The sequence below is a fragment of the Budorcas taxicolor genome, chromosome 11 (genome assembly GCF_023091745.1).
Source record: "Budorcas taxicolor isolate Tak-1 chromosome 11, Takin1.1, whole genome shotgun sequence".
Classification (NCBI taxonomy): Eukaryota; Metazoa; Chordata; class Mammalia; order Artiodactyla; family Bovidae; genus Budorcas; species Budorcas taxicolor.
Genome location: NC_068920.1, coordinates 126,316,691 through 126,460,869, shown reverse-complemented (window position 1 = coordinate 126,460,869; position 144,179 = coordinate 126,316,691). Strand labels below are relative to the sequence as shown.

Genomic DNA, 144,179 nt, shown 5'->3' with positions numbered 1-144,179 from the left:
TCATTAGGGCTAGTGGAAGTCTGGGCAAGGCTACTTACTTCCAACTACTCCAATCACTCTTGGTTGAAAGGCAGCAGTAACACAAGCTGTTTCTGCCATTGCTGAGCTGGTAGAACCATCAGTCATAGACAGAGACCTGGGCTGGCCTGACTATAACAACTGCCATCTTCCGGCCAGATACCTATTGATTTGGTGACTTCCCCTTGGGGTCTCTGGCTTGCTCCATCTACTGTGAAAATTCACCTCTTTCTTTGCCTTGGGTGGCAGTTGGATCTGCTGTGGGACTTATTCAATGCTGCGAGGATGGTGGAGACACCATCAGTCTCAGCACATGCATTCTTGCTTTCCAGATCCATTTCAGGCTCTGGGTCTGCCTGAAATGGCTGCATATCATGTGGAGACACTGAAGACCTTCTGCCCTGGCACTGAAAGAGATCCTTCAAGCCTTGGCCAATCACATTATTGCTCTCCAAAAAGCATTTCGGGTCATTTTAATGATGTATGTTCTGAGTCTGTCTGCCCTCTGGCTCCTTATCTGCAAAGCAGTAAATGTGGCATTTTCTACTTTGACAATTTTTGATGCTATTTTTCCTTTCTCTCTCTTCTCCTCATTAAAGAAGATTTGCAGCTAAGTCACCCTTCTCTGACTGGACACTGTACCAGTGGTCCAGGCCCTCCACCACCTTACCTTCCAAAACATACCCTTTGGTTCTTTACAACACGTTGTGTCTTTGACACTGACTGGCAGCATGAAAGCTTTCACCTGACTCAATGAACAAGTACTCCTCTACTCTTCTCAATAGACAGCTCATTCTTTCAACATGTACCCTTCTGCTAATGACTTAGCAGTGTGAGTGTGCAATTAGACTATACTTGGATGCAGTAACAGGAAACAATAAGCCACGCTAACTGCAAAATTCTTTGGCTGTTTTTGACTCCATGGTAGTAATGTGCAGAAGAGCGGAAACTGAACTAAATGTAGGTCTGGCTCTAACTCTGCCCCTAACTAGCGGTACGACCTGGAAAGTGCTACTTTACCTTACAGGTCTCAATTTTCTCACTCATTCAAAAATATCTCTTGAGTACCTTTCATGTGCCAGGTGGGACGTCCCTGGTGGCTCAGACAGTAAAGAATCTACCTACAATGTAGGTGACCCGGTTTCGATCCCTGGGTCAGGAAGATCCTCTGGAGGAGGGTATGGCCACTCCAGTATTCTTGCCTGGAGAATTCTATGGATAGGGAAGCCTGGTGGGCTACAGTCCATGGGGTCACAAAGAGTTGGACACGACTGAGCAACTAACACACACACACACACACACACACACGCATGCACACACAAATGTAGTAAGTTTATCACAGGTAAAGAAAACATAGTCCAGATTTCTTTGCTGATGGGTAACACAAAGAAAGAAAGAAAAATAAGAAATATAAGAAAAAGAAAGAATGAAGGAAGAGAAGAAAATAAAGGAAAAGATGGAAGAGAGTATAGGGTGTCAGGTGGAGAGATAAATTAGGAGTTTGGGATTAACATATACACTACTATATATAAATAAAAAGATAAACATCAAAGACCTGATGTATATAGCACAGGGAACTATATTCAATATCTTATGATAACTCATAATGGGAAAGAACTTGAAAAACAATATACATATATATGAAATATATATATTTAAGATCTATATATATATATATCTGAACCACTTTGCTATACATCTGAAACTAACAAAACACTGTAAATTACCTATAGTTCAATTTTTTTTAAAGGTCAAAAAAGGGAGCAAGTAAGTACATAAATGATCACAAATTATAATATAAAATTTTGCATTTTAAGCCTTTTCTTTATCTATAGAATTATTTATTCAGAAGAAATCTACCATGGCAGCCCACGAGCTGTCCTGGCTGCTCTCTCCTCTCATACATGGCTCTTCGCGCCTGCTCAGCCCACACCTGCCTTCTCATGCTAGACTCTCTTCCACCTCAGGGTCTCGGCAGTTGCTCTGCAGCACAGTGCTGCCTGTAGCACTGCCCTTACATTCTCAGATGGCCCGATCCTTTGTTTCCTTCATATATTTGCTCAAATGCCACCTCATAAAAGACATCTCTGGTAATACTATCTAATGCTATCTAAAAATAATTCTGTGTCTTCTAGTACCCCACCTTATCCTGCCTTGTTTTGCTTTTTTTTTTTTCCTTTAATTATAGAAAGTATAGACTCATTCTTTGTCCCATGAAAAGTAAATTTCATGGCAAGGAGTTTGTCTTAATTTCTAAGTTCTTAGCTGCTAGTACAAGGCCTGCAGCAGAATAGAAGCTCAGTTAATATTTGTTAAATGAACATGGTGGGGAAAAACTAATATGGAATTGGTTTTGTTTGAAACATTAGAGAAGGAAGCTAAGTCCTACACCTTCCTTTCCCTCCCTATGTAGCCCCTGAGGACCTAACATTGTAGGATTCTATGAAACCATTCATCAGGAAAGAGGTCCCACGTGTTAAACTTTATTCACTGTTCATTTTTTTAAATTCCAAAAACAGGTACTTTGATCTAAGAATTATGTTAATAGTACAAATATAATTATGTATTCTGTCTTGCAGTTCATGGTCTACCTATGGAAACATTACTCACAATGTTAATGATATGACAGGTGAGTTGAGAAGACACAGAAGACAGAGCAGCTGCCTGGAAGATACCTAAAAATCCTCAGCTATAAAAGGCATATTTACTTCTCAATTTCAAATTCTGTTATAAGGATGAAATGAGAATATGGATATGACGTTGCCTGACATACTGAAAAACATCTCCAAATGTTTACTATTGGTATGGTTATTCAAGGTCAGAAAGCATATCACCAAAATGAGAGTAAGTAACTCCAAAACTATGTCCTTCCAGGAAAGCAATAAAAAAAAATGTCCTAAACTATCAGAATTAGCTTTTGATTAGGAAACTAACAAAAGACATGCAATAAGATAGGGAGCACTTATTTAAGAAAAACAGCTAACATTCTGTTAGAATGGTGAGCTTTGTGGTGTTTTAACTTACCCTAGCCCAATCCTTTACCCACTAACTAGCTCAGTAACAGCCTTGAAAATAACAGTCCACATTCTCAGTACCAGAGGGAGCAGAACAAATCCCATTCACAAAGTGTTGTCATTATTTCACCAACTAGTGCCTCCTTGGAAGATTGCTTGAAAGGCTATCTTCACCTCACTTGACTTAAAACTCACCTAGTACTAAAGCCAATACCCAGGGAACATTTGTCAAAAATAATTATAGGGAAATATTTTAGCCACTGCTGCCTGAGGCAATGGATATAAGTTCAGCAAACAACAGACTCAACTCAAAGCTTGAAAAGAAAGAGTAAGGAAGGAAGAACTTTGCAAAGTTCCTAAATATTTCTGGGAGTACAGAAGGCCACATACATACCCAGAGCTGTGTACCTGTTCAAGAGAGACCCAAGAAGGCCCTAGCTCTTGTTTCTAGCAGACTTTGAGATTCTGCACAAGCAAAGGTGAAACCTAGGACAGAGTTGTAAACTTCCAGACAGGATGTTGAAGGTATGCCTCAAAGCACATAAGCCTCAAAGCACATAAGCCTCAAAGGACAGAGTTGTAAACTTCCAGACAGGTTGAAGGTATGCCTCTGAACTCCTATCTTCCACCTGCAAATAACATGTCTAAAAAGTGGCTGCTCCTTCAGTCTTGGTCCCAAAACGAGAGGACAGAGAAATCTAGATCTTTCCCACATGCTGTCGAGTCCAGCACAGCCCAGCAGCATCAAGCAATGCCACAGCCACAGACCCACAAGTGAAAAATAACTGTTTGGGATTTGAGCTACTAAGCTTTGAGGTATTTAGTAATGCTCCATTATTGCCGCAAACGCTGACTAACACAGTCTGTAATGGTTCACAAAGACAAACAGCGTGAAATGCTGGGGTATCTAGAAATAATCCCTGAGAGCCCACCTAGGGCCAGTTTTCTACTGCTGCAGTAACAAAGCATCACGAACTGAGTGGCTTAAAAAACAGAAATTGATTGTCTCACAGTTTTGGAAGCTTTGGCAAAAGCTGTAAGAATTTATGGTTCCAGGTGTTTAAGAAAATATCTGCCCAAATCATTAGGTAATCAATAAATGAACAGACCAGAAACATCAGTACTCATACACAATGAAGAATACAGACTTTACAGAATTCGTTCTGAAAAGCCACTAAAAAGACCAAAAGCACAGCAAGCAATAACAACAATAAATCCTAAGGAAAGAGGAGAATTTGGTTTCCAGAGTTGCCCATGTAATATTCAAAAAGAGCAGTTTTCAATAAAGTATTACAAAGGATATGAAGAAATAATACCCAGTGATATATAAAAGCATCAATAGAAACTATACCCGAGGAAGTCCAGATGTTGGACTTACTAGACAAAGATTTTAAGTTAGCTGTTTAAAATATATTCAAAGACCTAAAGGGAACAGTAGAGAAAAAACAAAAGAAACTAAAAAGAATGTATCTCTTCAAATACAGAATATTCTGGACTTGAAAAGCACAGTAACTGGAATGAAAGATTCAATAGAGTAGCTCAGCAGCAGATTTGAACAGGCATGAAAGAGGGCATGGCCAGCGGACCAGCATTTTCATGGGGCACAAAAGGCCAGCATCATGGAACCTTTGCAGGAAGGATTGAGCTCCAGTTCACAAGTCAGTAATTTGAGTAATCAGCAGGCAAAAGCTTCAGCAAAATTAGTAGATCATTTAAAATCCCCTGTAGTCCTTTGTTCCTTCAGTTTCATACCCCCTCCCTCATAGAATTTTTAGATTAAAAAATAAAAGCAAACCAAAACAAACAAACAAAAAAAACAACAGCATTCAAAGTCAATATTTTACCTACACACAGTGTTTTTACCTGAGGCACGTTTCTGGAAATGGAGGGGACTGACTCTCACGGGGAGAATCCAGGTTTTTCTACAGTGTTCTCTTCCTTCCTGATCTGGTCACCTCTGGAGCCAGATGCCAAGGTTTGCTAAGGAAGGAGCAAGTGTTCATCGAGCACCTGTTATGTGCCAACACTGTATGTATACACATTACTCACTTACTCCTCACAGTTTTATGAGCTAAGTCCACTCATTAGTTCCTTTTCACACTGAAAGAAAAAAAGTCACACAGGCAGTAAATGGCAGAGCCAGAATTCAACCTCATGCTTCCAGAACTTCAAATGTATGTCCTTCCCTTTCTTGTGAGGCAAATGAAATACTGATTTGGAAAACAGGACTGAATATGGCCTCCCAACTCTCGAGTTTGGGGGTAGAGAGTGGAATAATAGGCTTCCTGGGGTTTCATTCTGTTACCTCTCGAACCATGATTTTTATTACCTGTTGTGCAACAGAATCACCAGAGGAGCATTTTGTTTATATGCATGCCTGGAATTTACCCACTGGAAGATCTGGTTAGTAAGAGAAAAAAGTTTATTTGTATTTCCTTGTAATTTTTAGAAAAGACACCAAATAAAAAGAGTGAGAGAATGAATAAAGCTCAAAGGAAAAGTATTGAACAAACAGTATATTTTAATTAATTGGGGTTACCTTATTAGCTCTTAAAGACATCAGAAAATCTCAGTAGGGTGGTATTCTGCTTTCTTGTTTGTAATCCTTGACTCAGACAAGGTTGTCTGGGTCTCCATCAACAGCTCTATTTAAAGAGTTCTTTTTCCTGTCCTCAGTTCAATTCAGTCATTTTTTATGAATGCCTGCTTTTTGAAAGGCTACTTTTTTTTTACAAGTCACATCAAGAAGAAAAGGTTAAATTCAACAATAAATTTAACCAGCATTTATTGATTGCTTGATGTATGCAAAGCCCCATGCCAAATAATGCAGATTTTGAAAGGAGAAATAAGGAAATGGAGGTGGGGAGGGCATTTCAGGACAATCAAACAAAGTGATGGCTCAGAGAACTTCTACGGATTAATACAAATATGACTGTATATATAGATGTAGATATATAGACATCTTCTGAAACAAACCAACAAGCTTATTTTAAGCCTGACTGTGCACTAGACAGTACTGCTGCTAAGTCACTTCAGTCGTGTCCGACTCTGTGTGACCCCAGAGACGGCATCCCAGAAGGCTCCCCTGTCCCTGGGATTCTCCAGGCAAGAACACTGGAGTGGGTTGCCATTTCCTTCTCCAATGCATGAACGTGAAAAGTGAAAGTGAAGTCGCTCAGTTGTGTCCGACCCTCAGCAACCCCATGGACTGCAGCCTTCCAGGCTCCTCCGTCCATAGGATTTTCCAGGCAAGAGTACTGGAGTGGGGTGCCATTGCCTTCTCCGCTAGACAGTATTCTTTGTTACTAATTACTTGTTCATACTTGTCTAGGTAGAGTACACTTTGCTAACTCCATTAGCTACAAGCCCCGCGCCTCCTGGGTTGACTTTGGGCATGGTCTTAGGACTTGCTTTGGCCAATAGAATGTGCATGAACATATTATGACCACTTGCATGGTTTGATTTGGCCTTCTGAACTCCTATCTTCCACCTGCAAATAACATGTCTAAAAAGTGGCTGCTCCTTCAGTCTTGGTCCCAAAACGAGAGGACAGAGAAATCTAGATCTTTCCCACATGCTGTCGAGTCCAGCACAGCCCAGCAGCATCAAGCAATGCCACAGCCACAGACCCACAAGTGAAAAATAACTGTTTGGGATTTGAGCTACTAAGCTTTGAGGTATTTAGTAATGCTCCATTATTGCTGCAAACGCTGACTAACACAGTCTGTAATGGTTCACAAAGACGAACAGCATGAAATGTTGGGGTATCTAGAAATAATCCCTGAGAGCCCACCTAGGGCCAGTTTTCTACTGCTGCAGTAACAAAGCATCACGAACTGAGTGGCTTAAAAAACAGAAATTGATTGTCTCACAGTTTTGGAAGATCAAAGTCTGAGATCAAGGTGCAAAGTTGGTCCTGCTAAGAGCTATGAGGAAGATTCTGTTGTGTGTTTCCCTCTATTTGTGGTGGTTTGCTGGCAACCTGTAATATTGTAGAACCATCACCCTATTTCCCTCTTCATTTTCTCATGGCATTCTCCTATGCCCAGATGTTTTCAGAAGCATGAATTTTTTTTTTTTGCATGAATTTTTTTTTAAGGACACCAGTCATATTGGATTAAGGGTCCACCACTCTACTCCAGTATAACTTCATCTTAACAAAATACATCTGCAGTATCCCTATTTCCAAGTCTGTGATATTCTGTGGTACTGGGAATTACGGCTTCAATATCAGTCGAGGTGAGGGACACAGTTCAATCCATAACAGTGCTTTTTTATAGTTACATTGCTTGAATGAGGGGAAGACTAGAGACTAACCAGCGCTATGGCTTACCCCCCCACACACACCTAGGGCCACTGGCCCTTATTATAATAATTCTCATTTTGAGAGGAGTGGGTTGTTCATGACATGGTATGTGGTTGAGCTTTAGGCTTACAAACTTTGCAAATTTTGGAACCAGGCTTAGAATCCAGGTGTCTGGCTGGATTTTAGAACATTTTTCCTATTTGGTTATGCTTTTTCAGTGGTCAGTGAACTGAGGAGGCAGCTAGAGCAAACAGAATAAAGGAATTAACAGTTAACGCTAGGAAAGCAAGCAACAATCAAACACATTCAAATCACCTACAAACCTCATTTACCATTACCAAGGCAAAGTTTCAAAGGCACAAAATTTCTGAAGAAAATAAACAGATCAGTGACAGAGGATAGCTTTAGCAATCAAAAAAGGAAGTAAATATGGTTGTACAGGATTTTTAAAAATATGACAGTAAAGTTTTATAAACTTGATTAAATGAATCATTTTTTAGAAATTACAAAAATTGACTCAAAAGAGGTAAAAATCACAATAATTACAGATTATATACTTTCTTCGTATGAAAGTTTACAAAGTCAGATTTATGTAATAAGTCTACTGAAGGGTGAGTAACAGATGATGGAAATCCCCCCAAAATATTTACCCACCCTTCTTATGAACAAAGATCAAAAACTTATGATAAATATTAGTAAAACTGGATACAGTAGAAGAATCACAACCAGGATATATTCCATGGTTACAAGCGTGGTTCAGCATTAGAAATCTACTATGTAATTCATTACATGAAGCAGCGAATGGTGAAGAAACATACTAGATGCTAAAGAATTTGATAAATTAAAAAACATTTTTTCTTTTAAAAATTCTTCATAAGCTGTGAATAAAAGTAAACTTAACTAGAAACCTATCATACAGAAAAAAAACCGACTCACTATCAATAAAACTTCACATCACATATCGCAGATCTTAAACTCTCAGCCAAGAATTATTTGGGTTTTCCTGGGGGCTCAGTGGTAAAGAATCTGCCTGCAATACAGGAAGCGCAGGTTCAATCCCTGGGTTAGGAAGATCCCCTGGAGAAGGAAATGACAATCCACTCCAGTATTCTTGCCTGGGAAATCCCGCGGAAGAGGAGCCTGGCGGGCAACAATCCATGAGGTCACAAGAGTTGAATTATTTAGTATTTTATTCCTCTAGGCCAACTTCACGATCTCTTTATAGATCTTCAGTGCTTTACAAACAAAACTTCGGAAAATTCGAAGCCTTCTCCTTGAAAAGATGCCAGGGTGCTTTCTCAAATATTTTTCCAGACAAATAATGTGTATGTTATCAAAGACGTTTTTTAAGTGGACCTTGGAGTTTCTAGATTATAACATAAGTACCACTATAATCTTCCTTTTTGAGTGTCTTGGGTCTTATCTCCCTCAATTTGATGTCATGAGACCCCTTTCCTCCTTGCTTAAAATAATGCAAATTTTCTTTGGCTTCCCTGGGTCTTCATTGCTGCATGCAGGCTCTCTCTAGCTGCAGCAAGCGGGGGCTTCTCTCTAGTTGCAGAGTGAAGGCTTCTCAATGCGTGGCTTCTCTTGCGGAGCATGGGCTCTAGGGTGCACAGGCTTGAGCAGCTCTTAGGTCATGCTAATATTGTAAAAAAGACCCATTGATTTTTATGTGAAAAAGACTAAATTACTGTGTTCCCCTCATTTCTTTCTCTATACAATTATTTATACAAAGAACAAAAGCTTTGTAAAGTTCTAAGTCTATGATCTTTTTAATCTATAATGGCAGCGAGTCCCATACCTCATGGTGAAACCTTAGAAGCAATCCCGTTAAAATCAGGAACAAGGTAAGGAATCTGGCTACAAGTTCCCATCATTCAACACTTAATACAACAAGAAAACTAAGTGAAGTGTCAACATTGGAAAGGAATAAACAAAGCTGCCATAGTTTGCAGATGGTATCATGGTCAAACTAGAAAATCTCTCAGAATGTGTTAAAAAAAATGCTAAAACTAATAAGGCTCTCCATTCAATTGGTCTGATAAAAGGCCAGCACAGAAAATTTGGATTGTTTTCTTATTCATAGCAATAGCCATAACCAATTAGAAAATACAAGGGAAATATATGTTCCCTTCACAAAGGCAACAATAATTATGAAGTATTTAGAAATAAAAGTGATAAGAAATATATATGCAAGGCATTATTTTAAAAGGTATAATACTAAAGCATATTGAAGAACCAAATCGATGGAGGGACTGGTATGTTCCTGGAGGAGACTGAATTTTGTAAATACGCTGCTGCTGCTGTCCGGTCACTCAGTCACATCTGACTCTTAGGGACCTCATGGACTGTAGCCTGAGAGGTTCCATGGGGTTCTTCATGCAAGAATATTGGAGTGAATTGCCATTTCCTTCTCGAGGCAGTTGTAAATATGCATCACCCCATTGAATTATAAATTTCGTGCATTTCCACTAAAAATCAGAATAGAATTCCTTACTAAATTTGACAAACTGATTCTAAAGTTCCTCTGCAAGAACAGCCATGACAACTCTCAAAAAGAACAAGGAGGGCTGTGGAAGGAAGCTTCTAAAGTGACCTCCAGTGACCCTGCTTCCTAGGATTCATGCCACATGTAACCCCTTCTGCTTAAGCAGGCTAGTCCTAATGCCTCACTTCTAATAAACATAACGTAGCAAAAGTGATGACATTACTTCTGAGAACAGGTTTTAAAAGACTGTGACTCTGTATTGGGCACATTCTCTTGCTCCCTCAATTGATCCAGAGCCAGGAAGCTGCAATGATATGAGCTGCCTTTCGGGGCAAGGGTTCATGGAGCAAGAAACTGATGCTTCTGGCCAATGGCCAGTGAAGACATAAGGCCTGACACTCCATGTGGGTGAGCTTGGAAGTGGACTCTCCCAGCTGAGCCTTGAGATAAACACAACCACATTGGCCACTTTGGTGGCAGTCTCGTGAGAGGTCCTAACCCAGAGGCTCCCAGCTCAGACACGCCTAGATTTCTGACCCATACAAACGGAGAAATAATAAGTGTTCATTGTTTTGGATAATTTTTATATAATAATCAATAATTAACATGCTAATAAATATTCAGTTTCCTTAACCACAACTGCCTCAATCTCATTCAATGTCCATTAAAACTTAAAACAGAGAAGAGATGAGTCATGGGGCTCTGCCATTTCGAGGTTTCATGAGAGTTAGGCTGCTCGGAACTCCTACTCTTATTCCCATGTTGAGGAGTTTTGTGTGGAGCAGCAGGTGCATCATGGAAAAATGGCCTGAAGGCTGGAACTCTCTATGTTCACAACCACTCAGCTACAGTTCTCAGCAACCTGATTTTGTGGCCAAATAATAGCTGATCCATCTCTTAAGAGGGCTCATATTAGTCAACCATGTGAGACTGAAGAATAAAATTATTTCCATTTACAAATTTCAAAGGAAAACTAATGCACACAGAATCATGAGTATACCAGTCTCCATGAACCACCCCTTCTCTCTGGGGTGGTTCAAATTAAACATTAATCATTTTAATTATCGATTGCTACATACAAATCACCCAAACCAAGCAACTTAAAACAACCACTTTGAAACTTTGAAGTGCTTCAGAACCGAAAGTGCTTATGATGGAACCTGGCAGCTCTCAACAAACAGGGGCTATAACAGTCATCCATTATCTCTGTTCTTACCAGGGTTTAGGTACGAGCCAGGCTTCACCGAGTCTTGGACGGAACATGGGCCTTGAAATCAGATAAATCAAGGTCCACGTTCCTGCGCTGTCATTTACCATCTGTACTTTCTACTTGGACTGCAGGAAAGGGAACGGCACTTTGCTTCTGTCAAAAGTACTTGAGAAAGTTGGCAGATGGATAGAAGAAGTATTTGAGACCATCTCTTGAATTCGCGCGTGCTCACTCGTGTCTGACTCTGCAACCCGCTAGGCTCCGTCGTCCATGGAATTTCCCAGGCAAGAATACTGGAGTGGGTTGCCATTTCCTTCTCCAGGGGATCTTCCTGACCCGGGGATTGAACCCGCATCTCTGGCATCGCCTGCATTGGCAGGTGAATTCTTTACCACTAGCACTGCCTGGGAAGCCCTAGATACCATCCAGATACAACAAATAGTAAATGAACCTTAGAGATGCAATTCACAGTCTTGGGTAACATATTGCACCACGATTACCAAACTTGCTAAGAGACTATAACTCAACTATTCCAACTCCTAAAAAGAAAGGAAAATTATGCAACGTGATAAAGTTGCTAATTTTCACTAAAATGGCAATCAAATCACAATATAAAACTGTATCCAATTAACATGTGATCCAAGTCAAATGTTTCAATAATAAAAAATAAATTAAAAATAAAACTAGGTAATATGCTGCTACAAGAAAAGAAAGCAAAGAAAGAAATCATCTAAAGAAATCCAAGGATGATAAACAAAAATACACCTTCACAAAACTGAATGGTGAAAGAATTTTAGAACCAGGAGTGACACACTCAAACATCTGCCTGGAAGGAAGTGTAAATAGATGACGCTTCCAGGGGCAGACAAAACCAGGTTTGAGAGTCCTTCAGGTCTTCACCATTTCTGTTCCTGCCGGCTCCTTGGTAAACCGGCCAGCTGTGCCACAGTCCACGTGCTGTGGCCTGTGAGATGCCCCAAGCTTCCTGCCACCAGCTGTCAGGGTCCCCGGCAAACATAAAAAGTGATAGACAGGACTGTGGGAACAGAGGCTGACTTGTCCTGCCTTGGAGTTTATAGAGAGTGGTCTGAATGCTTGTGTTATAGTAGTTTCATTATTTTGGGGACAGTGTAAATCCAGATCTGTGTATTTATTTTAGGGTTTGTGTGTTGTAATAATTCTATTACTTAAAATGGATCTTTTGGCTGATCAGTGAACAAACACAGAATAACACCATAGAGAGACATGAATGTGCAAGAGATTTACTATGTTCACAGGTCCTAGAAGAGGTCAACCCAGCACTATGTGCAAGGGCCACACAGGAGGAGTGCCAGGGGAGTGGGCTCACCCAAGCAGGTGGGGAGCCAAGAGAGGGTGAGGCCCTGTGGACAAGTGCCTATACTGGGGGTTAAGGTGAAGCACATAAGTAAAAGGTGTGAGTGAATTTCACTGGGGTGATTGAAAGCCACTAGGTCACAGTCAGGGAGGGCAAGAAGGGGAAACATGTGGCAGGGACCAGTCTTATCTCCTGGTCACCTGGGCAGGGTGCTCCCAGTCTATTTATGGGAATATTCAGGCATCAGTAAAACATGAAGTTTCAAAATTTTACAATATGGTTTGGTGCTTTAAAAAATTATTTTGCAATAAAACCTTTTGGTAGCAATGAAATTACAGAAAGGAAAATACTAATTATTTTTTAAGGGAAATTGATGATAAATGTTTACTATGGGGGCTATAGTGATATCACTGACCACATGAAAACAAGAAGATACATATCTCTTGGAAAAGCATCAGTATCTACTACAAGAGCTAGAGATTATTTTAAGATTGTGTCTAATTTGCCATCACCAACTGCAGAAGGTGCATTTACCTATCATTCTGTGAAGTATAACTTTTCATTTTATTTATTTATTTTTAATTTTTTAAAATATAAATGTATTTATTTTAATTGGAGGTTAATTACTTTACAATATTTTAGATCAAATGATCAGTCTTCTAAGTTCTTACTTTCTAAACTAACTCTGCTTTAACTCAAGTTTTTTTGACGTGTAGAAACAAAGTTATGGCTGTTAGTATATAGGCAGGCCCCATTTATCAAAGAAAAAATCTTTATGTATTTTACATTGATATATCATCAAATGATTCTAATTGAAAATCAGCTGGACTGATTCCAATAATGGTTTGACTACTTTTTTAAAACACAGAATCATAGTAAAGCTTTTGGAACTTCATTCTGGCAAAGACAAACATTTGCTATTATATTAAATGCTATTATAGAATCAAGTAATAAGTTAAACATTTATGATAAAATTATTTGAGGGGGATGTGCGTGTTTGTGTGTGTGTGTGTGTGTGTGTGTTGGTAATCTGACTTTCAGTGGAGCACAGTGTTGTAATAAGAGCTATGTTCTTATTAAATTAAAAAACTTATGGGGAGAATTCTATCTCTAGAATTAGTTTTTTGCACACATAATTCATAATTATACTCAAGCTTTAAATATTCTACAAAACCACGTAAGAGCTGCAGTTGACAACATTAGTAAATATAAGTATCTATGGAATAGTACAGAAAATTAAGTTATTGTTAAATACCAAAAAAAAGAAAAAGCCCTTTTAGGATTTCCCTGGTGGTCCAGTGGCTAAAACTCCATGCTCCCAATAGGGCCCAGGGTCGATCCCTGGTCAGGGAACTAGAGCTTATATAACGCAGCTGAAGAGTCTACATGCCATGAAAATCAAAGGCCCTGTGTGCCACAACTAAGACACAATACAGCCAAGTTAACTAATTAATTTAAAGAAAAATCTTTAGCTTGGCAGAATCTATTGTCTCTATTTTCTATTGTTAATCAGATCTTATAAAACTGGGGCCCTTAAGGAATAATTTTGTAAATTAAAGTATCTTACAATTGTATTCAATTTAAAATTTTAAATTTGGATGCATTTTAAGCATAAAATAATTTAAAATCTGCAATTAAAGTGTCACTATAATACCAAAATAAATCAAGTTTTAAAGCTTTTAGCAAATTACAATCATTGAAGACAAAGCTTATAAACAAAAACATTGACATTTATTCCTATATATGTTACAGGACCTTTAGAAATTAAATGAGAATTTTAACTGATATTTTCTAATAGTCCCACAGTCCAAAATCACTGCAGGCGGTGACTGCAGCCATGAAATTTAAAGACGCATACTCCTTGGAAGAAAAACTATGACCAACCTAGAAACCTGCATATTAAAAAGCAGAAACATTACTTTGCCAACAAAAGTCTGTCTAGTCAAAGCTATGGTTTTTCCAGTGGTCATGTATGGATGTGAGAGTTACACTATAAAGAAAGCTGAGCACTGAAGAATTGATGCTTTTGAACTGTAGTGTTGGAGAAGACTCTTGAGAGTCCCTTGGACTGCAAGGAGATCCAACCAGTCCATCCTAAAGGAAATTAGTCCTGAATATTCATTGGAAGGACTGACGCTGAAGCTGAAATTCCAATACTTTGGCCACCTGATGTGAAGAGCTGACTCATTGGAAAAGACCCTGATGCTGGGAAAGATTGAAGGCGGGAGGAGAAGGGGACAACAGAGGATGAGATGGTTGGATGGCATCACCGACTCAATGGACATGAGTTTGAGTAAGCTCCGGGAGTTGGTGATGGACAGGGAAGCCTGGCGTGCTGTAGTCCATGGGGTTGCAGTTGAACACAACTGAGCGACTGAACTGAACTGAGTCCCAGAGGCTAAAGCAGGTACTGGCAACTGCATGGTGGGCTGGGAAGGCTGGTGGATGCTACCATTTGGGAATTGGGGGTTGGAGGGATTGGAGAGGTGGTTGAGAGGGTAGGTGAGGTTATGGTAGTGAGGCAACTGCAGGAAGGTTGACGTGGGGTGCTCCCCAGGCTCCTCCTCTCACCTCTGACCTCTTTCTTTTCAATTGTGTTAAAAATACATGTAACATAATGTTTACCATCTTAGCCATTTTTAAGTGAATAGTTCAGTAATATTAAGTATATTCACAAGGAAATCTCAGATCTTTTTTATCTAGCAAAACTGAAATTCTATACCCATAAACAACAATTGCCCTCTTTCTCCCTACCCCAAACCCCTAGCAAACTGTCTCTATGAATTTGACTCCTCTAATACCTCAAATCAGTGGAACACTGTTTGTCTTTTTGTGACTGGCTTATTTCATTGAGCATAGTATCTTCAAGGTTCATCCATGTTGCAGCATGTGTCAGAATTTCCTTCTGTTTTAAAGTTGAAAAATAATCATTGTGTGTGTGCAGCACAGTTTGTTTATTCATTAACCTGTCAGTGCACATTTGAGTTTCTTCTGCCTTTTGGCTATTGTAAATGATGCTGCTATGAACATGGGTATACAAATATATCTAAGCCACTGCTTTCAACTCCTTTGCGTGTATACCCAGAAGTAAAATTGCTGGATCTCATGGCAGTCCTATTTTTAATTTTTTAAGGAACCTCTGTACTATTTCCAGCAATGGCTTCATCATCTTTTATCCCACCAATTGTGCACACGCTTGTGTGCAAATTTCTCCATATCACCATCAACATTTGTAATTTTCTGGGTTTTGTTGTGGAAATAGTTAGTTTTTGGAAAGTAACCATCCCCGTGGGTGTGAGGTGATATTTCATTGCAGGTTTTATCTGCATTTCCCTAATGATAAGTGATGTTGACCATCTTTTTATAAGTCTGTTTGGATTTATCCAAAATAAATACTCTGCTAATGTTATTTTTTAATATTAAAGAAACCCTATAAGGGAATTTTAAATTTTGATCTACTCTATGCTCTTACATATTCAAGTTTTTAAAAAGATTTTTAGTTTTGAAAAATAGTTTTGGATAAAAACTCTTTTGCAGGTCTGCCAATACAATGAAACCAATTTTTTGGTTAAGTAAGTATTTTTAAAATAATTTAATTCTGATAATTGTAGTGTCTCCATTCACTTTCAGAAGTGTCCCAGTGGGGTGGTATATTATACGGTCACTTTGGCTTTACATAAAATGTCTGGACATCCTGTACCCCCACCACAGGCCTCTAAGGTTTAAGGGCTTGTCCTTACTCCTCCTTAGACTCAATTTAGATGAGTTCTCAGAAATGGAATCACCCTTTCATTTACAAAGCAGGTTTATTCCTTGGAGTCAGCTGAGTCCTTGGAGGTGGAGTCTTCCAGTGTCCAGAGAGGACTGGAGAAATTTCAGGGTAAGGACTAACCAAAGAAAGAGTCCCAGGATGTTCTGAAATAGCTAAACCAATGCTGATAAAGGGGAGAGGGGAGTTTTCACTCAAGAAATTGATTCTCTTTGAAGGATTTGAGAAATGTGCAGTTAAAAAAAAAAAAAGGAAGGAAGGGAGACCACCTGTAAGGCCACACAGCAGGAAAAATCAAGGTCATAAAGAAGACTTTGGATATGTAAGAAAATAGCAGCAGTTACATGGATTCAGCACCTACCACAGCATGTGCCAAGCACTTGCTGGGCACATTACATACATAGTTTGACCTCATTCCTTCAATACATCTGCTGCTGCTGCTGCTGCTAAGTCGCTTCAGTCATATCCGACTCTGTGCAACCCCAGAGACGGCAGCCCACCAGGCTCCCCCGTCCCTGGGATTCTCCAGGCAAGAATACTGGAGTGGGTTGCCATTTCCTTCTCCAATGCATGAAAGTGAAAAGTGAAAGTGAAGTCGCTCAGTCGTGTCCGACTTCTAGCGACCCCATGGACTCAGTTCAGTTCAGTTCAGTCGCTCAGTCGTGTCCAGCTCACTGCGACCCCATGAACTGCAGCACACCAGGCCTCCCTGTCCATCACCAACACCCGGAGTTCACTCAGACTCACATCCATCAAGTCATTGATGCCATCCAGCCATCTCATCCTCTGTCGTCCCCTTCTCCTCCTGCCCCCAATCCCTCCCAGCATCAGAGCCTTTTCCAATGAGTCAACTCTTTGCATGAGGTGGCCAAAGTACTGGAGTTTCAGCTTCAGCATCATTCCCTCCAAAGAAATCCCAGGGCTGATCTCCTTCAGAATGGACTGGTTGGATCTCCTTGCAGTCCAAGGGACTCTCAAAAGTCTTCTCCAACACCACAGTTCAAAAGCATCAATTCTTCGGCACTCAGCCTTCTTCACAGTCCAACTCTCACGTCTGTACATGACCACTGGAAAAACCGTAGCCTTGACTAGACGGATGAGATGGCTATTCTCCATTTTACCTTTGAAATCCTGAAATTCTCTCTTTAAACCAGAGGGCTCTTTACTGCTGCACCATCAGGCCTTCCCCAGTAGAGGGGGATGGAGAGCAACAGGGAAACAAAGGAAAGACAAGGTGAAGACAGGCAAGAAAATCGTGTTGATGTATTGCAAAATCAATACAATATTGTAAAGTAATTAACCTCCAATTAAAATAGATAAATTTTTTTAAAAAAGAAAATCAAGACTACAACTTGACAAAATGATTTGATCATATGAACCAGCATGAACAAAGACCTTAGTAAAACATGAAAAATCGAGTGTTCAAAATAAATAGGTTCTGAAGGCTCTAGAGAGCAGTGATCAGCTAGAGCCTTTATTCATCAAATCAAGAACAAGCATGCCCTCTCTTAGGTAATGAATGTGCAGATAGCCAAAGCTCAGAATTATTTATAGAGAGGCTACAATACCAGTCATCCTCTGGAAGTCTGCTGTGAAGTGGAGTGTAGAAATAGCACAGGTAATCAGATCCATGGTTTGCTGGCAATGATGCAACACATTATTTCCCCCAAATTAAAGCACTCAGTTCATGTCCAGAGCTTGAAAACTCATTTCTCAGTAAAGGTCAAGAAAAGCAAACACTCCTTGAATTTAATTATTAAGCCAGCTGTCAGTCACCGGCAGTGAGAGAGACAGGAAGACATTTCGAGGCAGGAAATTGGCTGAAATTAGCAAGACAGGGTCCCTGCATCTTTAATCAGAAACTCCTCTTTCAGAAATATTTATCACTGAAAGAATGATGCCAAGTTGGCACCTATTTTATTCCCTTATAGCTCTCATTCTTTTAAGTAGCAAATCTAGCAAACAAGACCTTAGTTCACTAAGAGGATGGATTTCAGTAGGGCTGATAATGGTATTAATCTGTCAGTGATTGTCCACATCCTAAAGTAGTGCCCTGAAGCAAGATCAAAGCTTGAGACAAAAATCTGACTTTATGGCTTTTTTTTTATAAGATTAGGTGTGAGAGTGGAGAAGGCAATGGCACCCCACTCCAGTACTCTTGCCTGGAAAATCCAACGGATGGAGGAGCCTGGTGGGCTGCAGTCCATGGGGTCGCTAAGAGTAGGACGCAACTGAGCGACTTCACTTTCACTTTTCACTTTCATGCATTGGAGAAGGAAATGGCAACCCACTCCAGTATTCTTGCCTGGAGAATCCCAGGGACGGGGGAGCCTGGTGGGCTTCCATCTATGGGGTCGCACAGAGTTGGACACGACTGAAGCGACTTAGCAGCAGCAGCAGCAGCAGGTGTGAGAGAGTTGGTTCAGGCATCAGGTGAACCAATTCTATCCCTAAACCAATCCACTACTACCTAGAGGCCGCTTCAGAAGGTAGAAAGGACCCTAGGCTGGAAGGGAGAACTTGAACTGTGTATAGTGAATGACAAAAAGGCCTAAATCATCTGCCATCCCCCCCTAGAACTACCCTTGCTACTAATTTTTCATTTGTAACTTCGGAGGATTCACTTAACATCTCTAATCCTTAATTACCAATTGTAAAATGGGAATAGAACACTCCGAAAGAGAAGTAGCAGTAATGGTCCGAGGTGGTAGTGGTTATCATGCGGGGCTTTTACATTATTCTTTCTGCTTCTCTGTTTTCTCTGATTTTGGGGAAATAAAATCTTAAGCATATTACAAATTTAAATATTATTTGATCTTTACACATTGATATTACTAATATTTCCTTAGGGTTAAGTGACTGCCTCCCTACTGATGAATGTTCTATATTTTTTGATGGCTCTTCACACACAGGGTCATAACAGAGGAAACAAGCTCATTGTTGTCTCAAATTGTAGTCAACATTCTTCCCCAGTCTACATTGCTTCTCAATAAATTCTCAAGCTTTTTCCAGCAATGAAATTAAATGATAATGATACCTTTACTACTTTCAACCAGTACATATTCTCCAGTCATTATGGTGAAACAGAAATGCTTTCTGGGGTTAATGTCTGGCAGGGAGTTAATGAGCCCTACAGAAAAGTTCAGGAATATTAGCTAACCTCTCATCAATTCAAGAAACTGCTATACAGAAAGGGCATGATTAGTCACATTTTCAATAGCTTTTAATTTTTTTCCAGCATAATGATGGCCAGAGAAGAAATTACGTTTTTAAGTTAGATCGAATTACAGGCAAGACTTAGCAACTGAACAACAATTAGATAAAAATGATAATAAAGGTTTTTCTCTTTTCCTTAAGGAGGAAAACAAAGATTCAAATACACACTGAACATCAAAGAAGGTTTTAAGCTTAGTATCTCTTCTACACATATCAATACATGGTATAATAACACATGATTTATTAACATGAATAAGTATCTCTTATACACATAATACATGTAAAATAATGTTTTATCAATATGCATAAAAGCCTATTGTTTTCATTTGAAGTGTTTAAATTTTTAATATTATGAGTGTTGTTAATGTTTGTAATAGAAATGTTCATAAGGTTTCCTGTGTTGTGAATCTATCTTTCTCTCAGCTGATATGGATTTGGATCCCGTTGCTGTTCAGTCACTAAGTCATATTCAACTCTTTGCGACCCTATGGACCACAGCACTCCAGGCTTCGGCTTCCTTTTTCTTCACCATCTCCCAGAGTTTGCTCAGACTCATGTCCATCGAGTCTGTGATGCCACTCAACCATCTCATCCTCTGTTGTTCCTTTTTCCTCTTGCCCACAAACACTCCCAGCAGTGTTTCCCTGATCAGCTCTTCAAATCAGGTGACCAAAGTATTGGAGCTTCAGCATGGGTCCTTCCAATGAATTCTGTTGGCTATAGTGCATGTCACTTTCTGTTCTAGATTGTTCATCTCAAAGTCACAAGATCTAAATTCAATTCCCTGGAAAAAACACTTAGTGAAAATCAGCTATGTGTACAGCAAGGGGCTAAGAAATGCATAAGAAGAAGAGAACATAGTTCTCACCCTCAAGGAAACTGGGCCCGCATGACCATCCTTCCCTGCTGGGACAGGGCCTTCAGTTAGAAATAATGAAACCTCGATGAGTTCTGAATGGCCCTGGTAATATGCTTCCTCTTCCTCTCCTTCAGGACACTACAAAAGACTCAGCTGCCCATAGACAAAGCCTAAGTGGAGGCTGCAATTAGAGCTAATTATTTTCCATCAGATCCATCTCATCATGCCCCACAGCCCTGTTTGCTTCAGTCAGGTCTAAGATCACTTCTCAACTAGTATCTTATATTAATCTCACCTTCACTTTCATGCATTGGAGAAGGAAATGGCAACCCACTCCAGTGTTCTTGCCTGAAGAATCCCAGGGACTGGGGAGCCTGGTGGGCTGCCGTCTATGGGGTCGCACAGAGTCAGACAAGACTGAAGCAACTTGGCGGCAGCAACAGCAGTATCATATTAATACCTATGTGTTCAACATATATGCAAATCTCAGTTTCTTACTCCTTCCCAACTCCAAAACTTACTCTCTGTAATTCACAGTCTGTCACCTCCCAGAAGCCCTAACTGTTCACTTCTTCTCTGAACATCCCCATGATCTGGCCCTCCATGATCTGGCTCTGCCCTCTGCTAAAGGGAGAAGTCTCTTACCCCTCCTGGCCTCCTACTCCCCTCAGCCCTGCTCATTCTACCTTAAGCTCTCTGGTTTTCTTGATGGTTCTGGAACAACCAAAGCTCCTTCTTGCCCGTGGCCTTTGTACTTGTTAACTCTGTTGGGAACATTCTTCCCCTAGTGACCACAATCTTGCTTCACTCATTTCTTGACTCAAGCATCATTCCTCAAGGACACCTTCTTCTACCAATGATCTAAATGATTTCACTTATATGTATATACACAGAGACAAAGCAAATGTGGCAAAAATGTTAATTAATGTTGAATTTTGGCTCAAAGGTTAAAGCATCTGCCTCCAATGCGGGAGACCCGGGTTTGATCCCTGGGTCAGGAAGATCCCCTGGAGAAGGAAATGGTAACGCACTCCAGTATTCTTGCCTGGAGAATCCCATGGATGGAGAAGTCTGGTAGGCTACAGTCCACGGGGTCGCAAAGAGTCGGACACAACTGAGTGACTTCACTTCACTTCACTTTTACATGGTGAGTACCCAGATGGTCATTATACCATTATTTTAACTTTTCTGTGTTTTTTTTGAAAACTTTCTTTAAAATCTTAGAATAAAGGCAAATAAAACATGGGGGTGGCTTCTTAAATTACAAAATAAAGTGATACATAGCTATCCTAGTTAATCTGAAGACAACAATTCTGTTAAAAATATTATTTCAAGCTGACCTCATCCTTTAAATTTTTTGATTTTCTGTTTTACAGTGCATATAATATATTATCATTTTATTATCTTTCCATGAGCCTTAGTTCCAGGAAACACTGCAGCCAGAGCCATAGGGAGCTCAGCTATAGGAAATTTCTTGATCATATTACATAGACTTCAAATTTCCAAGGGGTCAAATAAGTCGTTGAAGACCGAGAAACACAGTCTAGAGAGCTCTCTGCAATTTTGCTTGGTATGGCCATAATTTTAACTTCTGAGGCTTAGGTGAGACACCCCCGCCCCCCCAACAAAACACTCCCCATCTTGATTGAAGCCCCCTAATAAATTCTTGCTAATTGATTACTCTGCTTACTTTCTCCTCTACAAACCCACAAGCAGGTTATTCTACCTGCCTTGGTAGCAGTTCAAAAGTTGACCTGGAAATATGAGAAATTTTAAGCATAGAAGTAGTCTCCAAATGTTTTTGATTGCATGTTGCATCAATAAGAAATTTTGAGCATGTATATTTTTTAAATTAAGTATCCACATAAATACTTCACATAAAGTATTTATATGCACTATAGTAATACATTAATTTTATATGCACTACAAAATACAAAAAATGAAATTTTAAAGGATGAGATCAACTTGAAATAATCCATATTTTTAACAGAATTCTTCTGTTTTCAGATTGACTAGGATAGAGCTATGCATCCATTTCTTTTGTAATTTAAAAAATCACCCCCATGTTTTATTTTCATTTATTCTGTTCTAAGATTTTTTAATTAATTTATTTTAATTGGAGGCTAATTGCTTTACAATATTGTAGTGTATGGGAAAAGCCACTACAATATTCTGTTCTAAGGTTTTGAAAGAAAGTTTTTCAAAACACAGAAAAGTTAAAATGATACATGTACAATGAACATCTGGATACTTATCACCTAAATTCAATATTAATTGACACTTTTGCCATGTTTGCATTATCCATATATTGTTCAGTCGCTAAGTTGTCTCCGACTCTTTGCAACCCCATGAACTGCAGCACACCTGGCTTCCCTGTCCTTCACTGTCTGCTGGAGCTTGCCCAAACTCATGTCCACTGAGTCAGTGATGCCATCCGTCATCTCATCCTCTGTTGTCCCCTTCTCCACTTGCCCTCAATCTTTCCCAGCATCAGGGTCTTTTCAAATGAGCCAACTCTTGGCATCAGGTGGCCAAAGTATGGGAAGTTCAGTTTCAGCATCAGTCCTTTCAGTGAATATTCAGGGTTGATTTCCTTTAGGATTGACTGGTTCAATCTCCTTGCTGTTCAAGGGACTCTCAAGAATCTTCTCCAGCACCACAGTTCAGAAGAATAAATCCTTCAGCACTCTGCCTTCTTTATGGCCCAACTCTCACATCCATACAGGACTACCATAGCTTAAACTATACGGACCTTTATGGGAAAATTATGTCTCTGCTTTTTAACATGCTGTCTAGGTTTGTCACAGCTTTTCTTCCAAAGAGCAAGCGTCATTTAATTTCATGGCTACAGTCACCATCCACAATCAGTTTGGAGGCCAAGAAAATTAAATCTGTCATTGTTTCCACATTTTCTCCTTCGATTTGCCATGAAGTGATGGGATCTTAGTTTTTTGAATGTTGAGTTTTAAGCCAGCTTTTTCACTCTCCTCTTTCACCTTCATTAAGAGGTTCTTTAGTTCCTCTTCACTTTCTGTCATTAAGTGGTATCTTCTGCATATCTGAAGTTGATGATATGTCTCCTGGCAATCTTGAGTCCAGCTTGTGCTTCATTGAGTCCCGCATTTAGCATGATGTCCTCTGTATATAAGTTAAGTAAGCAAGGTGACAGTATAGAGCCTTGACATACTCCTTTCCCAATTTTGAACCAGTCCATTGTTCCATGTCCGGTTCTAACTGTTATTTCTTGACCTGCATACAGATTTCTCAGGAGGCAGGTAAGGTGGTCTGGTATTCCTATCTCTTTAAGAATTTTCCAGTTTGTTGTGATCCACACAGTCAAAGGCTTTAGTGTAGTCAATGAAGCAGAAGTAGAGATTTTTTTGAATTCTCTTGCTTTTTCTATGATCCAGCAGATGTTGGCCATTTGATCTCTAGTTCCTTTTTTTTTAAATCCAGCTTGTACATCTGGAAAATCTTAGTTCACATATTGTTAAAGCCTAGCTTGAACGATTATGAGCATAACCTTTCTAGCATGTGAAATGAGCACAACTGTGCGGTAGTTTAAGCGTTCTTTGACATTGCCTTTCTTTGGGATTGGAATGAAAACTGACCTTTTCCAGTCCTGTGGCCACTGCTGAGTTTTCCAAATTTGCTGGCATATTGAATGCAGCACTTTCACAGCATCATCTTTTAGGATTTGAAATAGCTCAACTGGAATTCCATCACTTCCACTAGCTTTTTTGATAGTAATGCTTCCTGAAGTCCACTTGACTTCACATTCCAGGATGTCTGGCTCTAGGTGCGTGACCACACCATCATGGCTATCTGGTTAATTAAGACTATTTTTGTACAGTTCTTCTGTGTATTTTTGCCACTTATTCTTATTCTCTTCTGCTTCTGTTAGGTCCTTGCTGTTTCTGTCCTTTATTGTGCCCATCTTTGCATGAAATGTTCTCTTGGGATCTCTAATTTTCTTGAAGAGATCTTTAGTTTTTCCCATTCTATTATCTTCCTCTATTTCTTTGTATTGTTCACTTAATTTCACTGTATAAATGGCAAAAAGTATAAATGGAACTGTTTGAAAATAAGCTAAACATTGATATATTATGCCACTTCAGCTATAAATACCTCAGTTTATATCTCCTACAATTAACAACATTCTTCTTCAGCATCAAAATGTTATCACAGCCAAAGGAATTAAGAATTTTCTAATATTCAGGTCATATACCTGGGTCTCCTACATTTCAGGTGGGTTCTTTTACTGCCAAGCCACCAGGGAAGCCCTCAAATTTCTCCAATAGTCCTTAAAATATCTTTTATAGCTATTTTTTTTTCCCCAAAGAAAGATCAAATGAAGATTTGTGCATTGCTTGCAGTGCTCATGACTTTTTATTCTCTTTAAGTCTAGAGTGGTCCCCTGCCAATCTTTTTAGAACGTTGTCTTTTTTTAAGAGGTCAGGTATAATGTCCTACATTTTGTGTTTATCTGACTACTTTATTGTGGTGTCATTTACCATGGTTCTGTACCCACTATATTTTCTGTATCCTGGGAGTTAGTTTCAAAGGGTTTATTAGATTCAATAAAATACTGTGGTAAAGAACATCACTTCAGGAAGCACAGAAGGTCATATTGGTGGTGACACCCTACCTCCCCATTGTAAAGCTATATTCATTCTCTCTAGTAAGTTCTCTATAGGGTGATACTTTTCAGGATGTGTTGATTGGCCTTGACTGAATCTGTGATTACTTGGCAAATCAGAAAATGCTGATTTCCTAGTTCTCTCATTTCTTCTCCACGTATTAGCTGGCATTCTACAGTGAAACAAGATTTCCCTCCTCTACTGAGGATGAAATGCAGTTCCTCCTCAAAGGCAGGATAAATGTTGTTTCAAATTTCCAGAGCAGAAAGTTAATGAAAATGACTTTCCCTTGTTTTATTTTGCAAAAATACTTTTGTTAATATTAGTACCAGTAGTATTTCTATATAATCATAAATTCATATTCATGTAATGTTTTATTATGAAATAGAGTCACTGGTTTTTTTTCTTTCACTTCCAACTTTGGTAGTTTAAAGCTATTCTTAAATCTCTAATCAGCTGAATAAATGCTGGTGTACTGGGGTCTTCCTTTAAGAAGACCCTGTACATATTTGAGCTTAGGAAGCATCGAAATAGCACCTGTATAACAGAATACATTTTGAGACTCATTACTTGATAAAATGCCAAGAAGTTCACCTGAAAGTGTTATGTCAGATGTTTTAAAAGACAGACAATATTTTTTTTCAACATTTCTATTGCAGCCTACCTCTTTAATCACTGACTTTTGAAGAAAACAGAGGAAAGATTGTAACAATGATTAAAATTCCCTTAATTAAATGAAAACTGTAGTGTTGACTACATAGCTTAATCATAATGTATAGGGCAATAATTAAAAAGGGTTTTTTTTTTCCTTCTTGCTGGATGCAACAGACATCAATTCCAGGTAGCTTAAGGAAACTAAAAAAGACCCTGTGGCAGTTCAGTCAAAGGTCTGGAGACTTGCTCTCAGGACAGCCACAGTGCCAAGTGCCCCAGCTCCGATTCTCCTCTCTGTCTTCGTCCAGGACAAATCTCCTAGAAGGAGCACCTGATGGGCCTGGTGGGGTCTGAGTTCCCCCTGCATCAGTGGCTGAGGTTAGAGAGGTAGGATCATGGAGTTGGGGTGTGGTCCACTGAATCAGTCCTGGGCACGTTCTCACAGCCTACAGACCATCACCAGTGGGAAGCCTCCACTAAGAAAATTTCCGATGTTCTTTAAAATGAACCAAGGATGTGTTGAGTAAAAATGTGGGAATTTCATTAACTTTGTCATTCTGATAGAGCTGATAGTTTTGTTTTGTTAAAACATCTTAGGTAACTGATTTTTTTTAGTATTTAGGGGAATACAGACAGGGTGCCAATTTGGAAAAAAAGTTTGGGGGGAACAAACATGAGTCATTGATTAGGGAAAATTTATCCAGTCTGCTCATTTCAAACATTATTTCACAGACCAATCAACCTGCTAAGTCATAAAAGGGCCATCTCTTTACCGGGTGGCATGGTTAATATTTAGGCATAGATGATTTGTTCAGGGGCTTCCCAGGTGGCTCAGTGGTAAAAGAATCTGCCTGCCAATGCAGGAGACACACGAGATGCCGGTTTGATCCCTAGATGGGGGGAAGATCCCCTGGAGGAGGAAATGGCAACCCACTCCGGTATTTTTGCCTGGAGAATCCCATGAACAGAAAAGCCTGGTGAGCTACAGTCCATGGGGTCACAAAGAGCTGGGCTAGACCGAGTGAATGAGCACACACACAAGCTAGCATTAACACAATTAGGGAATATTCTGGACTTCTCACGTAAGCACTGGAATGGGATGGGAATTATTCGGGGTCTCAGTTAGCTCACATTCTTCAGTGTGCATTTCCTCATCCAATGCTCAGGACCAATAGGTGAGCCCTCCTGGCTTTTCACCTTGCTCTGTGATAATACATAGGATATCAACGATCATGGGTGCATGCCTGCTGACCTAATGAGGCTGACACGGTGGAAGAGTTCAAGCACCAAGACCTCTAAGAGAATCCAGTCATTCCGTATTTATGATGCATGCTAAACACCATGGAATGCCAAGAGATTGCCAGGAGGAGGGGAAAAAGGTTCCTTCTAGGAATGGATGAGGACGTGGCACTGAGCTGATTCATCCTGTCACACCTTAGGATGCTCCTTCTTCTATAGCTTCCTCCAAACGCCTCATCCAGGAGTTTTATTGGTTAAGTGCTTGGAATTTGGAGGGAACTGGGAAAATTTAGCTTAGTGTTTTTTGGTATAATCTCTCATATTTCTTCATTGTTTGACACCCATGGCATAGAGTATACCTTGAATCCATAAAAGCTCCTACATTTCTACTAGTTAAATTGCTTTTATTTGAATTTATATTTTGGTAAAATCTCAGGAGCCATGGGCATAGGGGGCATTTGTCCTGGTCACTAAAATAGTTTTCATTGACAGAAATGTTCTTGACAGCAGCAAAAATAATGCATGTGTCTGAGGGCTTTATCTTGGGACTGCACTGCTAACTCTTTCACTTTCACCAATGGGGATCCTCAGTAATGATCTTTTTTTTTTTGGACACAAGTGGTACTTGAATATACACTTGCTATAATATAATAATATATTCTGGCAATACATTAGTAAGTAGACCGAACTTGACAGTCTACCCTTAATCGCCTTCCCTTCCCACATCCATTCCCAATCTCACAGGTAAGTACTATTAACAGTTACCTGTATCCTGTTTTTTTTCTATTCAAATGTACATAAATATACACAGTACTTCTTTGCATAAATGCAGTCTTACTGGCCTCATTATTCAATTATTTCTTTTTTTTTTTGGAATAGCATTTCTTGGCGAGCTCTTCATATTTGTACAAAAGTCAAACACATTCTTCATGGCTGTATAACACTCCATAATGTGGTGGCTTCATAATTTATACAACTATTTCCCTATTGATAGTTGGAAATTAAGGGTTTTTTCCTGTTCTTTTTTTTCTTTCTTATTAGTGACAAAGCTGCAATGGACTTTGTGGAATATTCATCTTTACAGCTGTTTACATCTTTAAATTCATTACACAAATTTTTTGCAGGACTGTTTCCTAGAATAGAAATATACTCAAAGGGCATGCACTTTAAATATTTATACTTATAACTACAGCTAAATTGTCTTCCAGAAAGACTTAACCAATGAACCGTCCTCCTTATCACTGAAAGCTGTCAACATTTTTAGATTTTAAAACTTGGCAGTCAAGAACTCTTTCATCATAAAATGATCTTCAAGGATACATCCATCCCAATGCTCATTACAACACTGTTTACAAGAGCCAAGACATGGAAGCAACCTAAATGTCCATTGACAGAGGGATGAATAATACAATTATTGCACAATATACAAATAATACATATATACAATGAACGTTACTCAGCCATTACAAAGAATGAAATAATGCCATTTGCAGCAATTTGGATGGACCTAGAAACTGTCATACTGAGTGAAGTAAGTCAGACATAGGAGGAGAAATGTTATATGACACCACTTACATGTGGAATCTAAAAAGAAATGATACAAATGAACTTACTTAAAGAGAAACAGTCTCACAGAGAATGAACTTTAAGTTGCTGGGGGGAAGGATGAAGGGACGGGACAGGGAGTTTGGGACGGACATGTACACACTGCTATATTTAAAATGGATAACCAACAAGGACCTACTGTATGGTACATGGAACTCTGTTCAATGTTATGTGGCAACCTGTATGGGAGGGGAGTTTGGGGGAAACGTGTGTATATGTATGGCTGAGTATATGTATGTATACATACATATATATATAAACATAACGTATATAAACATGTATATGTAGAGCCCTTCACTATTCACCTGAAACTATTACATAATCAGCTATACTCCGATACAAAATAAAAAGTTAAAAGAAAACCTCATTAATTTGCACCCATATACACTGAGGCTGAATACATTTTCACATACTCATTCTAACTTGTTCCTGCATATAGAAAGGGAAGCTGTTAATTTTTGCTGACCTTGTATCCACTGCTGCTACTGCTAAGTCACTTCAGTCATGTCCAACTCTGTGCGACCCCATAGACAGCAGCTCATGAGGCTCCCCCGTCCCTGGGATTTTCCAGGCAGGAACACTGGAGTGGGTTGCCATTTCCTTCTCCAGTGCATGAAAGTGAAAAGTGAAAGTGAAGTCGCTCAGTCATGTCCAACTCTTAGCGACCCCATGGACTGCGGCCCACCAGGCTCCTCCATCCATGGGATTTTCCAGGCAAGAGTGATGGAGTGGGCTGCCATTGCCTTCTCCGGACCTTGTATCTAGCCAATTTAAAAAATATCCTTGTTAATTTTAATAATTTTTCAGTTCATGTGTTTCCTAAGTAGCCAAATATGTTGCAAATAGTAACAGGCTTTTTTTTCTAGCCAATCCTGGAACTATTATTTCTCTTCATTTCTATTACCAGTGGTGGAATACTCAGAACATGAAATTGTAGAGGTGATCATGGAGACCCTTGTCTCATTTCAAACTTCTTCTCTGAGAACACTTCTAATGCTTCCCTATGAACTGGGATATTTGCTGTAAATTTCTAATATTGGGTTAGCAAAAAAGTTTGTCTGAGTTTTTCTGTAACATCTTACAGAAAAAAGTCAGAATGAAATTTTTGGCCAACCTTACATCAAGTTAAAGCAGTTTAATTCTACTCCTAGCTTTCCAAGTGATTTCTTTTTGTTTTCTGAAGAACAGTGTTGAATTATCAAGTACTTTTCTTTTGGATTTTTATGAGATCATAAGTTGTTCCTTTCTTAATGTGACCAGTGATGTTTATGTGATGAATTACATTCATAGATTAACTGACACTGAACTACCCTTATATTCTCAGCATAAATCCTGCTACGTCATGATAACTTAATGCACTGTTGAAGACAAGTTGAGTAATAATTTAGGATATTTATGTCTATGTTCAAATTGAAATAAATCTGTAAGTTTTTCAGTGATGTCTTTGGCTGATTTGAAGAACTGGAGAGTTATCCATGTCTTTCCACACTTTGTAATAGTTCTTATACCAAGAGAACTATTTGCTAAACAAAGATTTAATAGCCCTACTTGTAATTCCCAGCACTTAGTACCATACTAGGAGAAGAATTTTGAATACTTTCTATTTCCTCTAGAGCTATTGATCTATTCAGATTTTAAATCTATTTTAAAGTAAATTTTGATTATATTTTTCCAGAAAGTCATACATTTATCTAGATTTACAAATTTATTAACAAGAAGTTGTACATATTATATTATAAAAACTTTACATCATTCCTACGTATAGTTCTAACCCTTTTGGTTTTTAATATTTGTCTTTTTTCACCACAGGTTGATTTTATCAATCATTTCAAAGAATTATTTTTATGTATTATTGAATCAAGTCTTCTGCTTTTTAAAATTTTTTATTCCAAGTTTTACTTTATTAATTCTGTCCTATTTTCTTTGGATTTATTTTGATGCTTTTGTCATATTTCTTGAGAAAACTTTGTTCATTTGTAGTCTTTTTCCTAATATGTATATGCGTGCATGCTAAGTCACTTCAGTTGTGTCTGACTCTTTGCAACCCTATGGACTGTAGCCTGCCAAGCTCCTCAGTCCATGGGATTTTCCAGCAAAAAGTAGTGGAGTGGGTTGCCATGCCCTCCTCCAGGCTATCTTCCCAACGCAGGGATTGAACACTCATTTCTTATGTCTCCAGCATTGTTAAACAGGTTCTTTACCACTAGCACCAATTAAGGCTATATATAACTATATATTAAGGCTATATATAACAGAAGAATTATACAAAAAAGGTAATCATGACCCAGATAACTACAATGGTATGACCACTCACCTAGAGCCAGACATCCTAGAATGTGAAGTCAAGTGGGCCTTAGGAAGCATCACTATGAACAAAGCTAGTGGAGGTGATGGAATTCCAGTGGAGCTATTTCAAATCCTAAAAGATGATGCTGTGAAAGTGCTGCACTCAATATGCCAGCAAATGTGCAAAACTCAGCAGTGGCCACAGAACTGGAAAAGGTCAGTTTTCATTCCAATCCCAAAGAAAGGCAATGCCAAGGAATGCTCAAACTACCGCACAATTGCACTCATCTCACACGCTAGTAAAGTAATGCTCAAAATTCTCCAAGCAAGGCTTCTTCCTTTTTTCACAGTTTATGTGAACCATGAACTTCCAGATGTTCAAGCTGGATTTAGAAAAGGCAGAGGAACCAGAGATCAAATTGCCAGCATCTGTTGGATCATCAAAAAAGCAAGAGAGTTCCAGAAAAACATCTACTTCTGCTTTATTGACTATGCCAAATTCTTTGACTGTATGGATCACAATAAACTGTGTTAAATTCTTCAAGAAATGGGACCACCTGACCTGCCTCCTGAGAAATCTGTATGCAGTAAAGAAACAAGAGTTAAAATGGACATGGAACAACAGACTAGTTCCAAATCAGAAAGGAGTACGTCAAGGCTGTATATTGTCACTCTGGTTATTTAACATATATGCTTATTTAACTTATAAACATCATGTGAAATGCTGGGCTGGATGAAGCACAAGCTGGAATCCAGATTGCCAGGAGAAATATCAATAACCTCAGACATGCAGATGACACCACCCTTACAGCAGAAAGTGAAGAACTACAGAGCCTCTTGATGAAAGTGAAAGAGGAGAGTGAAAAAGTCGGCTTAAAGCTCAACATTCAGAAAACGAAGATCATGGCATCCGGTCCCATCACTTCATGGCAAATAGATGGGGAAGCAATGGAAACAGTGACAGACTTTATTTTGGGGGGCTCCAAAATCACTGCAGATGGTAACTGCAGCCATGAAATTAAAAGACAGTTGTTCCTTGGATGAAAAGCTATGACCAACCTAGACAGAATATTAAAGAACAGAGACACTACTTTGCCAACAAAGGTCTGTCTAGTCAAAGCTATGGTTTTTCCAGTAGTCATGTATGGATGTGAGAGTTGGACTATAAAAACAGCTGAGTGCCAAATTATTGATGCTTTTGAACTGTTGTGTTGGAGAAGACTCTTGAGAGTCCCTTGGACTGCAAGGAGATCCAACCAGTCCACCCTAAAGGAAATCAGCCCTGAATATTCATTGGAAGGACTGACGCTAAAGCTGAAACTCCAATACTGTGGCCACCTGATGTGAAGAACTGATTCAGTTGAAAAGACCCTGATGCTGGGAAAGATTGAGGGCAGGAGGAGAAGGGGATGACAGAGGATGAGATGGTTGAATGGCATCACCAACTCAATGGACATGAGTTTGAGTAAGCACCAGGAGTTGGTGACAGACAGGGAAGCCTGGCGTGCTGCAGTCCATGGGGTCACAAAGAGTTGGACACGACTGAGCAACTGAACTGAAGTGCCAGCTCAGCAACTGAACTGTAGGAGCCAAAGAATTAAGCAGGGAGTCCAAGTTGCCAGCAGTGGAAGTTCAGATATAGAGTCAAATTCTGGATATATTCTGAAAGTAGATCCATCAAGATTTTGCTGAGTATAGGAGAAAGTGGGAGGTCAAGAATAATGTCAAGTTGTTTAGCCTGATCAGGAGAGGAAGGTTTGCGGGGGAACAAAAAAGGCAATTAGAATTCAGTCCTGAACATGTAAAGTTCGAGATGTCTATCATTCAAGTGGAGATGTTGAATAGACAATTGGATATGTAAGTCTGGAATTTAGAGAAGAGTTCAAGGCTTGTTAAAAATTTAGAATTATTGTTAAAACAACAACAAAAAACAGATTACATGAAGCAAATGAATGTAAATAGGAAAATAAAGACCAAGGACTCTGCTGTAGGGTACTCTGAGCATTAAGAGCTCATGAAAAAACTATACACCCAGCAATGGACACTGGGAGTAAGGTAGAAAAAGCCACAAGATATTCTAATTTCCTAGAAGAAAAATGAAGTGTCTGAAGGAGGTAGGAGTGACTTGTTTCAAATGTTGCAGAAAGTTCAAGAAGAATGAGGGTTGAGAGTTGATGATAGGATTTAGAGGAGTTATCACAGATGCTGTTGACCACAGCAATTGCAATGGAGAGGTGATAAGGAAAGCTTGACTTGAAAGACTTTCAAAGGAGGAAAAGCATTGGTGACGGCAGGTATCGACAACACTCGGGGAATTTTGCTGTTACAGGGAGAAGAGAAATGGAGTAGTAAAGCTGCAGGGAAAAGTGAAATTGGTGGGAAGATTTCATTTGTTTTTAGGATGGAAGGAATATTTATATGGTGATGGGAATGGTTCAGTATATAGGAAAAAAAGGATGAAACAGGAGCAAAAGGGAAGAATAACCAGTGTGAAATCCACAAGAATGTTAAGAGGCACCTGAATATGGGGGATTGGCTTTAAATAGGAACACAGACAATTCATCTGTAATATCTGGAAAGACAACAGAGAGCATGGGAATAGCTGGGGGATAGGTAGACACAGGTGAGAGTCTGTGCAAGTTCTCATCTAATAGCCTCAAGTATCTCCAAGAAGTAGGAAGTCAAATCTAACCTCAGTACTTGCACTTGTATCCATTCTGCAGCAACTACATTTGCTGCTGTCTCTTTCAACAGTCCTCTACTTTTGGCTTCTGCAGCACAGCAAGTTCCTGACATCCCTCTTTTTCCTCTAATTCCTCTGAAGTCTTCTTCATCTTTCTACTACTTAAATGTTGACACTCAAGATTGTGTCTTCAACTCTTTCCCCTATTTCTCACTCACCCCTTTAGTGATTATAGACATTACTAGTATTCACTCTATCTGGTTCTCATCTTTTGGGGGCACCAAAACTGTATTTTTGAGGCCCTTTTCAGTGGGCAAGGCCATGTGACTTCCTCTGGACAATGGGCTGTGAGCATGAGTGACACCTCTCGCCAGAACCATTTAATTAACAGAGTAAAACCCTTCATTTTCTCTATTCTCCTTATAGTCATGATTGGTAAGTTTCATGTTCCAGTGGTGCAACTACAAGATGACAGAGCTTCTGAAATTCTGGAATGATGAGCTGCCACATCAAAGACAGTGGCCTGAAGATTCACCCAACACAAAATCTTGGCTTAAGAAAACTTTCCTTGTGTTAAGGCACTGTGATTTGGGGGTTATCCCATCACAACTAGCCCAACTGAATGGTGGTGGTTGTTGTTCAGTTGCTAAGTCATGTCCAACTCATTGCAACCTCATGAACTCTAGCATACCAGGCTTCTCTGTCCTCCACCATCTCCTGGAGTTTGCTCAAATTCCTGTCCACTGAGTCAGTGATGCTATCTAACTATCTCATCCTCTGCCACCCCTTCCACTTTTGCCTTCAATCTTTCCAACATTAGGGTCTTTTCCAGTCAGCTCTTCACATCAGGTGGCCTCAGTACTAGAGCTTCAGCTTCAACATCAACATCAGTCCTTTCAATGAATATTCAGGGTTGATTTCCTTTAGGATTGACTGGTTTGATGTCCTTGCTGTCTAAGGGACTCTCAAGAATCTTCTCCAGCACCACAACTCAAAAGCATCAATTCTTTGGCACTAAGCCTTCTTTACGGTCTAACTCTAATATCTGTACATGACTACTGGAAAAAACATACCTTTGACTAGACAGACTGTTTTTGCTAAAGTAATGTCTCTGCTTTTTAATACACTGCCTAGGTTTGTCACAGCTTTCCTTCCAAGGAGCAAGCGTCTTTTAATTTCATAGCTATAGTCACCGTCTGCAGTGATTTTGAAGCCCAAGAAAATAAAATCTGACACTGATTGGTATAGTGACTTAATTAAATGGTTCTCAAAATGTTGAGACTTAAGATCTAACTCATAAAAATTATTGAAGATCCCAAAGAGCTTTCATTTATGAGGGTCATATCTATAGATACTCACCTTTTATGAAATTAAGAAATTTGCTAATGATTTTTAAAATAATCCATTATATATAAACACAAATAGTATATTTTATGATAATTTTTTAATTTAGTAAAATGAGTGGCACTGCTTCACATTTTTGTAAATTCTTTAATGTGTGGCTTAATAGAAAGCTAGATTCTCATGTCTGCTCTTGTATGTTGTTTTGCTTGAAGTATATAGAGAAAATTAGGGCTTAAAAAGATATGTAATTGGAAAAAAAAGTAGTTTCATACACATTTCAGACAATTGTGAATATTATTTTTGATGTGCCACCAAAAATAAATAACAGCTTCTGAAATGTGTTAGGCACAATGTATTACCTGGAGTCATATTAATGAACTTTACAGACTCTGTTACACTGTTTCGTTGGCCTGTCTCATGCTTTGAGTGGACCTTTTACCCATGCCTGATTTTATAATATGCGTTGGTCATTCGGAAAACATTGGCTTGCTCAGTTTTCAAGATCTTCCAAATGTTGACACATTTCATTTTATTGTATCACCAACAATATCATCAGAACAGTTTTTAAAGTTTTGGAGAGCTAACAAGCTCAGTGACACATAGTTTTCTAAAACTCTAATTTTTGTTTGAAAGCTCATTTTTACAATATATACTGTTCGTTGTTTTCCTTGGGAAAAAAAAATAGGCTAAGTTCATTTTTGAGGAAATGCCAGCCACACACTCCATTCTGAATAACCGTAGTATGTCTGCCAGTCATTTTTGAAGATAAAAGTTGTGTTCCATTAAAAAATCTACAAGTTCAGCTTGCAACTCAATCAGACAAAGGCTCTTCCTCAAGAATGAGGCTGTATTTCAATACACAGCAAGACAGGCCATTTAAATTATACTCCAGCATTCCTTTCTCGGACTATTGCATTTCTACCCATTATGTTATTTGCATATTTGCCTCACTGCCTTTGCGAGCTCTCTGATTCTAGCAGCTCTCTCCTTTTCTTCCTTGTATTCTCCATCGTATTCTGTAGTCACTGTTACCAAATGAATAAATATTCCTATCCTCCCCAGTAGACTGTAAGGACACTGAAAACAGAAACTCCATGTTATTCTTCTTTGAATCACCAGCACCTAAGACAGGGTCTTGGGCACAACAGAGTACAACTGTGGTTGCTTATGGTAATCAAATCTATTGTGTACATTATATCAGGATGGCCAGTAGCGATCTTGACAATAATTATCATTTTTCTTTCAATACCTACTGTGGAGGAGCAGCTTTGTAGGTTTGCAGACCGGCAGGAAGAACACACACACCCACAGAGACTCTCTTACAGATTCCTTCTCAAGAAAGAGAAAGTAATGGGCACAAGAAGGTGGACTCAAAGAGCAGGGCTAGATGTAGCATGCTGGTGTGTGGCTTCTGCCTCCAGATAAATCAGAAGAAAGTCACTATCCATTTAACTTTACATCACCATTTTGGAAAAATTACGCTCACAGTCTATTTCTTTTCACTATAATGAATGTTTACAATCATTAGGATCTTCTAATTCTAGAAATAATATCAACAATGCCAACCTCAACCTGCGTGAAAAGCAGAATCAGTACCCATGTGTCACTGAAAATCTTCATGTCTCCAGCTTCCCAATGTCCCAGAAAACCCACCTCACTTCAAGAAGTCAACAGAAAACATTTGCTTTTTGAATTAAGCACATTAGTGAGAAAAGTGTATGTGACCATTTTTAGCTTGAAGGAGGAGGTTAAGATATAGTTTAAATTCTATGAATACCATGATAGGGATAGTTGGCTCTCAATCCACTGTTTAGGACAGCAAGTAAATCAAGTTTTGTTAGCAATGCTTTTGAGCCCACCAATTTCATCACTTTTGCCTCTATTTTGAAAATCATACACTTGAATATAGTCCAAGTAGAAAATTTTCAATTACAATGAAGTTAAATATTTATACATTCGTTATACTCAAAAGTATCTTCAGGATATTTATGAAAGGCACATCAAACTATTCTTAAAAATTAACATGAGCTAACACATAACTTCTAAGAAGAATATATTCTGATATTGAATGCCTTTCTTTCTTTCTAAAAGGCCAATGTCACCTTTTGCATTCTATATCATAGTCTTCTTGACATATATAATTCATATGACATAAAATTCCCCCATAGAAAGTATACAATTCAATGGATCTTAGTATATTTACAGAGTTTTACACCATCACCACTAATTTTAGAACATTTTTATGAATTCAGAAAGATACTCTTCTCTCAGAAAGATACTCAACTCTCTAGACCCAATTCACTTTCCGTCTCTATGGGTTTGCTTATTCTGGATATTTCATATAACTGAGCTTATACAATTTGTGGCCTTTTGTGTCCGACTTCTTTCACTCACCCTAATGTTTCCAAGGTTTATGCATGCTGTAGCATGTTTCAATCCTTCACTTCTTTTTACGGCCAAAAAATATTTGGTTGTAAAGATAGACTGCATTTTGCTTATCCACATATCAGCTGATAAGATATTCAGGTGTTTCCACTTTTTGACTGTTACAAATGATGTTTCTATGGACACTGTGTACAAGTTTTCATGTGGACACATGTTTTTAATTCCTTTGGGATATATCTATGAATGGGCCAAAAAACACTTTAAGGATTAAGTTTGTGCAAAGTGAAAGTAAAAGTAAGTTCAAAGAATTTTTTTCACAGATTTGTCAAGCCCTGAAGACTAAAGGGACATTAGAAGAGAAAATTAGTTTCTAAATAACAACACAGAGAAAAATTAGAATAAAAGATAATAAAAAAAATAATCTTTTCCTTGCTGTAACATAAGTAAATTTCAATATTATGCAATTATTTGAAAACAAAAACACTAAGAAAACAATTACAAGTCTGTCCTGCTCTTTTAAGATATACATTTTTAGGTCCTCTTAGAATATAAAATATTAGTGCTTAACGAGGAAACTTTTGGTTTATGATTTACAATTTCAAAACTATATTTACTGCTGTTTGTACAAACCCAAATTAAAGATTCTAAACTATATTTCAAAGATTCTAAGTCATGTAAAATGAAGAGTATTACAGAGCCTAAAGGAGTTTAAGAACAGAGATGCAGAAATACTATACTACATAAAACTGGAGAAGGGGTTTCTTCTTGAAACAAAAGGCCAGAATCTTGAATGCTGGCAGACAACTTGCTACTCTCATCTGAGGATAAAAGAACTAATATAATTTGAGAAAATTATGGTTAAAAATAATTCCTATATTCTTAAGAATAGCATATTGAGAGTTAAAAGCATCAGGCAGGACTTGTTTGAAAAAGAAATGGTCAAATTCTTTCAGGTTTTCTACTTTTAAACTCAGACATACAGTAAATTAGACTCGGGACATAAAATAGCATTCCCTGCATGGTGGACATTGCTATAGTCTAGTTGAATCTATTTTCAGTATCCATTTTGTACTAATTTCCCCAAGTTTCAAAGAATGAAAGTAGTCAATGAAATTGCAAAGCTCACATCTAACATTAGAAAAAATAATAGCCATTATATGATGGCTGGTATTTTTTTAAAGTCTGGTTCTGCTTTAAGAATTACTTCAATAGGAATGAAAGAAACGTGTTTCCCACCAGTTACGTAATCTACCTGGTTATAACTGCATAGTATTCTACCTAAAGACAAAATCTTTGGAAAAAAGAAAAAAAGACCTTTTATTTTGCAACCTATGATGTTTACGTTTTATTATAAAGTACATGAAAAATATCATTTCTTTTTAACTCTCTGTATGCTTTTTAACTCATCTGTATTTCCAGATGTTTGAAATAACATAGAAAAAGCAAAGCAACAAAACAAATTTCATCCACTACACTGAAGGGTGACATTCAATGTTTCATTTGTGAAGAGTCAATAGTAAAGTCGTAACCATAAAAGGCAGAAAAACAATTATCCCTTAAGTGCTTCCTGAATTATTTTTCCATAAAGAAACAGTAAATATGAGCCATATATGACTGCAGAGGAGTCACTTTTTTCTTTTCATAAATTTTTTTGCTTCTTTCAAAAGCCCTTCCATGTCTTCCTTCTCTAGGTCTCCCTTTCCTGGTTCCCAGTCGGAATCTTCGTCTGTTGGCTCGTATTCTTCTTCCTCATCATCTATAAAGCTGTCATTCAGGTTGTATTCATTGTCATCTTCATCCGAAATGCTTCTCACTGAAAAACAGTTTAGTACGTAGCATGTCAACTGTCACTCAACCTGGGTTTAGAAACCTCTAACTGTAAAATATCTTTGTCAAGAAAATTTTACTTAATACATAGCTAGCAATTATAAATTTCTAGAAAGGGGGCTAAAGCTATTATTTTTATTATTTGTTTTAACATTTGTTTAAATCAAACTTCTCCTACTATGAGGCTTCCAAGATTAAAATGTCCTCAGATTCATCATAATGGTTCCTTAATAACATCATAATCAAGCTACACCACCTTCCACAATGGTAGAATATATTTCTGTCCCAGTTATTCACTGTCCCTCCTTGCAATGTGATTCTATTTACCCATTCCCACTGATGTCAGACTTGGCCAAAGAAAAGTGAGTGGAAGTAGTGGCTTCCATGGAGAAGCCTGAAGGGCCTCTCTGTGATTCTGCTGTTGCAATTTCCCCTCTGCTAGGAGAATAGTGTGCCCCAGATAGAGGCTGATCCTTCAGCCTGGATTCAGGATGAGACACACGTGAGACGGGGCAACAGCCAACATACAGTTCCATGCATATTAACATGAAGGAGAAATGCACCTATTTATTGCCATAAGGCACTGAAATTTGAGGACTATTTGTTATCACCACAAGGCTAGCACAATCTGATTGACACACCAGTGTGTGTGTGCTCAGTTGCTCCAGTCATGTCCGACTCTTGCGACCCCATGGGCTATAGCCCACCAGGCTCCTCTGTCTATGGGATTCTCCAGGCAAGAATACTGGAGTGGGTTGCCATTTCCTTCTCCAGGCTACACACCAGAGTTGAGACCAACTGAGGACATATAAGCTTACAGACTTTGAAAAATTTAGCTTTACAGATCTTATAGCTCACACTTCAGTAAGACTAGAACTACTATGGTAACAACCATCAGAATTTACAGGTTTCTAAATGATATCGTAATAGTAGAATTACAATTCGAAAATCCTTCTGTCTCAAAACTAATTTCTTCCCTCATCCCAGTTTTCTTTTCACAGAGAGCAACAGAGTTGGTTTAAAATAAGGCAGTGAGAGACTCTAGGATGATGTGGAATATTTAAAGGTTAAAAATGTTTGCACTTTTGAATATCCTTCAGCGGAGGTTTCCTCAATGGCTCATCACATAAAGAATCTGCCTGCAATGCAAAAGACAAAGGAGATGCAGGTTTGATCCCTGGGTGGGGAAGACCCCCTGGAGGAGGAAATGGCAACCCACTATAGTATTCTTGTCTGAAAAATCCCGTGGACAAAGGGGCCTTGTGGCCAATAGTCCAAAGGGTTGCAAAAAGTAGGACGCGACTGAGCACACACATATGCTTCAGCTAGCTTCTTCCTAAAACATTCATATGTAACAGATATAACTTAAATGAAAGTTAAGAAATTTTGACAGGAAAATTTTTCATGGCAGAATGATGACAAAGAAAGTAATTTATTTGTCTTTTTAACTTTCATAGCCCAGACACTTCTTTCTTTCTTATTATTACTACTCATTCCAAGCGGATTTGAGACAGGTTATAATCATGTGCTTACTGTGATTAGTCGCTCACTCATGTTTGACTCCCCATGGATTGTAACCCCCCAGGCTCCTCTGTCCATGGGATTCTCCAGGCAAGAATACTGGAGTGGATTGCCAATTCCTGCTCCAGGGGGTCTTCCCAACCCAGGAATCAAACCAATAACCCTTGGTCTCCTGCACAGATTCTTTATCACTAGCGCCACCTGGGAAGCCTGTGTTATCATGAGATAACTCAAATAAAAGTAGAAATTGAGAACAAAGAAAGCAGAATGTAAGTATATCAACCTCAATTTTTAACATAATTAATATAGACTGAGCATCAGATTTCTCCCTAAGTTTCTTGGTAGCAAAAAGCCAAAAAGGCTACATAAAAACTTACTCAATTCTCATTAGCATAAGAAGCACACCAGTTCCTTGAGGGAAGTCTGAGATTATATTTATTTGTGTACAATTTTTATCTGCCTCTTGAGGGCATGTTTTATGTCTAACTAACCTCAATTCCTCATGTAACTTTTATGATAGAAAACAATTAAAAACCATTTAGAGGATAGTTTGCAGATGGGAAAGGGAGTGAGGAAGAAAGAACAGCAATGTTTCTGTTCTTGACCATTTTGCTCTTGGAAGTGTCTCATATATATAAATAATGCCATCTCAATTAAGAGTCTCGTTTTAGATTCAGAAATTAGCTTAGCAGATTTAGAAGGAAAATACATACAAAGCTGAAACTACTTCAGGTTCTCCTGCTTTATTGGCTATTCCTTCTCCACCTTCTTTGCTGGATCTTCCTCATCTTCTCAACCTCTGAATTTTGGAGTGCCCAAATTTCAGGCTGGGACCTCTTCTCTAAGATACTCCTTATGCTGTACTAAGTCACCCAGTGCTGTCCAACTCTGTGTATCTCCATGGACAGTAGCCTGCCAGGCTCCTCTGTCCATGGGATTCTCCAGGCAAGAAAAATGGAGCAGGTTTGCCATTTCCTTCGCCAAATATAGTCCTTAGATGATTCCATCTAGTTGTATATCCTAAATCCCCAAATTTATATTTTAAGCTCTGACTACAGTGTAAATTCCAGACTCATTTATCTCACTGCCTGTGTACCATCTCTACTTAGTGACTAACAGAAATCTGAAATGCAACACTTCTGGAACACAGCTCTTGAGGTGCTTCACCCAAATGTGGTCATTCTTTTATCAATCTGGAACATACATTTGACTCTTCCAACCTTCCAATTTTTAAAAAATAATTTTATTTACTTTATTTCGGCTATGCTGGGTCTTTGTTCTATGCAGAATTTCTCGAGATGCAGTGAGGGGGGGATACTCTCCAGTTGCAATACAAGAGCTTCTCATTGCAGTGGCTTTTCTCATTGTGGAGCACAAGCTCTAGGGTGTGTGGGTTTCAGTACTTGTAGCACATGGGTTCAGAGGCTGCAGATCCCAGGCTCTGGAGCACAGGCTCAGTAATTGTGGTGCATAGGTTTAGTTGTTCCAAGGCATGTGGGATTGAACCCGTATCTCCTGCAATGGCAGATTCTTTACCACTGAGCTACCAGGGAAGCCCCTTCCAATTGTTTTGGCAAGAAACCTTGGAATTATCCTTGAATATCCTCCATAATATTTAATGTCAAAAGATCCTGTTGGCTCTACCATCAAAATATATCCATCACTTCTCACATCTACTCCAACACCCCGGATCCAATACCACCATCTTCTTCCTGGTCTATTCCAATATCCTCCTAGCTGGGTTCCCTACTTCTACTCTTATCTGTTCACAAAGAAGCCAAAAAAACCTCCCAATAGCTTTTTATCTCACTCTGAATAAGATCTGAAGTCCTCAGTTGTAGCTCTTGGCCTCCAGGACCCTACAAAACTGGTTCACTAGCTTTTCTTGTCTCACCTGCCATTCTTCACTTACACTTTTGTTCCAATCCTACCCTCTCTTCACTGCTCCTTGAATAAACCAACAGGGTCATCTCCAGGGCTTCTGAAGCATCCTTCCCACTGCCTAATATACCCATCCCTCAGAGAATCACCTGGCTAGGTCTCTCCTTCAGCCTTCTGCTCTAATATCAAATTATCAGAGTCCTTCTTTTACTGTCCTATTTGAAATGGGACCTGCCTCCCACCCCCATACACACCCTTGCCATTCTGTCCTCTTTAAGTCGTTCAGTCATGTCCGACTCTTTGTGACCCCGTGGACAGTAGCCTACCAGGCTCCTCTGTTCATAGGATTTTCCAAGCAAGAGTACTGGAGTGGGTTGCCATTCCTTCTCCAGGGGATCTTCCAGACCCAGGGATCGAACCTGGGTCTCCAGGATTGCAGGCAGACACTTTACCGTCTGAGCCACCAGGGAAGCCCACAGCTTCCTTCCTTCTGTCCTCTTACACAGCTTTATTTTTCTTCTTAGCAGTTATCACTACATGACATCACATAATTGTTAACATGTGCACTGTCCACCTTTGTGAAATTCTACAAGAGCAAGGTTCTGTCTCTTGTATCCTCAACTCTTCCAACAATGCCTAACACATAAAAGACACTTATAGACTCATATTTGCTAAATATATGAATGAATAAATGAACCATCTGCAAATCAACTGCTGAACACCTTCAGTTTACAGAAATGCTTTATTATAACCTACACTTTTAATCACTAGCCTGCCTGTCAACACAATGAATTGTATTACAGACTTTTATTTAAATCCTGATAACTGAAGGAGCTTTAAGCATCAATGAACCCTGGGAATCTTTAGCAACTTACTGGGTAGGTTCATTTGCTGAAGCAATAATGACATATTAATCAGAAGAATCCCACTCATTTCATCAAAAAAATTGCTTTTATCTATAAAATCATAACATCACATTCACGTTCTTTTAGCAAGAGGTTTAGAATCTGAAATAACCGTATGTAACAGAACTCAGTGTAGCTGGTAGTCAAATTCCCTCCCCTCTACTTCATACGAACTGGCACTCTGTGCTTTAAGTGAAAGCACCTGAAGAACTGCTTGGCATGAGCAAGGCAAAGTCATGACAAGGGCAAGTCAGTGCCAGAACTCAGCGCTATGCCCCTTCCTAGTGGTTCCAGGTCCACATTTCACGACAAGATTTTGAATGCTGACATTTTTTGTGGAACCAATTAAATAGATCCTCTTGTAGCAAATTCTGTAGTAGTGACTTCAAATATTCTACACTACAAATGCCATCTAGATGGGAGGGCTTTTTTTTTTAAGCGCTGAAGGTATAACTGGGCCATAGAGATGATGAAACTTTATTTACTAGAAAATGCTGAATCGGCACACTTGTTGATCTGAATTATTTCATGATTTCCTGAATCATGGGAATAATCTCAGGAAGCATGGTTCTGAAATAAATATGACTAGCACATAACCTAGGAATAAAATGTCTGTCTTTACCATAACAATTAAGTTTTATGCAAAGGGGCATTCACAGAAAGCAGGAATAGACATCCATGCATGTATTCCCTGAGTAAGCTGAAGCATGGTATCTGAGTATCTGGATTTAAAGTGATGAAGCCGGTAAAGTTCATATAAACCTTGTTATAACACTGTTTGCTACACAAAAAATTCAAAGAAACCCTCTCAGACAAGAAAGCATGTTGTTTAGAGACCTCAGTCATGAGGAGTCACATTATAGATGATCCCAAACCAAGATCCCAACACTGTACCCAGAACACTGTCGTTGGTACAAAGCTTGCTGAAGTACAACAGTGAGAGCCTAAGATGGAATAATAGCTGTTTAATATTTTTAAGCAATAGCAAAAAACAATTTTTGTGGCTTTATTTTTTGTAGTTGTGACTTCCAATAGATTTCCACAGAATTAAACAGTATAACGCAATTTTTGGAAAAATAAGAGCCTACATTTAGCATTTTCTTATATTACAAATAGTTTATTTGAAATCTAATTGTTGAGCATGTGTAAGAAATCAGAAGTAAGCATGTTTCTTCCAAGTCAAGGTGAGCTCGGAAGCAGTAATTTTTTTTTTCTCTGTCTTCACTTAGGTCACTTTTAAGTTTCTAGCTGCTAGTGACTGTTATCTGTGATGTTCCAATGCCCTCATCCAATAAGAAGTCTCTAAAAAATGACATGGTTTAAGAAAAAGATGTATACTAAGAGGGTGGAAGTTTAAAGATCTGTGTCATAAATCCCTTGACAATGAACAAGGCATTTAGTGGAGTTTATCTTTTTATCTGTGAATCAAATGATGTTGATTAAATGACCTCAAAGATCCTTTCCAACCCCAAAGTTCTAATTTTAAGAACAAAGCAAGAATCTTCATTTTCTCTACAGGAATATGAAACATACAGACAGGCTGACAGCTTGACTATTTGAAAGCAGCACAAGAGAAATAAGCTGTCACTTATTTTTAAAAAGTGATGGATAATACTTTCTACCATAATAATGAAAAATAACAGTCTAGAAAAAGTAACAAACTCTTAACATATTTGAAAGAACATGCTATTAACTATTTGGTATTATTAGGATGTGGTAATTTCTGACTTTTCTTTTTTTGCATAAGTATTTATAATATTTGTATTACATCAAATTTGTATCTAACATTTCCTATACAACTTAAAATTTCACCATCAAGTTCCTATCCAAAGAACCAAGTCTGTAGAGCTACTAAAGAGTACACTGTGTTATATGCATGATGGAAAATGTTTACGTGGAGAAAAAAATCTTTCCAAATTGCTGATTTTCTCCAAAGAGTTTTACGGTAACAGGAAATACGAAGACAGGTGTTTCATAGCAGATTTATAGTTTAACATCAATAATTCTTCGGGTTTTATTTTCTTGTCCAGTAAATCTTAGAATTAGTTAGGATATTAATTTTCATTTAAGTGAAAAAATATTTTAGCCCAATATCTTTAAAGATGAAAGCTTACTACATACTACAAGAATAAAGATGTTTAAATGCCTCATTTTACTACGGAAGACTGATCTTTGTAACGAGCCAAGCTATTAGTTGGGTATTCATATTTTAACTTTGGAAAAGCAGTTTGTGCAGGTCTATCCACTTTATTATATTAATACATTAAGTTTATTTCTTTTTTAAAACACCACTGCATTTGCCTTTTTCATGTTCTAAAATCTCTCAGCTTTTCCCACAGTAAGCAGCAGTTTACAAAATCCCATTTAGCATCACTAACCTTACTTAATAGCTTACTTTCAAGATCTTTTAGTTTCTACTTCTGAAAAGAAAAAAGCCTATATAAGCATATGTATGCATATGATTGGAGAACTAGAGAAATACTGAAATAGTTATCAGATCAGTAGAACATTCTAAATTTCAGCCATGAACAGTACCGATCCCTTTGAATCATGACTGTCACATAATAATAAAAGCCAGAGAGAATGACTCCAATAATCAAGTGATATAACAATGATGATAATTTCTTTCAAATGTTGTCACCAAATAAGGTAGCTAAGAAAGTTTAAAATAAAAATTTCCTAGTATTGATTACTCTTTTATTCAATATGCTGTGCCAAAACTACATGTAGCACTCTGAAAAAGTGTGGAAAGTTAGTGAAACTTTAAACCAATTAGATAAACAAAGAGCTGAACAGATGATTACAGTCAAACCTGCAAACATAGAAATATATGGCATAAATTGTTACATGTGTGGGAAAATTTTAGACTAAAGTGTTTTAGAAGTGCTACAAATCAGAAATTAAATAATAAAATAGTTTCATATAGTTATTTTATATTATAAAATTCTAGAATAGTTGTATATAGTATATGGGTCTTGATTATAACTTTTATTGTTTTATTATGGATTAATGACACCTCACCTCAAATTTAACATGTATAACTTAAAAAAAGAAACCAAACCCACAAACTACCTAGTTTTTCCTCCTGATCTCTATTATCATCTCTAAGCTCCTGATAATTTAGACTTTAATTTTCATTCATTCCTATTTCTTTTGATTCATCCCATCCCCCACACCATGGCCAACCAGTTGGAAATTCCTCGTCACTCTTCTTTCAGAATCTCACTTGTATCAAATCCTGTTTTTCCATTCTCATGGCAGCCTAGTTCTGGTCCTTCATTCACCTAACTAACCTCCATAAGGCTTCCTCTACTGTAATTTGGACAGCTCATCAGTAGTTATTTGTCACCACATCTTTGGCCTAGCTTTCAAGAGCTTCTACAATCTGACCTCAATGCATTCCTCTAGTATCATTCACAGTCAACAGACAGATCATAGAGAAAGCAAGAGACTTCCAGAAAAACATCTACTTCTGCTTCATTGACTATGCAAAAGCCTTTGACTGTGTGGATAACAATAAACTGTGGAAAGGTCTTAAAGAGATGGGAATACCAGACCACCTTATCTGTCTCCTGAGAAACCTGTGTGCAGGTCAAGAAGCAACGATTAGAACTGGACACGGAACAACAGGTTGGTTCCAAATTGGGAAAGGAGTATAACAAGGCTGCATACTGTCATCCTGCTTACTTAACTTATATGCAGAGTATATCATAAGAAACTCTGGGCTAGAGGAAGCACAGGTTGGAATCAAGATTGCTGGGAGAAATATCAATAACCTCAGATATGCAGATGATACCACCCTTATGGCAGAAAGTGAAGAGGAACTAAAAAGCCTCTTGATGAAGGTAAAAGAGGAGAGTGAAAAGCTGACTTAAAACTTAGCATGCAGAATACTAAGATCATGGCATCCAGTGCCATCACTTCATGGTAAACAGATGGGAAAAAAGTTGAAACAGTGACAGATCTTCTTTTCCTGGGCTCCCAAATCACCGCAGACGGTGACTGTAGCCACGGAATTAAGAGACACTTGCTCCTTGGAAGAAAAGCTATGACAAACCTAGATGGCATATTCAAAAACAGAGATATCACTTTGCTGACAAAGGTCCGTCTAGTCAAAGCTATGGTTTTTCTAGTAGTCATGTACAGATGTGAGAGTTGGACCACAAAGAAGGCTGAGCATTGAAGAATGGGTGCTTTAGAACTGTGGTGCTGGGGAAGACTCTTGAGAGTCCCTTGGACTGCAAGCAGATCCAACCAGTCAATCCTAAAGGAAATCAGTCCTGAATATTCACTGGAAGGACTGATGCTGAAGCTGAAGCTCCAATAATTTGGCCACATGATGTGAAGAGCCGACTCACTGGAAAATACCCTGATGCTGGGAAAGATTGAAGGCAAAAGGAGAAAAGGATGACAGAGGATGAGATAAATTTAAGAGAGCATCACCGACTCAATGGACATGAATTTGAGCAAACTCTGGGAGATGGTAAAGGGCAGGGAAGCCTGATGTGCTGCAGGCTGTGCTGAAGTCCATGGAGTCACAAAGAGTCGGCCATGACTTAGTGACTTAACAACAAGAGTATCATTCATTCACAGTAACTACAGAGACTCTCCCTGTCAGCTAAACTGACGCAAGTTCTAATTCCAAACACAACTTATTATTTTCTACCTCAGTGTCCCTGACCAATCTATTACTCAATTTGTCTGGGATGTCCTATACCCACCTACCCAAAGCTAAGAAACAAAGATAACTGAAATCCTACCATCTTAAAGATCAACTTTACTTAAAATTCCCTTACTAAGGTACCCTGATAAATCCTAACAAAAAGCAAGATCTGGGTAATGTTAAACTTTAAGGATTTGGGAAATAATAAAAACACATATGTTAGAATTTTATGTCAGATATCTCTAAGAAATATAATGAGACTTATAAAATTTTAAATATCCCAGAGAGTTTAATTTATAGGTTTTATAGTTGGAAGAGATATCCTGACTATACTGCCACATAATAACTCTTGAAAGCACATTAAATATATAAGGCTAAACTGTTATGTCAAAATATCCTATTATTTAAAAAAGTATTTTCAATGAAGTAAAAATTTTTCTTAAAAAATGTTAAATGTTCTAAAAATATGTTCTTCATTCAGAAGATACTTCAATGATAATTCAAAGCAATTTTTCAAAGAAAATTCAGATACTTTTTAACAATGCCTTATGTTGTATATTGACAGTTTTCAGGTAAATGGTTCCTAGTTCTACAAAGATAAACAAATCTGTCAAATGCTCTTCCATGGGAAAATGCTAAAATTAGTCAATAAAACAGAGTTTTAATCAATTATTAAATTATTGTTCAAAATAATATTTTTGAACTTTTGAAACTTTTGAAAGTTAACAACCATAAATGCTATAGCTTCAGATACAGCCTCAATAAGAAAAGTACAACATATAACCTCCATACCATATTAACTGAGATAAAGTGATCATATTTGTGTCTGGAGTACTAAAACACTAAAGTGTGTTTTAATAAGAAACAGTAAATAGAATTCCCTTCTGGTGAAATTAGCTATTTTTATCACTTGGTTACAAGTTGGCTGTGTTTATACATATACAAATGCATGTGGGCATAGCCTGGATATACAGTTTATTCTCTCACTCTGTGGGCAGAAATACTGGATGCTGAATTGGCCACTGCATTATATAAATGATACAAAGAAGCCAGAATTTATTAAAGTGAAAAAATATTAGAGTTCAGAAGCAAAGAAAACAAGGCAAAACAGGCTGATGTAAGCAGGACTGATGATCATTCGAGAGTTGTTTCTTTGGTGTTTGTCCCCTACTTCTCTTCCCCTAAAATAATAGTTTCTATTGAGGATCTCTGTGGTTTTGAAGAAAGAGACTCTACTTTGGTTCCAAGGGTAGAACAAACTAATCAGTGGTCACAGTGATTCATTCAAGAATAAGAACGTGATTTAAACCAGTTTTTTAAAAAAAGTTAGTTTCATGATTTTTCCTAGGAATAGCAAGAATCAAAGCTGTTTTCTCTCTCTTCTTAGGTGTAAACATGGATGTTTATCATCCCAGCTGAATAAGGATGCATATAGTTGTTTGCTGGGGAGAGCAGCCAGTCTTAGGATAAAAATCACTCCTCTAAGGACAGTATGATGGAAGGAAAGTGGGTTATTGGTGACATTATTGACATTATTAATGAATGAGCTGAAGCAACAAATCTTGTCTAATCTAGCCCTACTTCTGGACTTTTCAGTAAAAGAAGTCAATATGGTCTCTTTATCATTCAGGCCAGTTTGAGATTTTGTTTTAAGGTACCTGCAAACAAAAGAATTGTAACAGATACAAAGGAAAATATAAATACACTGTTAGACAATGATTGCAGAAAAAATCTACATAAAAATTTATCATTTTTAAATCTAAGAAAATCATTAAAATCAATAATTCAACAAATTCACAGAAGCAGAGATTTTTAAAAACTCATTAAAATAAGTGGCAATTGTATCTAGGTTTAACAAGAGAATCCAAGGTTTCATTTTGAGTTTCCTGAAGTAAAATTACTTACCTGGAAATGTACTATGTCTATATTCTATCTTGTGCTGGGGATTCTTCCTAAAAAAAAAAAAAAAGCAAATATAAGGTCAGGTTTGACAATCACTGAAAATGAGTAAGACTATATAAATTAAACTGGAGCACTTGCTAAACTACAAATTAGCAATAAGCCTCTTATTGAAAAACATTTGCTTTGTTATTGCTGTTAACTACAGTCACCATGCTGTACAAAGCATCTGCTTTTTAATTACATTTATTGAGTGCCTACTCCATGCCAGGTATAGTGTTAGATGCAAAGTGTGGTGAACCAGACAAAGTTCTTCCCTCTTGACTTACATTCTACAGAAAGGCAATATGAGACAAATAAAATACAATATACTGTATTTTTAAAATGTCAATATCATATATCACATAAAGATATGATTAAATTAGTATATAAAATAAATAACACAAAGTATCAAATTGTGTGTGTGTGTAACATCTGAAAGGATACTTTTAAAGCTCCTCTAGAATCCAAAAACGAAAGCATGCAAGTCATGTCTCTCCAAAGGATACCAATCAACTGTTATGAGAAAATAAGAAAGTCAATATGCATTGAGAAACATATAACAACATATCCCAAAGTCAAACAGAAACCACTGTTTGAATATCTACTTTGGATTATATATATTGACAATCTCTTCTATCATTTTATTAAACAAATGTTTGGGTACACTGTATACATATAAGACATTCTCCAGATAATGCAAAATTGCCCAGGCAGCAAAACTTCAAAGCACTAACTGGTTCATCACGCTCCACTGGTGGTTACCTCTCTCTTAGGGGACTAACAAAGGAGAGTTGGGAGGGCTGACAACAGACATGTGCTGAGATGGACATATGAAGCTGTTGTGAGGATTTCTTAAGTTTAAGGGCTTAGTAGGTGGTAAGTAATTAATGTTGGCCGTTTGTTCATTCATCAGTGGTCCAAGAAATAGTCACAGGGCACTTTTTACATGCGAGGCTCTGTGTCAGGTGTCAGTGACATTTCTCATTGCTAACGTCTCTTCTCTTGGGGGTAACTTTTCCTACAATATGAGCGTAAACACAGTACAAGAGTGCAACCACACAATTAATTAGGGTCATATCTCAACAGTTTTGAAAAGGGGAGAAAAGATTCACCAAAAGATTGCGTGTTTGGGGTGATTAACCCAAATCTGACCGTTTAATGAAAAAGAAACCTCAAGGGTGAAAGAAATAAACTGGACAGCTTAAAGGTGATGAAGGGAGCTGCAAATGAACAAAGCTGTCTTGACGTTTTGTGGGAAGATCTTTCCTTACTGAACACGCTGGCACAGGTCATTAACTTGTTTAATTCAATCTTTATTAAAGTACAATTAATGTTGGATATCAGGAGAGGTAGAAAAGAAAAATGAAAGAGATTAATACCAGAGGTAGTTTTCATCAATAATCTGGAAAAAATTGCTGATCCTCTGAGATTACTTTTGGTAATATTCTTAAAATCTTTTTGTTATTATAACTGTGGTAAAATACTGGTAACTTTGGGGTTTTTTTTTAATGTCAAACTACTGAAAAGTAGTTGATTGGTACACATAAATTCCATATATCCTCACTGAAATTCTTCAAGTGTTAACATTCTACACAGATGCCTCATTAATATCTATCTATAGTCATTTGCGATTTAAAGGCTTTTTCTCCTTCCTTTAATACGTTTGCTTTCAGAAAGCAATCTGAAAGCAGTCCTATCTTTTCCTGCTTTGCCCTGAACAGAGCAGGATTATTGAAAAGTTCAATGTGATCTTAATCGTTTGCTACTGGAGTCTCCTTCAAAAGCTGCTTTAGAAACTCTCAAGCATCTAAAAACAAGCACAGAAATGAAATCAAGTGAGTTAATGGAGATAAGTACAGTTTGTGTACCAAATACCAGTTAAAAGACTGTTGACATCAGTTCTCAGGCTAGAAAGACTAAAAGGAAAAGTATCCTTTTTAAAAGGCCAAATGAAGCCTGGTGGGGACAGGGGTAATGGTTCAACCTTAAAGTTGCAGAAGGTGGTTATCTCGGGACATATCCACCGCTGCACTCACATACCGATCTACATAATCTAACCTCACATTCGACTTAGGAAAAGGCAAGCCCTTTCAGAATAAATGAATAGGGGGAAAGGTTTACACTGGTATATTCCGAAAAAGGAGAACAGAAATAAGTGTTATGAAATTCTGTGCTCAGAAAAGATTTTCAGCACCATGTGCAGATTTTCAACTGCCTTAGAGGGGAAAAGGGTGTTTCTCTGAGGTTTCCTTAACAGTTTCTATCCTTTTGTAGAAGAATTTGATACTATTTTCATTAAAAGGCAGGTAAGACTGAAATGTAGAACAGAAGAAACTAGCTGTGCTGGTGCTTTTCCACATTTAACTTAGAAATTAAACTTCCAATTTAAAATAAAAGAATTAATATCAATATTCTGCTCGTTATTTCATTGAAAATGGAGAAAAAATATTATCTGGGACAGGTTCAAGTTTCCTGTTCTAGGGTATTTTCAAATATACTTTATTCTTTCTTGATGACATAACTCACAGGATAGATTTTAATTAAAAAATAGCCAAAGCAGAAACAAAAATGTATAATCACAGGCAAAAGCATACTCAAAATAAAAACAAATTTTAGACGTTTACATAGCAATTTAAATGTAAAAAAATTAAGTATTCTGAATGTTAAATTCCTTAAATTATCCTCTCCTTCAAGGTCCCTCATAATCTTGGTCTGTACCTTTATTTGCAGCCCAATCCTTGATTTCTTCTTTGGGAAAACAGCTTCTGATTTTTTGCCATTGATAGGCACTTGCTCACAGCCATTTTGCCAAGAATATTCTTCTATATCTATACTACTTACCTAAGTACCTTCCTCAGGAAAACAACTCTGATAATTACTGGTAATATCTCCAGAATATATTGTTCGTATCTACCATTTAGTACTCACCACATAATTTCTTATACAGTCATTTAAATTTTCAACACAAATGTGAGTGTGTGTGTGTGCATGTGCATGTGTATGTATTATCTCATGTGTCAAATGAGCTGCTGGAGGTCACGGCTTTTTCTTATATTATAAATATCTTTTATAGCTCCTATAAGAGTACCTTTTACGAGGTGGCATTCAACTATACTTTTCATAAATTACCTACCTATTACAATATAATCAACTCTTTCCATTCAAAGAGTTTTTTTAATTGAGCTTTTACATGAGTTTCCAAAATGATGAAATGTTTTCTATTTAAGAGGAACAAAAAGACACCTATTTTTGCTACCTTTACTATTATTTCAAAATGATTATTGAAATTTGCAAGAATCATTTGCAATACAAACCAAAGTTTAAAATTCTCATTGGCTGGTACAAAAAACAGTTCCAGTCATTTCTACACTGATGAGTTTTCTTATGTTTTTTTTTTCTTTTTCTAGTAAATCATAATCTATGGATCCTGATGTTTTTAAAAGAATTTCCATTGAAAGGTAGTTTTTCTCTTGGATACAAGCCTATTCTCATTATGTTGAAAAGAGTGTTCATGTGATGAAATTGCTCTGTGCTCACACCTACAAAGTTAATAATCAAAGTACTCACGGAACCTTTTTACACAAACCTAGGACTAAAATGTGTTAGAATTTCCTGCCATTAACAATTCATATTACCTCCCCAGGAAACAATGAAAATCTGACAATCACATTAAGCGAACTCCACTGCAAACAGGTTCCTGAGATACTGATTGCTCAGCATCACAGGACACTTAGCTCTACTCAATCAATCACTCCAGTCAACAGGAACACAGAGTCCTTCACATACAGTTTAGAGACAAATGCCACAGTGACTTGGACCTGTTCTCATCCGGCTTGTTAAAGTTTAAACCACCAGCATTATGCTGTAGAAGGGGCTCAAGGTGTCGAGATCAGAAGAACCGAGTCTGAATTCAAACTACATTGTCTACCAGTTTTGTGATTCAGGGCAAGTCCTGTGAACAAGTCTCCACTTACTGATCTGTAAAGCATGCGAAGTACTGCCTACCTCACAGAGGGTTGTTTGAAGTATTAAATGAAGTGATGTGCATAAACATTTGTGGACCACTAAGCATTTTACAGTTGTTAACCATTTTTACAGAAACAAATCAATTTTACTTTAAGATAGGCAACAATGTCTGAAAACTCTATGTAAAAGTTGGCCAGTAAAAGTAACGGCCAGCTAATATTAAACAGCTAAATTTTTCCTTCAATAAAACATACAATTACTACCCTTGAATATTTCCCCCACCACACTTCACATATTTATAGAATATTTTATAACATTTGCCCATGCGTATCCTATTTTAAAATATCAGTTATTAATAATACAGCAGAAAGTCTTTTTCATATTACCCTGGGTTAAAGTTAAGTGGCAATACTGTACAGCTCTTTGGGAACATATGAATATCTGAAATAACTTTCAAGGACAATGTAGCAAAATTCCACTCAGGACTTTTTCCTAATAGTGATTGGAAATACTTAGAGCTCATTCATAAAAAATTTACATCAACCTTTTTCACAAATAGCATTTTTGTAACTCAGCAGGCCTCAAAATCCTGTTGACATTTTTTTTTTTAAATCTTTGGGTTTTTAAACACAGACATATACACTCATAACTACATCAGGTTTTTATGAGCTGCTATATTTTAAAATACACATTTTACAAAGCATTTGTGCTCTTATGAATGATGTGAATAACAAATACATATCTGAAGGAAAAACATTCAGAAAGAGAAAATAGAAAACGTCTTCAAATTTGCTAAGGTCCTGACGTGGGAACAAGATAGGGTATGTGGACAAATACAAAAAGCTTGTATAGCTCAACAGGAACGAGGGAGAAGGAAGAGAGTAGGAAATGAAGTCAGAGAAGAACTTGAGCCATGGTAAAAAGTTTTGTGTGAGGCTACTGGACAATTCTGAATAAGAAATCAACATGATATGACATTTTTAGAGAACTGCTCTGATTGCCGTGTGAAAACTGAACTATTAAAAGGCAAGAGAAGAAACAAGGATGTCAGTTAAGCTACTATTGTATGTACACCAGATCAGAGATGACTGTGGCTATGACTAAGATGACTGAGGCAGAGGAATTAAGAAGTGGTCAGGTTCTTAACATATTTTAAAAGCTGAAATGGTAAGAACTATTGATGAGTGACTTGAAGGAAAGAGAAGAATCAACGTTGCATCTTGGTTTGGGGCCTTGGTATGAGAATGGTGAAATCATTTACAAAGGTGGAAAACACTTGGGAAAGAGTTGTTTTCATGACAAAAGTCAACAGTTCTGTGTTGGATATGATAAGTCTGAGCTATTTTGCAACCAAGTGGAGGCACTTCAGCAAATGAGTCTGGAGCCTACACTAAATTAGCTCACCTACAGAGTAAGAACAGAACAGCAAACGGACTGCACCCTGGGGTTCAGCAATAATTACAGGTAGGAAAAAGGAGACAGCAAAGAAGGCTGAGGAAGAGCAGCCAAGAATGTTAACTGACCTGACTTAATGAACTGGACTACATTTCTCTCTGTTCTAGATTTCCCTACTATTGAATGGAGGCCCCCAGAGCACAAATGTTTCAGCCTTCTTGTTTTCATGAGGAAATAAGGCCCAGGAAAATCAAATGGCATGCAAAGTTTTGCTACACAATTGGCATAACCATAACTAGAACCTAAGTCTGCTAATGTAAAAACCCATTATCTCTCCATCACAGAGATACCTAAAGATTAACTAGGCAGCAATAAGAACAGAATAACAATTTTTATTTTTACTTCCAAAAATTTGATAACTTAATACTAAACTTACCACTCAAAATTTTCAAATAAACCTAAAGTACCGTTTCACATCAACTTTTAATCTTTTATGAAAGACTTTTTTATAAAAAAGCATGTCTGATGCTCAATATTCACTCAATGAGTAAACGATCATACTATGCTTTTGTTTTCATTGTGAAATAATTTATCTTACACTAGTGAAATTCAACATTTATTTTAAAACCTAAAGCAAAAACATGAATCCTATGTTTTCAAATATTTAAGTCTCAAATTTAGGAGAAAAAGGAAAATTAAAAATATGATCTTACTGAAAGAGTAAGCCAACATAAAATAAGGGAAACTAGTCAATCTGCTATTTTAAAATCATTACAATTTACTATCTCTGAAAATGTGTATATATATGTGTGTGTGTGTGCGCAATTAACTAAATATAACAAAGAAAAACATTTATTAATGTATATTCAAATAAAGAAGAAAGAAAAACAAAACCACAGAAGACACTCCAGCACATTTTCTCAAGGCTACATGACACATTACATATCAAGTAGCAATGTTGTTACTACTATTTCTTTTTTGATGCTTTTACTGCTACTTCTAAATGAAGTTAAAAAAAAAATTACAGCCATGTCTCCAGGTAAAACTGTGTAACCAGTGATTAACATTTACTCTAAGATACTTTCTTCTAAGACTATTCTTACACATGATTAAAGAATTGTGAACATGGCAGGTTACTTCCTCTATATGCAGGTCCTATAAAAATGGGTGATGTTATCAGCTTTGATTATACTTAACTCGACAGCCTGACATGACTGATTCTGGGAATCTCAACTATGAGGCAATTAGAGTTTCCCTACGAAAACCCATTTATTTTGCCTCAAATAATATAGTATGAATTTATACTAAATACACATGTTCCTATTTTTATTAAGCAGCTTCTAAAAATCAGTATTTTGTAGTTTAAGGTGTACATTTGCACACATGATTAGGATAACACTGCAAAACCAAACAAAAGATAACACTGCAATAACTTGGAAAACTTCGAAAATAAAAGAGAAAATCGCAAAAGATTTTGTATGATAGTTGGGCTTCCCTGGTGGCTCAGCTGGGAAAGAATCTGCCTACAACGCAGGAGACCTGGGTTCGATCCCTGGGTTGGGAAGATCCCCTGGAGAAGGGAACAGCTACCCACTCCAGGATTCTGGCCTGGAGAATTCTATGGAGTGTATAGTCCATGGGGTCGCAAAGAGTCAGACATGACTGAGCGACCTTCACTTTCACTTTTATGATAGTTAAAAATCTGGATCAGCAAAAAACAAAAGATACTAATTTTAACATCAAATATATGCTTTTTAAAATGAATTATATTGGCAAAAACATTGTGCGCAGATTCATTCTAATGAGAGCACTTGTATGGTGACTGATATACTTCCTTACGTCATCCCTCTTAGAAGGTATTACAATTTAAAAAAAGAAGTGGAGCTTTGGCTTCTGGAAAACATGAAGGTACCAACACGTTCATTCGTATAATACATGCCCTCCTAAGGTTTTGTAAATCTAAGGCAATATATGTAAGTTTGACTTTACATGTTGATACTAAGCTAGTTGTAGATGGATTCTGCTCATTTTAGTATATATACATTCTAAGTTTAGTGCTTAATTTAACAAATAAAAACAGGAGTAATACACTGCATAAAATCCTATTATGCACCAGAGGAAGTGAGTCAGTGGCAAGCACAGCAATCAATGGGTTATGCTGGACAATAAGTGTCTAATTTAGACAAGTACCTTAAGCTAATCAAATGCATTAAACTGAACAAGTCTTCTGACAAATTGCAGTGGGTAGCACAAAAAGGAAAAAAATCAGTTAAATGGACAAGATACTGAAAATGATACCATGAACTAGTTCCTTCAAATTATCAATTTTCAAGCTGATTTAACTGTTATATTTTTAAAAGTATAACATCAGAGAAAATGTTAATAACGCCTATAGTTTTAGGAAAAAATAAAATTTAATAATTAAGGGTGATTTTTTTCAACATCAACTTCCTATATTATATGGGAATTTTTATTTTTTACTACATAATATATTTATTAACATGTGATCCATATCTGTCTTACTCATTGAATGAAATATCTGAAAATTAAGTATATCCATCTACGTACAGTTTTATTTTTTCATATTTGCTCTATAGTGATAAAAACTTTGACCACAGATGACAATACTTGCAAATACAAAACAATACCACATAAATTTAGGTAGCTGATGCAGTATAAGATTAAGATTATTCAGTGTAGAATGCAACAGCTGAGATCACCTAGATTTACCAACAAGAAACTGACTTGGACTCATTCAAGGGATTAGAAGGTAAGACTGGGAAGCAAACAAATTAAAAACCAACCTAATATTTCACTTGAGGGAATACTTGTTTTTTACCTGAGAATAATTCTTATCCTGTTTTGTAAAGGCAAAATTTTTAAAGATAAAAAGCAAAGATATTTTAGCTCATGAATTTCACCTCTTTCAAATGTATCAACCATCACAGAGTACAGGCATACTACAACTTTACTTTTAGAACACATATATTGATACATATTTACTTTTCTAAATCTAATAATTTCTGGCTGATTTTGTGCTTTATGATCAGTGAGGATTCAATATTTTTCTTCTGTGGCGACAGGAAAAATCTGACATGCATTTACATAAAGACTCTTTTAAGCAAGCTAAATTAGAACATTTTTCTCATTCTGAGTCAATAGGCTTATAGTCTCACACTGCTGAAATAAACATCTAGACCCAAGATGGAGCTGCTTCTGCCTAGGGTCCCTGTAAATGCTCTACCTAATCAGAGACACAGTGGGTCCAATCAGCCAATCCCCACAGGCGGAACCAGCTCTGGGCTCTGTACTTATTTCCTTGTTCCTTCTCACCCCAAACAAGGTTGACTGTGTAGCCCTAGCCAGTCAGATATTTCCTCTTTCTCTACCTTGTTCTTTATTCTTCATCCTTTAACAGCTTCCTGTCTTCTGCCCTATTCACACTTCTCCAAATGGAGACTGCTTCATGAAGTGTTAAATAAAGTTAATTTGTATCATTCAAATTGTCTTCTTTAAATCATTTTTTAACAGCATGAAATGTGTGTGTGAGGCTAAAAAGAACCCCAATAGTTCATTCTTACAAATCAAGATTGTTAAAGAATAAACTGTTCATAATATTATATCAATTTAGTTATGGCAATGATACAAAATGAATCTACTAGAGCCTGTTTTCTGCCTAACTAAAAATTATAATGTAACAAGAAAGGGTATACAAATATATATCATGCTTCTACAATCTGGTTTCTAATATCTTGCTGATTTGAAAAATTCACAATTTCTTCAATCAAAGTACTTTATCTGTTTTTTTTTCTTTTTTTCAGCTCCAAAATATTATTTTGCCATTTGGCTAAAAAGACAAAGACCAGCAATACTTTAGAAGCCATGACTAGCAACGGTGGAAACAGGCCACACCACAGAGAAAGGCTAAATAGGAGGAGAGAAGAGACTTGGTTTTGAGCTCACTAGCTTTGGCATCTTAAGCAACTAATTTAACCTTTCTTAGTCTCCATTCCTTTATCTGTAAAACCATAGTCAGAATAAGTGATAACATCTAACATTCTCCAAGAGTCTCTCTAAACTGTAATTAAAACTAATGAGGGAAAAAAAACTTAAGATTTTATCTTCAAGTAGAAACAAGGACATCAAGCAGCTCAATAGCTGAAGAAGAAAAGCACAATGTACGTACATATAAATATATTTAGATACAGACATGAAAGTTTTTGCTATTACATGTGAGTCACTGGCCTCTGAGTAATTTCTCTTGACTACTCCCTACTCTGTCCTCATTTAAAGTGATTGATGAAAGAAAGGGTGATGAAAGAAAGGGTGATGAATGATGCAATTTTTTTACATCATTATTCTTAGCAAGGCTTTGCATTTTGTTTTTATTCTCCTAAAGAATAGGCATACTGCATTCTACTTCTGAAGAGGGTGTAGGACATCATGGCAGACAAATACTCTTGTTTTAACAACTTGGTGGGGGGGACAACACTGATATATTGTTAAAAATTTATTTATGAGAGAATTGTGGGAACAATGAGAATTTTATATTATCTAAAATTCCAAAGAGAAAAAGTCCTTCTTAGGGGAACTGACAATAACTCGTACTTCTCTTCCTAAGAGAGCTTTGACAATTCTTAGCATAGGCTAAGATTTGGACCAAATGGAGGCACACTATTTGAGGAAAGAGAAACTAGTAGAACTTATCATGGTCGCATGGGGTTGTCACCACAACAGTCTAGAAACTCAGGGAATTTCAAACACGAGGCAGATTTTTCCCATGAAATATTTGCTGAGTTCCTAGGAGCTCTGAGAAGCTTAAGATCTGAATTTGAATTTTCAAAAATGCAGAGTAAAATTTCTAACCCAGATAGTATCTCAGAGACAAAGTACCACTAGAAGGAAGACATCTATAGCAAACACATAACTAGTATCTAACCAACAATTATTAGGAAATGCAAGGGAATATGATGAATGACAACCTGGTAATGCAGTCAGCTAAATCCTGACTAAGGGATACTCCTCAAAACAAAAGTCAGCTTTCTTCAACAAATGCACTGCAAGGAAAAGAGAAACCTATTGATTAAATAACTTAAGAAAAATGGCCACTTTCTGTCATAGATGGACCTTAACTGGATTCTGATATGGAGAAACAAAAGGGGGAAAAAATGAGACTACAAGGAAACTGGGATACCTGATAGACTACCTACGACAACTGGATATGGATAAAATGGGATGAAAAAGACACAATGACTTCAACATCATCTAGCAGTAGGGATAAGATGGAGGGAAATGTGATATGTATGAAAAAATACTGGCCATGACTTGATAATTACTGAAAATGAGTTACAGCTTCAGTGGAACTTACTCTACACTCCCCCTCCGAATCGTGTATACATATAAAATCCTGCATTACAAAAGTTTTTTAAAAATGAAAAGGTCTATTATCACAGTGCCACAAATAATGACATGAGTTGTGAAAGCTGTTTTGTTCCAAAAATATGGACATAAATGTATTTGTTCTACAAGTAATCTCACTCAACATTGTTTCATCAGTCCTTGATATTTAATGATTCTTTGGGAAATATTTGGTGAATAAATGGGAGCAACAAATTAGTTACTTCAAGGTTGTGTGTGTGTGTGTCTGTGTGCATGCATGTGTATGCGAGTGTGTGAAATTTCCCTGATTAATAATGATACTGAGTATTTTTTCATAAGTTTATTCATTCTAATGTTCTTTTGGGCAAAAAGCCTGTATATGTCACTAAGAGAAAAACAATAGCAATTTATAGGTCTACTTCCAGGATACAGAACAGTAGGATATAAGTCTGTTGTCAATTATGTCACTGTAAATATCTTTTTCTCACTCTGTGGCTTATTTTCACCCTCTTAACGGTGCCTATTGATGGAAAAAAACCCTTAATTTTAATGGTAAATAACTGTTTTCCATTTTAATTATGGATTTTTTATTGAAATAAAGTGATTCAGTTTTATATATATATATTTTTCAGATTCTTTTCTATTATAGGTTATTATAAGATATTGAATATAGTTACCTGTGCTACACAATAAATCTTTGTTGTTACTTACACTTTTTATATCTTGTCTTAGAAAACAACTCCTACTTTGGGATTGTGAAATTATTTTCTTATATATATCTTTAAAACTTTATAGTTTTCTTTCACATTTAGCTTGATGATCCATCTGGAATTCAGGTTTTGACTATGGTGTGAATTTTCTTTTTTTTGTTAAACACTTGCATCCCAATAAAATTAACTGAAAAAATTCACTCTTTTCTCACTGCCTGTGATGACTCTTTTCATGAACACGTCACCTGTGTATGCAGAGGTTTGTTTTGGGGTTCTATTCTGCTCTGGCCTTCTTACTTTATCTTTGAGCATATACTGACCTGCCTTAATTACAGTAACTGTATAACAAGTTCTGCCAACTTTCTTTTTCATTTATTCATTTATTTTTAATTGGAGGCTAATTACTTTATAATATTGTAGTGGTTTCTGCCATACATTGACAGGAATCAGCCATGGGTGTACATGTGTTCCCCATCCTGAACCCCCCCTCCCACCTCCCTCCCCATCCCATCCCTCAGGGTCATCCCAGTCCACCAGCCCTGAGCACCCTGTCTCATGCATCAAACCTGGCCTGTCTGCCAACTTTCTTATTTCATATTGTCTTGGCAATTTTGGGCCCACTGCTTATCCATATAAATTTTAGAATCACATCATAAATTTCTATACAAAAACTTTTGTGATTTTGAATGGTTTTCCATACAAATCAATTTTGGGGGAAATTGTAATTTAAACAATACTGAATCTTCTAATTACAAAAATTTCACTCTTTATATACATTAGGCTTTTCTAACAAATTTTTCTTTCACATCTTTTATTAGATTTATTCCTAGGAACTTGATACTTCTTGATGCTATTATAAATAAAATCTTTCAAGTTTTTTTTCATAATTGTTGACTCTGAAATATAAAAATATAATTGGCCTTGTATATTGATATTTATATTGAACAATCTTGCTAAGAACTTACTAACACTTATAATTCATTAAAGACTATTTTGCATTTTCTATCTCTATAATTAAAACCATTTGTCAACAATTAATGTTTTACTTCTCCTTTTCAATCCTTATCCATTTCCTTTTTTTTGGCTCATTATACTATCTTGATCACTAGGAAAACATTGAATAACATTAGTAAGAAAAGGCATTCTTGTCTTATTTCTGTTATCAGAAAGAAATGTTGACTATCTCACTTCTAAGTAGATATTTGTTGTAAACTTTTTTATAGATAACCTTTTATTATATTAAAGACATTTCCTTCTGTTCCTACTTTAAAATGAATTATCATAAATGAATGGTCAGTTTTTTAAAACACCTATTGAAACAATTATATGATTTTATACTTAGACTGATATGATTTTCTATTTAGTCTGATATGTAGTAAATTACATTACTTTTTAATATTAAAAAAGCAAGGATACCTTGAATAAAACCAATTATTTAATTCACTTAATGAACCCATGTGTTTTTTTTTTAATTTACATCTAAGATCAAAAGTAAGTTTTCATTCTTATATTATTCTTGCTGGGTTTCTGTATCATATTATAAGTTGGGGAATATATTCTCTTTTACTTTTCTTAGAATATTAACACTTTATAAAAACTGAGTATTTCTTCTTTAAGTGTATGTGAAAGTGAAAGTGTTACTCCCTCAATTATGTCCAACTCCTTGCAACCCCATGGACTGCAGCCTGCCAGGCTTCTCTGTCCATGGAATCCTCTAGGAAAGAATACAGGAGTGGGTTGCCATTCCCTTCTCAGCGGTTCTTCCCAATCCAGGGATTAAACCCAAGTTTCCTGCATTGTAGGCTGATTCTTTACCATCTGAGCACCCAGGGAATTAGCCATTAGCCATTAAAGTCATACGGACTTAGAATTTTTTTAATAGAAGCCTGTTATTTTTATATACAATTTTTCTAATGTTACAGGATTGTCCCATTTTCTTTCTTTTCTTGTATCTTTTCTACAAGTTGTATTTTCTACAAATTTGGTCATTTCTCCTAAATTTTCACATTTATTGACATAGTTGATGACAACATAGTCATTATTATCTGTAGGATGCTCTGCTGGAATGGAACACTTAATTTTCAAATGGTACGGTACAGGCTTTTTGATTTTTCTTCCAGCCTCAGAAACTTACTCTGCTTTCTTATTGAAAACCAAGTCACAGAAATAGTAACAATTTCAAAAAGGCCAGGGGGTTCAGTTACCTGTATTCAAAAATCACGTAAGAAAAATAGCTATCTAGAATTAAAGCTCTCCAAGAATGGAATCCTACCTCTTTCCTTGGTGGTTTCATTTATTTCAAGTTCATTCATTCATTAAACAAAGATTCAGATAGAAAAGTACTTACTGTCAAGGAACTTACATGGCCTGTAAGTTCCTGTCAAGGAACTTACATAGCCTGAAGTTCAACAAATATGAACCAAACACAGCCTCATGAGATAAATTCCACCTTGCATGACACAAACGAGCACAAGATGCTATGGAAGGAGGGAGGGGAGGTACTGTTTTCTTTCAGGGTTGAGTTTCACATGTTCACAAGAATGGTGGAGTGGTAGGAGTTGAGGGAGCAGAGATAACATCTTGATATGATTTATGTCAAACTAAGGAGTAGCTAGTAAAGTAATGCTTAAAATTCTCCAAGCCAGGCTTCAGCAATATGTGAATTGTGAAATTCCAGATGTTCAAGCTGGTTTTAGAAAAGGCAGAGGAACCAGAGATCAAATGGCCACATCCGCTGGATCATCGAAAAACCAAGAGAGGTCCTGAAAAACACATCTATTTCTGCTTTATTGACTATGCCAAAGGCTTTGACTGTGTGGATCACATTAAACTGTGGAAAATTCTGAAAGAGATGGGAATACCAAACCACCTGACCTGCCTCTTGAGAAATCTGTATGCAGGTCCGGAGGCAACAGTTAGAATGGGACATGGAACAACAGACTGGTCCAAATAGGAAAAGGAGTATGTCAAGGCTATATATTGTCACCCTGTTTATTTCACTTCTATGCAGAGTACATCATGAGAAATGCTGGGTTGGATGAAGCACAAGCTGGAATCAAGATTGCCAGGAGAGATATCAATAACCTCAGATATGCAGATGACACCACCCTTATGGCCCAAAGTGAAGAAGAACTAAAGAGCCTCTTGATGAAAGTGAAAGAGGAGAGTGAAAAAGTTGGCTTTAAGCTCAGCATTCAGAAAACTAAGATCATGACAGCCGGTCCCATCATTTCATGGGAAATAGATGGGGAAACAGTGGCAACAGTGGCTGACTTTATTTTTGGGGGCTCCAAAATCACTGCAGATGGTGATTGCAGCCATGAAATTAAAAGACATTTACTCCTTGGAAGAAAAGTTATGACCAACCTGGATAGCATATTAAAAAGCAGAGACATTACTTTGTCAACAAAGGTCCATCTAGTCAAAGCTATGGTTTTTCCAGTAGTCATGTATGGATGTGAGAGTTGGACTTACAGCTTTCTTTATAAGAAAGCTGAGCACAGAAGAATTGATGCTTTTGAACTGTGGTATTGGAGAAGACTCTTGAGAGTCCCTTGGACTGCAAGGAGATCCAACCAGTCCATCCTAAAGGAGATCAGTCCTGGGTGTTCATTGGAAGGACTGATGTTGAAGCTGAAACTCCAATACTTTGGCCACCTGATGCAAAGAGCTGACTCATTTGAAAAGACTTTGATGCTGGGAAAGATTGGGGGCAGGAGAAGAGGACGAAAGAGGATGAGATGGTTAGATGGCATCACTGACTCAATGGACATTGGTTTGGGTGGACTCTGGGACATGGTGATGGACAGGGAGGACTGGTGTGCTGTAGTTCATGGGGTCGCAAAGAGTCAGACATGACTGAGCGACTGAACTGAACTGAACTGAAGGAGTCTGGATAGAATGTATAATGGGGTAGCACTGGCAGTTTTTAAATTATCTGATTTGCAGTGTTAGAAAGTTAGGAAAATTTTCAGGCATTTCTAATGTTAATAATTTCAACAATTTAGAATTATCTAAAAGAAATAATATAATTCTACCTAGTAATAAAATGAAAACCTATTAACCTATGGAAGCTTAAAAACTAAAAGTTAAAGGCTTGAGATGAGAAGCTTACCTGTAGTTTCTCCTGAGTAAGTTAACAGAGATTAAACAGAAAAGCAATGTAATAAAACATTTCAGGTTTACAAACCTATAACAAGATGCTCCATAGGGACATTCAGGCCGGTCATCAGCTTCATCTTGACACGTGATGTTTACACCTCCATAATCACTATCACCAGGGTGACTGAAGTGTTGAAAGTGGACAGGATTTTTCCTATGAGAGTGACAAACATACTGTCAGAAAAAATAATTAATAGGGTATGCTAGATTTCTAGATAAACTAGAAAACATAATAGCATATAGCAGAAAATCAAATAATACACATCAGATTATTCCAGAACATGAACAACTAACACTACGTTGTTAAAAATAAAGCTCATGATAACTAGTCAGTGCAGAACTCTCATAGCAGCAAAATTAATTTCTGGTGACATGGGAAAAACCATGATTGTCAACAGACAAATTGCAAACAGTACTTTAAATAGGATATATATAACAGACTATGTAGACTAATATATATGTAAGATAAAAATACAAGCACATGTAGCTTTTAAGGGCTTTCCTGGTAACTCAGATGCAAGAATCCACCTGCAATGCAGGAGCCCCATGTTCAATCCCTGGGTCAGGAAGATCCCCTGGAGAAGACATTGGCAACCCACTCCAGTATTCTTGCCTGGAAAATCCCAGGGACACAGGAGCCTGATGGGCTACAGTCCATGGGGCTGCAAAGAGTAGGACATGACTGACCAACTGAGAACATTTAATCTATTAGAAACTAAAAATGAGAAATTTTTAAAAATATATTCACTTTAAAATAGCAGTAAACCCTTTATACTTTATCATAAAAACAAATCTTAACATAAATACCTATCTTCCAAAAAAAAATTGATGGAGACACTGTTTTATACTTCAGAAATTTCTTTAATATCTGGCTTCATGGAAGGCATTTGGATTCTCCTATCTGCTTCTGCATTCAATCATTAACACAAATCATAAGCCTCTGGGAAATTCTACTGTACACTTGTAAGTGAGAGAATCAGAGTAGAAAGGCATATGTACACAAAGCATTATTATGAAAATGGTTTTGGCCCAACAGTTTTCCTAAAAGCATCTTGGGGACCAGGCCCGGAAAGGGCCTCTGGACCATACTTTGAGAAGCAATGTTATAAAACAGTATGTTAGTTAAAGAATCTGCCTGCAATGTGGGAGATGGGTTTGATCCCTGGGTTTGGAATAGTCCCTGGAGGAGGGCATGGCAACCCACTCAAGTATTCTTGCCAGGAGAATCCCATGGACAGGGGAGCCAGGCAGGCGGCAGTCTATGGGGTCACAAAGAGTCGGACATGACTGAAGTGACTAAACACAGCACAGAATTTAGTGAAACTAATTTATCAACATAAATTGGAAAAGTGGTTGGGACAAAAGAATGAAGATGTCTCAGAGGAAGAAACACCAGCAAAAATCTTCACATTAATGAAATTATCAGAGATATTTCACTATGAAAGATAAAATATTGGAAGCTAATGAAAACTTCAAAAGGTGTATGAAGTGAAGTGAAGTGAAGTCGCTCAGTCGTGTCCGACTCTTTGTGACCCCATGGACTGTAGCCTACGGAAAGGTGTATAACAATTTTTTTTTTTAATTTGTAGCACACCAGGCTCTTCTGTCCATGGGATTTCCATGGACAAGAATGCTGGAGTGGGTTGCCATTTCCTCCTCCAGGGGCTCTTTCCAACCTAGGAATCAAACCCGAGTCTCCTGCTTGGCAGGCAGATTCTTTACAATGAGCCATCTGGGACGCCCCAATTAGCTCAGACATAGAAATGATCTTTGTTTCATATAATAAGTTATGTGAAGAGAATAGGACAAGTACTGTTCAAACTACTCTTGATACATTGTTTTTACAAAGAAATAAACCATCTTAGTTCCAAAAAAAAAGTATATTAGTTTCATCTGTACTTGAATTAAAATGGAAATATATAGTATGTACTTCTTTGAGAATGACTTTTTATGTTTATATTATTACTCCATACTGTTTCATGTAACAACAGTATACTTTTATTACTGTGCAATGGTCCATTGTATGATTTTTTGTCCATTCAATGAAGGTGCCAAGACCATTCTAAAAGGAAAGAATACTCTTTTTGGCAAATGGTGCTGGGAAAACAGGATATTCACATGCAAAGAATGAAGTTGGACCCTTCACTCACGCTATATACAAAGCAACTTAAAATGTATCTAAGACATAAACATATGACCTAAGATACTAATATAAAACTTTCAGAAGAAAATGGGAGAAAGCTTCAAGACACTGAATTTGTCAAAGATTTCCTACCAAATGCTAAGGCAAGAAATGTAAAACTAGGCAAACTGGACCACATCAGAATTTAAATTTTCTTTGCATCTAAGGATGCAATTAATAAAATCAACAGGCAACCTACAGAATGGGAGAAAATATTTACAAGTCAATAATCAGAATATATACAAAGCTCGTACCACTCAATGACCAAAAAACACCTTGAATCACAAATAAGCAAAGGAATGTCTATAATCCAGAGAAATTTCTATTAAATACACAAATGAGCAATAAGAAACGACGCTCAAAATCAGTAATCATTAGATAAATGCAAATCAAAATCACAATGTATCATGCTTCATACCCATTAAAATGACCACCATCAAAAAAACAGAAGATATCAAGTGTTGGTGAGAAAGTGTAACACTTTGAGTATTGTTGGCAGAAAATGTAACAAGTGTGAAGAAACTGTAATGCTTTGTGCACTGTTGGCAGAAATATAAAATGGTATATCTGCTATGAAAGATAGTATGATGGTACCCCGCAAAATTAAAAACAGAATTGATCCAGCAATTCAACTTCTTTATTTATACCCAAAAATAATTGAAAGTCGGATCTCAAAGTTATTTTCATACCAAAGTTCACAGCAGCATTATTCACAATAGCCAAGAAATGGAAGCACCCCAAATATCCATTGAAAGATAAATGGATAAACAAAACAAGGTATATACATAAAATAGAATGTTTCAGCCTTAAAAAGAAGAGAAATTCTGACTCATGTTACAACATAGATAAACTCTGAGGACCTACATAAAGAGTCGTGTCTGACTCTTTGAGACCCCATGGACTGTATAGGGGTTCTCTAGGCCATGAGTTCTCTAGGCCAGAACACTGGAGTGGGTACCCTTTCCCTTCTCCAGGGTATCTTCTCAACCCAGGGATTGAACCCAGGTCTCCCACATTGCAGGTGGATTATTTACCAGCTAAACCACAAGGGAAGCCCAAGAATAATGGAGTGGGTATCCTATCCCTTCTCCAGCAGATATTCCCAACCCAGGAATTGAACTGGGGTCTCCTGCATTGCAGCTGGATTCTTTACCAACTGAGCTATTTATTAGGGAAGTCCACATAAAGTTAAGACAGTCACGAAATAACAAATATGGTAGTCTTCCACTTATGCAATGTAACTATAGCCAAAATTTACTTGTTTTAATCCCTGACCACTTCTGTACTATTTTCATATATTTTAATTTCACAAATACATTACATAACACAAAAGTTATTACTGCTTTATATATTCATATTCAATTTTATTATGTTTCTATTTTTCCCTCCTGAATGTCTATAACTTCTATACAGGGTCCCTCCTGCTTGGCAAATACTAAACTCCATTGTTGTTGCCTAAGCTCCATGAGGCTGCCCAAAGCTCTGCCTGTTCTCTTAGCCCTCAGCATGAAACATTAAAAATTTGGCAAATGTCACAAGGAAAAAAGAAGCCTTAAAGTGTGACTGCCTCTAATGTTCTCAAACATGGGTGTTCAGCTTTGCTAGTTGTTCTCATTGGGAGGTTTGGTCCTCAGTGAGACACTGCACATGTATTAGAGATAAAAACCTTACCTTATATACTATTAACTCATAATTTTTATGATCTTATTCAGATAAAACTGTAAGTTTTAATTAAAGTATTAATTTCTTACATGCTAATAGCAGATGTTTCCATTTCTGCCCAATTTTTAAAATCAGTTTACTAACGGAACCATATGCTATTAAACAATAAAACTAAATGACCCTAAAAGAACAAAATCTTTCAAAACAAGTTTTTTGGAAACAACAGTTTCTACACAGTTAAATGCTGTTTTGTTGTTTTCAGTTTCACAAAGGATTATAAGAAGATGTGACTGCTTTAGACAAGGCTGAACTTGATGTGCCTAGAATATAAACAGTGATTATCTGGATCTAAAATTTAGTACAGAAATCTCTGTTGGAGATACAGACTTGGGAGCTAATAGCATAACATTAAGGGGTTGAATAAGACTTCTCTTGAGCAATAATTTTATATTATGACAGAACACGTAAATAATTGGTGGTGGTGGTGGTGGTTTAGTTGCTAAGTCGTGTCCTACTCTTGTGACCCCATGGACTGCAGCCAGCCAGGTTCCTCTGTCCATGGGATTTTCCAGGCAAGAATACTGGAGTGGATTGCCATTTCCTTCTCCAGGGGATCTTCCTGACCCAGGAATCAAACCCGAGTCTCCTGCATTGCAGGCAGATTCTTTACCAACTGAACTATATTAAATATCAGATCTAATATCACACATTAGAAACTGTACGAGGAAAAAAGTTGTGTAGGATAGAGGCTGAGCAATGTAGGGAAGAATAGGCATATCAGAAAAGGGTGAAAAAAGGAACTGAATGAGTCTTTCAGCAGGACAGAGGGAGGAAAAGGGATCAGCGCATCCAAAGGACATAACAACAGCCTGACAGCATGGTGCATCTCAAGAGTCACTGGCAGTTCAGGGCCTTCTGGACTCTGCTAAGAAATCCAGCCTTTAGACGCTGAAGGATTCTGTAAAAGAGAATAATACTGTCAGATTTTCTTCTCTCTTCTTCTTTATCTTTGTTTTTATTTCCTCAGTCAGATCATTCAGGCAAGAATGAGGAAGAAATATGAACCTGAGGGAAAGTGTGGAGACTTGGGAGATTATTTACTAGCTCCAGAGGAATCATGGCATGAGCTGAAGCAGTGGCACTAAGGCTGTAAAAAAGATACATTTAACTGACTGCTATGATATACATATATAACAAGAACTCAATGTAGGGTTTTTTTCCCCTTTATTACAAATATAAGTGTTCTGTCTTCAAGATTTCAGTTGCAAATATTTCATGGGTATTAATTATATATATCAAAATGAGTGAAAAAGTAAAAAAATTTTCATAAGCTATGACTGATTAACGTGTCATCATCAAGTATGACTGAATTCATTATGACCTTGATAGAACATTAAATCATGTTTAACAAAGACAAATACCAGCTGAACACTGTCACGGACTGAACTGTGTCCCCCACCCTCAAACTTATATATTGAAGCCCTAACCCCTAGTGTGACTATATATGGAGACAGGGCCTTAAAGAGATAATTCAGATTAAAGAAATTCGTAAGGGTAGGCCCTTTAATCCCAAATGACTGATGTCCTTATAAGATGAGGAAGAGACTCCAGGGATATGCATTCACAGAGAAAGGCCATGTAAGGGCGCGATGAGAAGGCAGCATCTGTAAGCCAAGGAGACAGACTGCAGGAGGACTCAACCTGCCAACTCCCTGATCATAGATTTCCAGCCTCCTGAACTGTGAGATAACAAATTTCTGCTATTTAAACCACCTAATCTGTTTATAAATTATGTTCTATATGCAAGACTAAAGCCATCATAAATAAGACAAACTTGTGAATAAATGCATAAATTATAATCGTTAAAATAGGTTATTCAAACGTTAAAATGGCACTGCACTTTAAAGAGATATAATAATTGAGAAATTAACAGAATATGTGATATACATATGCTATTGCATAGAAGATAAACTATACTAGAATGCATTTATAAGATATTTAGTTTGATAAGTTGCAATAGCAAAGAAAAACTTCTGCAATAGGGCTATGAAACATAGAGAAAACACAGTATAAACATACAGCCTAAAACTAATTCACAAAGTATGAAATTAGAAAATATGATACAATATGATCAAATGAAGTAAGTAGAGGAGTTACCAATCAATCCAGAAATATATATTCAGTTGTTTTAGAAGGCATCATGGTGATTTAAAAGCATTTTTAGAGAAATATAAAAGAAAAGGCACAAGTATAATAAGATGCCTAAACACAACTTAGAATTGTCTTGGGAGTTACACTGTATACATAAACTACTTATGAAGCTATCTTTGTAACACCTCAAGAAGACATTAATAAGCAAATATTTAGGTCTGAGTGGTTCTGTTTTCAAGTCTGTATTCCCCAGTTCAGATTCTTGTAGTAGTCAGCATATCTACAATGAAACATTTAATTCCCCACTATATTTTAAAAGCCTCTAGAAGGATTTGCTAGAAAGCATACTGGAAAAGTACAGACCAGCAGAAACACAATAAAGCTCCTAACCTTTAGGCCAATGGGTCTTATTAGTCTTTTAACACACGATAGCATATATTTACATGCTACATGCTATTGAAATAATGGGATTATATGCTACCTGTAATTTCACTTTACCTGTAGCAGTTTGCCCCATACATGCAGGACGTTCTCTGGACCTTGTTTTCTTCAGAACCATTTGGAACTGAATCGGTTGCCTTCGCCTGCACACATTCAGGACTGGGTGTATTAGAGCTGGACTCAGGATGAGATTTTTGAGGCTCATCACAGAAAGACTTGCTCAGGGTACTGGAACAACTCTCAGAACAACTTCTCGCCATGCTGTCTTCATTTGAACTTCCCTTAGTGATGATTTTATGTTCAGAAACCTTACCAAGTGCCTCTACTGGGATTTCGCTTCTCTGTGGATTAGTCTTAGTGTTATTTACCTCTGTGTTATGTAACATGGCTGCAGAAAATGACTGTGGCATTTCCTATAAGAAAATCAGGAAATAAATAATAAATAAAGCATGTTTCAAAGGAAATGTGTAAGTTTAAGCATAATTGCATGAAACTGTAAGATTCATGTAATATGTATGTTTTAAAACTTTAAGATCCGTATTTTAAAGTTATTAAAAATATCACTATGTCTCTAGTTTAATAACTTTGAAATAATCTACTGTTATTAGAAAAGGAATTTACAGCTATGTCAAACCTTTACAATCATGTCAAACATTCAGTGAAAAATAACCAAAAAAATAATGAAACATGAGAAAATTCAACATTTGCTCATTTGAATATAATCTTTCCCCCCAAACCTATCTGGCTCTTAAATTTCCTGTTCAACAATGTGCCACACTCTTCTGCACTGTTCTTATAATTTCTTATAAGTTACTGTAATACTTTATTTCTACCCTCTAAATCAAGATTTTTCCTCCTTCAGCTAAATGATGAAATTGATCCTCCTTCACAGAAAAATTCACATGAAAGCTATCTTATGACCAACTTAGAAAATAAGATTCCTTTGAAGTGGTATGTATAACAGTTTCAGTTTAACGAATTAAAGGTATTTTGAATCAAGTAAGTATTCTCATTAGCATTACAGAACCTTTTTAATATGTACTTACCACAAGTACAAAGAGTAAGCCTAGTCTGTCTTATCCTATTAAAAATGACCTAATTACTTATACTTCCTGTGCAGTGGAGACATTGCTCAGATAAACTCCAGTCCTCATGGTAAGGATGTGATGAAAACAGATACACACGAATGCTCACCCCCACATGTAACAAGAACTCATGTATGCTGGCTGTCTTCTGGAAAAAGCTGGTTTTAATTTTATTTGATATCCAGCAGCTCAAATTTCTTGAAGATATTATCAACATGACTTTTTTAGACTAATTCCTTAGGTGTTTCCATAGTTTTTTTCTTTTTTAAGAAACACAGTAAGCCAACTTTCAAATGTTATCCAAACTGACTAAAGACCTTGCAAAAAGAACCTAGATCAAATCATGGTTCTTGAATAGTAATAGATAACCAGGTGGAGCTGGCCCTCAGTTGATGGCATTCATACCACATCCTGCCAGCATATACACTCTTTCCCCCAAGCTGCTCAAGGACACCCCAATCTCATCTCCCTTTTCTACTACTACTACTACTAAGTCGCGTCAGTCGTGGCCGACTCTGTGCGACCCCATAGACGGCAGCCCACCAGGCTCCCCCATCCCTAGGATTCTCCAGGCCAGAACACTGGAGTGGGGTGCCATTGCCTTCTCCAATGCATGAAAGAGAACAGTGAAAGTGAAGTTGCTCAGCCGTGTCCGACTCTTAGTGACCCCATGGACTGCAGCCCACCAGGCTCCTCCATCCATGGATTTTCCAGGCAAGAGGACTGGAGTGGGGTGCCATCGCCTTCTCCGCTCCCTTTACTATAGGACCCCAACTAGTCAGGACCTACTGTGGGGTGGAAACAGAGCAATCCTGACCCACCTCCTTATCCGCAGTCCTCGACTGGCTCAACTCTCACCAATTTTCTTTTTCTCTGTTCGTGTAGTAATGGGATAAGTGAGCAAATCTTTCTTGGCTAAGCAGGGCCAGTAAAATTTCAGTCTCTTGTTCCTGTTGGCATCTCAGAACTCCACAATAAATGCTGTCAGAGCACATCTCTTCTCTTGATTTTTGAAAGGGAGAAAATAACTTCTTCCATCAAACACAGCGCTCTCCCAAATCTTACAACCTTCTTTTGTCTCAGTTCTCTAAGTATAGAGCCTGTGGGAAGGGACAGTGAATTTCTCATCCCTTTCAAAAGATCCCATAGGAAAAAGCCTAGCTCTCACTGCTGGGGGCTCCTTTCAAATATGAGATGCTTACAGTTAGTACTTCTGCCCCAGGTGTTGGGCCTCAGCAACAGTTTGGGGACAACAAGGAAAAATATCCCACTCCTGTCATATTTATTATAGGGGAAAAATGGACACAGCTAGGAAAGGGTTAAATAAAGGAGACTACTTTCTTACCACAAAACACTGGGAAGAGATTGAAAAGAATTAGGTAGACATCTCTATATATATCTCGCTAAGGATTTTTAAAATTAAAATATATATACATTATATACAAACACACACACCCACACACTATGATTCCATCTAGGTTGTAAAAAAAAAATTCTCTATGTATCTATTTGAGTACTTACCTATGTAAATCCAAATGAAAAGATTTAGAAGGGCATAAACCAATATATCAGTATGCAACGAGATTGAAGGAAAAGGCGAATCAAGATTTTCATTTTACTTTAACATGCATCTGAATTCATTTTTGACAACAAGCATCTACTATATTGCCATTTAAAAAAATGAAAAGCAAACTAAGAAACACAATAAAAGATATGAAGTATAAAGCATCATATTTCAACTCTCTCTACTTCTATGAAATGTAAAGAAGGATTTATTTTTTTAATATCTTTACAAGGAATATGTTTAACATGTTAATTTATTCCAAAAGAAAAAGGAGTAATAAAGTCACAGATATCAATACTATATGGATCAGGAGTTCTCAAATATTTTAAGAGGCATAAAAGCTGGAATTCATAATGTTCATTATGGAACTCCATGAAATATTGATATTCAGTAGGCCCTTGGCATTCAAGAATTTAACATTTGTGGTTTCAATTATTCATAAATGGTCCCAAAAATCCATTACATGCAGTAATTTGTAAGTTTGCTGAGACATAAATTCGTACTATGCCAGTTAAAAAGCTCATGAGCCAGAGCAAGTCACTGAACTGGCAAATTAAAGAAGAGGAAAGATGGAGGGTGCTCTGTACTTGGAAGAAGTAGGGGAAGGCAGAGAGCTCCATATTTTATTTTGTATCTGAGACCCACATGGCTTATGTCCCAGATTACATGAAAATGTGAAGAATAAAGTATAGGAGGCTAGAGATTCATGAAAGAGGCAGATATCCTACACTCTCTATAAAAATACATGCTACAGACCTCAGGAATTGAGGAGCATGGAGCTGGTGGAAGGTGACCTTGGTGCTTGAAGTTGGCTAAAATGTGTTATATTAAGGCTATTTGGGCTTCCTAGGTGGCTCAGTGGTTAAAAAAAAAAAAAAAATCTGCCTGCCAATACAAGAGACGTGGGTTCGATCCCTGGGTCAAGAAGATCCCTTGAAGAAGGAAATGGCAGTTCATTCCAGTAATCTTGCCTGGGAATCCATGGACAGAGGAGCCTGGCAGGCTACAGTACAAGGGGTCACAAAAGAGTCAGAAACAACTTAGTGACTGAACAACAAACTTAACAACAAGGCTATTAAAGTAGCCTGTTAAGTTCCTCCAATAAGTCCTCCCTTATTCCTCAACTCTCTGAAGGTTTCTTTTTTTTTTCCCAGCTTGTGGGATATTAGCTCCCAGACCAGGGATTGAACCTGGGCCCACAGCAGTGACAGCACTGAGTTTTAACCACCAGGGAAGTGGTGGTGAGTCTAGACCACCAGAGAATTCCCCATCTGAAGTTCTAATATACTTCAAAGGAGCGAATAAAGAACTTCCCCTGAAACAAGGTCAGTGAAGCAATTTGCTGTTGTCTCCAAGCTGCCCTTAGAAAGAATGTTTGTGCTAATAAACTGTCTTAAAAGTCCTGCATCAACCCATTAGTTCCCACAGGTTAAGGACTAAAAACTTCTAAACTCCAGCCTTAAGTTCACTCTTGAACTTCAAACTCATTCATGGCATACATGAACCATGAACTTCCAGATGTTCAAGCTGGATTTAGAAAAGGCAGAGGAACCAGGGATCCAATTGCCAGCATCCTCTGGATCATTGAAAAAGCAAGAGAGTTCCTTGCTTTTATCTACTGCTGCTTTATTGACTATGCCAAGGCCTTTGACTGTGTGGATCACAATAAACTGTGGAAAATTCTGAAAGAGATGGAAACACCGGACCACCTGACTTGCCTCCTGAGAAGTCTGTATGCAGGTCAAGAAGCAACACTTAGAACTGGACATGGAACAACAGACTGGTTCCAAATAGGAAAAGGAGTACCTCAAGGCTATATATTGTCACCCTGCTTATTTAACTTACACGCAGAGTATATCATGAGAAACGCTGGGCTGGAAGAAACACAAGCTGGAATCAAGCTTACCAGGAGAAATATCAATAACCTCAGATATGCAGATGACACCACAACCTACGGCAGAAAACAAAGAACTAAAGAACTTCTTGATGAAAGTGAAAGAGGAGAGTGAAAAAGTTGGCTAAAACTCAACATTCAGAAAACTAAGATCATGGCATCTGGTCCCATCACTTCATGGGAAATAGATGGGGAAACAGTGGAAACAGTAGCTGATTTTATTTTGGGGGGCTCTAAAATCACTGCAGATGGTGACTGCAGCCATGAAATTAAAAGATGCTTGCTCCTTGGAAGAAAAATCATGACAAACATAGACAGCATATTAGAAAGCAGAGATATTACTCGGCCAACAAAGGTCCATCTAGTCAAAGCTATGGTTTTTCCAGTAGTCATGTATGGATGTGAGAGTTGGACTATAAAGAAAGCTGAGTGCCAAAGAATTGATGCTTTTGAACTGTGGTGTTGGAGGAGACTCTTGAGAGTCCCTTGGACTGCGAGGAGTGCCAATCAGTCCATCTTAAAGGAAATCAGTCCTGAATACTCATTGGAAGAACTGATGCTGAAGCTGAAACTCCAATACTTAGGCCACGTGATGTAAAGAACTGAATCATTGGAAAAGACCCTGATGCTGGGAAAGATTGAAAGCGGGAGGAGAAGGGGACGACAGAAGATGAGATGGTTGAATGGCATCACCCACTCAATGGACATGAGTTTGAGTAAACTCCGGGATTTGGTGATGGACAGGGAGGCCTAGAGTGCTGCAATCCATGGGATCGCAAAGAGTTGGACACGACTGAGTGACTGAACTGAACTGAATTGAACTGAGTACCATTACTTCATGGCTAACAGGTGGGGAAAAAGTGGAAACAGTGACATTAGCAACTGAACAATAACAACAGCTAGACATTTCTTCCTCAATGTTCTATACACCTCACACTCAAAATCTCAAATTCGAAATCCTCCCTCTGTATTCTGTACCATAGTTTTGGCCAATATAATCTATCCACTTGTTTTAGCCAAAAGATGGGGATAAATTTCTTGGATGACTATCTTTCATTTCTTCTTTACTCTCCCCAGATCTAAACAACAAGTGCTGCAGTGTGTTTCTTAAATATTTCTCTAATTCATGCCTATCATTCTTAATATTAGTGCCTCAGTCAGATTCTCTTCATGACAGTGTCAATGACCTTATCCCCCTGTTTTTAATCTTATTCTCTTCCAATCTATCCTTCGAAGAGCAGATAAGATTATCTCTGGCTGAAAACATTTCAAGGTCCTCCTTCAGTGAGTTTGTTCACACTCCCGGCTTCATCCTCATCTTGCCCTGCCGCCCAGCTCTGCACCAACAATGCTAAGAACAATTGTCCCCAGCATAGTCTTTGTACCCTCTCTGCTCTTATACCTGCTGCCTCATCTACCTGGGATGGATTCCTACACCTGGTTCATGCCCACTGCCCTTAGGATTGGCTCAGGGTCACTTCTTTCAAGAACCCCTCCCTCGAAGCTGGTTTATGGAGTCCTTCTCAGTTCAATTCAGTTCAGTCGCTCAGTCGTGTCCGACTCTTTGCGACCCCATGAATCACAGCATGCCAGACCTCCCTGTCCATCACCATCTCCCGGAGTTCACTCAGACTCACGTCCATCGAGTCAGTGATGCCATCCAGCCATCTCATCCTCTGTCGTCCCCTTCTCCTCCTGCCCCCAATCTCTCCCAGCATCAGAGTCTTTTCCAATGAGTCAACTCTTCGCATGAGGTGGCCAAAGTACTGGAGCTTCAGCTTTAGCATCATTCCTTCCAAAGAAATCCCAGGGCTGATCTCCTTCAGAATGGACTAGTTGGATCTCCTTGCAGTCCAAGAGACCCTCAAGAGTCTTCTCCAACACCACAGTTCAAAACCACCAATTCTTCAGCGTTCAGCTTTCTTCACAGTCCAACTCTCACATCCATACATGACCACAGGAAAAACCATAGCCTTGACTAGACAGACCTTAGTCGACAAAGTAATGTCTCTGCTTTTGAATATACTATCTAGGTTGGTCATAACTCTTCTTCCAAGGAGTAAGCGTCTTTTAATTTCATGGCTGCAGTCACCATCTGCAGTGATTTTGGAGCCCAAAAAAATAAAGTCTGACACTGTCTCTACTGTTTCCCCATCTATTTCCCATGAAGTGATGGGACCAGATGCCATGATCTTCGTTTTCTGAATGTTGAGCTTTAAGCCAACTTTTTCACTCTCCTCTTTCACCTTCATCAAGAGGCTTTTTAGCTCCTCTTCACTCTCTGCCCTAAGGGTGGTGTCATCTGCATATCTGAGGTTATTGAGATTTCTCCCGGCAATCTTGATTCCAGCTTGTGTTTCTTCCAGTCCAGCGTTTCTCATGATGTACTCTGCATAGAAGTTAAATAAGCAGGGTGACAATATACAGCCTTGACGTACTCCTTTTCCTATTTGGAACCAGTCTGTTGTTCCATGTCCAGTTCTAACTGTTGCTTCCTGACCTGCATACAGATTTCTCAAGAGGCAGGTTAGGCTCAAGACTGCCATAAAAATCAATGTGTTGTCACTTTATCTTAGGATTTGAATCATGTGCCCCACAAGACTATTTGCTCCTTATCAACTATGTCTTCTCCATCTTTATGCATTTAACCCCACATTCCAGCATACTGCCTTACATATAACAGGAAGACTGCTTACTGTAATGATTATTAGAATGGTCTTTGAGCTCAATAAATGGTTGTGGGTAATTTTTCAGCCATTGTTGTTAACCTGTATTACTACTATTTGCTTAATGAATGCTTATTAAATGAATGAATGAATAGATGTTTCTGTGGGACTGATCAGAGACATGTTATAAATGGTAAAACCCAAATAGCCAATCAGGAGCAAAGGATATAAGATTCCTTGATGTAGTAAACCAACATTAAGGAGCTCTGGGGATACAGTCTTAATGAAGAGAGAGCTATGTAAATAAGAGTTATATTCTTAACCTCTCCCGTTATTTTGGTCAGTCAAGGCAAGAATCTAGTGTACTGAAGACAAATGAAGATACTCTTAAAATATCACCTCCCTACCAGCTTTCAGGAATAAACAAACTATTTTTGGTAATGTTTCAAAGATTTTATTGAACATCTAGATCTTCTGATATTCTTGATAACTTAATTTTTTTTCTTTCTGAACAGCCTTGATTGCAGTCTTTACAGCTGGCAGAAAAGGCATGACCTTTCTTAAAAGTTTCACTTGTGATTATCAAACTTTATGTGTTGGTTTAAATACAGTAAGACATGTATACTACAGACTTTCTTCTGGAAAAAAAAATTTTCTCTTCTTAGGGAAAAAAAGGCAGTTATATTGCTATTGTAAAAAATCAATAAAAAGAAAACTCAATTAATAGAAGATGGAGCTCTCATGCCCTGCGATGATAGCAAAGCCCAACAAGAAGAAGACTCCTCTTTTTTCCTGGCAATGATTCAGCCAATAAAGGAGCCACAGACTCTTAGTTGACTATAGTCATGCCAACCTCCTTTTCCTCTCTCTAAGAGTTCACCTTCCCTTAAAGTGAGGGAGCTTGCAGCAGAGGCTTGCCAAGGTTCAGTTCAGTTCAGTCGCACAGTCGTGTCCGACTCTTTGCAACCCCATGAATCGCAGCACGCCAGGCCTCCCTGTCCATCACCAACTCCCGGAGTTCACTCAAACTCATGTCCATCAAGTCGGTGATGCCATCCAGCCATCTCATCCTCAGTCGTCCCCTTCTCCTCCTGCCCCCAATCCCTCCCAGCATCAGAGTCTTTGCAGTGAGTCAACTCTTCGCATGAGGTGGCCAAAGTATTAGAGTTTCAGCTTTAGCATCAGTCCTTCCAAAGGACACCCAGGACTGATCTCCTTTAGAATGGACTAGTTGGATCTCCTTGCAGTCCAAGGGACTCTCAAGAGTCTTCTCCAACACCACAGTTCAAAAGCATCAATTTTTCGGCACTCAGCTTTCTTCACAGGCCAACTCTCACATCCATACATGACTACTGGAAAAACCATAGCCTTGACTAGACAGACCTTTGTTGGCAATGTCTTTGCTTTTGAATATGCTATCTAGGTTGGTCATTACTTTCCTTCCAAGGAGGAAGCGTCTTAATTTCATGGCTGCAGTCACCATCTGCAGTGATTTTGGAGCCCAGAAAAATAAAGTCTGACATTGTTTCCACCGTTTCCCCATCTATTTTCCATGAAGTGATGGGACCAGATGCCATGATCTTCCTTTTCTGAATGTTGAGCTTTAAGCCAACTTTTTCACTCTCCTCTTTCACTTTCATCAAGAGGCTTTTTAGTTCTTCTTCACTTTCTGCCATAAGGGTGGTGTCATCTGCATATCTGAGGTTATTGATCTTTCTCCCAGCAAGCTTGTGCTTCTTCCACCCCAGCGTTTCTCATGATGTACTCTGCATAGAAGTTAAATAAGCAGGGTGACAATATACAGCCTTGATGGACTCCTTTTCCTATTTGGAACCAGTCTGTTGTTCCATGTTCAGTTCTAACTGTTGCTTCCTGACTTGCATACAGGTTTCTCAAGAGGCAGGTCAGGTGGTCTGGTATTCCCATCTCTTGAAGAATTTTCCACAGTCTATTGTGATCCACAGAGTCAAAGGCTTTGGCACAGTCAATAAAGCAGAAATAGATGTTTTTCTGTAACTCTTGCTTTTTCGATGATCCAGCAGATGTTGGCCATTTGATCTCTGGTTCCTCTGCCTTTTCTAAAATCAGCTTGAACATCTGGAAGTTCATGGTTCACATATTGCTGAGGCCTGGCGTGGAGAATTTTGAGCATTACTTTAATAGTGTGTGATATGAGTGCAATTGTGCCATCGTTTGAGCATTCTTTGGCATTGCCTTTCTTTGGGATTGGAATGAAAACCGACCTTTTCCAGTCCTGTGGCCACTGCTCAGTTTTCCAAATTTGCTGGCATATTGAGTGCAGCACTTTCATAGCATCATCTTTCAGGATTTGAAATAGCTGCACTGGAATTCCATCACCTACACTAGCTTTGTTCGTAGTGATGCTTTCTAAGACCCTCTTGACTTCACATTCCAGGATGTCTGGCTCTAGGTGAGTGATCACACCATCATGATTATCTTGGTCGTGAAGATCTTTTTTGTACAGTTCTTCTGTGATTCTTGCCACCTCTTCTTAATATCTTCTGCTTCTGTTAGGTCCCTACCATTTCTGTCCTTTATGAGCCCATCTTTGCATGAAATGCTCCCTTGGTATCTCTAATTTTCTTGAAGTGCTCTCTAGTCTTTCCCATTCTGTTGTTTTCCTCTATTTCTTTGCCAAAGTTAAAGACCTCAACTTGCTGATCCCAAATAAACCCATCTTTGCTGGAGAAATATCTGGAAGTCCACTTGTTTCAGGTCAACAGTTTGGTGGCCTATACAGGGATCAGAGAAGACCTTCAACAGCTCCAGGGCTGATGAGCAAACAGGTGCAGCATCCACCATCAAGTCCACTGTGATCACTGATTTTTCTCACAGATCCTAGAGTTTGAAGGTACATGTTTCTCTAGGATGTGAGCCCATACCCTCTTTGCATTTGAAGCTCTCTCGGCTTTGTTTGGAATCTACTTTGAGTTTTAATCCTCCAGGTTAAGGCCTTATTCTGCATGAGGGTACTCATTTGGCACTTTGGTCTGACTTTGAGATCAGACTGTTTCAACTGAAGCTGGCTAAGAAGCCTTTAACTTGGCTTCTCCAGGACCAAGTTATTTCTTTAGAATCGGCTGTTATTAGGCCTGCAAGTTGTTTGAGTTGTAAGCTGTTTGAATTGAGCTGTTTAAGTTGTAAATTGTTTAAGCTGCTTGAAAATTATTCTTTTATTATAGAAGAAAACCTCTGAGAAGATTCCAGTTACCTAAATATTTTCAGGTTACCTCACCCCCCATAATAGATATTTCAACTGATTCCATGCTTAAAAACTAGTCCTTCTTTTTGTGCATTTCCAACTAAATGGATCAACCTGACCAAAAGCAATTTAGAGTATCAATGGCCATTGTGGGAAACTTTTGAAATCCCCAAATTTAATTCTCTTAAAACCAAGATGGATTATAGTAGCTCAAAATTTTCCAGGACTGAATGGACTGATGATTTTGATTGATATTTTGAAGCTTCTCAATGTTATCAGAGGTTTAAAATTGCCTCTCTGAAAATGAGATTTTAAGATTAACTGAGGCAAATGATTAAAGAAAAACAGAATGTTTTCTGAAGCTCCAGGCTCTTCTTCCTTAGCTTCTTTTTCTGATTCCACATCTGGTGCCATCTTGCCTCTCGCTTAGCTCCTACACCTCTGGCACAATCTTCCTCTTCCCTTTGACACCTCCTCTCTACCCTCAATGACCCCACACTTATTTTCCTGCCAAACTTCCCGTTTTCTCTGAAACTCTCCCTACTCTCTTCTTCTGAAACTGCCAGAACCTATCCCTTTAAAATTAAGCCTTCTAAGAATACAGATGTTAACCTCTTCGTTTCTCATATTCCTTGGACTAAAGCTGAACTGTGAGCCATAGTCAAAGACTTTCCCAAAGTAACAGAAGATTCTCATTGATTTGCAGAGGAATTTAATATAGTTATTCAAACTTATCAACCTGGTTTCTGACTTATATCATCTAAGTTTATACTTGTCAGTGAAGACTGGGCCCAGCACTAGATAAAAACATCTAGTTGGGAAAATCTTGAAAGGTCTCTAGAATTACAGCTCAGCGACCAGATCACTAACTTATTATATGATCATGTGTGCATGCCCAGTCTTTTCCAACTCTTTGCGACTTCATGGACTATAGCTGGCCAGGCTCCTCCTTCCATGGGATTATTCCAGCAGGAATACTGGAGTGGGTTGCCATTTCCTACTCCAGGGGATCTTCCAAGTCCAGGGATCGAACCTGTGTTTCCTGCGGCTCCTGCATTGGCAGGTGGATTCTTTACTCCTGAGCCACCTGGGAAACCCATTATATGACCACACTTCAGCAATCATGAGGCAATTTCATCAGGTGATTTCTGTGGCTTTCCCAAAGCCTGTTGATTGGAACAGAATTCAGGCCTGCACACAAAAATCTGACAATCCTACTCATGACTATTACAATCAACTTCAGATTGTTTTAAAGGAAAATTCTACTCTTTCAGACGTTGATTCCACCTGGGTATCTATTAACCCAATGTTTATTAATGGGCTGAACTGGCTCCTGTCTTTTCTAGTAAAAAGGACCAGGATAGAATGGGAAACTATGTCCACTCCATATTTAGCTCATCTGGCAAGCCAGCTCACTCAAACTCTAGATGGATCACCCAAAAGGAAGACTACTATCTTCAAACCACCAACTAAAGACTCCAAACAAAACCAAAACCTTTCTGCTATTACTGCAAAGAACCAGGACATTTGAAAGGGACTGCTACAAATGTACTATTAAGTACTTCAGATGCCTTCAATCCTCTAATCAGCCTTTCCAACATCTGCCCAATTCTCAATGACAGGACGCTGAGAAACAACAGGGGCTCTTCCCAGTCTCCCCTCTCCATCAACCTGGAGAAACATTTCTCCAGATTGGGGACAAGTCTGTTCTAGTCCTAACTGACCCTGAAATCATACTCTCAGTGCTCAACCCCACTACTATAAAGCAGTCTGAACACAGCTCAGCTAGTGGGATTTCTAACGAGCCTCAAGAGGTTCCTGTCTCTGAACCTATTTCCTTTCACTTAGGCCCTTTGAGAGATGCATACCCTTTCTCTTAGTTCCTTGGCCTCCAACTCATTTATTAGGCTGAGACTTCTTAAAGAGGTATCATGCTGGAATTTCTTTTTCCCAAAAAGGGGAAACAATTCTAGAATTTGACAACAGTTATCAAAGTAACGAACCAGGTGAATGAAATGATCCTTTGACATCTTTTATTTGGTTTGCCTCTGATAGTACTAGAGCTAATACTGATTTGGAAATATTGATGACTTGTCTCTAGTGAATCAGTTACCATTCCCCTTATTGGTAAAATCTCCAGTTGATACTGGCAAAACTCACAGCACACATCCCAAGATTCAAATAGATCCCTCAAAAACCACTTAACCACACTTAATTAATATTCTATAAGAAAGAAAGCCCTGAAAGGCATAAAGACCATAAAAGAACATTATAAGGCTCAAGGTCTCATTAACCCTTACGCCAGCCAGGTGAACAAAACCTAGGGGCTGAGGGTGGAGGTTCCTCCAGGATCTCGGAGCAGTAAACAGCATTGTTATCCCTTGACACTCTGTTGTTCCTAATATCCATAATTACTAACATCCACTCCAGTTGATGAAGCTGACCAATATCTTTCTGCCCTCACTTAGGAAGGAAAGCAATTCATCTGGACAGTAATGACTCGGGGTTTTGCTGAGAATCCTTATTTCTTACAAATACTAAAGGCTGCTCTGGATCATGTAAGGTTCCCTAGAGGTTCTACTTTGTTGTAATATGTGTTTCATTTGCTTCTCAAACTTCCTCAGAAAAAGACAGTATCCACTTGCCAAAGTTTTTAGGAACAATAGGTCATCAAAGAAAAGTTACAGTTTACTTGAACCCAGGTTTGATATAGGGCATCTGATATCAGCACAAAAGCTTTAAGGAGATCCAGATACACTTCATGATATTCTACGCTTCCCCAAACCCAAGACTACATGCTATATGCTAAGTCTTCTCAGGCCGGTTGGTTATTTCCAAAGCTGAATTTCAAATTTCTCTCTTATGGCCAAACCTATGTAGGCTTTATTAAACAATAACAACCATGACTCAAACTTATGGAAAGAACCAAAAACGCAGCCTTTAAAGCCTGAAAGTTGTATCTCATGAACCCACCTGCCTTTGAGAATCCCAATTATCAGATTCTTTTTTTTTTTTCCCTTTTTATATATGAAAGGAACAAAATGCCCTTGGGGTACCCACCCAAAACCATGGGTCCACCATCCACCCACACTGCATTACAGCCAGGAACTGGACTCTGTGGTATAGGGATACCCTGCTTGCCTTAAAGCCATTACAGCTACTGGTCTTTTGGTTAAGGCCACCAAGAAAACCACGGGATCCCCTTTAACCATTTTTGTACATCATGCAGTAGAAGCCCTCCTGAATGCTCATCACACTTAGTATTTCTCAGTCAGGTGCCTTACATCCTAAGAAGTTAAGTCCTTTCCTTAACTTCTTCTCACCGAACTCCTTTATGCTGTACCTGCTACTCTTCTCCCCTCTGTCACCGAAGAAGTCCCTAACTGACCACCAGCGAGGACACTGACTGACCACCTCCTGACTCATAACGATTTACAGGAAAGACCTCCTGGTAACACTGACTTCTCAAGGTTCACTGACATTCTCATTTAAAAGGCAACAATGGTAAATATGCTAGGTATGCTTTGCAACTCCTTTTGATGTTGTTGAGGCAGCTTTGGCCAAACAGGCAGAATTATACACTCTCATATGGGCTTGTACTTAAGCCAAGGGCAAAGCTGCCAATATTTATACTGATGGTATACACTTTTACATTATACACAAATATAATATTTATACACTATACAGTAGCTTATGATTTTGGAATACTATGAAGCAATGTGACTTCCTTACTTCCTGCTGAAATAAAATTTTAAGTGACCCTTATGTTTACTGGATGTAATATTTTTATCTGCCACTTTAGGTATTACTAATATTCTGGGACATTCTACACTTGACTCTCTGGAAGCTAAGGGAAATAACTTTGATGACATTTTTGCAGGGAATGTTGCCAATAGCAAGGGGCCAATAGCAAGCTGTTGGTCCAAAGAGAAATTTTCCCAAATGATAACTTAAAAAAACAGACTAAAGAAGCCTAACAACCGGCTTCAGAGAAGGAAAAACAAGATTGGAAATTTAAAAATTGTTGGTTTGATAAAAGAGGAAGCTCTGGTTTAGACTAACAACCCAGTCCTCCTGGACATTCTAAAATCCCCATACTTCAGCACTGTACATGCATTAAACCACTGGTCTACTGACAAAACGGTAGCATTCATCAATCAATATTGATGTGCAAACATTAACAAGGCCATCAAAAATATCTACCTCACTTGTCCCACTTGTCTGAAATACAACCCAAGAAAGCTTGTTTATAATGCTCCCAGACAATTTAAACAGCCCAATGAACCATTCAAGGTCTCACAACTAATGGTCTGTGTGTTTCCACATACAGACAGGCATCCCTTGCAGACATGCTACTGCTTCTTCTGTGGTTAAAGTCCTTTAAGAAAAGATTATCCCTATCAGGGGAATTCATCTCAAATTTCAAGGCGATCAAAGAACACATCTTAATTGGTCAAGTACTTCAACAAGTGGACTTCCCTGGTGGCTCAGACGGTAAAGCGTCTGCCTACAACGCGGGAGACCCGGGTTCAATCCCTGGGTTGGGAAGATCCCCTGGAGAAGGAAAAGGCAACCCACTCCAGTATTCTTGCCTGGAGAATCCCATGGATGGAGGAGCCTGGTGGGCTACAGTCCATGGGGTCGCAAAGAGTCGGACATGACTGAGCGACTTCACTTTCACGTCAACAAGTCTGTGCTATTCAGCCAATTTTCAACACTTTCACTGTGCTTACCACCCTCAATCCCTGTTTAGTTGAATGCACTGATGGCATTATTATTTCTCAGTTGACAAAATTAGTAAAGGCCCTCCAAAAATTTTGGCCAAAATGCCTGGCCAAAAGCATTGGCATTGGTCATTCTGAATCTCAGATCCACCCCTTTCAGAACTCATAAGCTCTCACACTCTAAGATAGCCACAGGATGCTCTTGCTTCTTTTGACTCACAATAGGTAAATGGAGAGATACTCCAATATAGCAAAAGCCTAAATGCCATTAACAATAACTGTGTTTTGGTAGAGAAATCTTTTCTCAGTGTACTCTTGGGGGATGATGACCTACAATATATCTGACAACCAGGATATTTTGTCTATTGGAAAGAAACACCTCCAGAAGAACTCTCTTCAACCTCACTGGAAAGGCCTCTATCACGTATTGCTAACCAGCCTTTGTGCCACCAAACCCCAAGGAGACTCTTGGATTCACATGACCCATATAAAAAATGTACCAAATCCTGACTAGATCTGCACATTATCTGATGACCTGAAAGAAAAGATTTCCCAGAACTGAAGTAGATGACATCTGATGAGACAGCTTTCTGAAGACACCTGGTCTGGACCAGGCCTGTTGGCAGCTTGTCTGTCAAACCTTTGATGATGACAGAACACTTCAATACCCTCCAATCTCTATGATTTTGATAACATGCAAACTTTAGACTAAAAGTGCCTGAAAATTCTTCCTTCTGCCTCTCCCTGATACTTGAATCTGACTTCAATAGGTTTCCAATCTATGTACTTTCACTCCAGTGTGAGATGCCACACCCAGCAAAGGTCCCTCCTGGCTCTAAAGGACATAAAGTCACTGAAAACCTGACTCTTGATTAGCAATGCTTTCAGAGAAAAATATTGACCAAAATGGGGAAATGCTAAAAATGAAATAGAGTTGGGAGACCAGAAAGTACAGTTCTCATGCCCTGAGATGACAGCAGAGCACAACAGGAAGAAGGAAGAGTCCTCTTCCTTCATGGCAAAGACTCAGCCAATGAAAAACCATGAAATCTGTTTACTATGGGCTATAAAAGTATTCTCTTTCCTCTGCTGTGCAGGAACTTGCACCCATGGCTGAAGACTCCAAAATACAATTCTCTGCTGATCCCAAAAAAACTCATCTTTGCTGGAGAAATATCTGGAAATCTGTTTGCTTTAGGTCAATAATATGTTTAGAGAGTAGAGCAGAGAATGCTGCTGCTGCTGCTAAGTCGCTTCAGTCGTGTCCGACTCTGTGTGACCCCATAGACGGCAGCCCACCAGGCTCCACCATCCCTGGGATTCTCCAGGCAAGAACACTGGAGTGGGTTGCCATCTCCTTCTCCAATGCATGAAAGTGAAAACTCAAAGTAAAGTCGCTCAGTCGTGTCCAACTCTTCGCGACCCCATGGACTGCAGCCTACCAGGCTCCTCCGTCCATGGGATTTTCCAGGCAAGAGTGCTAGAGTGGGTTGCCATTGCCTTCTCCAGAGCAGAGAATATTAGGGCTCAAAATTCACATAAAATTTATGGGTAAGTTTTTATGGTCAATATATGTGAGTTAGAATACATTTTGTTTTCATTTATTAAGCTTGACTCCATAAGTAAGCAGAAGAGTTGAGCCTATAGTGATTAGACCTTGCTTTCTAGCTGGAAGAAAGGATCCTGTTTCTCACTAGAGAGGAGGCAGGAGTGAGGGGAGAACTATAAAAGACCTGATTCTCTGGGATAGTGGCTGAAATTTCAATCAATCCAGTGCATAAATTCTAAAAGCAATCTTATTCCTTTGGCTCTCCCTGAGACTAAACAGATGGAGACCCACAGAGCTAGGCCACAGGACTACAAGGATCATGAAAATGATCATTTAAAGCCACTCTTCTCCTGAAAGGAAGAATACCTGATCTTTTTGTCCTAAAGTCACCTCTCTCTCTTTTTTCCCCTTCTTTTGAAATTCATCCAATAATCTCATTTTCTTAGAGTACCCGGTATCAAAGAATGCTTAAGTCAGCCAAACCATTCTAATGAATTAGCAAAAGCTGAAAGAGGATAGAAAAGATTTATAAATATTGCAAGTAAACCCAGAAGTAATTCTGCAGCAGGCTGTTAAGAACTACTCATTAATTGTTCCTCTCTTAGTACTTACCAAGAGAAAAGTAGTGACAAGCAGCCTGAGAATGACAAAAAGCCCAGCGTTTCAAAAGGGAGGTACCAAATTATGACCAGAGTCAAGTGGTCTCCACCTATTTTTCAGTGTGAAAATTTCTAAGTTAAATAGCTCTGTTCTCTACATTGCAAGTGCTATATTAAAAAGCCAAACAACAAAATCAAACAAAATAACAAATCTTGAGAAACAATATAAAAAGCATTTTTGGTTTTTCATTGATATATATAGCATATAATTATCCTAACTAGAACACTTGTCAGAGAAAATAAACAACCAAATCATGAATATTTTAAAAAATCACCTTGGATGAAATGATAGACTCTTCCTGATCATCATTTTTGCACTTTTTTCCTGTGTCTTGCTCTGCTGATGTACTTTCTGCACTTCCTGATGAAATTAATCGCTTTTTTCCTTGCTGTGTTATGTTTCGTTGGGTTTTATCTTTGCAGACTCTTTCTTTTTCACTTTCCCGGGTTACATTATTATCTTAATCATACACAAGCACATAAACACAAGGAAAAAGAAGAAAATTATCTCCTGTACCTTCAAATGTCAGTAATTCATACCAAAAAAAAAAAGAAAAGAAATGAAAGCAAAAATAAAAATGATAAAAGAGCAAAAACTAAAGTTCTATCGATATTAAGGCCAATCTGAAAATGCATATTTCCAAATCTCAAGAAGTATTAAGCAACACCATGGCCAAGAACTTCAGCCCTGAAGATATCCAGGCTAAGATGCTAATGTCAGCAGGCACCATCCTTTAACTGTTTAACCTTACCTCTCTGAACTTTGGTCTCATCATCTAGAAAAAGGGAATTACAATAACTCATGGAGTTATTAGGAGGAGTAAATCATGTAAGATATATAAATTATCAGACTATCACATGTATATTAGTTATCATATGGATAGTTTCTTAATTTTAGCAGTGAATTTCTCTAACAGAAAATCTGACCTATAGCAACCAATGAATTTTACATATACTTACTGAGCCCCTACCACCCACAGTGAGAAATGCAACTTAAATTACCTTAAAGACAGATTAAAAACCTAAAATAACTGAAAAGGGAAAGCAGACTCTACAAACTTAACTAATAAAATAAATCTCCAATAACAATGGACACTGCATTGTTTAACCCTTATTCAAGGTTCAGTGTAGTAGAGAAGCTTAAGTAAGTATCATATTTTGTTAAAAAATTCATGCACTGTCTAATCAGAAAAGAAAAAGGATCTAAAGAGGGAAATCTTCATAGTTAAGTTGTCTTTCTTTTCTAATTTTATGAGGGCAGAGGCTTCCTGTGCCTTCTTCACTATTCCCTACTTTGTGTCTGCAGTATCTAGACACAGTGCCTAGCACAAAGTTCAGTTCAGTTCAGTCGCTCAGTCGTGTCTGACTCTTGGCGACCACAGCACGCCAGGCCTCCCTGTCCATCATCAACTCCTGGAGTCCACCCAAACCCATGTCTACTGAGTTGGTGATGCCATCCAACCATCTCCTTCTCTGTCATCCCCTTCTCCTTAATCTTTCCCAGCATCAGGGAAAGATTCTTTTCGAATGAGTCAGCTCTTCGCATCAGGTGGCCAAAGTACTGGAGTTTCAGCTTCGGCATCAGTCCTTCCAAAGAACACCCAGGACTGATCTCCTTTAGGATGGACTAGCTGGATCTCCTTGCAGTCCAAGGGACTCTCAAGAGTCTTCTCCAACACCACAGTTCAAAAGCATCAATTCTTCGGCGCTCAGCTTTCTTTATAGTCCAACTCTCACATCCATACGTGACCACTGGAAAAACCATAGCCTTGACTAGATGGACCTTTGTTGACAAAGTGATGTCTCTGCTTTTTAATATGCTGCCTAGGTTGGTCATAACTTTTCTTCCAAGGAGTAAGCGTCTTTTAATTTCATGGCTGCAGTCACCATCTGCAGTGATTTTGGAGCCCAAAAACATGAAGTCTGACACTGTTTCCCCATCTATTTCCCATGAAGTGATGCCATGATCTTAGTTTTCTGAATGTTGAGCTTTAAGCCAGCTTTTTCACTCTCCTCTTTCACTTTCATCAGAGGCTCTTTAGTTCTTCACTTTCTGCCATAAGGGTGGTATCACCTGCATATCTGAGGTTATTGGTATTTCTCCCGGCAGTCTTGATTCCAGCTTGTGCTTCCTCCAGCCCAGTGTTTCTCATGATGTACTCTGCATATACTGGCACTCAATGAATATGTATGAGTGATTAAATTGTGAGCATAAACAGAAAATTGTCCAAAGATCCCTTGAGAGCCTGGATACAGGTATGTAAGGCAATCTGTAGTCACTATTCTAATACTCTAAAGAAAGGGTTAGTGAACTTCTGTAAAAAGCCAGAGAATAAATATTTTAAGCACTATGAGCTGTATATTTGTCACAACTACCCAACTCTGCCTTTGTAGTGTGAAAGCAGCCACAGACAGTACATACATGGATGAGAGTGGCTATGTTCCAAAAAAGCTTTCTTTACAGAAACAGGCAGTGGGCTGAATTTGGCTCATAGGCTATAGTTTGCTCAGAGCTGTTCTAAAGGATATGGAAATGACCTGAAATTGATAATGAAAATTGATAATATGGACTAATAGAATATTATCCATATTATTAAATAGGAAAATCACTGAACCAATATAAAAGTAGTATATTTATCAAAGGAAACATGTATAAACTAATAAGTAAACTTGGCCTCAATTACTTACATCTTTGTTTTAAATTTAAATTAGAAAACATTTCCTATCATTTTAGAAACTGTCAGAAATAGAGCTAAATAGAAACGACTATATAGTTTGGTGATACAACAGATGTGAATTGTCAAACCAAGGGAAATAATCAATTATGATATTGTCTACTATGCTAAGAACTAAAAACTATAAATAAGACACAGTTTCTGCACAAATGTCAGGTTACCACATTCCATGTGTCACACATGTACATAAAATTCTAAAATTAAAGAATACACATTTATAATATTCGATTCTTTAAAATTTCAAACGAGATACTACAAATATTCCTTCTAGGGACCAGAGCTCTTTCTTTTTGCATAGCAAGAAGCCATTTTGATATTGTTTAAATGCTCTTCACAAAGCATATATAAGATAAGTAAGTTAGCTGGCTCATCTGTCTGCTATGCTGTGCTCAGTCGTGTCCAACTCTTTGCAACCTTATGGACTGCAGCCCATGGGATTTTCCTGACAAGAATAATGGAGTGGGTTGCCACTTCCTCCTCCAGGGGATCTTCCCAACCCAGGGATCAAACTCGCATCTCCTGCGTCTCCTACATCACAGGCGGATTCTTTACTGCTGAGCCACAGGGGAAGCCCAATGGCTCGTAACAATCTTTATATCTGGTATATAAAATGCATTTTTCTAAATTCAGGATGAGTACAGTTAAATGATAAAAATGTAAAAGAAATTAGCTATTAGTACAAATCAGTTTATTTTGAAAATAATTACCAACTGCATTTACTTATATGAGTGAATTACACTAATACTACATGAATGCTAGCTCAACTATATGTAATATGCCATTAAAATCATATCCATCTAATTTTATCCTTCAAACAAACCACTCCTAACAGCCATATTAACAATTTTATATATATTCTTCTCAGCTTTTTCCTAAGTTTAAGCAAATACAAGAATACACACAGGACTAAAAGTATACATGCTATTATTTCTCTGGGATAAATATCTAGAATTGGAATTTCTGGACCAAAATATGTCTGTCAAATATTCCCTTATTCTAGGCTTCCCATCATCTTAGGAAAGTCTCCCAGAAGTAATAGAAAGAGGTTTCCCCAAATTTTCTTCAAATGCCTTAGTTTCAATTTTTAACATAGGTTATTAATTCAGTAGAAGCTTATTTATAAATGTGACACGAGCAGTGAGTGCTCTATTATTATTTTCTTCCAGATGGAACTAATTCTCCCACATTTTATTTAACACTGAGGCATCCTTTCTCCACCAATTTGAACTGATAATTCCTTATACATTAAATGTATGTCATTCTAATCTGCTTTGAGGTGTTTCACTCTTTTTTACTGGTCAACTTAACCTAGTCCTATGCCAGAACTATCAACTACTAGAAGTAGCCACCAGGCCCAGACTGTGATAAAGCAAAGTTCTATTAAAATTTAAAAAAAAGGATATTTCTGTCCTTGAACATATATTAAAAAAATCACTTAATTCATTTTCTACAATGCTGACACACCTATATATGTCAAAATCTGACATGGATGGCACATATGGAGAAAAATATTAGCCACACTTACGAATATAGGTGCAAATGTCCTAAATATTTATAAATCTAACAACATAAAATAATATGCCATCATAATAAAATGAACTTATCCCAGGAACACAAGCATAGTACAACAATAGGAAACCTACCAACATCATTAATTACATTAATATATGAAAAGGCAGAACTGTTTCTATACCAAAAATTTTTTCAAAAAATTCAGGTTATCCCTGAATCAATCAACCAAAACATAATAAGAATATCAGAATCAAACATATTAAATGGTGAAATACTAACACAATTCCTGTTAAAATCAGGAACAGAGATGCCAATTTTATCCATTTTTATTTAAAACTTACAGGATCAAACTTATAAAATAAGAAATGCTTTTAAAAGCAATAAATAGATCAGAAGAGCTGAAATTATCATAATGCTATAGATATGACTATACATCTAGAAAATCCAAGAGGCTAAAAAACAATCAGAATTAGTTAAACCACTTAACAAGGTTGCTTGAGATAAACAGAATAACTAGTACTTTAAGTAAACACTGAACTATAATCAAACTAAACAATGTCAGTTAAATATTTATCATCTGTATTGTCACAGAGAAAATACTCAGTGTACAAAATTAAATGTAAACCAAACGGTTTGGGGACTATTTACTACTTCAACCTTTATCAGAACCTGTCACTTTTCATTACTTCATGTTGGAGGATTAGAAGATGGGGAAAGAAGAGTACTAAAGGGTAGCATGAAACCAGTGAAATATAAAAGGTCCTTTTAATCTACCAAGAACATCAAACCCTAGGAGTTATACCTTGTCCTGGGCCCTAGAGACCTAAGGAAGCAGACATAAGCAAAGAGAAGGGGAAGCTGTGATAGTCTTTGCCCAAATATACTCACTTACCAATCACTAAGGGACATGGAAAAAATTTTAGCTCAGGTCTAAGAAACTCATGATAACATCTGAGGGATAATACCTGGGGACCAAGAAAACTAAATAAACTAGAAGTATATTAGTTGAAAAACAGAAAGGATAGCCTGATCACATTCACGTACATATAAGAATTAAAACAACAGTTAAACTGAGAAAATATCTAGAAGAGAATGCAAGGGCATATTAATAAAATAATAAGCAAAACCAAAACTAAACCTCCAAAACATACAGAGGATATTTAGGTGTCTATAAAGTGAAATGGCTCAGAGCATGTGCTTTACACTCAGGCAGAGCTACATCTCAATTATGTCTCTGCCATTTAGTATGATCTTAGGTAAGTCAAGTCAGTTAACATAAATTAACATTATTCTTTGTCCTGTATTTGAAGACACAGATGGTTCAAAAGTATCAAGATGGTTTCAGATAGTCTAAATAAAGATCAATGAACACAATATAGTATTAAAGCTGTAAAAGATTTAAAGTATCCTATACCTAAATGAGCCTAAAATGCATCCTGGAAATTGATTTTTAAAAATCACTAGCATTGCTCTATTGACCTGGATGATAAACTACTTAAACGAACATAACAACAACAATAAAAACTACAGAGCAGAAAAAGTCAAAGCCAAAGTCAAACTCCAAACTTTAACTCAGTCAGTTCAGTCGCTCAGTCAGGTCCGACTCTTTGCGACGCCATGAATCACAGACGCCAGGCCTCCCTGTCCATCACCAAATTCCAGAGTCCACTCAAAGTCATGTCCATCGATTTGGTGATGCCATCCAGCCATCTCATCCTCTGTCGTCCCCTTCTCCTCCTGCCCCCAATGCCTCCCAGCATCAGTCTTTTCCAATGAGTCAACTCTTCTCATCAGGTGGCTAAAGTATTGGAATTTCAGCTTTAGCATCAGTCCTTCCAAAGAACACCCAGGACTGATCTCCTTTAGGATGGACTGGAAGGATCTCCTTGCAGTCCAAGGGACTCTCAAGAGTCTTCTCCAACACCACACTTCAAAAGCATCAATCTTTGGCACTCAGCTTTCTTCACAGTCCAACTCTCACATCCATACATGACTACTGGAAAAACCATAGCCTTGACTAGATGGACCTTTGTTGACAAAGTAATGCCTCTGCTTTTCAATATGCTATCTAGGTTAGTCATAACTTTCCTTCCAAGGAGTAACCGTCTTTTAATTTCATGGCTGCAATCACCATCTGCAGTGATTTTGGAGCCCCAAAAAATAAAGTCTGACACTGTTTCCACTGTTTCCCCATCTATTTCCCATGAACGGATGGGACCAGATGCCATGATCTTCGTTTTCTGAATGTTGAGCTTTAAGCCAACTTTTTCACTCTCATCAAGAGGTTTTTCAGTTCCTCTTCACTTTCTGCCATAAGGGTGGTGTCACCTGCATATCTGAGGTTATTGACATTGCTTCCAGCAATCTTGATTCGAGCTTGTGCTTCTTCCAACCCAGCATTTCTCATGATGTACTCTGCATGTAAGTTAAAGAAGCAGGGTAACAATAAACAGCCTTGACATACTCCTTTTCCTATTTGGAACCAGTCTGTTGTTCTATGTCCAGTTCTAACTGTTGCTTCCTGACTTGCATACAGGTTTCTCAAGAGGCAGGTCAGGTGGTCTGGTATTCCCATCTCTTTCAGAGTTTTCCACAGTCTATTGTGATCCACACAGTCAAAGGCTTTGGCATAGTCAATAAAGCAGAAATAGGTGTTTTTCTGGAACTCTCTTGCTTTTTCGATGATCCAGCAGGTGTTGGCCATTTGATCTCTGGTTCCTCTGCCTTTTCTAAAACCAGCTTGAACAACTGGAAGTTCACAGTTCACGTATTGCTGAAGCCTGGCTTGGAGAATTTTGAGCATTACTTTACTAGTGTGTGAGATGAGTGCAACTGTGCGGTTGTTTGAGCATTCTTTGGCATTGCCTTTCTTTGGGATTGGAATGAAGAAAACTGACCTTTTCCAGTCCTGTGGCCACTGCTCAGTTTTCCAAATTTGCTGGCATATTGAGCGCAGCACTTTCATAGCATCATCTTTCAGGATTTGAAATAGCTGCACTGGAATTCCATCACCTCCACTAGCTTTGTTCATAGTGATGCTTTCTAAGACCCACCTGACCTCACATCATTCCAGGATGTCTGGCTCTAGGCGAGTGATTGTACCATCGTGATTATCTTGGTCGTGAAGCTCTTTCTTTGTAGAGTTCTTCTGTGATTCTTGCCACCTCTTCTTAATATCATCTGCTTCTGTTAGGTCCAGACCATTTCTGTCCTTTATCGAGCCCATCTTTGCATGAAATGTTCCCTTGGTATCTCTAATTTTCTTGAAGAGATCTCTAGTCTTTCCCATTCTGTTGTTTTCCTCTATTTCTTTGCACTGATCGCTGAGGAAGAATTTCTTATCTCTCCTTGCTATTCTTTGGAACTCTGCATTCAGATGCTTATATCTTTCCTTTTCTCCTTTGCTTTTCACTTCTCTTCATTTCACAGCTATTTGTAAGGCCTCCTCAGACAGCCATTTTGCTTTTTTGCATTTCTTTTTCTTGGGGATGGTCTTGATCCCTGTCTCCTGTACAATGTCACGAACCTCCATCCATAGTTCATCAGGGACTCTATCCATCAGATCTAGTCCCTTCAATCAATTTGTCACTTCCACTGTATAATCATAAGGGATTTGATTCAGGTCATACCTGAACGGTCTAGTGGTTTTCCCCACTTTCTTCAATTTAAGTCTGAATTTGGCAATAAGGAGTGCATGATCTGAGCCATAGTCAGCTCCCGGTCTTGTTTTTGCTGACTGTATAGAGCTTCTCCATCTTTGGCTGCAAAGAATATAATCAATCTGATTTTGGTGTTGACCATCTGGTGATGTCCATGGGTAGAATCTTCTCTTATGTTGTTGGAAGAGGGTGTTTAGCTGGATTCAAGTACTAAACTGTTATTTCTTTCTAAATCTCCCTGGCTTTAAAAAAGTTAAGTAACCTTTCTTTTTTCTTATATTTCCCCTAATTAGGAATTTGTAAGAAATGCTTAAATGCATTTCTTAAATGCAAAGACTTTATTTTGAAGTTTTAGCTTTGTGCACTATATAATGGGGGCTTCCCAGGTGGCGCTATGGTAAAGAACCTGCCTGCCAGTGCAGGAGCCATAAGAGATAGGGGTTCCATCCCTGGGTCGGGAAGATCCCCTGGAGGAGGGCACGGCATTCTATGGGAGAACCCCATAGACAGAGGAGCCTGGCAGGCTATAGTCCATAGGGTCCCAAAGAGTTGGACCTGACTGAAGCAACTTAGCGCACACACACTATTTAATATTCCTGTCTAAAGAAATGTCAAATTACTCTCATTTGTGTTTTCAAGGTGAGGTGTCCAAAAAAGTGCTTCATATTTTATATGCTACATTTGCCAAGTGAAAATAAATGGATATATTCATAACTGGAAGCAAATACATTTTGGACAATTATAACTAATGTAATAATGTTAGTACAGAAGCAATTACAGTAGAAAACAACTCTGAAAGAAAAGAACTTGCTTGCAAGGAAGAAATTCACACTGGTCAATTTTTGGTTAAATAGTTATTCTTTCTATATTACAGAAAATGTTCTAATGAGAGGAAGTGTCTGCCCTCTCTCCACTACCATCCCCCATTCCCACTCCCTTCCAGCAAATGGAGAGGACCCACCCTTAATGAGAAATGTTTCTGATAAAGATATACATGTAATGATGGGGGAAGTAGGGAATTCAAAACCACTGTCCTGGAACAAATAAAACTCTTATCAGGAAATCTTAAATACGAAAATGCTCTGGATTAAATCACATCTCCCTCAACACATAATATATAACCTATTCTTGCCACAAGATCGTTCTGATCCTACTATAATCCAAATTAGCATTTTAAGTAAGGAATATTCTGTACAGATCCCTGAGTTGTTAACTGAGAAGGAAAGGAAGGAATGGGTTGACAAACATAATGAAACTTCTATCAGCTGTGATGCTTCTTTCCTTTCTGGGACAATGTAGACAGAGCTGAAAGGAGTGGCGTGGCCTATACGCTGCCCCCTCCACTTCTGCTGCTGCAAAGCTGTGATCCAGGCTCGCAGTGAGCTAGGAATAAGCCTTACTCACATGAACCTCCGGCTCTTCCATCACTGACTTCATCACACATTATTTTATACCCTGCATTTGTATAGGTGAAAAATTATATGAAATTCTGAAAATATCTTTTTTAAAAGTAAAGCATGAGATTGTCATAATCTTGGGGGGGAAAATAGGAAGAAAATTTCCTATTTTCTATTAGGCCAAGTTAACTGCCTATTAGAATAAAAATATTTCTTCAGAAGGATATAAAATTAAAGTCTCTATACTGTATCATTCATAACATCCAATATCTAATAGCACAACAGGAAAATGTGACCCACATAAAAGAAAACAGGCAGCCAATAGAAATTAAACCTCAGATGACTGAGAAGTTGCAAAAGAAATGCTGACTGAATAATACAATGTAGCAAAAAAGTTTAATAATCTTTAAACAATGGGAATATCCAGAGGATGACTGTGGTATCTGCCACGTCTATGAACTGTGCTAGAACACTGGTCTCATCATCTTTGACTCTTTCAACACATAACATTGTGTGCTTCTAATTTTTTAATTTAATTTGAAATGTTTTTACTGTGCTTATCTTTTATCATAGGCATGACCCTGGTGGATTTGTTTGAAAATCTATTTAATGACATCTGGAACTAAAATTAGGATAAATCAAAAAACCAGCAGAATTTAAAATAAAATAATAAAAACAATTAGCAGACTTTGCAGAGGAACTAGGATTTAATCCCTGTCATTTGGGCTCCAGCGAATTCTCTCACTAATGGGTGTACCACTGCCTCTACATTTACTTTTACTGTTTTTCTTACATATATAAATGGCACACATTGTTACGGGTGAAACCTAGAGTTGAAAGGAAAAGATTTTTCAAAATGTCTTTTTTTTTCACTGTAGTACAAAGGGAGTATTTTAGTAACATGTCACAATCCTTTAATACTTGTAGTTTCTGATCAGGTAATTTCCTTTCTACAATTTATACCATAACAATAAAATAATGGTAGACTTCTAAGACATTCACACAGGTTTTAATCACACTTAATGACACTATAATAAGTTAAATAATAAGATAATGCTTAAATTATGATATATTAATATTAGGAGAGTGGACAAGTAGAGAGACATTAGTGTGGTCTGTAGAATTCTAAAATGACCCCTCCCCAAGATTTCCTGCCCTAATCCCCAGGACTGTGAATGTGATATCATGCCCATGATTGTGTTTGGTTATATGGCAAAATAAATGTTGCAGTTTACATATTTTTAAGGTTATTTTTAAGTCTATTTTAAAGTTTATATATCAGTTTCTCCATATCAGTTTCAGCTCAGTTCAGTTCAGTCGCTCAGTCATGTCTGACTCTTTGCGACCCCCTGAATCGCAGCATGCCAGGTCTCCCTGTCCATCACCAACTCCCGGAGTTCACTCAGACTCACATCCATCGAGTCCGTGATGCCATCCTGCCATCTCATCCTCTGTCGTCCCCTTCTCCTCCTGCCCCCAATCTCTCCCAGCATCAGAGTCTTTTCCAATGAGTCAACTCTTGGCATCAGGTGGCCAAAGTACTGGAGTTTCAGCTTTAGCATCATTCCTTCCAAAGAAATCCCAGGGCTGATTTCCTTCAGAATGGACTAGTTGGATCTCCTTGCAGTCCAAGGGACTCTCAAGAGTCTTCTCCAACACCACACCTCAAAAGCATCAAATCTTCGGCGCTCAGCCTTCTTCACAGTCCAACTCTCACATCCATACATGACCACAGGAAAAACCATAGCCTTGACTAGACGGACCTTAGTCAGCAAAGTAATAACATCTCTGCTTTTGAACATGCTATCTAGTTCAGTTCAGTTCAGTTCAGTCGCTCAGTCGTGTCCGACTCTTTGCGACCCCATGAATCGCAGCACACCAGGCCTCCCTGTCCATCACCAACTCCCGGAGTTCACTCAGACTCACGTCCATTGAGTCCGTGATGCCATCCTGCCATCTCATCCTCAGTCGTCCCCTTCTCCTCCTGCCCCCAATCCCTCCCAGCAGCAGAGTCTTTTCCAATGAGTCAACTCTTCGCATGAGGTGGCCAAAGTACTGGAGCTTCAGCTTCAGCATCGTTCCTTCTAAAGAAATCCCAGGGTTGATCTCCTTCAGAAAGGACTGGTTGGATCTCCTTGCAGTCCAAGGGACCCTCAAGAGTCTTCTCCAACACCACAGTTCAAACGCATCAGTTCTTCGGCGCTCAGCCTTCTACACAGTCCAACTCTCACATCCATACATGACCACAGGAAAAACCATAGCCTTGACTAGATGGACCTTTGTTGGCAAAGTAATGTCTCTGCTTTTCAATATGCTGCCTAGGTTGGTCATAACTTTTCTTCCAAGGAGTAAGTGTCTTTTAATTTCATGGCTGCAGTCACCATCTGCAGTGATTTTGGAGCCCAAAAAAATAAAGTCTGACACTGTCTCTACTATTTCCCCATCTATTTCCCATGAAGTGATGGGGCCAGATGCCATGATCTTTGTTTTCTGAATGTTGAGCTTTAAGCCAACATTTTCACTCTCCTCTTTCACTTTCATCAAGAGGCTTTTTAGTTCCTCTTCACTTTCTGCCATAAGGGTGGTGTCATCTACATATCTGAGGTCTCTGCTTTTGAATATACTATCTAGGTTGGTCACAAATTTTCTTCCAAGGAGTAAGCGTCTTTTAATTTCAGGGCTGCAATCACCATCTGCAGTGATTTTAGAGCCCACAAAAATAAAGTCTGACACTGTTTCCAATGTTTCCCCATCTATTTCCCATGAAGTGATGGGACCAGATGCCATGATCATCGTTTTCTGAATGTTGAGCTTCTGTCCTTTATCGAGCCCATCTTTGCATGAAATGTTCCCTTATCCTGAGTTAATTAACTGGAAGATAATGTACATGGGCCTGATCTAATCAACAAATTCTTTAAGCAGAGTTTTCTCAGTTGGTCACTAAGGAGAAATTAGATGCAAAGCAGGAGAAAGGTCTGTTGTGCCATGCTGGCCTTGAAGATGAAGTTCAGAACTGAAAAATGCCCTCTAGTAGCTGAGAGTGAGCCCTGGTCAATAGTCAGCAGGAAAAGAAGTCCTCCAACTACAAGGAAGCAAATTCTCCATAAAAACTAAAATGATCTTGTAAGTGGATATCCCATGACGCCCAGGTCAGAGCCCAGCCTGACACTTGGATTTGCTCGTGGAAACCTTAACAGACAACTAAGTCAAATCTACCCAGATTTTAAAACTGTAAGTTAATAATGGGTATTGTTTTAAGCTGCTAAAAGAATAAGAAATTAAAAAATAATAGTAAGTAGTATAATGGTGTTTGATAACTGGCATAAAATAATAATCTATGATTTAAATTAAACTTCATGAAGACTCCTAAAGAAATGTTAGGCTAAGTTACACACATATACAACTACAATTTTATCTTCACTTGTTCAAAACCCTTCAAGTTCTGTCAAATATTTTCTTGAAACAAAACCTACCTCCACTGATGACTGAAAGGTTCCGATCACTTGAATTTTCTGTTAACATCCATGCTGGGAGGATTCTTTTCCTCTGGGAAGGATTTGGCTGTTGCTTACTCAGGTCTCTACTTTCACCTATGAAAGACTAAAAAGCACCTATATATTAATTCCTAAAAATAATCCTGCATCCTTAATGAAACTTCACAACAATTTACTTTGAAGAAATCTACCATTAAAAAACCCATCTGCAGCTGTGGACTGAATTAGTTAAATTTCTCAAAGGAAGAAATTCAACATTTCTATTAGCTGAAGTGTTGGTCTAGTGTGACCTTCTCTAGAGCTTTACTTAAAAACAGGAAAAGCAGATCAATGCTAGCAATTTTGTCAAGATATGTCTAATATCAGTTGTCTTTTCTCTCCTCAATACAACTTAAGTAACATGTTATAAATGGATGAGATCTTAAATTTCTTACCACATTATTTGCAGTGGTCTGGGAACTCGCTGTTTCTGTGCTTCTTTCCAATTGTGGAGCACTGGGTGTTTTATCAGGCAAATCAACTGAGGAAGATTTTGGTGTTTCATTCAATATATCATCTTCATCAAGCATTTGACTATTTCTATAAAATACAATTGAAATTCATTTATTAATCATTTAAACTGAAAACACTTCTATTGCCTACCATGACATTATGTGATTCTTCCAAGTATATGTAACTAATGAGTCATGCTACTTTTATCAGACTTAGGAAGATAAAAAGCAGATTACAGCATACCAGAATAAAATACACAGACTAGACTATGTTCTTCATGTTCTGCCCACTGTATCATTATCACATTAATCTTCCCAAAGCATGGGCCTAGAAACCACAGCTATTTATAAGATGCGCAGTAGCCATCTCTATGAAGGATGAAGAGCTATTTACTTATTTAGTAAATAGGCAAATAAGTCCAGATTGTCTACAAAAGTTAAGATCACCTCCAGTTTCCAAAGAGAAAATGCAAACTGTAAGAACATCAGCTAAACTAGTTAGGTTCTTGAAGAAAAAACAAAACCCTGAGGTCAAGTTCACACACAGCTGCTACTGGGTCCTGGCCATTACAGCCACTTGTGAAATCTCCCAACTTGTAGTCCAACAAAAGAGCATCCAAGGTCATACGTGGGACATACTAGCAGAACTAACTGCCTTCTACTTGCTGCAAAGTGTGGTAAGATTATCCAAAGTTCTAAATCATTATTCTTTATGTAAGCATAGACAGGAATCAACAAACTTATCTTTTTGACAATGTGAAAATGTAGATGGAAATACTACTCAGAAATAAAAAGGAAAAAAGTACTGATTATACAACATCTTGGGAATTTCAAAGGCAGTTTGCTAAGTGAAAGAAGCCAGACACAAAAGTATGTATCACATGAATCCATTTATGTGGCTTTCTGAAGGAGTAAAGCTGAAAGGACAGAAATCAGATCGGTAGTCACCAGAAGCTGGGGTGGGGGAGAGGAATGACCACAAAGAGGCAAGGGGGAATTTTGGGGGGAAATTAAAATGTTCTAGTTCTCATTATGGTGGTTCTTACATGACTATATAAATTCGTCAAACTACATTGAATTATACATTTAAAGGGGGTAAATTTTACTATGTGTAAAATGTTTCTCAGTAAAAGGGAAATTTAAAAAATTAAAGATATAAGATTTTTAAAATTTGTCTAGCTGAGAAGAGAATAATTATTGGCTTATCTTATTTGTTTTGTGTTATCTTCTAGGAATAACCTCCCTCCAAGGCAGACTTCAATTCATGGCAGGAATCAACCAAAATAAAAACTTAGACCAAGTTTATGTGTAACACCACAGTTTTTGTTCATTCAATAAATATTTTAAAAATACCTAGTGTATGTTATGGAGAAGGCAATGGCACCCCAGTCCAGTACTCTTGCCTTGAAAATCCCATGGATAGAGGAGCCTGGTGGGCTGCAGTCCATGGGGTCGCACAGAGTCGGACACGACTGAGCAACTTCACTTTCACTTTTCACTTTCATGCATTGGAGAAGGAAATGGCAACCCACTCCAGTGTTCTTGCCTGGAGAATCCCAGGGATGGGGGAGCCTGGTGGGCTGCTGTCTATGGGGTCGCACGGAGTCGGACATGACTGAAGCGACTTAGCAGCAGCAGCAGTGTATGTTAGATACTACGCCAGGTATAGGGGATTCAGAGTTGAAAATGTATGATTGTTCTACCCATAAAACTGCACTCCTACAAAATATTCAAATCCATTTTACTCACAACACACAGGTGTGCTTCCAAATTCTAATTTTTTCCCTCAAATTTCCTTAACATTTGAAAAATATTAAGAAACACTCTAGAGAAATGCTATGGCTTTTCGCAGCTTACAGTGTCAGAAATTGAGCAACATCATCCATTCCATTTCTAGTTTTTCTATTCTGGCATAAATCCACTAATATACATCCCTATAGCCATAGGAAAATTTTTTAGTATTTACCAAGAATAAATATAACAAAAAAAACCCCGATCCCCCCCAAAAATTCTATTTAACATTTAGTTCCAAACAGGTCAAAGCACAAATGATTTTAGCACACTTTTATTTAAATATAAGTATTGCCACTGTAATATGAACATCTTCCTATTTTTAGTTTCAAATATTAATACTTCCTCGAGCAATCAACTATCACAGATTTATAAGACAGCGAACTAGAATTTGTTAAAAATTAAAAACTTGGAATTTAAATACAATAAACAAAGATAAATGAATTCTCCCTTTCTTTGGCAATAGCTATCAAGACAGAATTTACATAATCATGAAATTAATGCTTCTAAGGTATAAAATTTAGTAGTTTTCAGTATATTCACAAAGTTGTACAACCGTCACCAATATCTAATTTTGGAATGTACTCACTGTCTCAAAAAGAAATACCATATGCATTCAGTTCAGTTCAGTTCAGTCGCTCAGTCATGTCCAGCTCTTTGCGACCCCATGAATTGCAGCACGCCAGGCCTCCCTGTCCATCACCAACTCCCGGAGTTCACTCAAACTCACATCCATTGAGTCAGTGATGTCATCCAACCATCTCATCCTCTGTCGTCCCCTTCTCCTCCTGCCCCCAATCCCTCCCAGCATCAGAGTCTTTCCCAAAGAGTCAACTCTTCGCATGAAGTGGCCAAAGTACTGGAGTTTCAGTTGCATTAGCAGTCACTTATTCTCTTCTCCAGCCCTGGCAACTGGCATCTACTTTCTGTCTCTAGGCATGTACCTTTTCTGACACTTCATATAGATAGAATCATACAACTTTTTGTGTATACAGTTGTTTTCAGTTCTTTTGTGTATATTCCTAGGAGTAGAATTACTGGGTCACAAGTAACTCTACATTTAAAATTCTGAGGAACTGCCAGGATGAGTTCCACAGAGGCAGTAAAGACTTACTTACAACCCCACTACCAAAATATATGAGTTTTAATCTCTCCACAACTTCACCAGCACTTCTTACTATCTGTCTTACTGTAGCTATCCTAATGAATGTGAAATGGGAGCTCATTGTGGCTTTTATTTACATTTCATGTTGAGCACCTATTTTCATGTGCTTATTGGCCAGTTGGGTACCTCCTTTGAAGAAATCCAGTATGGATTTTGGAAACTGGGTTCTCTAATTACTGAACTGTAAAGGTTCTTTAAATATTCTGGATAGAAGTCCCTTATCAGATACATGACTTGCAAATATTCTCTCTCATTCTGAGGGTAATCTTTTTACATTCTTGATGACATCCTTAGAAGAACAGAAGTTTTTAATGGTGATGAAATCCAATTTATCTACTTTCTTGCTTGCTTGTGCTTTTGGTGTTATATCTAAGAAATCACTGCCTAATCCAAGCATTTTTTCCTAAGGATTTCATAGTTTTAGCTCTTTTAGTTAGGTCTCTGGTCTATTTTTATATGGTGTGAGGTCGTAGTATTTTGCATTTGTCTCAGCACCATTTGTTATTCTTTTCTCCATTTAATTGTTTTGGCACTCTCACTGAAAATTAATTGGCCATAGTGTAAAGGTTTATTTCTGGACTGTTGATTCTATTCCACTGATCCATATGTCTTTCCTACACAAGTATCACACTGTCTCAATTACTGTAGCTTTGAAGCAGGTTTTGAAATTGAGAAGTGTGAATCTTCCAACTCTTTTCTTCTTTTTAAAGACTGCTTGGAAGTCCAGTACTTGCGTGCTGCAACTACTGAAGCCTATGCATCTAGAGCCCGTGGTCCGCAACCAGAGAAGCCACTGCAGGAAGAAGACCATGCACTACAACAAACAGCAGCCTGCGCTCACCGGAACTAGAGAAAGCCCACACACAGCAACAGAGACCCGGCACAGCCAAAAATAAATACATAAATAAAAATAGAGATTGTTTTGGCAATTAAGTTATTTTTAAAAATATAGTCTGTTATATTTAAATATAAGTTACATATTTTGTCTTTAATACAAAATATATTAATATGAATGAGCTAGACCTAAAAGTTTAAAATAATTATAAATAAATTATAAACATGCATGTTTTCATACTACAATGGCATTTTCATCAACATTTCATTATTTTGTCCAAAATTAAATAGTGAGTAAAAGTATCTATTTAAATGGAAACTAAGTATTAAGCACTTTAACAATTTGAAAGAAAAAATAATTTGGTACAAATGATTTCCTTTCCTTTCTTCAACAGTGTTTTAAAGAAAACAATCACTCCAGAGAGATAATGTTGTACTTGCTTATCAGAAATGGGATTCAGATGAGGAAAATATTATAGAGTATTCATTCATGTATTCAAGAAACCAAGGAGGAGAAGGGAGGAACAGAAGATGAGACGGTTGGATGTCACCATCAACTCAATGGACATGAGTTTGAGCAAACTCTGGGAGATAGGGAAGGACAGAGAGGGCTGGCGTGCTGCAGTCCACAGGGTCACAAAGAACTGAACACGCCTGAGCAACTGAACAGCAACAACAAAATGGCTGCTAAGCACCCACTACTGGGAAGGCCACAGGAATGCAAAATAAATGTTGGCCCTTCTATATGTAATACATCATAACTGAATTAACTAAAATATAAAACTTTGTTTTTTACTTTCTCTGACTTCTGAAAAAAGTACAGCTTTTGGTACAATAATTTCATAGAAACATACAGAGTAAAAAATAAACACACTAGAGCTAATGTGTATATACCCCTATGCTCTAAGTCAGTTATGAATGGGCTTTATTATACAGAATCTAAATACTACATGACAAGCATGCTGACATGAGTAAAATGAGAACTTGAAGAAATGACAAGCCTTTGCACTGTTATTTTGTTCTTCAAACCTCTTTCTTAAATTCATAGCTGGTTGGAAGAAAAAATTTATAATGAAATCAGAGTCCTTATAACTTACACAAAGCACATAGATTTTTTATTCTTACTCAAAATTTAAGGTATTTCAACATGTATTATAAAAGTATAGAGAGATTAACTGGAGTGAGGTATCCCAGAGGTCCACATCTCCACACCCAACTGCCTGCAAACTCTACTGCTGGAAACCTCTAGCCAAAGAACTAGTAAGACAGGAACACAATCCCATCCATTAATAAAAAAATAAAAGGCAAAAAAATATATATATATACATGTATATGTATGTATGTTACAGATGAAGGAGCATGGTAAAAAACTACAAAACGTATCACATAGAGAGGAAATAGGGAACCTATCAGAAAGAATGTAGAGTGATGACAGTAACATCATCTGCAAATAAAGACAGTTTTGCTTCTTTCTTTTCAATAGGATACCCTTTGTTTCCTTCTCTTGATTTACTGGATTGACTAGGACCTCCAGTAAATGGATATCTCTGTTTTGCCCCCAACAGTAGGGAGAGAACTTTCCAGTACCTCACTATTAAGTATATTTTTATAGGATGGAAATTTCCTTCTTTTCCTAGTTTTCTCTAAGGTTTTTAAAAATTAATCATGAATATGTATTAAATTTTTGTCACAAATGCTTTTATGCATCTACTGAAATGACAGTTCTTTAATCTGTTATAGTAAATTTCATTGATTGATTTTTATATGATAAACTCATCTTGCAGTTCTCAAATTTCACTTGGGCATAGTATATTAAAATCCTTTTTACACATTGCTGGTTTTAACTTGTAAATATTTTCTTATAAGGACTTCAGGTCTATATTTACTTCTTTTGTAATGTTCTTATCTGATTAGTGGCGAAGTGTACTCTCTTCTATTTTGGAGAAAAAAGTATAATAGTGGTATTATTTATTCCTTGTAAGTTAAAAATATTCACTGGTGAAGTTCCTTGTGGGAAATTCTTAAATTAGGAACTCAATTTCTTTAATGAATATAAGATTCATCAGATTTTCTATTTCCTTCTGTGTCAGTTTTCGTAAATTGTGTTTTTCAAGAAATGTTATGCATTCATTTAGGCCATCAATTTTACTCCCATAGAATTCTAAATAATAATTTCTTCATTATTCTTTCAAGGTTTGCAGGATCAGTAGTGATATCCCCTGTTCCATTTCTGGTACTGATAATTTGTTTCCCAGCTTTCTTTTTCCTTAGTAAGCCTTACTAAGGTCTTATCAATTGTATTAGTCTTTTCAAAGAACTAACTTTAGGCTTTGTTGATTTTCTTTGTTATTTGTCTATGTTCTATTTCACTGATTTCTAGTCTTATTTTTCTTATTATTTCCTTCTTGGGATTAATTTACTGATTATCTTCTAAAAGCAGAAGCATATAGAATTCATTTTATAGCTTTCTTCTCTCCTAATAAAAGCATTTAATATAAATTTTTCTCAAATGCCTACTGTCATAAATGTTTCTGTTATGCTTTCAGTATTATTTTGTTCAAAATGTTTTCTAATTGCCCTTGAGATTTCTTTTGGACCCATGGGCTACTTAGTGCTGCTGCTGCTGCTAAGTCGCTTCAGTCGTGTCCGACTCTGCACGACCCCATAGACAGCAGCCCACCAGGCTCCTCCATCCCTGGGATTCTCCAGGCAAGAACACTGGAGTGGGTTGCCATTTCCTTCTCCAATGCATGAAAGTGAAAAGTGAAAGTGAAGTCGCTCAGTGAGCTACTTAATTTCAAAACACTTGAAGATCTTCCTAGACATTAATTTTATTGATTTTTAATTTAATACTAGTGCAATCAAAAAACATACTCTATATAATTTTGTCCATCTACTTCTATAGGTCCAGTTTAAGTATTCTATAATTTAAAAGCTAAACAAAGGCAAATAATCTGCTAATGACTGCCTCAATAAAACTCACGGCATTAATTATAACTTTACATCAGCTATTTATTGTAATACTCATTTCACCAGTTTCCCTATTTTATATTTTCTGTTATTTTTATAAGAAAGAAGAATTACACAAATATAATCTAAACCAGAGGTTAATACCTTAAGAAAATTTAAAAGTTAACGAAAAGATTAAGAAAATATAGTCAGTTTCATATTAATTATCCTGATTATTATTTGATGGAAAAAGCATTCTAAATACAATGTTTGTAAAAGATCCAATATATAGAAGCAATCACTACTGAGGCATAAGTTTCCAAAACCATATGTTTTCTAGAAGCACACTCACACACATCATGAAAGACCTACATCACCACTATACTTAAATTCTAGAGTGGTTTCAACTGAAGCTTTTGTGGATGACTGAGGAATAAGATTACAAATATCATTACTTTAATCACACTTCATCAGGCACTCTTACCTTAAAGTACACTCCATTTCCGTTTCAGAATGTGTGGACAAGACACAGAAAATGTATTTGTCAACTAATAAAGAAAAGCGATCTCCAGGATTCAACCAGCACCATATATCTGTCTTCAATGGTAAGAGCTGGCTCTTCTCAGAAGACTGATAATAACATGGATTTTTGTGTAGCTAATAAGTTTAAAAAACAGAATACAGTGATGTTATAACTCAAAATCATGACAAAAATACAACTAAATATGAACTGATTCAAAATTTTCGTGTCAAAACAATTTTAAGTATAAATTTACACTTAAAAGTCTAATGAATTTGGCACTTCAAGGTACCATATAATTATAATCTAACCATACAAAAAAATAGTTGTATTATAGTTCTGATTTCTCTAGGAATCAAAGAAAAAAGCAAAGTTATTAATTAACTGGTTAAAAGATACTGTGCTTGACAGACGACTAGACACTGGAAAGAGAAGCATGAAAAATAATTATCAGTATGGAAACTGAGTCCCCCAATTTTTATCCAAAATTCACTAATCCCTAGAAAATTCTTTTCTGTTCATTTTCCCCTAGTAACTACTATAATTAAAAAATGAGAATCTATGGGAATGAAAATTCTGACCAAATTTCTCAAGCAAACAACATACCTTTAAAAAAAAAAAAATCCTCACAGAAGAATCTTATTTTGTTTTTTCAGTGAAACTCCCCTCTGAAGATCATCATCCATATTCAAATCGCAAGAAGTAAATATATCTCACTGTCAAAACTATTACAATAGCCATTATTTTGAATTATGTTTCCACTAATTACCTCGTGTGAGCAAAGACAAACGCTGCCTCCATAACTAAAACCTATTGAAAGGCACCTTAAAAGCTCTAACTAGAATCAAACTGAAAGCAGCCACTTCCAGATAGCCTTCTTGTCATCCATACCATTTGATCTTTTAAATAAATAAGCTTCAGCATATAACAAAGCAATCCACATTAATGCAGATTTTCAGGTTTATTTTTTAAAGAATTTTATATAGAGCAACTCCCCCTACCATCCATCTGTCTACTTTATCAGTTTAAATGACATTTTTTTCTGGAGACATCAACCATCTCTCCAGCATAGCAACAACATAAATATCACCTTGATATTGACATATGCTGAATGCTCTCAATTTTTCTATTTATAATTAATTAATGTATCTTGATACAGAAGTATATTTTCATTCACACATCAAAACCTTTTCTGACCCCAACCCTTTAAATTATCTATAGGTGTTAAGATATGTCTTATTCACCTTGAGTTTGAACAGACCTGAACTAAGTATAAACTCAAAAGGTAAAACCTTCTATTACTGTAAAAAATATTAATTAGAGAAAAATTAAGGAAGCTTATAATAGGTTTCTTTTTAAATGTATTTTGAAATTCTAAAAATGCATTAGTATTTTTTTTCTTTTTACCCCTCAAAAATCTTCTTTCCATTGGGAAATTCAGTTTCAAATTTTTATTAAATACAGTTACTTTCTTTTTAAAAAAATCTTAATCATTTATGGAATACAAACTAAGTAAAATATAAGTAAGTTTAGAATATTATTATAAACATGAAGCAAATACTGTTATTAACTTTGGTATATTACTTTGTATTATATTTTTCATTTGTTTTTATTTTTCAAAAATGTCTATTTCTATGGAAAAAGAATAGGGTATTTAAAGGGTAAATATAAGTTTCTATATTAAGCCACAGCAAAATATCCACAAACTTTTATTGAATATCTGTAACCTTTTTCCATTCCTTTCAAATGTCAAATCCCAGATCATCTTCCTCTGAAGTATACCAGGGCCATTTCTCTTCACCATTTGCAGGCGCGGCCCTAGTTCAAGCTCTTACCCACTGCGTGCATCTCTTACTTGTGCTATCATCACATCAAGTCTCCCAGTCTTCTGTCGCCTCACTGCTTCCCACGTTACTTTTTACATTTTTTCTACATAAGGCCTCTGATGCTTCTCCAATATAAAAAAGCATAGAAATGAAGGATCTTCACAAACCTACAGTGGCTTCCAACTCCCACCTTCATACACCAAAATCTTCACCTTATACATACAATCTCTGATCTAATCATTAAGACCTACTCAAAAATGCTCCATTGCTTACTACAGCCTCAGTAATGTCTTATCCCAACCACCTTTCTGTTTGAACTACAGGAACCAGTTTCTATCAGTCAAAGATTACCTATAATCACCTGACAAATCATCGCTAGACTCTAAGGTCCCTGGGCGTCAATAATCATCTACCACAGTTCTTATAGACTATGATTAAAAGGACTACAGGAGTCTCTAGTAGCAGGAAGAATCAATGATATTTCAACTGTCAGTCATTAAATGAATAATCTCAGGAATGGTTCCAAATAGTTTACTATAACAAGTGAGGCTGGAAATCCAAAGTACTTACTAAAAATGCTACCTGTTGAGTCACTTAAATAGATTCACTCCTAAAATGTATTAATTCCATTTTCTACAAGAGACCATATTGTATGATTTTTAAAAACTATAATCTATACAATTAGGTAAACTAAATTTTAAACAGAATCCACTTTCATCCTCTAAAAAGCTCCTGGTAGCCAACAGCTCAGCACATGAGCTTACTAGCTTTCAAAATCCCAAGAAAATCACACAAGTAACATTAGCTGTAACCTCATATGACTTCATCTGATCAAATACCATAATATACTTTTAAATTAACCACAGAATGAGAATTTAGGTAGAGGAATCAGAAAGTATTTAGCTAAATTGAGAATGAAAATAATTACATTTTAGAAGCCAAACCATCCAAACAGTACATTTAACCCAGGCCTGTGCTTAGTGTGGGGGGTAGGGGTAGGGGAGTAGAGGGGTAGGTATGGTAAGGAGCAGACCTACTACAGAATTGGGAGTATTAAAGTAAAAGCTACCAGGAAAACAAACACTGCTACCTATAAGCTCAATTTTAAAAAAAGAAAAAACTCTGAAAGCTGCAAGGAATATAATTTATCTAGTTCCAGCAACTGAATTTCATCAGGATTTAGCCTTAAGTCCTTCCCAGGTGTATCTGCAAGGGGAAACATTTCTATTTCCTGTCTGTTACAAAAGATAAAAAAGCAGTACAATAAAATTTGGAGGAAAGGATAGAATTAGAAATTAAAAATAGAGGATATATAAATTTGGTGTGTGTGTGTTAGTCGCTCAGTCGTGTCTGACTCTTTGCCACCCCACGTACTGTAGCCCACCAGGTTCCTCTGTCCATGGAATTCTCCAGGCCAAGAATACTGGAGTGGGTTGCCACTTCCTTCTCCAAGGCATCTTCCTGACCCAGGGATCAAACCTGGGTCTCCTGCATTGCAGGCAGACACTTTACTGTCTGAGCTATTAGCTGCTGCTGCTGCTGCTGCTGCTGCTGCTAAGTCACTTCAGTCGTGTTCAACTCTGTGCAACCCCATAGACAGCAGCCCACTAGGCTCCTCCGTCCCTGGGACTCTCCAGGCAAGAACACTGGAGTGGGTTGCCATTTCCTTCTCCAATGCATGAAAGTGAAAAGTGAAAGTGAAGTCACACAGTCATTTCCGGCTCTTAGCGACCCCATGGACTGCAGCCTACCAGGCTCATCCGTCCACTGAATTCTCCAGGCAAGAGTACTGGAGTGGGGTGCCATTCCCTTCTCCTTTGTGCCGCTAGGGGAAGCCCTTAAATTTGGTAGGTAATTATTTCACTGGGCTTCCCTTGTGATTCAGCTTGTAAAGAATCTGCCTGCAATGTGGGAGACCTGGATTTGACCCCTGGGTTGGAAAGATCCCCCTGGAGAAAGGAACAGCTACCCACTCCAGTATTCTGACCTGGAGAATTCCATGGGGTCGCAAAGAGTCGGACACAACTGAGCGACTTTCACTTTATTTCACTGGGTCAGAGTCATTTTACAAACTATAATAATATAAAATTTTACGAACAAGATGGCATAAGAACTGAGATGCACTGTAATTTATGCAACATTATATTCCTAGAAAGAGCTGTGAATGTTTGATATTTTCCAAGTTATAACTGAAACTTAACCTTTCATTACGTTACCAGCCACCCCTGACTTCTCTCTCAATGTGGCACTCTGGTATACGGTTAGAGCTTTTGAGTGCTTTTGCACGTTGCTGGGCTTGGAAAGGTTCCCTGTTATTCCTCAGCCTTTTAAGTGAAGCCTCTCCTTTCTTGATATGTCATGGTCACCAGTGAGGAATGCTGGGTAGCGGTAAGGACAACAGTCAAAACAAGAATATACAGAGTTTCTGCCTGAACTCTAACTGAGGTTTCCTTCTCATAGGTCAAGATAAGATGATGTTCTTATTCATGAGCATTTGAAAGATTCAGATGAATCTCTAAACAATATTAAATAATGATACAGCCCTAAGTTCACAAAAGCTAAGATGTTAAATACAAAAGCATAAAATTCTAAGAGAAGAAAAGGTTAATTATTTAAGAAAGGAAACTGATTATATTTCTTTAAAAAGACATAAAAAACCCAAAGTCAAACAAAAGTCAACTTGAGTATTTTTCCCTCAGCTGAAAACACTTAATATTTAAATGTAGGTGGTTAAATACTAAGCATTTAACAAATCCATCCACAAAGAAAGTGGGCCAATCTGTGTGGTCCATCATTTCCTTTTCTTTTCCTAAAAATGTCCATACCAGGAGATCCCAAAACTAAGCACAAAAGTGACATCTCAAGAGATCTGATGTTTGATCCTATAATTTACATCTAAATAAATATTACTCATTCAGTAAGCTAAAAAAAAAAACTATGTCAAACTATGTACACTCCAACTAAAAAGCCATGTATACAAGAAATCCAAAAGATAGTTTATAATAAAATAGACAAAAATCTAGTGATATTAATAAAAAGGGGGAATATATATAGAATATTTGGAATGAAAACAATGACTCATAAAATGTAGTACTTATAAAATGAAGCTTTTAAAAATTAATAGAACACTATAAATACTTTAATATCAATATATTTATAAATACGGCCGAAATTGACAACTATCTTAAATATAAACTAAACTGACTTTTTTTTAAAAAGCATGTATGTTAAAAAGTGTTTAATAACAAAAAAGAAAAGGAGACTGAATTAGACTTATATTTAAAAAATATAATCAATAACTAAAAATCTTTCCAATTCTTCCCCCAAACCAGACTTAAATGTTTTTAAAGATTCTTTTTAATATTAAAACTCTGAGACCAAAAAAAGATTGAAGGCTCTGATTCCTTCAAAGAGGCTAGCAGAAAAGGGCAAGGAAAATACTGACAAACCCAAACCCACAGTAAATAAAAGATACAGGCTACCTGTATGAGAGGTATACATGAGGTATGTGCCTTTGCACAGATCCATGTGATTATAGATATGAACTTAAATGAGTATGCTGTATTCTTCAAAGTGGTACAAAGGATGCATTATCCCTGAAAGAATGGAACTAAAATACAAATCAATTTCCAATAGCTTTCTCTTGGAATTATCATTAAATATTAAAGAAAGATTAATGTGTCAAAAAAAAAAGAGCTCTTCAATATTGTGTGATTTTTTTCTTAATTTAGAAAGTTGTTTTTTTTTTAAACAAAATGAGTTGTGGAAAAGCTGCTGTAGTATCTTATAGCTATTTTACAAGTACACTCATAATTTCATGGGACGAAAATAATCACAACTCAGAAATTTCATTGTGCAATAGAAAAAATACAATCACTCAAAGCTATATATTTTGAGAACCAATATAAAATGGCAAAAAATAAATATCTTTTGCAATTTAAAGTTACAGAATTACTCCTTCAGTCATCCAAGAACCAAGAAGTAAGTTTTATTAAAATGAAATAAAAGCACTGATAGCTATGAATTCACCCAGAGGATATAACTAACCACTGGCGATACAGTCATTTATAGAGAACACTGTCATTTTGCCTTCATAATGCATTTTCTCCCTGCTGATACCAGACTGTAGATTAAATTTAAATGACACACAAAAAAGCTAACATCATCTCCTCATGAGTTAATATTATCTCCTCATGCAGTATTTCCTAAAACTACTAAGTGTTACAGCCTTTTCTAAAGGGAAATATTAGAAGGGGAAAAAAGAGACAGATTCATCCAATCTAAAAGTCTAAATTAGCTCTTGCCCTAATTGCATTCATGTATCACTGGCAAAGCTACTTTATTTAATTTGAGGGAAAGCAAAAAAGTATTTAATTACTTAAACATAACATTACAATATTTAATTACATAAAGATAACTGTGAAATATATAGCTTATGGAAGGGATCATCATAACAAAATATTTGCTATATTTATTTATGCAATTTTACAAAGCTTTTTAAACTAAAACTTCTCTCCACATTTTATTATAGTGCATATATAATCTGCTTAAGTAGATAGAATAATTTGTAATTGACTAGGAACAGAGAATAAGTGATATTTAGCATTATGATAAAGACTAGAAGTTATCTGTCCATCTCACACTCATTACTACTGATCTTAAACTTTATTGCCAAAGTCTGCATTAGAATTCCTCTAAATTTCTGTACATCACACTTTGAAGGTACAGCAACAATAAGAGGCTGATTAAATAAATAAATCTATTTCAAGGGGATAGTTATTTTATTGACACTATATTAATATAAACAAGAAATCAAGCATTACATAAAGCAAAGAAACTAGACATATGTCACTAAATCCAAGTGTCAGTTTTCCTTCAACTAATATAATGTGAATTTAATAATTTGGGGAAAAAAGCACAAATTTGGGCTTGATTTGGGTTTGGAATCAAATTCTAGTACTAGAACTGCACATTTCCTTAAAAACACTTTTCTTGTGTCTTCCAGTGTTTGGTAGTCTGGCATTACAGAAATAGCTGCTGTAGTATTCATAACTTTGTTCATGTTATAAATATTCCATAATAATTTTTCAGAGAGGTAACTAATGTAAGGCAATATGTATAGACCTACCACCCAGTTTAAGAAGAATATTACCATTACCTTTGATGTCCCCCATCTTTCCCTATTCACTCTCTTCTCAGTTCCCTCAGACATAGCTACCCTGACTATCGGGCGTACTGGTCCCTATCCACCACCTATGTCTAACCACAGACTATACTGTTAATTTTGCAGCATGTTTCAGTTCAGTTCAGTTGCTCAGTCGTGTCCGACTCTTTGCAACCCCATGAATCGCAGCACACCAGGCCTCCCTGTCCATCACCATCTCCCGGAGTTCACTCAGACTCACGTCCATCGAGTCCGTGATGGATCCAGCCATCTCATCCTCTGTCGTCCCCTTCTCCTCCTGCCCCCAATCCCTCCCAGCATCAGAGACTTTTCCAATGAGTCAACTCTTCGCATGAGGTGGCCAAAGTACTGGAGTTTCAGCTTTAGCATCATTCCTTCCAAAGAAATCCCAGGGTTGATCTCCTTCAGAATGGACTGGTTGGATCTCCTTGCAGTCCAAGGGACTCTCAAGAGTCTTCTCCAATACCACACTTCAAAAGCATCAATTCTTCGGCACTCAGCCTTCTTCACAGTCCAACTCTCACATCCATACATGACCACAGGAAAAACCATAGCCTTGACTAGATGGACCTTAGTCGGCAAAGTAATGTCTCTGCTTTTGAGTATACTATCTAGGTTGGTCATAACTTTTCTTCCAAGGAGTAAGCGTCTTTTAATTTCATGGCTGCAATCACCATCTGCAGTGATTTTGGAGCCCAGAAAAATAAAGTCTGACAGTTTCCTCTGTTTCCCCATTTATTTGCCATAAAGTGATGGGACCAGATGCCATGATCTTCATTTTCTGAATGTTGAGCTTTAAGCCAACTTTTTAGCTCTCCTCTTTTACTTTCATCAAGAGGCTTTTTAGCTCCTCTTCACTTTCTGCCATAAGGGTGGTGTCATCTGCATATCTGAGGTTATTGAGATTTCTCCTGGCAATCTTGATTCCAGCTTGTGTTTCTTCCAGTCCAGCGTTTCTCATGATGTACTCTGCATAGAAGTCAAAGAAGCAGGGTGACAATATACAGCCCTGACATACTCCTTTTCCTATTTGGAACCAGTCTGTTGTTCCATGTCCAGTTCTAACTGTTGCTTCCTGACCTGCATACAGATTTCTCAAGAGGCAGGTTAGGTGGTCTGGTGTTCCCAGCTCTTTCAGAATTTTCCACAGTTTATTGTGATCCACACAGTCAAAGGCTTTGGCATAGTCAATAAAGCAGAAATAGATGTTTTTCTGGAACTCTCTTGCTTTTTCCATGATTCAGCGGATGTTGGCAATTTGATCTCTGGTTCCTCTGCCTTTTCTAAAACCAGCTTGAACATCAGGGAGTTCACGGTTCATCTTATATAAATGGAGCCATACTATATGTATTCTTCCAATGCATGCTTTCATCATTCAATACTTTGTTCCAGATTTTAATCTATATTTTCTCAGCTTTGACAGTTATCTTCACTGCTGTACGGTATTTCATTAAATGAATATATCACAATATATGTATTGATTTTACTGTTGGTGGAAATTTCTGTCGCTTCTGGTGTTTTGCTATTATACAGTTTTGCTCTTCTCGCTCTTGTATATATCCTGTGTATGTGTGGGGTCTGGCTTGAAGGGAATATAAGCCTTCAACTTTTAGAAATAACACCAAGCTATTTTTCAAAGTGGCTGCACCATTTGCGCTTCCACCCACAGTTCACCACTATTCCACTTGTTCTACATCCTCACCAACACTTGAAATTGTTAGTCTTTGCATTTTTGCCAATCTCTTTTGTGTACAATGGTAACTCATTGTGGTTTCATTTATTTCGCCGGCTAATAAGACGACTGTATGCCTGCTTTTCATGTTACTAACCATCAGATTTTCATTTCTGTAAGGTGAAACTCAAGTCTTCGGCCCATTTTTCTACTGGATTATCTTTTTCTTATTGATTGAAAGCATTTGGTATAAATTTTGGATATCATTCCTTTGTCAATTTTATGTGTTTTAAATATCTTCTCCCTGTGGCATTTTTCATTTTCATTATATTTGGATCAGCAAAGGTTCTTAATTTTCATGTAATTAGCTTTTTCTTTCCAATCTTTCTTTTACAGTTTCTGCTTTTTATATCTTATTTAAAAATACTTCCCTACTCTAAGGTCATAAAGGTTTTTTCTTATATTTTCTAATAGTTTTATAATTTTGACTTTCACATTTAATCCAACTGGAATTGATTTTTATGTATGGTTTGAGGTACAAGATCTAATTTTTTTTTTCCCCCAAAAAAACAACAAACTGTCCCAGTACCATTTACTGATAAGAAATCCTTTTCTCCACTGACAGGCAATGACAGTTATGGCCCAAATCAAATGAGCACATACATAAGCCTGAATCTAAGATTTCTTTCAGTTTTAAAGCTCTATTCAACTGAAAGCACTAAAATATTTTGTGAAGATAAATCAACAATTGGTTTTAACTCCAAGAATTTTTTTTTAAAGAACACCAAATGGTAAAAAAAATCCTGACTTGGAAAATGTGATGAAAAAAAAAAACCCCTAATGCATAGGGTTCAAAGAACCTGAGTTCTAATTCCCACTGAACAACTTGCTGACTATGTAGAATTAGACATTCTAAGCTGTCAAAAACAACAGTACCAAGAAAAGTATAAAATTATTTACCTTTTTTTCATGTATATAATCTACACACTAAAAGTTCAGTAAAATTATACCAGATAATATTGAAAAGATAAACAAAGGTATAATTTAAGTAAATAAATGTTATCATTCCAAATTTTAGTTTTATATCTATAACCTAATGTGAAATATTTGCTCTAACTTCTAATTTTGTATCTTCCACAATTTGGTGTTCAAAAAGCAACTGTTTACTTATATAAGCACAATCTAACTAAAGACCAAGTAAGGTGAAGAATGTTTTCTAAAAGGTGTCTTCTTTGATTAAGCATTGATTAAACTCCCATACAGAAATTTGACCCACTTTATAACGGATCAAGTTTAACTCAAAGAAGAAATTTTCCATTAATAAAATCACCTTTATTTATTTTACATTATCAATACTCTTTTAAATAGTCATAGAAGTTCAGAATATAGCTGAATGCTTTTCATCCAAGCATCGACAACTCCAACGAAGCATCTTTTCTAAGCCAATTTCGAAAATATTCTAGGTACAGAAATCCATTAAAACAAGCCTAGAACACTTAAGTGACTTTGATTGCTGCCCCATCCCCCAAAAACTAACCATTACACTGTAGGTGCTTTCTTATAGAATCTTCTTTGTAATATCCACTCATGAACAAAATCGTAATGCATACATGAACTGGTAGTCACCTTTCATTAAAATTCTAACTACTTAAATGTAACACTGCCCCATGGGGAAAAAAGGAGCTTAAATAGTTTAAATCTTTATCTCCCAGTTATCTTCTGGCAATAAGGGAAACACACTCTAACATTAATTCCCTATTTTCATAACTTTAAGAATAAGCCCCTCCAATCAGGAGCTGGAAAAAGGTGAGAGAGAAAAAGTTAAAATAAATCATTAATGACATATTTACCGGTTTGATTCGAAGCTTACCACCCACCACTTCAAGAATGGCATGTCTTCTGGACACTCTCTTATCTGTTATCTACAGGGGGAAAAAAAATTAACATTTCAAACACAGCCACCTTCCTTAAAAAAAAAAAAATAACAACAACAAAAAACCCCACAGCAATGTTTCTGAAATTAGTAGACTAGATATGAAATCTATTACTCATTTGATGACTGTATATTGAAATGACTGTCCTTGCAGAATACATATCGAAAACAATTCAGAGATTAAGGGACCTCCCAAAGTCACAGAAAAATAAACAGTGAAGCAGAGACTCAAGCTTGGAACCTAATAGATCCCAAAACCTTTCACGATCATTTCAAGACATATTTTTAGCAGGGATTATCAATAAAATTCACAAGATGAGAAAAAAAATCTATATAATATGTATATATCAGGAAACATTTCAAATACAGAAAATATACCGTGTGTTATAATAAAAAAGGTCTTAACAAGCAGCAGTCTGGTAAATGTAAAAGCTGTGCGCTTTTACATTTGGTGTACACTTCTGCACACCGAAGTTTAAAAATTGCTTGCCCTTTAAGTGTTGAAATTGCCAAGTAACCCTTCCCTACATGGCTATTAACACAACAGTTAAGATTATCTTCATGATTTGTAGTTTTATGTAATAAAAATGTTTCAATCATCAACTTTACTTAATAGTATAATTATTTGGCCTATCTCTTCATTACCTTAGTATTTATCACTTCATCTCTAACCTTATCCACATCAGGACCAAAATTATCAGTAAAAACAGACTGCAGCAAGGCCTAAATTCAATTAAATCCACTCAGTTCAATTCAGTTCAGTCCCACTGGTTCTGCAAAAACTTGCAAAAATACGAAACTTTCAGGAATCAGTACTTATTTTTTTAACCACAGAGCAATTCCACACTTATGGCTGTTCGGTTCAGTTGCATACAACTCTTTGCAACCTCATGGACGGCAGCACACCAGGCTTCCCTGTCCATCACCAACTCCCTGAGAATACTCAAGGTTTTGGCCGTTAAGTCAGTGATGCCATCCAACCATCTCATCTTCTGTCATCCCCTTCTCCTCCCGCCTTCAATCTTTCCCAGCATCAGGGTCTTTTCAAAACAGTCAGTTCTTCGCATCACGTGGCCAAAGTATTAGAGTTTCAGCTTCAGCATCAGTCCTTCCAATGAATATTCAGGACTCATTTCCTTTAGGATGGACTGGTTGGATCTCCTTGCAGTCCCAGGGACTCTCAAGAGTCCTCCAACACAACAGTTCAAAAGCATTAATTCTTCAGCACTCAGCTTTATAGTCCAACACTCATATCCATACATGACTACTTGGAAAACCATGGCCTTAACTAGATGGACCTTTGTTGGTAAAGTTACGTCTCTGCTTTTTAATGCTGTCTAGGTTGGTCATAACTTTTCTTCCAAGGAGCAAATGTCTTTTAATTTCACGGCTGCGGTCACCATCTGCAGTGATTTTGGAGCCCCCAAAAATAAAGTCACTGTTTCCATTGTTTCCCCATCTATTTGCCATGAAGTGATGGGACCAGATGCCATTCAGATTTCCTGAATGCTGAGTTTTAAGCCAACATTTTCACTCTTCTCTTTCACTTTCAAGAGGCTCTTTAGTTCTTCTTCACTTTCTGCCATAAGGGTGGTGTCATCTGCGTATCTGAGGTTATTGATATTTCTCCCGGCAATCTTGATCCCAGCTTGTGCTTCATTCAGCCCAGCGTTTCTCATGATGTACTCTGCATTAAGTTAAATAAGCAGGGTGACAATATACAGTCTTGACGTACTCCTTTCCCAATCTGGAACCAGTCTTTGTTCCATGTCCAGTTCTAACTGTTGCTTCTTGACCTGCATACAGATTTCTCAGGAGGTAGGTCAGGTGGTCTGGTATTCCCATCTCTTTCAGAATTTTCCACAGTTTATTGTGATCCACACAGTCAAAAGCTTTGACACAGTCAATAAAGCAGATGTTTTCCTGGAACTCTCTTGCTTTTTCAATGATCCAACAGATGTTGGCAATTTGATTTTTGGTTCCTCTGCCTTTTCTAAATCCAGCTTGAATATCTGGAAGTTCACGGTTCACATATTGTTGAAGCCTGGCTTGGAGAATTTTGAGCACTACTTTGCTAGCGTGTGAGATGAGTGCAATTGTGCAGTAGTTTGAGCATTCTTTGGCATTGCCTTTCTTTGGGATTGGAATAAAAACTGACCTTTTCCAGTCCTGTGGCCACTGCTGAGTTTTCCAAATTTTCTGGCATATTGAGTGCAGCACTTTCACAGCATCATCTTTTAGGATTTGAAATAGTTCTGCTGGAATTCCATCACCTCCACTAGCTTTGTTCATAGTCATGCTTCCTAAGGCCAACTTGACGTATGGCTGTGACTATCCAAAAATAGTAACATCAAGCATCACAGTAAAATAAATTCCACATATGTGACTTTTCCACAAAGCTACAGTTAATTTTTAGGACATTTTCTAAAATTAAATATCTTACAGGTGCGTGTTTGTTCACCCAGTCCTGTCTGACTCTTTGGAATCTCATGAACTGTAGCCTACCAAGTTCCTCTGCCCATGGGATTATCCCAGCAAGAATACTGGAGTGGGTTTGCTATTTCCTCCTCCAGGGGATTTTCCAGACCTAGGGATCAAACCCGCATCTCCTGCAGCTGCTGCATTCGCAGGAGGGTGTTTTGTTTTTTTTTTTTTACCTTCCAGTGTTGAAATGAGCCAGCTGGGAAGCCTATTTAAAATATACCCATTATTAGCTACAAAGGCTAATTCTGAAAATTAAATATAAACTATTAGCCTATTCAATCAGAAAAGAGAGGATAGAAATTTGGAGGCTCCTATATTCTTCCCATAATGTGTCTTAGTGGGCCCAAAACAGCAGTCATCTGATAATCCACTTCACCATTCACACAGATTTTATCATTTGCATAGAACTTTCACTTAAATGTTGAGCTACACCATAATGCTGTCATAAATGTTATTCACATTTTACAGATTGGAAATTGAAAGTCCAGAGAATTTTAGTTGCTTGTGTAGGTCACGCTTCACAGAGTTAGTAAGTACTCCAATTCCATAATTAACAAAAATAAATATGTGAGGAAGAGTCATGTATTATTACTCTACACCTACATGTAATCAATCAGAAATAGTTTCAAGAACTGCAAATTATTCTGAGGTAAGAAGTAAGAAGTCTCTATTTATAACTTGGGGAGTAACATCTTATTGTTAACTTCAATTATACAAATTGATCTTCTAACCAACAGAGTAACAAACTGTCAAATATAAAACCACGACATATAATTATAGTTCCTGTAATAGTCCAACTTGGGTTTCTTTCATTTTCAAGCCATATTTTTGCAGAAAGCAATAATATAAAGGTTTAATGACCTCTAGTGGACACATGTTTCTTCAACAGTGTGATTTCACTGCAAGCTGTGTATTTCTATAGTACCCACACAAGCGCTTTAAAGAGTCTCTGAAATTAACATCATTCAGGCATTCAGCTACAACTGTCCCTTTTATGCCACACCTCTAAATAATGAGTAAGTTACAAAACAATCAAAAGTTGTTACAAAACAATTCAGTTGCTCAGTCGTGTCTGACTCTTTGCAATGCCATGGACTGCAGCATGCCAGGCCTCCCTGTCCATCACCAACTCCCGGAGTTTACTCATGTCCATTGAGTTGGTGATACAAAACAGTAATTTTTGCTTTTTCAATAGAGAGCTTAAAGGTTTAACAAATGATGTTTAAAGCTTATTTTAATTTCAGGATGGGGGTGGTAAGGGGCTTAAAAGAGTAAGGTCATAAACAGATCCCAAAGATCTGATGACATGCTTTGCTGCTGCTAAGTCACTTCAGTCATGTCCAACTCTGTGCGAGCCCACCACGGCAGCCCACCAGGCTCCCCCATCCCTGGGATTCTCCAGGCAAGAACACTGGAGTGGGTTTCCATTTCCTTCTCCAATGCATGAAAGTGAAAAGTAAAAGGGAAGTCACTCAGTCGTGTCCGACTCTTCGTAACCCCATGGACTGCAGCCCACCAGGCTCCTCCGTCCATGGGATTTTCCAGGCAAGAGTACTGGAGTAGGGTGCCATCGCCTTTGGATGATCTGCTTTATGTAACAGCAATCAGTGCTTTTCGTGCAGAGTAAATATCTACACATTTTTATTAACATACAAACTGTAATGGCAATTATTTATCAAGACCACAGCACTGTTCTATATTTATCACATATATTTTATCCCATCATCACAAAACCTGAGGAGGACACTACTGTCTTTATTTTACAGGTGAGAAACAGAATGGCAGAGAGGTTACAGAGCCAATGAGCAGAGGAGAGGGGCCAGGATTTGTGATTTAAAGACACCTTCGCTCTTAGTGCTATATTGCTTCTCTCATTATCATTATGTAAAACATCTTTTTAGATGATTTAACATCAGCTTAACTGTTTAAACTAGAACATATTTAAAAACTAGAAATAAGACAGAATGGCTCTTCATTAAGCAAGTAGACATTCTGGGAAAACTCAAGCCCTAAATAAAGCTTCAAGAAGCCTTCAGACTTTCATATGGTCCTGTTTATTCTAAGAGCACACCCAAGTCTAATGAGACGAGTTATGTGAATTCCCAGTTGTCTATTCACAGCAGACAATAAACTGCACAGGGTTTAGTAGAAAGTGTATTGACAATGATGTTGGTCTGCAAGTGGAAAGAGGTTAAAGAAAAGCAAAGAAATGTAAGGACTCAAAGTAGTACACTGGTTAGAGGCTACTGGGAGTAGGTTGAAAGGCGTAACATCCTTCAAAAGGTACTAAAGGCTTACTATGGAGAACAGTATGGAAGTTCCTTTAAAAAATAAAAATAGAGCTACCCTAAGACCCTGTAATCCCACTCCTGGGTATATATCCAGAGAAAAACATGATCAGAAAGGATACGTGCACCCCAGTGTTCACTGCAGCACTGTTTACAATAGCCAGGACCTGGAAGCAACTTAAATGTCCATCAACAGGAGAAAGGATAAAGAAAACGTGGTACATATATACAACGGAATATTAGTCAGCCATTCAAAAAGAGTGGAAAACTGCCATTTGCAGCAACATGGATAGACAGTGCTATACTGACTGAAGTAAGTCAGAGAAGGAGAAATATCATATGACATCCCTTACATGTGGAATCTAAAAAGAAATGATATTACTGAACTCACAAAACAGAAAAAGACTCACATACTTAGAGGATGAACTTATGGTTGCTAGAGGGAAGGATGCAGGAAGGAACAGTTAGGGAGTTTGGGATGGACATGTACACACTGGTATATTTAAAATGGATAATCAACAAGGACCTACTGTTTAGCACATGGAACTCTGCTCAATGGTATGTGGCAGCCTTGATGGGAGGAGAGTTTGGGGGAAAATGGATACATGTATACCCATGGCTGTCCGTCCCTGTTCACCTGAAATTATTACAACACTGTTTGTTAATCAGCTATACCTCAATACAAAATAAAAAGGTTTGTTTTTTCTTTTAAAAAGATACTTACAGCTTGTCTGTTGCTAACTAATTTGCAACAGAGAAAGAGAAAGTACATGTGGCAAAATGTTAACAAGTAAGTAATCTAAGTTAAGGTTACATAGGTGTTCTTGAACCAGCCTTTCAACTTTTCAACAGGCCTGAAATCTTTCAAAATAAAAAGTTGAGAGGAAAATAGTTCATATTTTTTAAATGTTGATACATTTTTGTTTGGTACTAAAAGGATTATCATTAGGTTATTGAAAAAGCAGTAAACATGATAGAAGCAGTGTGACATGATAATTGAAGTATGATTTAATTTACAGCTATGCCACTGAAATTAATAAACTTCTATCAGTTATATCTACTTTTTCTCTTAAACGTCTTTGATTTAGACTAAGCACCACAAACTGGGAGCCAACACACAGGAAATCACTCAGTATCTTTTTAAACTTTGTGCTCTGAAGAGTACAGGTGCCCTCCATCTCCTCAGAGTCCCTAGCACTCCCTGTAATCTTCCAATTAGCCCACTCCACTCTTCCGCATACCTAGCCTCTGCAGGCATTTCAATTTGTAACTCATGATTTAAACTACACCTAAACTTTTTAGACGCCAATTCTTCGCACATATTATGTATACCAGATGCTACTAGTTGCTTAATCAATATCCATTCATTTCTTCTTTAACACTAATTTTACTTAAATTTTGTTTAGGGTAACACTGAAGTGAAGTGAAGTCACTCAGTCGTGTCCGACTCCTTGCAACCCCATGGGCTGTAGCCTACCAGGCTCCTCCGTTCATGGGATTTTCCAGGCACGAGTACTGGAGTGGGTTGCCATTTCCTTCTCCAGGAGATCGTCCTGACCCAGGGATTGAACCCAGGTCTCCTGCATTTTAGGCAGACGCTTTACCATCTGAGCCACCAGGGAAGCATCATATCCAGTTAAAAACATCCAAAAGCCGAGAAGTCCTCATCGCTGTAGATGGCTCAGATACTTATTTCGAGCCAAGCACAAACCAAAGAGTGTGTATTAACCATGTTTTCTAGTTTCTATATCTGATGCTTTGGTATCTAAGACTTTGCTGATTAGAGAAAGACTACTTCTAAAGAGACAGTAAAAGACTTACCTGCAAGGGCAACCTTCATATGCAAATGAACCCATTCAAAGCCATACCCCAATCTTGGCTTTACCTCATTTTTACACTGTCCTAACCACCCTGGCTAGCATCAGACAACGAGAGGTGGCCCTTATAGCCCAGAGTCCCATATAATTATTTAAATTAGATGATACTCTGTTTCCCTTCCTTGCCCATTCATTTCCAAGAAAACCACAAGAAAGGCTTACCTGCCGTTCCCCTAGCTCTGCCTTCTGCCCTCCACCAATCCTGTGTGGTCCTGTGTGGTCCAGTGTGCCCTTATTTCTCTCTGGAATTGTAATTCTTTCTTCAACAACTATCATCTCTTGGTCCCTGGGCCTCACCATACCTAACGAAATAACAAAACTACATTTCAAAACAGAGTAGAGCTTCTAGGAAGACTCATGTGTTCCTGGTAAAAAGGAACAGGCTCAACTGGCCTACACCTCTTTCCTTCTGCCTTTCTCCTTTTCTTCCTGCTCACATGTAGACACCTCGAAGTACAGCAGCTGCCTTATGAGTACAAACAGGAAAGCCATATGCAAAGCATGACCAAGAACAGCTGCACTAGCCCTGGACCAACTGCCCCTGAGATTCTGTTACAGAAGAAAAATGAGTTTGATTACACTGCTGTTGGTCACATTTGTTACTTGTAGCCAAAGTAATTATGATTAACACACACTACTCTAACAACTGTTATATTGATACTGGACACTGACAGTAAACTCCTTTATACTCAGCCAGAGAAGGAATATTAGAAAACAGAAAAGTGAACTATACTGAGCATTCAAGGACAGGGACATTTTATTATTAAAAGAACTGCACAGCACACAGCAGAAGCTTAGAAAAGAAATTCTGAAGAATAGACAGGCTGAAGAATTACACTGAAATCACTCCTATTCTTTGTTAGATCATTCCTATCCTTTGTTAGCAACAGCCAAAATGATGGTAATTTTTCTTCAGATTCTATAGTAAAAACCCTTTTGCTTGAATTCTTCATGGTGTGTCTTGAATGGGGACAAAGCTCTCTCTTTTCGTTATCACATTTGTATTTTACAGTGTGGATCCCTTATCTTTGATTTTTTGGTTTTGAATTGTGTATTTCATGTATTATGATGAAGTTTTCTCCATTTTTGAGACATGGTGTTTGTGGAGAAAAAAAAAGACACGAAAGCTTAAAAGAACCATTTGTGATTTCTTTGCCAAATATTTATTTTTGGCATTTACTGAAGTCAAACAAAATGAAGAGTTCCTTATGCTACCAGCAGAAATATTAAGTGTTTTGAACCAAGGTCTCTGACCTATTTGTTTTTTCCCAAAATTCTAAAAATAAAAAAACAAACCTGAATAAAGCAAAAGTAGAAGTAGAAAAGCTACTGGACCTTTCATTTCATTTTATCCGTATATAATATTTACTGACATGCTACAGTCCATGGGGTCACAAAGAGTTGGACACAATTGAACAACAACAGTATTTACTGAAAAATCAACACCATTTAATTTTTCTGACAATGTTTCCTAGAGAAATTTCTGAATATCATAGACAGGAATAATATATCTCATGAAGTCAATGTTACCATTTAGCCTGGTTCCTATAAATGGAAGAACAGAGAAACAGCAAAATTGTTTAGTTTTTTTTTTTTCAGAATAAACTACATAGTAAACCAAGGACTGAGATAATAGACATTTTCTTGTACAAGGCTTTATAATTTACAGTACTTTCAAATAAGATTATCTGGTTTGTTCTATCAACAACAGACAAATTCAAACTATCATGGTAGAAAAATACAGGAAATCATCTGCCATGATATTTGAGCCTGTATTATGAGAAAATACATAAACCTAAAGAAGCATGGGATCTAGTTAGGCATAATTGGCATAAAATTCTTTCCTCAAATTCATATTGTGTAGCAAGTAAGTAAAATGTAAAATTAAGACCCAAACTGGAGATAGACTGGTTACTCTAAACCAGTTGACACACCACAAACTCTTCTTATCTAGAGTGCTTCCCAGTATCAGGTCCAACACACACTCCAGAGCTCACACATCCACACCAAGCCTGCCATAATATTAGATGATAAATGGACCTTATTTCTCAACAGAGCAAAAGCTAGTTGATACAAGATGTTTAATATCATTGTACTTCCTGCATCAGAGTCCAACTTCTGATACTAAGAAAGGACAAGTTTGAGAAAATGGACTTGATTTTAGTCAGAGGCAGACTCCAGTTTATGAATGATCTCTCTTTAAAAAGGTTACTATATTGCATGTGGCCTCTGAAACCTGTCAACGTACTTTCTCCTATGACTAATGGTATAAATTAGAGTTAGTTTATCAGGCTACCTCATAAACACCTGCGTAATCCACAATACTAATGAAATATGGATCGTTTAGATTTTTTAAAGTAAAATCCAGTACTTTCTGAGCTCCTAATTCAAGGTTGCTGAATTGTTAGCCAATATAATAGAATTGTGCTGACTTGCTGCCGTTGAAATGTCAACTCACTCAACCTGTTTGGCTTGCAATTCTGCTTACACAGTGAATGCTATAATCGTCTTTAATATATTACGATAGAGGCAACACAGTGAATAAAAACATAAACACAGCTCAGTAAGATAAAACAGGGTCTACATCTCCACTTGGGACTTTGGTAAAACATCCGTTAAAGACTGTTCTGTGCAAAGCATTCTACTTAGTGTGTCTAGAAGTAGGTTTCAAATCTGGTTTCTCAACAGGATCATCTTCAGAGCTTTTAAAAATACAGATACCCAGAATCTACAGAATCAAATAACCAGAGAAAAGTGTTTGGACAGAGGTCTGGACGCAGGTGAGAAGGCAGCGTATTCACATCCAACAGTACATAGGGGATGATAATTTAAAGACACTGACTTAGAAATAAACACATATGAAAAGCAATTCACTATACACCTATTAGAATGGCCAAAATCCAAACCACTGACAACACCAAATGCTAACAAGGATGAGGAACAACAGGAACTCTCATCCATTGATGGTGGGAATGAAAAATGGTGCAGCCACTTTGGAGACAGTTGGCAGTTTCTTACAACACTAAACACACTCTCACTATACTACCCAGCAATTGTGCTCCTCATTATTATTTAACCAAAAGAACTGACAACTTGTGTTCACACAAAAACTTGCAGACGGATGTTTATAACACCTTTAATCATAATTGCCAAAATGTGGGAGTAACCTAGATATCCTTTGGTGGGCAAATGGATAAACTCTGAAACATCCAGACTGTGGAACATATTACTCATCGTTCAAAAACCACGAAAATACATGAAAAGAAGCCAATCTGAAAAAAAGTCTACATATACATACTGTGTGATTCCAACTGCATTATATTCTGCTAAAAGGTAAAACTATAAAGATTGTTAAAGTCCAGTAGTTGCTAGGGGTTGGGAAGGAAAGATGAACAGACAGAACATTAAGAATTTTTAGGGCAGTATTCTCTAATACTACAATGGTAGATATGTCGCATTACATACAAGTCAAAATCCATGGAATGTACACCAAGAGTGAACTCTAGTGTAAACTGTGGGCTTTGGGTGATAATGACATGCCAAAACAGGTTCCCCAAATGCACCACCATGGCAGGGGATGCTGACAGAGGGGAAGATGGTACATGCGTGGGGACACAGGGTATATGAGAACTGTATTTTCTGCTCAGTTCTACTGTGAACTTATTAGAGACTATTTTTAAAAAGAAAGAAAACTAGTACATACTGTTAAATGTTTGTAAAAGTTAAACAGAATCACTGCTGTAATGTGTGATCATCCCACAAGTCTACTCGCCCTTATCCAATTATCCAATATGCCATACACTCTCCAAACTCAGAGCCTTAAGTCATACATTCATTTAGCCCGAAGGGCCCTTCCCTTCCTACCACTCACTCTCCACCTACCAAAACTCTAGCTGTTCTATCACTTCAAAGTCAGCTCAGTACGTCACTGATTTCACAAAGCCTTCTCGGACCTTATCTAAATTGTGGGTTCCTTCCTACACCTTTCTGTAGGTGTAGGATTCTTCTGTTTGGTTCAAGGTACTGAAAAAATTTTAATGTGACCTTTTAAAAATCAGAGGTTATAGTGCAAGTTCAATGCATGAAGCAGGGCACTCAAAGTTGGTGCTTTAAGACAGCCCAGAGGGATGGGAACCCACTCCAGTGTTCCTGCCTGGAGAATCCCAGGGACGGGGGAGCCTGGTGGGCTGCCATCTATGGGGTCACACAGAGTCAGACACGACTGAAGCAACTTAGCAGCAGCAGAAAGATGGGGTGAGGAGGAGGCAGGTGGCGGGTTCAGGATGGGGGGGACACATGTACGCCTGTGGCTGATTCATGTCGATGTATGGCAAAAACAACCAAAATATTGTAAAACAATTAGCCTCCGATTTAAATAAATTAATTTTTTTAAATCAGAGGTTATATCTAAAAATCTAGATTTCTTACTACCTTTGAGAAAAACAATGACTCTGTTACCAGGTACCAACAGTTACTCCATTACCAGGAATGGGGACAAGCAGCACAAGCTACATTACAGATCCCTCTCCTTGTGGCCTTCCCAACCCCAGAGCAGTGCCATTCATGATACTGCTGTCGTCTACCCTTGTCTCCATGTCATTTTCCTTACTCTCTTCCACTTCATTCATTGGAAGTGTCTGTCCAGCTACCCTTTCTGGTTACTTGCTTCTGTATCTCTCGTACCCACTAAGGTTCCTGAAAGCAAGGACTTACTTCTCCTTCATTCTTCCCATCTAACTAGAGTAAATATTCATGAGCTATTTTCTGAGTTCGCTAATGAGTCAACAAAACAGGAAAAATGTAAACAATCCATCATGAATGTTGCTCCTTAAGCTTTAGCGGTTAGCAACACTGCCTCTTTACTGTATTCATAGCCACTTCAAAACTCTACGCTGTCCTTCTTACTCCTAAGTTGCAAGTAGGCTCTTTATGAGGTTTGGAAGAGTGGGTCTGAGAAACAGAGAAGGAAGAAATCATGTGCTGAAGGCCTATTATGTGCCAGGAATTATACTAGGCTCAATAACTAAGCGAGGGGCAAAAACCCCCCACAGCTAGGGGTGCTTGGCACATCCCCAGGGACAAATCTTGTTGGACCAAGTAGAACTAGCATTCCAAGACAGCGGGTGAGGTTTGGCATCAAGGAAGAACAGAGCAGGGGCTGCCCAGATGGCACTAGTGGTAAAGAAACCACCTGTCATTGCAGGAGACATGAGACTGGGGTTCGATACCTGGGTCAGGAGGATCCCCTGGCGGAGGGCATGATAACCCACTCCATATTCTTGCCTGGAGAATCCCACATACAGAGGAGCCTGGCGGGCTACAGTCCATAGGGTCACACAGAGTTGCACATGACTGAAGTGACTTAGCACACACACACAGAACAGTGCAGAGTTGCCAGGCTTGGGAGTGGTTACTTTGTATTAATATAAACTTTGTGGAACACTTAGAACAGTAGTCAACTGATGCCTGGTGAGGAGTCTGCACTGGAGCCGATTATCCTCATCCCTCACTGGGCGCCCCTTCCCTTTTTAATTGGAGCAATAGATTCAATTACATGTGCCTTCACGAAATCTCACTAGATACCTGGTGCTGTCCTATTTCCCTGAAAGAAAATAGATCATTAAGGAATGTGCCCTATAATCCCTGCTATCAAATAAGGAAAATGTGAAACCAGAAAGAGTAGTTTTCATTAAGAGTATAATCAGATTTAACTAAAGAAAAACCACAAAGCAAATAATTTGGTCTAATAGTATTTTGCTGAGATGCTGTAAAATCTTTAAGTAATTTTTTATTAAGATAGTTGTAGGTTCATGGTAATAAGATATTATTACAAAAAGATCTCTTGTACTGCTTACCATTTCCCCTGGCAGTAACATCTTGCAAACCTATAGTACAGCAGCACAACCAGATATTGATATTGACACAGTGAAGATACAAAACAAATTCCTCATTGCTGTTTTACAGGCACACCTGATTCCCTTCTTGCTCCCCTCACCTCTTCAGTAAGCCCTGGCAACCACTACGTTAGTCCCCATTTTTATAATTTTGTTATTTCAATAACATCATGCAAGTGAAATCATACAATATGTGACCTTTGGAATTGGCTGTTTTCATCCAGGATAACTCCCTGGAGATTCATCCTGCTGTAAAACCTTTTGTTTGGTGATCAGGAACCAGAATTACAACTTAGTAAACAGTCCATTCTGAAGGAGATCAGCCCTGGGATTTCTTTGGAAGGAATGATGCTAACGCTGAAACTCCAGTACTTTGGCCACCTCACGGGAAGAGGTGACTCACTGGAAAAGACTCTAACGCTGGGAGGGATTGGGGGCAGGAGGAGAAGGGGACAGAGGATGAGATGGCTGGATGGCATCACTGACTTGATGGACTGGAGTCTGAGTGAACTCTGGGAGATGGTGATGGACAGGGAGGCCTGGCATGCTGCAATTCATGGGGTAGCAAAGAGTCGGACACGACTGAGGGACTGAACTGAACTGAAACAAAGACTTTGGGTTCCCTCAGGATTCACACTAAAGCAAAGGGCACGAGAAATTGATTTTCACTGTATTCTATTATCTACAAGAGTTCTAAGCTTTCCCCCCACTGTAAAAACATGAAGACATTCCCACTGCCAAATTATTTTACCACAAAGAATGTTTAACACATTGGAATTATAAATGTAAAGGTTGTGACCATGAAGGTTTGTGAAAATTTGTTTCCAAAAGACATGACTAATTAAGAGTAAAAAAAAATCCTTATTATTAATCACTTCTGATAGATATGAATTAAACTCCCTGAGTTTTCTGACTTAGAACTATGTCTGTGCTCTCTCACATACCATGAAGGGAAAAAACAAAAACAAAAACCCTCACTGGAATTGCTGTTGTTTTGAAACTGCAGCCCTCATGTGGAGTTTTAAACCACTGTAGAGAAGAAACACCTGTCAGCTCCAAAATCTTGAAAACCACAAGGTGATTCGTTTATTCTTCAAAGTTTTCCTTCAACACATCTAGTTTCATTCACTTCTAATACCCATCAAACTTGGCAACAAAATCTCCTCATCGCATGACTATTCAAAAAGGAAAAGCTTAATCCTGACCAGGTAACTGACTTCCTATTCCTTACCATTTTTAAAAACAGAAACCAAATAAGCTTGTCTCACATTAGCAAACCTATTAGCAAACAGCAAGCTACAAATAACGAAGGGTCTGTGACCTGGTGCCAAATTTATAAAACAGAGGCCTAAAATTCACCCATCATTTAACCCAATCCATAGTACTCTACGTTAGTTACACGATTTGTTAAGTAAATTGAAACTCATTAGTAACCAGACATAAGATTTCTAGATGAAGCAGATACTCTATTTCTAATTGAGATGAAATGAGAGAGCGAGTAGGGAGGGAGAGAGAATTAGGAATAGAGGGGGAGGGAGGAGAGGAAACGACAGATGGGAGTAAGAAAGGAAGGAAAAGAGGGAGAAAACCTCCCAAGCAGTTCCTCCAAAGGTTTGTATATAATGCTGCTGCTAAGTCGATTCAGTCGTGTTCCACTCTGTGCGATCCCAGGGACGGCAGCCCACTAGGCTCCTCCGTCGCTGGGATTCTTCAGGCAAGAACACTGGAGTGGGTTGCCATTTCCTTCTCCAATGCATGAAAGTGAAAAGTGAAAGTGAAGTCGCTCAGTCCTGCCCGACTCTTAGCGACCCCATGGACTGCAGCCCAGGCGCCTCCATCCATGGGATTTGCCAGGCAAAAGTACTGGAGTGGGGTGCCATTGCCTTCTCCGTTGTATATAATAGACTATGGAGAAAAGTAAGACACATTTAAGTAAAAAAAAAAAAAAAACAGCAAGTAAACTTGAAGTTTCTCAATAACCCCACTAGGTATACATACACTCACACTCCTCTAAAACTAATTTCCCCAACACCACCTTGAACCACCTTTCCTTTTTCTGCTCGGAGAGGGGTCCTAAGCCTAATACAAATGGTTCCATTTAGACACTAGCAGTTAATCAGAGTAATTGACCAGACTCCTTACTCCCTGGTGTAGGCTCACTGACACAGCTTTGTTCAGACAGTCAAAGAGAAAACTGAACGGCAAGCACCCATTTTATCTCTGTGTGTGCCCCGCAGTGCTAGGGTCTGCAGACAACGCAGCATTAAGTGGCCAGTAAACAAGACACGTTGAATGTAGAGAAAACAATATATATGTATTTAATGAGAGATCTACAAATTTCCAGAATGTTACAGGCAAGTTTTCTAACTCCTAAACACCTCAGAGAAAGAATACATAACTCAGTTGCACTGTTACCCACAATCGTGTGTGTGTCCTTTAAATAACTCGCTCAATTTTCTCATTTGAACAATGAAGATAAGAGCACCTAACTCAAAAAGTTTGGAAAGGTTTAAAGAAGCTGGTACAGGTAGTCTTTAGATCAATGCCCGAATTCTACACACTACATAAAGGTGAGTCACTGACGTTACTGAAAAAGATTATTACAATAAAAGTAAAGCCAAAGTAGTACCACCAGAGGGGCCAAAGCTTAAAAGAAATTATTCTAGAAAAACTAAGATCAGAGGTTGGCAGACTTTTTCTGTTAAGGGCCAGAAACTACTATGAATATCGTGGCTTATCAAGCCAACAGGCAGTATTCCCAACCCTTAGAGAAATTCTTCTCCCTGAAAGGCTAATATGGGTTTTTTTGTTTACGTTTTAAAATCTGAGAAGCATTCTTAGTACGTGGGTCCCAACAATTGCAGGCATAATCCAGGTCAGTGCTTTTTAAAGGCAGCAGAAGGAAACGTCTGCGAGTTAGTTCAAGTTGACTGAAAAGCGTGCTGCCTTCAAACTTCTAAAATCCAGAAAGGCCTGGCCGGAGCGGTGGGGAACCCGGGCAGGACCCAGAGTAGGGCCTCAGGACCCCGCAGGACCTCGCGGTTCTCCGGGGCAGCAGAACCCCCGCCACACTTACTCCCAGAAGCGGCCCGCGGCCGATGACCGTCTCCCCGGGCGCCAGGGCCACCCGGGGGCCGCCGTCCTGCGGCTGCAGCTCGAAGCCCCCGGACATGGCGGCGAGGATTAAATAGACCCCTTCGCAAGGAGCGAGACCCTGCAACCGTTTCCGGCTTCCAACGACAGGCGCGGGACGCAGAGAGGCCCCAAGAAACACAAGCGGAGGTAAAGCAAAGACTGCCCTCAAGTGTGCCCCGGCTGCGCGGAGCTGGGGCCCCACCGAGGGGACCGAACCCCACCCTTCCACTCCGGCCAGTGACGCACTCAGGGAATCTCCTTTCACTCCGCCTCCAATCTGTTTTTTAAAAGCCCCGGTTACCCAACCTCCCGACCCCAGCCCTTCTCACCGCCCACCCGGCTCGGAGGACGCCGGTCCTTGTAGTCAAGACGTCTTCCCTTCTCCTCCATTGACGATCTCAGGCGCCCTGGGAAAACTACCAATCCCAAGAGGCAATGCGCGCCCCTCTCTGCGCCTGTGCGAAATCCGAGTCAGCAAGGCGGGGCTAGAGTGGGTGGGAAGAAGGGGACTAGAGGGAAGGATTCGAATTCTGGACAATTTAAATCGCGGATCGAGAGGTAGCAGCTGACAAGTAGGTAGGAGGGGGTCTTCCCTTTACGCTGAGGTCTGGCAGGCGTGATCCGGGGCTCGGCCGTGGCGCTCGCACAGCCTCTGCTTGGCCGACCGGAGCTGCGGTGACAGTCGGTGCTGACAGTTGTTATTGTTTACCTGTCAATGCCCAGGTATTTGGACTCCGACAGCTGCTGTCGGCGCCGGGCATGCCAGGAGGGTGGTTCAGATGGGACGTGGGGTCCTTCCGGCCTGCAGTGTCTGCCTGGGGTGGAGGCATCCCAAGAGCCGGGTGTCTGCCCTGCTTTACTATTCCTCCCTCCGAGTGACACCTGAAAGAGGGGTGACCTGTCACCTAGTTAGGTAATTTAGCAAAGTTTGGTTTAAAAAGAAGAGGATAGGTTTCTAAACATCCAGACAAAATGGGACTTAGAAGAAGAAAAATGTCTAGTGGGGTGTAGGCACCCCCATCTGTTAAATCCAAATGCTTTCGTCTGCCTCGTGTGGAATAATTGTAACGAGAGGACGTATTTTACCTCCAGTGAGATCTTAGGAAAAATAACAAATGTGCGTTTAAATGCACAGTAACTTTGTCCTAGTATGAGATTCTTTTCAAGAATAGAGTAGTTTGGCTTTAGTTTATATTGATGAGGGCTAAGCACTGGAGAAGGAAATGGCAACCCACTCCAGTGTTCTTGCCTGGAGAATCCCAGGGACGGGGGAGCCTGGTGGGCTACAGTCTATGGGGTTTCACAGAGTCGGAAACGACTGAAGTGACTTAGCAGCAGCAGAGGGTGGAAGTGCAAAAACTTGACTTATGAACTTATTTTTTGCAGTTTGCTTTCTTACTTCCCCAAACTCTCAAGAGGAAATCCTCTGTTGAACTCAGACATTAAAATTCTGACCACTGTAGCCAACTTGGATCATAACCAAATGAACGGGAGCATCTGTGGTCTTGGCAGGTTTAGAAACATATAGGTGAGTAGCACATCTAGAAAGGGAAATTTGTCATTAGCTAAGATAAATGAAGTATTAGCTGTATCTGAAACCCCTCCTGCACCAACACCCCTCACTATAAAAGGAAGTACAAACTGGAATAAACTGATTTTGAGTAAATATGGACTGTCTTTGTATGTCAAAATACCTCCATGCTTTCAACTAATATCAGGAGCCTACACCATGCACCTTAGGTAAATTAGCTCAAACTGGACTTTCGATCTTTAGTCATGTGCTTTACCTAGATGTTATAAATATTGTTTATAGTTGTTAGTCACTGTTGTTTGATGGCCTTAATGACTAGTTATCTTAGTTCATAATTAACTGTGCATGTGGAATAGCCTCAAGAAGCTATTTCTAAAACACAACTCTTATAACTGATTGAATATTTGAGATTTTGTCAGTATAGCCCAGACCTCTTATCCAGTTCAGACAGCATTTGTGTCAAATGTGAGCACCTACCCATTAAGTGCAAGTAGATAAACAATTCTTATATAAACTACTAAAAGTTCATCAGGTTTATCTTTAAGTCACAAGTTATAAGTGAAAAACTTAAAGACAAGGCATTTGTTCCCACAGACTAGTATTCAATGTGTTGAGTAGAATTGAAACATATACATTTTCAGAAAGTTTTTTCAATAAATACTTGGAATAGAATGTGTTCTCATGATAGTTGTTTCTACTACTAAAAATAAATTATAGATTGAATGTGAAGAATCACATCTCTTTTTCAGATAATTTTCTTTGGGAGTAGAAAAACCAATGTTTAGAAACAAACCCATTTACCAAAAATATCTAAAAAGACGAAAAGGAGTAGCATGTGTTGGGTTTCTCCTGTGTGCAGTTCAGATGTAGGGCTAGATTCTTCACTCACCATCTCTGTTCATCCTTGTAAGAAGACTCACCAGAGAAGCATCACTGGCTCCATTTGACAGACTAAAGAGCTCAAGTCAAGGAAGGTAAAGTTCATTGAATCTAACCACAAAAGTATCTGGCTCAAAGGGGGTCTACAGTCTGATTTAAAGGCAGTGAATATTTTTAACCTTTGCCTTTCAGGTTATATATGAGGATAATTCACTAAAATACCAAGCTATGAAGAAAAACTCCAAGAGAAACCATGCTTCAAGAGTTTCTGACATAGAATCGAACTCTGTGGATGCTGAAAAGGAAAAAAAAGAGTGTCAAAATAATTTTGTTGAACTGCTGCCTCCAGAAGTTACTTTTAAAATTTTCAGTCAGCTAGACATCCGGAGCTTGTGCAGGGCTTCAGTGACATGCAGAAGCTGGAATCATGCAATAAGACACAGCGACTCCTTGTGGAAACCTCACTGCCTGACTGTAAGAGCCGTATGTCAAAGAGAGATAGATGACGATCTGGAGAGTGGCTACCCCTGGAGGGTAAGTTTCACCTTTGCAATCTGAAGTCCTCTTGATAATACGGTGGTCTGTTTGAGCCACACTCTACCTTCTGGCTTGAAGGAGAGAGGATTTCATATACAGAATGACATACAGAGTGGGTTGGCTTTGGGAGAGTGGGTTGGCTCTGGGAGTTAAAGTCCAGTTATAGTCTTTTCCTGCAAAAAGGATATCTCCCATCTATCCTTTTGAATTTGGGGGGCATTTACCTCATAAACCACAATGGCTACATTTTACCCCACCTATCCAAAACCCCCAGCAAACTGTGTTACTCACACTGTTCTGTATGTGCGAGCACACACATACGTGTATTAATAGATGTGTGTATCAATGTAAATACTTAATCTTTTCAGCCTTTCAATCAGCTTTCTAGCTTCAAACAAACTCACTCACCAACCACTGACTACATTCTTTAACAATGGTGGTAGTAGTAGTAATAGCGTTAGTCGCTCAGTCGTGTCTGACTCTTTGCCATGGACTGTAACCCGCCAGACTCCTCTCTCCATGGAATTCTCCAGGCAAGAATCCTGGAGTGGGTTGCCATTAACAATGGTGGTTTACTTCTTTCAGATCATACTACTGAGGAATTACCAGAAGAGTAAAGTGAAACATGAATGGCTAAGTGGCAGATACAGCAACATATGTTCTCCTATTAGCCTACCAGAAAAAATCATGTACCCAATGGATGCAGACACGTGGGGGGAAATTCTAGAAGCAGAACTGGAAAGATAAGCAGAAAACTCTCCTAACTTTGAGAGTTTAAAACTAAAATGACTCTTTAGATTATAAAAAGTATGTCTCTAACCGTCCATTTTTTTGTTTGCCTTTTTACTATTTAACATTTAAAAGAAAACTAAATAGGAAATATAAAAAATAAAACTCTGTTTTTATTTTGCACTTTAGGTAAAATAATGTTTTACCTACATGTTTCTGGTTTTACTGTAATGTGGAAAAATCATGAAATGGTATTTATATAAAAGTACTATACTGATAGGGTGATTTCAAAATTTATTATTTCATGTATTTGTGTTGATCTATTGCAGGACTTCAGTATTTTAATGATTAGAGAGTTTTATTAGTGTTCTCTGCTTAATGATAATTTGAAAATTCAAGATTTATGTGAAGGAACTGACTTAGAGATTTATTAATTAATAGACATAGGCTCATGGGAAAAAAATCCCTAAATGAAATTAATAGCAATATGTTTAAATGTATAATAAATGTATATTTTAATAACTTAAAATTTTCCATTTCAGTGGAATCAGATTGAATTGTCAAACACTGAAAACATTTTGGTTTAATTTTAAATGAGTCCAACCAGAGAACTAAAATTTGTGAAATTAAGTTCCCCACTACTTGCCTACAAACCTCGAATTACTCTCAGGGGCTGAAATGTATGGAAAGTGCCATCCGAAACTCCACAGTTTTTCTTGGTAAAACTTATCTTCTTTCTGACATCTTGTAGCACCATCTAGTGTACTCCTTGTAGATAACCAAGAAAAAGGACGAGCTCCTTTTTGTTTTTCCACATTTAAAAGAAAGGAAAATATTATTTACAAAAAACCTATATACTTGAATTTGTTAGAGTTTATGGTTTTATAGGAACCTTCAACTTTTGTTCTCTTTTACTTAAAAGTAGATGATATACTATTCGCAGTACCACATTGATCCGTCTGAAACTGTGATCAGCACCATAAGTAACGTGACTACAAAATATTTTAGTATGAGATTTTCCTCTTAAATTATGCTCTATCGCATGAAAAGTAAGAGTCCAGGAACTCAATTTAACAAGTCAAAAAGTATGAGGAATATGTCCCGCTCTATACAGATTCCCTTTGTTGAATCAAGTAGACGATGACTGGTTCAGTTCAGTTCCTTGCAGTTCAGTCACTCAGTCGTGTCCAACTCTTTGCGACCCCATGGACTGCAGCATGCCAGGGTTATCTCCTACTGTCTTCTTGGGGTTGGAAGGGACCTTGAATATCAGGCAGTCCAGTCTCTAGGATTTTTCAGTAATCCCCCCTATAGGAATGTTCTTCTTTTCACTCACCATTAATTCTCTTCTTCGTAAATTCTTATGTATAGTGTATCATCCTAACCTGGAAACCATTCCAAATATCTACCATTCTGCATTAAGTGACCCTTTAAGGTTCTGTAGTTCTTTGTACATACCATTCTCAGAGTTGTCATATTACATTAAATTGTCTGTTTGATTTGTATATCTCCCCCGTTAGATTGTGAGCCTCTTAATGGCAGGGACCATTTATTTATTTTTGTGTTCCGAAACCTGGAACATAGTAGATATTTCATAGAGTTGTTAAATTATTTTTATATTATTTATTATAATCCTACCCAGAATGTAAAATAAAAATAATTCAGCATATTTTAGTAGATAATATTGTATTGAAATGCAGTGTACAAACCCATAAGATATGTGGGATGCTTAATATTAATGCTAATATATGAAGAATTATTCTTGTTCTCTTAAAAGCTGTAAGAGAAAAATAGGAAAGAAGAAATATTTTTTGAATAAACACTTGAAAATATACTTCATCCAAAAGTATCATTCATTTTTACTTATTGGATCACCCCAATCAGTTTTAAATATTGTTATATGAATAATCTTTGGTTTTTGTTTTATACTATTTTTATACCATTAAAATGAGTTATTACTGTGATTACGGTCTACACTGAAAGGAAAGTTTTAGAACTTAATGATAAATTTATGGAATGGGCTTAGAATGAATTGTACATTTATCAGATCAAGTCATTAGCATCTGAGAAGGTGTGTGGGTGGATTCAAATGAAAGGAGTGCTTTAACTCAGAGATAAAACAACATGTTATATATATATATAGTCTGTAAAGAGGCAAGTTTATTAGGGAAGAGTATTAAGGAATTTCCAGTGATGCTTAATGTTTGATCAGTTCAAGATCTAGTTTTGTTGTTGTTGTTGTTTATAGAAACCTTTTTTCAGTTGCTTCAGTTTATAACTCAGTCTTCAGTTCAGTTCAATCATTCAGTCATGTCTGACTCTTTGCAACCCCACAGATTGCAGCACACCAGGCCTCCCTGTCCATCACCAACTCCCAGAGTTTACTCAGACTCATGTCCATTGGGTCAGTGATGCCATCCAACCATTCAACCGTTGTCCCCTTCTGCTCCTGCCTTCAATCTTTCCCAGCGTCAGGGTCTTTTCCAATGAGTCAGTTCTTCACCATCATGTGGCCAAAGTATTGGAGTTTCAGCTTCAAAAGTAGTCCCTGCAATGAACACCCAGGACTGATTTCCTTTAGGATGGACTGGTTGATTCTCCTTGCTGTCCAAGGGACTGTCAAGACTCTTCTCCAACACCGCAGTTCAAAAGCATCAATTCTGTGGCAGTCAGCTTTCTTTATAGTCCAACTCTCACATCCATACATGACTACTGGAAAAACCATACCTTTGACTAGATAGACCTTTGTTGGCAAAGTAACGTCTCTGCTTTTTAATATGCTGTCTAGGTTGCTCATAACTTTTCTTCCAAGGAGCAAGCGTCCTTTAATTTCATGGCTGCAGTCACCATCTACAGTGATTTTGGAGACCAAAAAAATCAGTCACTGTTTCCATTGCTTCCCCATCTATTTGCCATGAAGTGATGGGACCAGATGCCATGATCTTGGTTTTCTGAATGTTGAGTTTTAAGCCAACTTTTTCACTCTCCTCTTTCACTTTCATCAAGAGGCTCTTTAGTTCTTCTTCACTTTCTGCCATAAGCGTGGTGTCATCTGCATGTCTTAGGTTATTGATATTTCTCCCAGCAATCTTGATTCCAGCTTGTTTTTCTTCCAGCCCAGCGTTTCTCATGATGTACTCTGCATATAAGTTAAATAAGCAGGGTGACAATATACAGCCTTGACGGACTCCTTTTCCTATTTGGAACCAGTTTGTTGTTCCATGTCCAGTTCTAACTGCTGCTTCCTGACCTGCATATAGGTTTCTCAAGAGGCAGGTCAGGTGGTCTGGTATTCCCATCTCTTTCAGAATTTTCCAGTTTGTTGTGATCCACACAGTCAAAGGCTTTGGCATAGTCACTAAAGCAGAAATAGATGTTTTTCTGGAACTCTCATGCTGTTTCCATGATCCAGCGGATGTTGGCAATTTGATCTCTTGTTCCTCTGCCTTTTCTAAAACCAGCTTGAACATCTGGAACTCTATGCTAAATGCTTTGTAAGACAATATCTTACTTCATCTTCACAATTAGACTTTTAAAGACCATAGGAAAGCATCACCAAATTCTTTGCCAGGCAGTCTAAAACATCAAAAGAAAATGTAAACCTACTATTTACACCCAAATCTCTCCAACTTCAGAGATCAAGCTTTTAACCCCTATGGTGGTGGTAATCGCAATGTCGTGTCCTGCTTTTGTGACCCCATGGACTGTATAGCTTGCCAGGTTCCTCTGTCCATGGGATTTTCCAGGCAAGAATACTGGAGTGGGTTGCCACTTCCTTCTCCTTTAACCCTATGTAGTATCTTTTGTAAGTTCAACACTTTGTTCTTACATTGAGACAACATGACAGGCTAAGTCTAACAAATAACATCTCCCATTACAAATATATAGAGGTTCTATATGAAATTAATTTTAAATGGAGTACTTACATTTCTGCTAATGGCAGAATGGATAATTCTGACAAGATTTCCTACTTAGGACAATTTGAAAACCAGATTGGGGTGGGGGTTAATCTATTTGAAGGCATCCCAGAGCTGATAAGATAGTAAAGGGATATTGGACCAGTTTCTGGAGAAAGAAAGAAAATCAAAGAGGTAAGCCAATAATTGAGGTTAATCTTGCCATGAAAACATTTGCCAATTTCTGCAGGGACAGCTGAAAGATTTAATAGATTTTGAAAGCCTGCAAGACTACAAGGACAATGAATGGAATCTAGAACTCACTAAGAAAAGGAGAAGCAGTAACCCCTGTCCTTAGTAATCTACTTTCTTATGGTTTGGGACGCAGAAGGAAGGACAGCACCCTAGGAAAGGAAGTGACCTGGAACTACATAGGACCTCACAGAAAAACCATGCACCTTCAAAACATCTCAGCCTCTGAAACTGGAATGACAGGATCCCAGAAGAAGAATGCCCTAGACACCCTGGCAAAGAAAAGTTCTTCCTGGAGAAAGATATCAAC

The 144,179-nt window shown here is 37.9% G+C and overlaps 2 protein-coding genes across 2 annotated transcripts; one reads left to right on the top strand and one right to left on the bottom strand.

Annotated features, from left to right (window-relative positions):
* Window positions 1-38,418: 38,418 nt before the first annotated feature.
* Window positions 38,419-136,231, bottom strand: APLF (aprataxin and PNKP like factor). Its single transcript, XM_052649228.1, has 10 exons — window positions 135,987-136,231; window positions 120,285-120,356; window positions 109,716-109,888; window positions 102,436-102,580; window positions 101,981-102,107; window positions 89,480-89,664; window positions 71,898-72,253; window positions 65,433-65,558; window positions 49,758-49,804; window positions 38,419-38,868 (listed from the first exon to the last, which is right to left on the bottom strand). The coding sequence occupies exons 1-10, from the start codon at window positions 136,080-136,082 to the stop codon at window positions 38,681-38,683; spliced, it is 1,515 nt and encodes a 504-aa protein (XP_052505188.1). The 5' UTR covers window positions 136,083-136,231; the 3' UTR covers window positions 38,419-38,680.
* A 2,437-nt stretch (window positions 136,232-138,668) lies between these two features.
* On the top strand, window positions 138,669-139,739 carry FBXO48 (F-box protein 48). Its single transcript, XM_052649757.1, has 2 exons — window positions 138,669-138,989; window positions 139,578-139,739. Exons 1-2 carry the CDS (start codon window positions 138,684-138,686, stop codon window positions 139,737-139,739), a joined length of 468 nt encoding a protein of 155 aa, XP_052505717.1. The 5' UTR covers window positions 138,669-138,683.
* The last annotated feature ends 4,440 nt before the right edge of the window (window positions 139,740-144,179 follow it).

Coding starts and splice junctions, on each gene's coding strand:
- APLF (XM_052649228.1), bottom strand. CDS start 136,082: ATGTCCGGGGGCTTCGAGCTGCAGCCGCAGGACGGCGGCCCCCGGGTG. Junction 109,889..120,284: donor GTAAGCTTCGAATCAAACCG/GTAAATATGTCA, acceptor TAAACTTATTAG/CTACACAAAAATCCATGTTA. Junction 72,254..89,479: donor AGTCTATCATTTCATCCAAG/GTGATTTTTTAA, acceptor ATTTTCTTATAG/GAAATGCCACAGTCATTTTC.
- FBXO48 (XM_052649757.1), top strand. CDS start 138,684: ATGAAGAAAAACTCCAAGAGAAACCATGCTTCAAGAGTTTCTGACATA. Junction 138,990..139,577: donor AGAGTGGCTACCCCTGGAGG/GTAAGTTTCACC, acceptor TACTTCTTTCAG/ATCATACTACTGAGGAATTA.